The sequence below is a fragment of the Lithobates pipiens genome, unplaced genomic scaffold (assembly GCF_037356315.1).
Source record: "Lithobates pipiens isolate NorthernLeopardFrog02 unplaced genomic scaffold, aLitPip1_a1.2 Scaffold_16, whole genome shotgun sequence".
NCBI classification, from domain to species: domain Eukaryota; kingdom Metazoa; phylum Chordata; class Amphibia; order Anura; family Ranidae; genus Lithobates; species Lithobates pipiens.
The window spans coordinates 58341922-58486100 of record NW_027507748.1 but is presented as its reverse complement, the minus strand read 5'-3'; the positions used below and the strand labels follow the sequence as shown (position 1 = coordinate 58486100).

The 144179-nt window shown below is 43.7% G+C and overlaps 2 protein-coding genes across 2 annotated transcripts; both read right to left on the bottom strand.

Moving 5' to 3' along the window:
- Positions 1–27525: 27525 nt before the first annotated feature.
- MRPS6 (mitochondrial ribosomal protein S6) lies at positions 27526–115602 on the bottom strand. Its single transcript, XM_077479934.1, has 3 exons — positions 115459–115602; positions 49696–49835; positions 27526–27814 (listed from the first exon to the last, which is right to left on the bottom strand). Exons 1-3 carry the CDS (start codon positions 115501–115503, stop codon positions 27622–27624), a joined length of 378 nt encoding a protein of 125 aa, XP_077336060.1. The 5' UTR covers positions 115504–115602; the 3' UTR covers positions 27526–27621.
- Positions 91523–115608, bottom strand: SLC5A3 (solute carrier family 5 member 3). The gene is made up of 2 exons (XM_077479933.1): positions 115459–115608; positions 91523–96403 (listed from the first exon to the last, which is right to left on the bottom strand). The coding sequence occupies exon 2, from the start codon at positions 96174–96176 to the stop codon at positions 94029–94031; it is 2148 nt and encodes a 715-aa protein (XP_077336059.1). The 5' UTR covers positions 96177–96403; positions 115459–115608; the 3' UTR covers positions 91523–94028.
- Positions 115609–144179: the final 28571 nt, after the last annotated feature.

Sequence of the window (144179 nt, the reverse complement as noted above, 5' to 3'; positions counted from 1 at the left end):
GGGGACTTACAAGGAGGGAGACTGTCACATGTAGTTATCCCTGAAGACCGCGTTTTGCCAAAGCTTCATCCCTTCCCTGGGAGGTCTCCGACAGAGTCAGCCAGGTGGGCTGGTGAGAGAAAGTCAGTCTGAACAACTGCTGTGTAAAGTTAACCTGGAGGAATGAAAGGGGCAGCTGCAGCCAGGTGGTTTGGCAGTGCCTGAAGAGGTGGTGCTGGGACCTGTAGCCACAGGAGGAGACTGCAAGCTGATCACTGTGTTCTGACACACAACAAGGGGCTTCGAGTTCCTGCCTACAAAGGGCTATTTCTAAATCTGACTGTGCCTGTCAGATCCATTTCAGTGATTCAGCTGGAGTCTGCAAGCAAGTACAGTGCAGGAGGAGTGTCGAGGAAGCTGTATATAGATTGTGTTCAGGAAGATGTCCCCTGAATTTGTTGCTAAAATGTTGTTGCTGAAGTCAAGTGGGCATCCCATAATTTTCCATTCCTGCTGGCTATTGAATTCTGGGAGACAGCACCCGCGGCAGTCTTAATACTCAAGCAGTGACTGCATCTGATAGTAAGCAGTCACTGTTCGGACTGAAATCTTTGACATGCTGGTGGGCGGTGCCAGACTTGGGTGTGATGTCAGCAGCCCCAGCAGACTCAGAGCTGTCAATCAAGTGATACCCAATAGTGATTGTGACAGATCAGATCCCACACTCCGCTTGAGTGCTTCCGTCAGTATACCGCTTCCTAAGTCCTGGAACACGAGTCCAATGGATCTGGCTATAGGAACCCCCAAGAACTAGACAACACATGTCTTGAAGTACACCAGGAATAACTTTTATTTTAGATCTCCCACAAATATATACAGTAGGATGACTAAAACCTAACCTAATTAGCATGAGCTAATTATCTAATCATTGACCAAGACTAGTTGTCTGAGAGATAGGACTTTTAAGGCTAAGACTTTGTCTCCTAGCTCACTGATTGACTATTCAATATACATTACCATAAACATAAACACAGGGTTAATTAGCACAAACAACAATGTGTGGAATATTCTTACAAGCCAGACTAGACTCATTTACACAACAGACAGGTGGCTGGAGTTGATGACATTAGCATCTAACAGTTTGTGTCTCAACGGTGTGATTCAGTCTATTGCTAATATGGCAAATACATATCCAGAGTCTGTGTGTCTTGGGGGGGACATGGATCTGAATCCAAGTAACACCACCTCAGGGGTCCCCAGGCATACAGCTCACAAAGAGCACCATTCCCCCAAAGGCCAGGGCCCATAATCGCAAGGCAAGAGGCTCGCATTCTGTCCCCTATAACAGCCTCTGTCCCGGCTAGGTCTGTCACAGTGATTGCCTTTACTCCAAGGTTATGTAGGTAGGTGAAGGGAGAGGTGGAGGAGCTGGGCCAGCATAGAGAGTAATTAGGCACTACCAGCAGAAGAGAGGGCTATGACATGCATGAAGGGCATTGTGGCTGTGCTAGGCTCTTCTAAAGTTATGAGATTTGCTAACAAGTTCAGAGGCACATTGCAGATCAATAAAAAAAAATATGCAAAAAAAAAACATTGGAAGTAATTATTTTAAATAATTGATTTTTCTGTATTATTATCTGCAATTTTGTAAGTTGGTGACAGGGTCTCCTTATTGCACAAGCACTGCAAAAGAAAACATTGCAGCAATACCCTGTGCCGTATGATTGCGATATGGGGTAGATTGCAGTCGCCTACAAGAGTTGCGTCCTGTAAGAAGACTCTTTAAAACAAAGGTAATTTTCCATAATGGGTTGCTGCTCCTTTAAGTTGACCCTACAGCCCCTGTCTTACAATGCTACCACTAATGTCCTACCGCATACCTCTTTCTCTCTGCATTCTATTACCAGAGCTTATATGAATTAATGAGAAGCTCAGAGATAGCCAGCTATAAATGTCTGCATTGTATTGCACACTGCCTCCAATGCTCAGATAGTCTCAGAGACAGTGGAAATTTCCACACTGCTGATAAGGAATGGAGGGGGCGTACGCATAGAGTCTATGTGCTGCTACCTCCCTTCCCTATTCAGCTATTGAGCCGACATGCACCCTGTTATAACATGCATCACCAGCAGGCAGCCTGTAGTCCACTAGCTGTAGTGGAACTACAAGACCCATCATGTTCAACAGAATCAAAGTAAATGCCAGTTAGCTGTTCAGGAATATATAATGAAGGAGCTTCTGCATACAGCTCTCGGCTCACGGTGATGGGTTACATTTGGCCAGGTAGATGGACAACCAACCTTCACCGTGCTAAAATGGTTCATCCCTAGTTCTTCCAGGATTCACGTTCTAGTAATGCACCTTGGCTAAAATTTTGACTTCTTCTGGGAAAAATTCTGGCCTTTTAATCTTTTTCCTTTTAATAACATTGACAACCTGTTTTTTTTTTTTTTTTTTTCACCAGCCATGTCAATAATATATCAGCCAGAACCTTGGTAGTTCTATCAGGAATCTAACACAGACCTCCTTGTCCTTCTTATAGGTCATACTCTTGCTCCAGAAAGGCCATCTTTGTGCTTCCTCCAATCAGGGTTTATCAGGTTTATTTAATATTTTTTGAATATTAATATTAATAATATTAATATTATTTAATATTTTTTTTGCCATCTAAGTCCTATTGGGGAGATCTCCCTTCACTTTTGATCCAATAGAGCAGGAATATGCAATTAGCAGACCTCCAGCTGTTGCAAAACTACAAGTCCCATCATGCCTCTGCCTCCGGGTGTCATGCTTGTGGCTGTCAGAATCTTGCTATGCCTCATGGCACTTGCAACAGCTGGAGGTCCGCTAATTCCATATCCCTGCCGTAGACTCAAGAGGAAATTGGAAGAAATCTCCCAAAGGTGAGGGATATCCCTCTTAGTTGTCCTTAGGACATTGGAGGATTTCACTTATATTCTTGTGTTGGTGACAACTCAATATGTTGGACATATCCTCACTTTTAGTATTAGTGATAATAGCCAACATGACAAATATAGAGAGGAGAACCCCCCCAAAAGGAATTTAGATGGGTATTACAGTCCAGAGGGATATTTTTCTGAATGATCAATGATATAAAAAAGACTGCCCTACCCTGAAAATAAGACCTAGCGTGAGTTTCTGGGATGGCTGCAATATAAGCCCTACCCTGAAAATAAGCTCTAATTAAAGTCCTTGTAAATTCATGTAATCAGTTTTGTAAAAAGATTATATAATGTGCAGTGTGTTTCCTTGTGTAACTTTATTGTGGAAAATACTTTATTTACAGCACCGCTGGGTGCTCACGTGACCCGCCGGAGTTCTTCTCTTCTCTTCCTGGCTGACGTCAGCATCCCCTCCCTCTGCAGCGCTCAGAGCAGGCTGACGTCAGCGGGGATCATGGCTTTTCCCTCTGCAGTGCTAAAAGCGGGGAAGAAGAACTCCGGCAGGTCACGTGAGTGCCCAGCGGCGCTGTAAACAAAGTATTTTCCACAATAAAGTTACACAAGGAGACACACTGTACATTATATAATTTTTTTTACCAAACAATGCCACCCCCCCCCCCCCCTTCGGTGGGGGGCCCATACCCTCATGAAGCCAGCGATCACCAGCACCACCAACCACCCATCCCCCCGCCCCCCACAGGAGACACGGGCCAATCAGGAAGGGGCCACTGGTCATGAGACCCGATTTACCAGGGAGACTCAGGACCCACGGCCACTTCCTAATTGGCCGGGAGGAGTTTTAGGAAGACAATACCAAATATTATTTTGCTATTGTGACATAAGCGTGTGGGCTCGGGCGCAATGCTCTGCGATTCTGATGGGGGCCCTGATGTAAGGAAGACTCAGATGTAGATGGGGATGTTAGGGGAACTCTGATGTAAGGGGAACTCTGATGGGGACCCTGATGTGAGGCGGACTCAAATGCAGATGAGAACCCTGATGTAAGGGGGGCTCTGATGTAAGGGGAATTTTGACAGGGACCCTGATATAAGGTGGACTATAATGGGGCCCTGGTGTAAGGAAGACTCAGATACAGATGGGAACCCTGATGTTAGGGAAACTCTGATGTAAAGTCCAAAACACAAAACAAGCACCTCTCAGGGCATCGAGGTACAATGTCTCCCCAGGTGCTCACCTCGGCTCACCACCATTGCTGAAGGATGTAGAAAAAAGAGAGTGGCTGCACACTGGAATGAGATGTTTGCTTAGAAGAAATCTTTATTGTTGCATGCCAGACAGACAATACAGGACCAAGGTTAACGTTGTGAACAAGCACGGTATACCTGTGTGAAAACTTAACCTTGGTCCTGTATTGTCTGTCTGGCATGCGACAATAAAGATTTCTTCTAAGCAAACATCTCATTCCAGTGTGCGGCCACTCTCTTCTTTCTACAAACTCTGATTTAAGGGGAACTCTAAAAGGGACCCTGATGTAAGGGGGACTCCGGTGGGGGCCCTGATGTAAGGAGGACTTAAATGCAGATGAGAGTCCTGATGTAAGGGGAACTCTGATAGAGACTCTGATGTATGGGGGTTTTAGAGGGGGAGCCTGATGTAAGGAGGGACTCTGATGTGGACCCTGATGTAAGGGGGCTCTAAAATGGGTCCTGATTTAAGGGGTATTCTTATTGGTACCCTGATGTAATGGGGCATTCTGATAGGGGCCCTGATATAAAGAAGACTCGGATTCTGATGGGAACCCTAATGTAAGGAGGAACTGATAATGGGGATTCTGATGAGAACCCTGATGTAAGGGGGAACTCTAACAGGGTTCCTGATAGTGGGGACTCTGATGGGAACCCTGATGTAAGGGGTACTTTGAGGGAGAGCCTGATATAAGGGGGCTCTGATGTAAACATTGATGTAAGTTGAACTCTGATAGGGACCCTGCTATAAGGGGGGACACTAATGTAGTCAGGGCTGTAATACGATAAACAGGTTTACAGTATCATAGGGGCCTACATGTGTAACAAGCGGCCCAGCTACCTATATAAAGAAAGAAACACATTCCAGAGATCGATAGCACGCGGTAGCTGAGCCTGGGTGATTGTTTTGCCCCCAGCGAGCAGACTGTCATTGGAAGTGCAAGCCTAAAAGACTGGATTCCAAATTTTTATTCAAACTAAGAGGGTAGGTAGGAGAGAGTTGAAAAAGGAAGGAAGAGCAGAAGTAGGATGAAAGTAGGATGAGAATCAGTGAGAAGAGAGAAGGAAAGACGGAAAGGGGGAGATGGGCATTGGGCATTGCCACGTTGAGTGAGCCTTTGTTGCTAAGGGTGCATGTAGTCTCCCACTCTGTATCCTAGAGTGTCAAATTCAGCTCCCGGGCCCAGGCCTGATAGAATGGGGTAATAGGGATGGGCATCAAGTCCAAAAGCGCCCTCTAGAAAAAATAGATTATATGTCGTTGTGGTTGAGAAAGACTACAGGTTAACTCCATCGGGTTTAAAGGTCTCCCCCAGAGTTTGGAGTCGATCTGTGAAGTGAGAAAATGTCTAATTTGAAGGTATGACCAGAAAGATATCATATGTGAACTCATCAAAGCATTGATAGCTTCCCGTGATAGCAATTTCCCCTTGTTTAAAAAATGCTGGGCCTGGACATCATGGTTTGGCCAACCTAATCATAAAAAGGAATGTGACATACCTGGGGGGCAGGCAGGGATGAAGCGAAGGGGTGTAAGTGGACCCCTCCTCGGCCCTCCGTGTAGGTTCTTACACCAATGATGATATGTTTGGATTGGGGGCTCGATGAGTGGGTGCGACTTAACGTTAGTGGGTAGTGGGTACCTCCTCTGGTTAATGCCAAGGTAGAAGATGCAAGGGTAAAGAGGTTTGGGAACTTTCAAGAGCCAGTTTGATGTACTCATGAAGATTCCAGTCAACTATCCTGGCTAAGAGGCAGGCAGTATAATAACCCTGAAGGTCCGGGAAACCTAATCCTCCTTTGTGTTTTGGGGGCATTTAAATGTGCATATTTAATTCTGGGGGGGCTTCTTGCCCCAAATGAATTGTGTACATTCCTTCTTGTATAAAGAAAAAAATGTTGGAAGGACCCAAATAGGAACAGTTTGCAAGATATATAGGATACGAGGGAGGAGCGACATTTTAATTAAAGCAGCCCTACCAAACCATGATATATTTAAAGACTGCCACAATCACATCTCTTTACATATGCCTTCTAGTACATTTAAATGGTTTCAGCGGTAGAGATCAGAGAATTTAGAGGGGATTTTGATGCCTTCTTGGTTCCACTGAAAAGGGAAATTGGCCTGACATTGCTCGACTTCATCATTAGAGAGGGAGATATTTAAAGCTTGGGTTTTGGAATAGTTAATGTTTAGGTTGGACAAATTCTTAAAAGATTCCAGCCTTAAGTAGATTTGGGAGGGAAATATGCGGCTGAGATAAAAATAGCAAAAGATCATCATCAAAGGTCGCTACTTTATAGGATGAGCCATGAACCGATATCCCATTAATATTGGGGGTTTGAATGCAATATGTTTAGGAATGGCTCAAGTGCGAGAACGAAAAGCTGAGGGGACAAGGGGCATCCCTGCCTTGCCCCATTGGACAGACGTCCGATAGGTGGCCATTAACCCAGACCCTGACTAGGGATTGGATATAGTGCCTGTATGTTGTCAAACATCCTTGGCAACAACCCAATGCTCTTAAGAGTTGCTTGTAGGTAGTCCCAGGCTACTCTATCAAATGCTTTTTCCACATCCAATGAAAAGAAAAAGCCCCTTTTATTCTGCGAGGTTAGCCAGTAGTGAATATTCAAAGCCTTAATGGTATTATCACGTGCCTCTCGCCCTGGAGTAAAGCCTACTTGATCCAAAGATATAAGGGATGACAGAAGAGGAAGCAGACGGTTGGCCAGAATTTTGGCATACAGATTCAGGTCCACATTGAGAAATGGTGCGGTAATTGGTCACCCCTCTGTCTTTCCCCTCCTTCCAAATCACAGTAATACATGCTTCCAAAAGAGAGGGAGAGCGAGGGGAAGAGGAGGCAAGTGAACAGAAAGCCAATAGAAATCTTGGCACCATCTGGGCCAGGGGGTTTTCCCTGGTTTAATTTCTTTCACCGCTCTTTCTAGCTCATCACCCGAAATAGGTGCCTCAAGTTCCAAGGCCTCCGACTCCGAAATCGGAGAAGACCCGAAACAAGTTAAGAAATCAGTGATAAGTTGTTTCCTTGTATTCGTCACAGAGGTAGGTTCGATGGGGTGTCTAAGGTTGTCAAGGGTTTTGTAGTATTCTTCAAATTGTTTAGAAATGGCTTAATTTGAGCAATGTTTAAGGCCTTGGGAGTCTCTAATGGAATGAATTGTTGTTGAGTTCTTTTAGGTCTGAACTGCCTTAACAAGAAGGCGGCTGCTTTTATTCTCCTGCTCCTAAAAGATTTTTTGGCAAAGCATTAATTGTCGATGGATCTTTTTACCGAGCATTTCAAGAAGCTGTGCTCTAACATCTGTCAACTCTCGCAAGGTAGATGCAGCGAGGGATTGCTTGTGTGCTTTTTCTAGCGTATGAATGTGGGAATACAAAGAGTTCACCATGGCCTGGTGAGACTTTTTTAGAGCCGTCAATGCAGATAGGAATTCCCCTCTGATGGTACACTTGTGAGCCTCCCATTGCATTAAAGGGACTATATCGGGTGTCGTTGATTACAAACTTGGTGGTAAGACAGGAGACCACGTTTGCATCCTTAAGAAGGGACGAATTCAATCTCCAGATCTTACACCTAGTGATCTTTTCTGGGAAAGACAACGTTACGGTAATGTGGTGGTGGTCAGACAAGACCATAGATTCAATTGTTGCCGAGCATAAATAGGGGAGGTCAGTTTGAGAAAGAAAAAAAATGATCTATTCTTGAGAACTTTTTATGTATGGGGGAGTAAAAAGTTTACATAGTTACATAGTTAGTCAGGTTGAAAAAAGACACAAGTCCATCCAGTTCAACCTTAGTTTAGTCCTTTCTGTTCGGGTTGAGCACCCTCCAATCATCATGTAGTTGAAGATTTTGAAGCTGTTGGTTGATTTGGCGTAATGCTTTATAAGAGATAGAGGAGGTGCCCATAGATGTATCCAAGAGAGGGTTAAGAGGCACGTTCAGGTCTCCGCCAAGGATCAGGATTCTCGAGGTAAAATCTGTTCCTGACCAAGTTGTCGAGAGAAAATCACTTGACCATTATTCGGGCTGTAAAAGTTGGCTATATGTAATAGGGACTCTTTGCTTTGTTTTATGGAAGTTCTTTCTCTGTTGTCCTGAATCATATAATGCTAATTACAAAAGCTCCAAGTAAAACATATTCATTCATTTAAATTTTATTCATTTATTTATAAAACTGTGTTTTTAAGCCTCCAAATATCAGTAAAATACACAGTATGGCCCTCGAATTGAAAAGTCTGGAGGCTCATGTACTAAAAGTTCACATACTTTTGTTTTTGACAATTCCAATGTTTGAGTACACAAAAGAGATGGTAAAGTGAAATGATTTGACATGGCTGTACTCATTAGGAATTCTCCAGCTCCAGCTGACAAAGATGGAAATGTCCAATGTTTGTGCATTACGGAGGAGAGAGCCATCTATTTATCCCATGTATGTGTGCACCAGACAGGGACGGAGGCTGACCCCAGACACGATGCTGTAAAATTCCATTTCACTTGAAGATTATGCAGAAATTTACATGGACGTGCCCCACCATAAACAGATGGTATTTATAGTAAAACACACATCTATTTCATCCCATGAAAGAGAAGAAAAAACAAGCTTCTGTATTGCCGACCTTAACCAGTAAGATTCCAGCTGTCGTTTTCCTGAGCGCAGACCAGACAATAGTACATTTGCTGTACAGAGGAAAAGCCTGACTAAACTGAAAACAAAATTTTAAGTAGTTGTAAACCCCAGACATGAGATATGAACAAAGCATAGTGTAGTGTGTACTTGTCTCAATCCAGAGGGCTAAGGGATGATTTACTAAAGGCAAATAGACTGTGCACTTTGCAGAGTAGAGTTGCACACTGCAAGAGCAGTTGTTCCAGAGCTTAGTAAATGAGCAGAAGCTCTGCTGACTTCCATCATCCAATCACGTGCAACCAAAAATTAGTGGTGGCTGGTATTTTTTTGTCTGGGGGGGCGGGAAAACAACTCCCCCACACTCTCTGCCGATTGGTCCACCGGCACTTACTCCATCTAGGCAGCAGGCATCCGAGGAGCGGTGGCAGGGATCGGGCCTTCAGGCATCGGCGGGGACTGGGGATCGGGCATCCAGGCATCGGCGAGGATGGCATCCAGGAATCAGCCAGCGGCTCTTCTCCTTCTCGGTTCTGCTGTGCGTCTTCTCCCCTCCTCCTAGGCATCCAATAGGATTGCCTGATATCAGACCCACTTCCTGATTGGCCGGGAGGAGGATCAGTGTTGCAACACACCTGGGTGGGTTCCGGACGCATCCTTTGCGACCCCAGCCCACCTTATTTTGAAGCCTATTAGAGCCTCTGGCTGTAATCACGTGCTTCAAAAAAAAAAACCCTGGCCGCTGTAATTCATACACCCGGTACCCTTAAAGGGGCCAGACGCATAAATAGGGGGTGGCCGCGGTGGCCATGGATAGATTCATGCTATACTATGCATGAATCTATCCATTGCATATAGGGGGTGGTGAGGAGAGAGGGGGTGGCGCCTAGGCGCCCCTAATGGGCCGCCCTGACAAAAAAAAATGTTTTTCCCCTCACACGTGCTTGGGTATTCTTTGCAGAGTGAAGCTTTCCCAATACAAAGTCCTGGAGCAACTGTACTTGCACAGTCTATTTGCCTTTAGTAAGTCAACCCATAAGTCTCATCTCCATCTGCTGCTTCATTTCTCTGCTATCAGCATGAAACACTTCTCTGAAGTTTTCCTGAAACCAAGAAAAAATTGTGATGGGAGGGACCTCCAGCTGATTGACAGTCTCACCCCTGTTCCTGCGTGCTGCCTGAAAGGGGGGGGGGTGGGTGCCCCTCCCTACCAATCAGCTCTAAGAGCTCTTCTCACTGAGCTCTGCAGATTGTAATTTCAGTTCTCTGGCCTCTTTTTTTTTTTTATCACAGCTCAGACAAGCTTTATAAATTCTGAGTTTTGAACAGATGTAGAGGAAAGATGGCAGAAAAACAGGTATGACTTTTGTAGGAGGATTTGTTCCATCTCTGTTTATCACCTGATACATAAACACCCTTAGGAACATTGTCACAGTTTGAAGAGGGTAGTGTTAGATGAACTAGTAGATTAAGATGAACTTTACAAAAGTGACTAACAAACTCCATCTGACACTTTTTAAGCAATTATTGGGTCCTCTAAAACTTATTCAGGATAGTTGGGAAACTGCCCCTACTGCTTTGACACTCCCCTCAGTAGAATGAGCAACACCAGGTTAGATGAACGCTGTCTGTATTAACCTCCCTGGCGGTAAGATTAGTTCTGATTTTAGGTGCTGAAAGCGGTACAATTATTTTGCATGGAAATTTGGCGTTTTATATTGTAGTCCTGTAATTCTTAGGAATAACTCTCTTAAATCTGTTCAAACCAGAGTCTAGCAGACATCCCGGGTATGATAAAGTTTATAATATAATAAATAATAATAAAAATTATTCAATAATGTAATCAAATCCAAAAACACTGAAATTTGCTAATTTGCAGAATTGTTGCTGTCATTAGATTTAGTGTTTGATGACGAATTTCCCCACAAATCGCTCAATTCTGCAAGTGATTATAATTTATTATCGCTGTTTTCTAGCTGGTCTAAAATCACTTTTGACATAAAGGGACAGTTTTTGGTTGCTATGGACAATCTCCACATTCCAGGCAGAAAAAACAGTATTTATAATATAAAAGTGCATGCAGGGCACTGGACAGACCACTAGGGACAAAGGGGGTGTGTAATTTTTTTATACAGTACTGTAATCTGTAATATTACAGTACTGTGTGTATTTTTACTTTTTTGAATTTGGCGCCGATCTCCGCTCCCATGCGTCGTAACGTCGCGGGGAATGGAGCTCGGCAGCACTCGGGCACTGTGTGAATCGAGCGGAGGACAGCTCGATCACACAGCACAGAAGACATCGCTGGATCCAGGGGACAAGGTAAGTAATTCTCCCTGTATCCAGCGATGCGATCTCTGGCTCGGGGTTACCGCTTATGGTACTGAAATCCCAGCCCGAGCCAGACTCGGGATCACCGCCAGGGAGGTTAAAAGTAAATTGGTTGAGTAAGGCAAGGTAATACAACTGTGACCAGGATAAGATAACACCAGTTTCTACACAGAGCACTTCTTTAACATAAATGTACATGAGCTACGTTACTGCATTTTTCAATAGGCTTCCCCATGCTGTTGTGCGACAAATGCTCCAAAAAATGCAGTTGAATATGTGTTGCGCAGCATAGATATGAAGGCTGTGGGGGACCAGAGGAGCACGTGAGGGATCAGAGGAGCATGGGGGGACCAGAGGAGCATGGGGGACCAGAGGAACATGTGGGGGACCAGGGAAGCACAGGGGGTTCAGAGGAGCACATGGGGACCAGAAGAGCATGTGGGGGACCAGGGGAGCATGTGGGGGACCAGAGGAGCACAGGGGGGACCAGAGGAGCATGTGGGGGACCAGAGGAGCATGTGGGGGAGCAGAGGAGCATGTGGGGGACCAGAGGAGCACGTGGGGGACCAGAGAAGCATGTGGGGGACCAGAGGAGCATGTGGGGGACCAGAGGAGCACAGGGGTGACCAGAAGAGCATGTGGGGGACCAGAGGAGCATGTGGGGGACCAGAGGAGCACAGGGGGACCAGAGGAGCATGTGAGGGACCAGAGGAGCATGTGGGGGACCAGAGGAGCATATGGGGGAGCAGAGGAGCATGTGGGGGACCAGAGGAGCACAGGGGTGATCAGAGAAGTGTGGGGGTACAGAAAAGCATGGGAGAAATAGAGGAGCAGGTGCACTTTGGTACGTTGTGTTTAGAGCATCCGATTCACATGTTTTAATCTTCTGTTGTAAAAATCATGCTGCATCAAAATGTTTTCTACTTTGTTACCATGTGTTTTGGTAAGCAATTTTGCATGCACGTTAGCATTGGGCATTGCGGTGCCTTTAAGAATGAACGGCAATGCTGCGACACTGCAAAAGGCATATGTATTTTTTTTTGGTGCGCTACAGGAACTTGTGTGATTTTGGGTGCGTTCCCGTTTTGAATGTGAAACTACCGTAACAGAGGACCATATTGTATTTTATTCCCCCCTGTCTATGTCTGGCTCCTGCAGTATAATATTTGCAGCAGCACACAATGAGACCTAGGGAAAACCGATACCTCCCTATGTGAGCTCTCTCCCGTCTCTCCTCCTTTGTTCTGCCAAGTCTCCTCTTACTGATAACATGGAACACCTTCTGTATTTTGGCAATGGTGCAATGTCTGCGGATTAGAGGAATTTGCTGTGGGGGAGCAGAGAACACATGCCAGTGTTAAAAAAAAAAAATACAAAAAACTTCATTGTCTTACTCATTTAAAGTGGATCTAAAGCCAAAACTATTCCACCTCCACCAAAAAAAATGAATTTTTACTTTCTCCATCAACTCATCCCTAACACTTACCCCTTCCTAGTTAGAGTGTAAGCTCTCATGGGCAGGGCCCTCCTGACACTATTGAATTGTATAGTAACTGTACTGTATCCTTTTACTTTGTATATTGCTTTGGTAACTGTTGGCTCTATGTAATTCCTGTACAATAATAAGAAATAATGTCCACGGTGGAATTACATATGAGTGTGACACTAAAAGTACATATAATAAATGCTTAGGGGTCTCTGCTCAGGTTGTTAAGGTCCGGTGAGTTGAATGCCATTGGCTAGCTAGGGTGCAGGCTGAGGAATGGTCCATTCAGACCCAAAGTGGACCAGACCCAAGGCATACTGCAAAAATGGGAAGAGATAGCCCAGGCACCACACACATCACCCGGCCTGAGTGGTTAGCAGATGAAAGCAGGTAAAAGTAGCCTCAGCTCGATTCATTCAGACCACAACCCCAACATGTTTCGCCCCGCCCTTTGGGCTCAATCATGGGTCTCCATGATTAAGCCTGGTGGTACTGCCCCCTTCTGACGTCACGGACTGGTGCATCTTGGGTCGGCAACATCACAAGGGGGTGGTGCCACCAGGCATCCCCACCCCTTATCTACGATATATAACAACTGTCAAATGCAGTAGGCAGCCAGCCTTAATGCGGGCAGGAGTGTTTTTTTTTTGTTTTTTTTTAAATTCAGGTGCAGCGGGAGGTGTGATGAAAGATGGATTTACATCAAGAGACACTACTTTTTTTATTAAAGGAATTGTCAAAAACTGTGTGGGGGAGGGGGCCACACGCCATAATAATAAAATAAAAAAAAAGATGGGCCCTGGGGGGGGGGCTGGGCTCACATAGTTTTTTTCTTTAAACAGGCAAATTGTTTATTAATTTGTCAGCAGGGAAACCCATTGACTGTTAAGGATGCCAGGGCTGGCCTTGCAGCCTTGCTGCTTAACAACCAGCTTATTCTGTGCCCTGTTTGGGCAAAGCTTTGCCCAATCAGGGCACAAAATGCACTCTGCAGCACGCAGTGCATTGCAGGGAGCTCGTGGGACAAACGCCCGACAAACCTCCTGCTATTTCGAGTGTTGGACGCAATGGCTGAACTTTTTGCCCAACACTACTCCCAACATTGTGGGAACAGTTTGGGGATGGCCCCTTCCTGTTTCAACATGACTGTGTGCAAAGCAAGGTCCATAAAGACCTGAATGAGTGAGTTTGGGGTGGAGGAGTCTTGACCTCAACCTGATAGAATAGGTTTGGGATGAATTAGAGCGGAGACTGCATGTCAAACCTTCTTTTCCACATCAGTGCCTGACCTCACAAATGCGCTTCTGGAAGAATGGTCAAAAATTCCCATAGACACACTCCTAAACCTTGTGGACAGCCTTCCCAGAAGTGTTAAAGCTGTTATAGTTGCAAAGGGTGGGCCAACTCAATATTGAATGAATGAATGAATAATTTGTATAGTGCAAAACGCGAACTGAATCGCCTCAAGGCGCTGTGATGAGCCTTGTTGTCCAGCTTCTAGAAGAGGAAGGTCTTGAGTTTTTTCCTGAAGACCTGGTGGTTTTCTTCCAAGCGGATGTTGGTTGGTAGAGTGTTCCATAGCCATGGTCCTTGGACAGCGAATCTCCGTTCCCCCTTTGATTTGTACTGGGATTGGGGAACGAGGAGGAGGTTTTTGGTTAGATATTGAACCCTATGGACTAAGACTGGGATTCTATTACAGTTCATGTGCGTGTAAAGGCAGGTGTCCCAATACTTGTGGTAATATTGTGTATTTTACATGTATGCTACCATGTTGACGCCAGAAAAAGGTATTTATGTTTTTTTTTTTGAGGGGGGGCAAAATGTGAACAGATTAAACTTCAGCTTTAAATATTCAAAAGCTGTAAACAGAAAACCATGGCAGAAATGATATTAGCATACACAGCCCCCAGCTATAGCTTTGCTTGTAGCTGAGTAAAATGTGATCTTCGTCTTCGAGAAGCCAGATCTTCCTTCAGAGTCCTCTCAGGCCATTCATTTCTGCTCCAGTGGCTCTTTAAAGCATAGCTCTAGTCTTGTGTGATAACAAAATCAAATTCACTGTTGATATCTGAAAAAAAAAAATAATGCCCCCTGGGAATACTGAATACCTGAATATTTGCTCATTTAATTTTGATTGTGATGATTGTAACACAAAAGCCTTATTATTATTAGTTATTATTTCGTTTTTAAGGTTTTCCAATGTTCTAATAAAAATGTACATCTTCCTTTTAATAGCTTTGGGTTTAGTAAATTGTGCAATTGTAAGTCAAGCTATTTTGCAGTCATTGTTGTGTTCTCCAAACTGCCACATACTGCCCTAAGCTTGCCTGTAACCACTTACTCCCTAGACCATTTGGCTGGCCAAAGACCAGATCGTTTTTTGCGATTCGGCACTGCGTCGCTTAAACTGATAATTGCGTGGCCGTGCGACGTGGCTCCCAAACAGAATTGACGTCCTTTTTTCCCCCCCCAAATAGAGCTTTATTTTGGTGGTATTTGATCACCCCTGCGGTTTTTATTTATGCGCCATAAACAAAAAAAGCGTCAATTTTGAAAAAAAAACGCATTATTTTTTATTTTTTGCTATAATAAATATCCCCCAAAAATATACAAAAAAAAATAATGTTTCCTCAGTTTAGGCCGATACATATTCTTCTACATATTTTTGGTAAAACAAAAATCACAATAAGCGTTTATTAACCACTTAAGTCCCAGACCATTTTGCTGGCCAAAGACCAGAGCGTTTTTTGCAATTAGGCACTAAGTCGTTTTAACTGACAATTGCGCGGTCGTGCAACGTTGCACCCAAACAAAATTGACGTCCCGCCCCCCCCCCCCCAAATAGAGCTTTCTTTTGGTGGTATTTGATCGCCTCTGCGGTTTTTATTTTTTGCGTTATAAACGAAATAATAGCAACAATTTTGAAAAAAAAAACGCATTATCTTTTACTTTTTGCTATAATAAATATCCCCAAAAATATATATAACATTTTTTTTTTATTCAGTTTAGGCCGATACGTATTCATCTACGTATTTGTGGTAAAAAAATATCGCAATAAGCGTTTATTGATTGGTTTGAGCAAAAGTTATGTCTACAAATAGGGGATAGTTTTATGTCATTTTTATTATTATTATTTTTTTTAACTAGTAATGGCCGCAATAAGCAATTTTTATCAGGACTGCGACATTATAGTGGACACATCGGACACTTTTGGTGCAATTTTGAGACCATTCACATTAATATAGCGATCAGTGTGATTAAAAATGCACTGATTACTGTGTAAATGTGACTGGCAGTGAAGGGGTTCACTAGGTGGCGCTGTAGGGGTTAAGTGTAGCCTAGGGAGTGATTCTAATTGTGGGGGGGGGGGGGGGAGGGGCTGTGTGTGACACATCACTGCTCCCGATTACAAGGAGAGCTGATCAGTGACACTGTCACTAGGCAGAACGGGGAGATGCTTGTTCACATTAGCAACTCCCCATTCTTCCTCCCCATGACACGATCGCGGGTATCTCCGCAGACATCGAGTCCGCGGGACCCGCGATCATGTTCACGCTCATGGACCAGCACGCGCCTGCAAGCCGCCTCTTAAAGGGCCACGTACAGATACGTTAATCTGCCTGTAAGTGCCCTTCTGCTGCAGTATATCTGCGTGAGGCAGTCAGGCAGAGGATAAAGTGGTTGCAAACCCTTACAGACCACTTTTACCTACAGGTAAGCCTATAATAAGGCTTACCTGGTCATGGGTGGGCTTACCTGGTCAATGCCCAGATGGACGCAGCCACCAGCAGGGACATCGCATACATTGTCAGCTCCCACTGACACTAGCAATGGGGCACTATTCGTCCTAGTGATATCAATGATGGGGCACTATTCCTCCCAATGACACCAAAGATGGGGCACTATTTCTCCCAATGACACCAACTATAGGGCACTATTTTTCCCAATGACTCCAACGATGGGACACTATTCCTCCCACTGGCCCTGAAAGTGCCCAGTATTGAAGTAGTTAAGCAATCCTTGCAGCATTTTTCCTCCCAATGACACAGATGGGGCTCTATTCCTCCAACTGACACTAGCAATGGGGCACTATTCCTCTCAGTGATACTAACGATGGGGCACTATTCCTCCCAGTGATACTAACGATGGGGCACTATTTCTCCCAATCACACCAACGATGGGGCACTATTTCTTCCAATGACAACTATAGGGAACTATTGAACCCAATGACACCAAAAGCGGGGCACTTTTTTCTCACAATGGCACCAACAATGGGGCACTATTCCTCCCACTACAAATTCTGTATGGACCCTCTTGCACACTGCTACACCCTTCCCAGCAAACTATGCAATGAAAAACAGGGATATTTAGTTCACACATAATGCAATGCATGTTTAAGCTGTCCAACTGCATCAAAGTAATCCCCCTTATGGCCAGTCCTACTACTAATACATGTACAAGCTATTGGGATCTGAGCACGGGTATATCTTTTCTCTGTTATAACACAGGTCGGTGGCCAGGTCTGAACCTAGTAGCTCTCCCCCACTTTGTGTCTTTATGCCCCATGTTGGCATGGTGTCCACCATAGCATTTGCAGTGGCAAGGCAGTGTAGGAATGGCCAGAAGAGGGATTGCTTTGACGCAGTCGGCTGGCTTAAAAATGTATTGCAATATATGTGAACCAAATAACCCTGTTTTTCATTGCATAGTTTGCTGGGAAGGGTGTAGCAGTTTGCAGAGGGTCCATTCAGAATTTGTAGTGTTTAGCACCTGAGCACATGTACAGACTATTGAGATCTGAGCACAGGTATATCAGGTATGACACCAACGATGGGGCACAATTTCTCCCAATGACACCAAAAGTGGGACACTATTTCTCACAATGACACCAACAATGGGGCAATATTCCTCCCACTGACACCAGCGATGGGTCACTATTTCTTACAATAATACCAACAATGGGGCACTATTCCTCCCACTGACACCAACAATAGAACAGTATTCCTCCCAATGACACCAACAATGGGGCACTATTTCTCCCAATGACACCAAAAATGGGGCACTGTTCCTCCCACGGAGACCAACAATGAGGCACTGTTCCTCCCACTGATACCAACGATGGGGTACTATTCCTCCCAATGACGGGACACTATTGCTCCCAATGACACCGATGGGGCACTATTCACCGCACTAATTCCAAAAATGAGACACCAGTCTTCCTGATGAAACCAGAAATGGGGCACTATTCTTCCCACTGAATTCAATCATGGGAAACCACCCCCTCCATTGACAATGATGACGGGGCACTATTCCTTCCACTAACTTCAACAATATGGCAGTACTCCTCCCACTGACACTAACATTTGGGCACTGTTTTTCTCATGGACAACAACAATTGGATAATAACGAAGGGATGCTATTCCTCCGACACAGTGGTGAGGCATGATTACTTTCATTAATACCAAAGATGTGGTCAATTCTTTTCACTGACACCAACAAAGAGGAACTATTCCTCCCACTGACCCCAATGACGGGGCATTATTTCTCCCACTAATACCAATGATGGGGTACTGTTCATTCCACTGACACAGGGACCCAGGTGTGGCATTACTGACCACAATCTATATAACTCCAACTAACCACTAATGGATGTGCATGATCTAATCCTACTGGTCACAGTCTGGCCCCCATAAAATCTGAAGTGCAGTAACCTGACCCTTTGGAAAGTTTGAGAACTCCTGACAGTTTCCTTCTCAGTCTGAATTTATAAACTGTTAAACTAGTTTGGGTTCACTGCGGTGGCAGACTGATTATGTGGGGTACAAACTCGGGCAAATGATCGTCTGATTTTCCTCGTTGTTTCACAGCAAATCAAAACCAATGAAAGAAAATTAATACAAAAATTCTTGTACGACAAAGGCTTTTTTTTGTTGTTTATTGTTTCTGATCATACTCAGTCTTTTGATTCTGCTTTTTCTCATACGAAAATCGTATAAAAATGCGAAAATTGTCTTTCTGTTGCCGAGCGTGAAAAATTTTGGAGCTTGTTTCTTCGAAGATTTTCGCTTAGAAGATCGGTATCGGCTGTAGAAAGTTGTATACACACTATACGAAAACCGTATGAAAGTTCTTTGGCCAAAAATTCTCGCACGATTCTCTCACATTGTGTATGAGGCTTAAGCTTTCCCAGAATCCTCATCCCCATGCTCCTGTAATTGGCTCTCTTGCATTATGACAACACTCTGCACAGAGCCTGTAGTAAAATTGCATGTAACCTGTATTAAATATGTCATCCCTGCAATCACTTTAGATGTAGAGAGAGTCAAATATTTCCTGCATAGTAAAGGTTTGTACATTAAGTTTTACTTAGCTACATATTAGGTGAGGTTGAAAAAAGTCCATCAAGTCCAACCTAAGTGTGTGATTATATGCCAGTATTACATTGCATATCCCTGTATGTTGTGGTCATTCAGGTGCGTACCTAATAGTTTTTTGAAACTATCAATGCTCCTTCCTTAGACTGTGGAAGAGAAGTTCACATCCTGGCCAGTCTTACAGTAAAGAACCCTCTACGTAGTTTATGGTTAAACCTCTTTTCTTCTAATTTTAATCAGTGGCCATTTGTCTTGTTAAAGACATAACTAATATCCTCCAGTCCCTTTATTAGCTTTGTTGCCCTTCTTTGTAGTCACTCCATTTCCAGTACATCCTTCCTGAGGACTGGTGCCCAGAACTGGACAGCATACTCCAGGTATGGCCGGACCAGAGTCTTGTAGAGCGGGAGAATTAGGCCGCGTACACACGGGCGGACTGTCTGACGGACTTGGTCCGCTGAAACGTGTTTCAGCGGACAATCCGCTCGTGTGTGGGCTTCAGCGGACTTTTTCAGCGGACAGTCTGGCGGACTAAGTCTTTCGGAATTTCCGTAATATTGTCCGTCCAAACTTGGTTTCAGCGGGCAGTCCGCTCGTGAGTAGGCAAGTTGGACGGACTAAGTATGGCGCATGCTCAGAAAGGATTTACACGGCCGAAGGTTGCATTGCAGTGTATTGGACGTTGTATTTCTAGTCCCGTCGTACGTGCTGTACACGTCATCGCGCAAGCTTTTAGCGGACTGTCTGTTCGTCGTGTGTGGTCAAGTCCGTTCATTCAAAAGTAGGACGGACTGTCTGTCGGATTGTCTGACGGACTTAGTTGGACGGATAGTCCGCCCGTGTGTACGCGGCCTTATCACTTTATCCTGGGAGTTAATCCCTTTTTTAATGCATGCCAATATTGTGTTTGCTTTGTTAGCAGTAGCTTGGCATTGCATGCCATTGCTGAGCCTATCATCTACTAGGACCCCCAGGTCCCTTTCCCTCCTAGATTCCCCCAGAGGTTCTCCCCCCTGTGTATAGATCATATTCATATTTTTGCCACCCAAAATGCATTATTTTACATTTTTCTACATTAAACCTCAGTTGCTATGTAGTTGCCCACCCCATTCATTTGTTCAGATCTTCTTGCAAGGTTTCCACATCCTGCGGAGAAGTTATTGCCCTGCTTAGCTTAGTACTGTCCGCTAATACAGAGATTGAACTGTTTACCCCATCCTCCAGGTCGTTTATGAATAAATTAAATAGGATTGGTCCCAGCACAGAACCATGTGGGACCCCCTACCTACCTCTGACCATTCCGAGTATTCCCCATTTATCACCACCCTCTGAACTTGCTCTTGTAGCAAGGTTTCAATCCATGTACTCACCCTATGGTCCATGCCAATGGACCTTATTTTGTACAGTAAACATTTATGGATAACTGTGTCAAATGATTTTTCAAAATCCAGATACACCACATCTACGGACCTTCCTTTATCTAGCTGGCAACTCACCTCCTCATAGATGGTTAGTAGGTTTGGAATGATTCTTCACGATTCTTCATTAATCCATGCTGATTACTGCTAATGATACATTCTCATTACTAAAATCTTGTATATAGTCCCCTTATCAGCCCCTCCAAGAGTTTACATACTATCGATGTTAGGGTGACTGGTCTGTAATTCCCAGGGATGTATTTCGGGCCCTTTTTAAATATTGGTGCTACATTAGCTTTTCTCCAATCAGCTGGTACCATTCCATTCAGAAGACTGTCAGTAAAAATTAGGAACAATGGTCTGGCATTTACTTGACTGATTTCCCTAAGTACCCTTGGGTGCAAGCCATCCGGTCTCGGTGATTTATTAATGTTAAGCCTAATTTTAATTCTGTCCTCTGTTAACCATGGAAGTGCTTCCTGAGATATGTCATGAGGATAAACACTGCAGTTTTGGTTACTGAAGCCCCCCGATTCCCTCGTGAAGACTGAGATGTATAAATTCAATACCTTCACCATCACCCCATCCTTCATGAATCCATGCTGATTACTGCTTATTATACCGTTAGTTCCTCTGCACTTTTTATACATCTCACCTCACTGTCACTCATCATCTACTGTATGTTAAACTGGAAGGAGAGAGCTCGCCTTTTATAGGTAAAGTTGATATCTGCACATAACTTCTGCAGCCTATATCTTCCTGGATCTATTGAATGTTTGGGCCTGCTAAACATTCAATAGATTTTCAATGAAGGCAACCTGTGCTTATGCAATTTTTATCATATAGTCATACTTGAATACTATTGCTTCTGACAGGTTTTATTTAATTATAGAGAAAACCATGATAAAGTCCACATGTGGTTGACTAAACTAATCAGCGACTGACGACTGTCTATGCACATGCTGCCTGTGAATCGACAGGAGTCAACCTCTATGGCGAAACCTTCCCATCAGGTCTGTGCAGACTGACCATTATATTGCTGCATAAGGTGTGTCACTTAAAATGATTATTTGAGGCATGGCTATATTATACATAGTTACATTGATCCAGCTTGGACGAATGTAACTATGCATACAATTTTCCATACCCTGCCGATCCCCCAGGAGCTGGAAATCACTGAAGTAGTCACCGCTACTCCAGTGATCTCCACTTGCTTCAGGGTCCCCAGCAGCTGCACTCCTACTTACTGAAAACAGGAGGTGGGCATAGGCTGCATTCACTGAATGAAGGCAAAGCATTCTCTGATTGGAAGAGGTGGAGAGGAGACCAACCTCCAGTGTTCACAATGCATCAGGCCGCCCACTCAGCATAGGACCCGGAAGCAAATGAAGATCACTGGTGTAGTGGTGTCTACTTCACAAATTTCCATCTTTCAAGAGGATTGGCTAGGTGTAGACTAATGAAACTATATATACTACTGCATAGCCATGCCTGGAATTATTCTAAGTGCTGAAGTAGGACCCAAATTTTAACTTTAGATTGGCATTCTGTGGACTGAAATAAAATACACCCCTACCTGGTGGGTAAAGTGTCTTCTTCTTGTACTGTTTGCTAGAACATATTCATCCACAGGTGGGCGGCCATTAGGAAAGAAATATTTCAGAGCTGAAAGTGCATTGAGTCGTATGCTCTAACCCAGTACATATTACACAATGAAAGAAAATGTCTACTACAATGCAGTATCATGTCTACTGATTCAATGGAGGACGAGGGCAACTATCTAACTTTCTGATCATTTTTATTTTCCGATTACATACCCTTAAAATGTTCAAAGTTATAAAGCAATTTCTAAATTATTTTCTTTCGGCTACCAACTGACACATACCAGTAAAGACAGGGTTTGATAAATATAGTGTGATGCCTACACAAAGCCCTTAGTGTGGAGGACCGCAAGTGGCCCGCATAGACCCCTTGGTTTGGAGGAACTTGAGTGGACTGCATAGAGCCTTTAGTGTAGAGGAACTCAAGTGGCCTGAACAGAACCCTTGCTGTGGAGGAACTTGAGTGGACTGGATAGAGCCCTTAGTGTGGAGGAACTCCAGTGGCCTGCACAGAACCCTTGGAGTGGAGGAACTTGAGTGGTCTGCATAGAGGCTTTGGTGTGGAGGGTAATGAACACCTTTGGGATGAATTGGAACTCCAATTGTGAGGCAAGCCTTATCATCCAATCGTGCCTTACCTCACAAATGCCCTTGTTAGCTGAATGGGCACAATTTCCCACAGGCACACTCAAAAAATAGTATAAAGTCTTCCTAAACAATGGAGGCCATTATAGCTAGAAATGGGGGAGGGGTTCGATATTAATGCCCATGGTGTAATTGCATCCAGAGCTGGTTTAATCAGCTCTTTTTTGGAGTTGCAATATTGGATGAGCTTCAGACTCCACAGAGAGAGCTTGAAAGTAATGTATCAGTAGCAACAGTATCCATTCCTTTAAAAAAAAAAGTTTTATTGAGGACTAAATGGTATGATGGAAAAAAACAAAATCGAAATTCCTCTAAAAAGGTAGTAAAAAGTAGCTAAACATAAATGAGAAAATGTTTTTAGTCACTGGGTTTGAACTCCGATGGATGGCTGTTATTGTAAGCCAACATTTACACCTTGATTCTTTTGTGAGGCCGCATGTAAGAGGAGGTGGTGGTTTTCCCTTCTTGAATAATCTGAACTGGTATGTATAGATGTTTGGGGGGGGGGGGTATTATGGTCAATTCTTTTTATTTTGCATTATATGCCGTAGTGTATTTATTATGCATGCATCCAGGGATATATGTATAATTTTTAGGGGACATACTGTATCTAGAATAAATTCATATTTTTTCTTTAATTGACTTTTGTGCCCCACATATTCACATTCATTTTCTCCATATACAATATTTGTATGAAACATCATGTGCCCTATATTTTATGGCTAGGTGTACCATAAATACTGATTGGATGCCATATACTATACTTTGCTGGAACGTGAGCCCTTGTTATGTCCAAGACTCTTGGAAATGCATCTTATAGAACACAATATACAGGGATATAAGAAATAATTATCTACACTAACACACACACCAACATAAGTTGAACTGGATGGACTATTGTCTTTATTCAACCTTACCAACTATGTAGGCTTGGCAATTGGTGGTTTCTGTTCCCTCTCCAGGCCCTGTGACCCTCCATGCATTCTCCTTGGGGGCTCTCTTGAAGTGGAGTACATATGATTCTATTACCTAGATTGTAATGTTTGCAATATTTTTTGTATACAGTATTTGTAAATGAGTAACATCGAGTGCCCTATATTTTATAGATACATGCAGGGCAGCTATCAGGACAGCCCATACACATGTAGGGGGCCCGGGTGTCAACAAACGAGTTGCTGTTGTAACTAGCAATTGGTAAAGCAGGGCGGCCACGAGTGAGCCAATGCAGCTCACTTAGGTGCAGCTACAGGGGGAAGGTGGGGTGATATCATCTGCACTCCGCCTCTTCCTACAGCTCAGACGCTGGTCACAGTTCAGCCGTGTTGAAGAGCTGCACTGGGTGTAGCCTGCAGGACTGCTCAGTGCTCACTGTGGACTGGTCTGGAGACAAGATGTTAGACATTACAATGGTAAATTGATTGACAATGTTGCTTGATGTGGGCCTGTGCTGTGGCTGCCTCCTTGTTGGATTGGGCTGTCTATTTGCTATATGGGGAGTCTCCTTGGTCCTTGCTATATGGGGATGTCTCTGTTGGATTGGGCCATCTCTTAGCTAGATTGGGATGTCTCTTTGCTGGATGGAGATGTCTCATTTCTGAATATATGGGAAAGTCTCTTTGCTGAATTGGGATGTCTTTTTGCTGAATTTACGTGGATGTCTCTTTGCCTGATTGAAATGTATTTTTGCTGGATTGGACTGTCTCTTTTAATGGATTGGATTAATTTTCATGTTGTGTTTTTCATTAGTGTTAAAAAAAAGTGGGTGCAATGAAGGACTCGTGGGATGGCCAGTGAGTGGATTCAGTGGAGCGGCCAGTGGGCGGGCCCTGGGGAATGTTAGTGGTCAGGTCCAAGCCTATAGCCGTGTAAGGGGCCCAAAAACATCTGGTGGCTGCCATGGATACATGCAATGCTGTAACTGTATGATCTACTAACTGGAAATGTATGTACATTTTAGATTTACCTCAATCTCCTGAAGAAATGGACTTTTGAAATTTTTTATATATTAACACAGTATCTCACAAAAGTGAGTACGCCCCACACATTTTTGTAAATATCTTATATCTTTTCATGTGACAACACTGAAGAAATGACACTTTGCTGCAATGTAAATACTGTACAGCTTGTATAACAGTGTAAATTTGCTGTCCCCCTCAAAATAACTCAACACACAGCTATTAATGTCTAAACCACTGGCAACAAAAGCGAGTACATCCCTAAATAAAAAAAATGTCCAAATTGGGCCCGAAGTGTAAATATTTTGTGTGGCAAATATTATTATTTTCTAGCACTACCTTAACCCTCTTGGGCATGGAGTTCACCAGAGCTTCACAGGTTGCCACTGGAGTCCTCTGCCACTCCTCCATGACGACATCACAGAGCTGTTGGATGTTAGAGACCTTGCGCTCCTCCACTTTTGTGAGGATGCCCCACAGATGCTGAATAGGGTTTCAGTCTGGAGACATGTTTGGCCAGTCCATCACCTTTACCCTCAGCTTCTTTACCAAGGCAGTGGTCACCTTGGAGGTGTGTTTGGGGTCGTATCGTGTTGGAATATTGCCCTGCGGTCCAGTCTCCGTAGGGAGGGGATCATGCTCTGCTTCAATATTCCACAATGAACTGTAGCTCCCCTTCCGGCAGCACTCATGCAGCCCCAGACCATGACACGCCCACCACCATGCCTGACTGTAGGCAAGACACACTTGTCTTTGTACTCCTCACCTGGTTGCCGCCACACACGCTTGACACCATCTGAACCAAATAAATGTATCTTGGTCTCATCAGACCACAGGACATGGTTCCAGTAATCCATGTCCTTAGTCTGCTTCTCTTGAGCAAACTGTTTGCAGGCTTTCATGTGCATCATCTTTAAAAGAGGCTTCCTTCTGGGATGACAGCCATGCAGACCAATTTGATGCAGTATATGGTCTGAGACCTGACCGGCTGACCCCCCCCCCAACCCTCTTCAACCTCTGCAGCACTTGTTTGCCTATTTCCCAAAGGCAACCTCTGGATATGACGCTGAGCATGTGCACTCAACTTCTTTGGTCGACCATGGCAAGGCCTGTTCTGAGTGGAACCTGTCCCGTTAAACTGCTGTATGGTCTTGGCCACAGTGCAGCAGCTCAGTTTCAGGGTCTTGGCAATCTTCTTATAGCCTATGCCATCTTTATGTAGAGCAACAATTGTTTTTTTTTCAGATCCTCAAAGAGTCCTTTGGCATGAGGTGCCATGTTGAACTTCCAGTGGCCAGTATGAGAGAGTGAGAGCGATAACACACCTGCTCCCTATTCACACCTGAGATGAGACACGTGACACCAGGTTGGGAAAATGGCTAATTGGGCCTAATTTGTACATTTTTACTTAGGGGTGTATTCACTTTTGTTGCCAGCTGTTTGGACATTAATGGCTGTGTGTTGCGTTATTTTGAGGGGACAGCAAATTTACACTGTTATACAAGCTGTACACTCACTACTTTACATTGTAGCAAAGTGTCATTTCTTCAGTGTTGTCACATGAAAAGATATAATAAAATATTTACAAAAATGTGAGGGGTGTACTCACTTTTGTTATATATTGTATTTATAAATATACAAACGCATACATACACACTTGTACTGTTACCATATGCTAGATCAGCCTCTCAATGTTTTTACCCATAGGAACCCCTAAAATGTCAAGGTCTCAGGTAACTCCTGTTCAAACCAATCCATCAGTGGTCAGCGGTAAAAAAAAAAAAAAAGTCACTTAGGCTAGCAGGCGCCTTTAACCCCCGCTAACGGCCGATAAAGGGTTAGAAGCACCGTCCATTAATTTCAATGGGCAGGAGCATTTTAGGAGTGGTGTATACACCGCTCTTTATGCGCCTCAAAGATGCGGCATGCAGGACTTTTTTTTTTTATGTCCCGCAAGCGCACCGCTCCAGTGTGAAAGCACTCAGGCTTTCACACACGCTATTTTTAGCGCTCTAGTGCCTGTAAAGCTCCTCAGTTTGAAAAGTAGTCTTAAAGACAGCAAAAAAATTAAATCATTAGTATCATGATGCTGGCTCTACCAAGTGCCAATGGCCCTGGAACTATGCAGGCTCCATCGAATGGTATTTCAGCCACAACCCAAGGAACCCCTAACCATTTCTGGAGGAACCATAGAGAATGTCTGTGGTAGGTAATTATCTTGGATGAAAGCTAGAGGATAGGAGTGCTGAGGTGTGGAGGTATAATAATATATATTTTTATGCAAGACATCATGGTTTTAGTTACTTTCTAATTAAAGTTGTGATTTTCTTTGACCCAAAGTATTTGTGTGTTGATCCACAAATGTTCTTATATAGTAGAGTGCCACGAAAGTGCTGGGTTTGTGGTTTCTACTTATACATCCTAGATCAGGGTCGCTCAACCAGGGTTTCTCCAGAAGTTGCTAGGGGTTTCCTCAAGCAAGGAACAATTTCTGATTTTCAGATAAGTTTCCACTGACCCTTTTAGCTATCTGTAAGGGGGTTATTCTTCCCGATGACCACCACACTAATGTATCATGAGTTGTGTAAGGAGCATTCTTCCCACTGACTATCACACGAATGTATCATGAGTTGTAGATGTAGTCCTTTTCAACAGGGGTTCCCCGAGACTGCAAACTTATTTCAAGGGTTCCTCCAATTTGAAAAGGTTGAGAAAGACTGTCTTAGATTATAGGGATGTTGGTATGAAGCTTGAGCAGTTGCACCCCCATATGTTTTTATTGGTATATTATATGCCAAATCGACACAAAGCTTAATAAAACCCTTCTATAGTATGTGGTAAACTTTAACATTCCACTAAAAAGATTCACATATGCTAAACAGGTTTTATTAGTACAGTAAATCATGTGATAATTGTTTAATATTTATTCCTTTATTAAGTATAAGAAAAAATACACATACTGATTTGTACAAAAAGAAAAAAGGCTACAGTAGAAACGCGGGGAGTCACTTCCTCTTCCTGGTCCTAAATTTCTCCTCCAAATTTGGGGGGGGCTCCATTCCTGTACAAGGCTTCTCTGGCCTCTTCTCTTCTTCATGTTTCAGTATAGTTGGCCTAATGATGTCAACATCGCGACCTAGATGATCCATTATGTTGGAAACGGCAATGGGCGGAGCATGGAAGTCAACTAAGAAATACCTAGAAAATAAGAAAATGATGATCCTAAGAGAATTATATTATAATATATGTGTGTAAGAACAAAGTACGATTCACTGCATATAGGGAAAACACAAGGCAGAGCAATGCAATAAAGCGTATCTAAACTTAAAAAAAAAACAAAAAAAAAACCTGCAGATTAGCAGTCCCATGATGTGGTGGCCAAATTCATTTTCTTTTTTCAAACTTTTTTTTCCCCCTTTATTTTCACCTGGTGATTCTGCCACTAACACACTTCCTGATTTTTAGAGTTTACATGCACTTTAAGTGTGACACAGTTTTTTATTATAGCCCATTCACACCATTGCGTCTGGCACATTCTATTTACGTACACTACACCGCACATTACCATGTGTTGCAGCCGATTCATTTGTACAGACCACAAATGCATTAAATAAAAATAAAAAATGGCCCGCCTCCATTTTTTTGAAATGCAGCGCACCCCAACTTACATTGCGGTCCAATGCCATGCAGGTTGAGACCTCAAAACATTGCAGATATGTCATGAGGTTGTGTTGGGTGCCATTCAGAGTGAAAAACCTCCAGGAAACCTTTAGGACAGGGTTTTTTTTTTTCTTTTTATTTATAAAAACTAAGTATCAAAACCCCCTTGGGGGTTATGGGAACCAAATGAAGATGGGTATGGAACTAAATCTCAATGCTGAGAAATACAGGCAGATACTTATCCATCATGGCATACCATTAGGGAGGTGTGTAATTGGCCTAAAATGTATTCTGCAGCAGGACAACTACCCCAAACATACAGCCAACGCCATTAAGAACCATCTTCTGTGTAAAGAATTAAAAGTAAATTAAAGATTTGATCCCCTGCAGAAGTTTTCCCAAGTTTTTGTAAGTGATAACCATAAAAAGATTGTATAGTGCATCAGGAAGGGAAAGGAAAGTGTGGAGGAAAGAGGCGTTAAAGAGAAGTAAACCCTAATGGGTTTTACTTCCTCTTTGATTCCCTGCAAAGGTAAAGCATAATTGACTACTATGAATCGCATAGTAGTCCATTACGTGTCACTTACCTGACACAGGAGCCAGCGAAGTCACCACTGTCCCCTGTAGTCCGGAGCCTCCATCTTCTTGGTGGGTCTCACTGCTCCGGCGCTGTCATTCGTCGGAGCCGCGATGACGTCACTCCCGCGCATGCGCACGGGAGCCGCCATTTGCGGCATATCGCTGTTAACTGCGGCGTGCTCAGTGCGCTACGTGGTGCCTGTCTTTCGCCAAATATCTCCTAAACCGTATAGGTTTAGGAGATATTTCTTGGACCTACAGGCAAGCCTTAATCTAGGCTTACCTGTAGGTCAAAGTGGTTTGTAAGAGTTTACAACCACTTTAAGGGAGGGCAAAGAAAAGTTAAAGGGGGAAAAAGAAAGTGAAGGGGGGTTACAAGGAAGAAAGGTTATTGGTGGGGAGGGGGTAAGAAATTAGGGGAGAGGGTGAAAGAGGGAGGTTTTGTGAAAAAGGAATTGTAAAAATAGGGGGAGGAAGGAACGGGGGAGGGGGGTGATAGTACTTTTTTATGCCTAGCTTTAAGCTCTGTTATCTGCGATTATACTCAAAAATATCCCACAAGTACTAAGCCATGTTTTGCTTGGGGATCAAATACTTATTTTACTCACTGAACTGCAACTCCATTTATAACATTTGTATCATGCGTTTTTTTCTTGATTTTTGGTTGATATTCTGTCTCTATCATTTAATATACACCTATGATAACAATTCTAGAGGATTCGTTTTTTTTTTTTTTATTATTTTTGTAAGTGTACAAACGTACAAAATCTGCAGGGGATAAAATAATTATTTCCCCCCCCATGTCTAGATGAACTTTATGCCGTTTTGAAGGCAAAAGGGTGGTTACACCAAACATTTATTTGATTTGGATTTTTCTTCTGTTTATTTACTTTCCATTTTTGTTATAATTGATAAAAATAAACTATTAACACTTTTTCTATTTATGAAAGCATTCTTAATTTACAACATTTTTTTCACAACTGCCTAAAACGTTTGTGCAGCACTGTATGTAAAAAATATACACACAGGTACGCAGCACGCTAAAAAAAATAAAAATAAATTGGTGACCAGTCTAGGTTCGAAGCATGTATGATATTTTTTTCTTCATTGTAATTAAAGCAGAGGCTCATTTAATGAAGCTGTAACGATCATTATTTTCAGTAAGTGCTAAAAAATAAAAAAAATAAAACTTTTATGGCTTAACAGACTAATTACTAATGCACACATGTTTAGACTTTGTGAATTGAGTTTCCCTGACTAATAGCTCGAGGGTAATAATCAGGCATGAAACCTCAAACATTTACTGACACAAGAATCGGTTGGATCCTCCTCGATTTCACAGCTTCCTGCTTCACTTTCATTAAAATATTAAACCGAAAATCTGCAGGTACTGTAGATCTTTAAACAGGCAGTGCATGCAATAAGACCTGAGAATCAAAGGTTTAAAAAAAAAAAAAAAAAAACACTTTTCAGAATGATATACAAATTTTAAGTGTTAACAGTAAGGCCTCTTTCACAATGGGCTGTCCGTGTACGGACTGCACTTGCTCAGCAGGGATCACTCTGTTGATCCCCGCTGAGCCGGCAGATGACAGGTCCATCTCCGCTCACTGTTCAGGGACGGACCTGTCAGAGCCCCGCTCTCCTCTATGGGGGATGGCATGAAAACAGACCGCCTGCCCATTTTCATCCAATCGATGGATAGAAAATAACGTTTCCATCCGTCTGCATTTAGCAGATCGGATGTCAGCAGACATGTCACCGCTGACATCCGTCACTCCACAGAACTGTATGGAGCGTCTGTTCATGCCCACCTAAAAAAAACTGACAGGCGGACCTGAACATGTGTGAAAGGGGTCAATGTCTTTTTTTTTTTTTTTTTTTTTGCTCCCTTTGGTCTGTTAAAGCAAAGCTGAACTTAAAAACTGCACTTTCCTTTCTTTCAAAAGCCACATTAAGGTTCTGAACCTTAACCCCCCACCACCATGTTCTTTTTATTTTCTTATTGTTTGCATTCTGGCCTGTCTCCATTTTCCATTCTGCCAATGAAAGGGTTTTATGATTTGTGTTCAAGTGCAAAAAAAAAACAAAAAAAAAAACAACAACGTATGAGTTGATAGCCTTCTGAACTGCCTGTCCCTGCTTAGCTTGATTTCCTGCCATCACTGTACACGCCAAGACAACTGGAAAAAGAGGGAGGTGTTATTTAGTCCTACCATACTCCCTGTCCTGAGGTGACACTACTTCTACTACTACTTCTCAGTACAGTTGCCCCCTTAGGACAGGAAAGTTGGTTAAAAGCAGGATTGCCAGATAAAAAAAAAAAAAAAAATTGAAAAAAATGCATCATTAAACGGGTTTTATAATATCTGTTTGATAAGTCAATAAAAATACAGAAGTTGATCCTGACAGAAATCCAGTGAGCATGTAACTTTCTGTACACTCTGCATAAGCTGCACCGAAAATTCTGAGTTGTGCTATTAGCATGAACTACAGACCACCATCCTGTCTACTCATCTTAGTGGGGAAGGTGTTCTGTGGTTCGGATGTGAACTAGGCAGGGCTGAAACACAATAGTCCTGAACTGGCGAAAGCAGCCTAGAGTGACAACGCTGTTTCTCCATATACATGACCAGGGTAGTCTAAAGGTCCCTCTTCTTTTACCTGTTACCCATTCCACTCCAACCCCCACCCTTTTACCACAACCCTGAAAGATGAGACCACACCTTGCTTTGGAGTAAAATGGCCATAACAGCCTTTATTACCGTTACTTAAACACTCCAATCAAAATATATATATCAATAAATAAATAGCCAAAATATATATATATGTATACCCATAACAAACATCCGGTATAACGCATATAAATAACATGCCCGGTCTGGTGATCTCTGACGGTGACCCATAACTTTACCAAACAACCAACTCACTGCGGTACCCACTTCCACTTAACCAGGCCTCCAGCTGTGACCACTCGGAGACAACTTCCGACAGTGATAACCATAACGGTATTCCATCCAACGTTCAGGAATACACCGGAGGGACCCATAATAGCAATGGGCCCCCCACCCCTTATCAGATGACCTCTGATTTACCGCCAACCGTCAAAGACCACCAGACAAACACCGCCAACATCCAGTTCCATCCGCACCGCTGTCATGACATCCGAGCCTTGCCACCTGAAAAAGAACAAAACAATAACCGAAACACCCCAGCAACCTAACAATAGGGAGGGAGGGTGGGAAAACTGCCTCCTCTCTCTGTCCCTTCCTTCGCAATGCCCGTTGCTCCGCCCCTTCTTCCTTTTATAGCGCTCCTCCCCTTCCATTACATTTTCCACTTGCTCCTCCCCCACAGCCTCTCTCTATGCACCTTAACCCCTTAGACCTTATACACCCTGTCATGCCCGGCCCTTCCTTACTTCCCTTTCAGTCCATCCACTGCGGGCCTCCCTTGACCAGGGTAGTCTAAAGGTCCCTCTTCTTTTACCTGTTACCCATTCCACTCCAACCCCCACCCTTTTACCACAACCCTGAAAGATGAGACCACACCTTGCTTTGGAGTAAAATGGCCATAACAGCCTTTATTACCGTTACTTAAACACTCCAATCAAAATATATATATCAATAAATAAATAGCCAAAATATATATATATGTATACCCATAACAAACATCCGGTATAACGCATATAAATAACATGCCCGGTCTGGTGATCTCTGACGGTGACCCATAACTTTACCAAACAACCAACTCACTGCGGTACCCACTTCCACTTAACCAGGCCTCCAGCTGTGACCGCTCGGAGACAACTTCCGACAGTGATAACCATAACGGTATTCCATCCAACGTTCAGGAATACACCGGAGGGACCCATAATAGCAATGGGCCCCCCACCCCTTATCAGATGACCTCTGATTTACCGCCAACCGTCAAAGACCACCAGACAAACACCGCCAACATCCAGTTCCATCCGCACCGCTGTCATGACATCCGAGCCTTGCCACCTGAAAAAGAACAAAACAATAACCGAAACACCCCAGCAACCTAACAATAGGGAGGGAGGGTGGGAAAACTGCCTCCTCTCTCTGTCCCTTCCTTCGCAATGCCCGTTGCTCCGCCCCTTCTTCCTTTTATAGCGCTCCTCCCCTTCCATTACATTTTCCACTTGCTCCTCCCCCACAGCCTCTCTCTATGCACCTTAACCCCTTAGACCTTATACACCCTGTCATGCCCGGCCCTTCCTTACTTCCCTTTCAGTCCATCCACTGCGGGCCTCCCTTGACCAGGGTAGTCTAAAGGTCCCTCTTCTTTTACCTGTTACCCATTCCACTCCAACCCCCACCCTTTTACCACAACCCTGAAAGATGAGACCACACCTTGCTTTGGAGTAAAATGGCCATAACAGCCTTTATTACCGTTACTTAAACACTCCAATCAAAATATATATATCAATAAATAAATAGCCAAAATATATATATATGTATACCCATAACAAACATCCGGTATAACGCATATAAATAACATGCCCGGTCTGGTGATCTCTGACGGTGACCCATAACTTTACCAAACAACCAACTCACTGCGGTACCCACTTCCACTTAACCAGGCCTCCAGCTGTGACCGCTCGGAGACAACTTCCGACAGTGATAACCATAACGGTATTCCATCCAACGTTCAGGAATACACCGGAGGGTCCCATAATAGCAATGGGCCCCCCACCCCTTATCGGATGACCTCTGATTTACCGCCAACCGTCAAAGACCACCAGACAAACACCGCCACAGCCCGAAAGGGTGACTCCCTTACCCTTAAGGGCCACCCCAAACCCACAAGGCCTTAGAATACCATCTTGCAAACCCAAGGACCACACATCAAACCCTACATCAGATAAGTGCACCCCATCCCGACCAACGTACATACCCCCATTGTATTGGAGCTCCCGGTGCCGTACCCCGAACCCGCTATGCTGGACCACAAACCACCCCACCACCTTATGCATCCTAAGACGGGTCCAAGTGATGCCCCCGACCAAACGAGCCCAGCGCCATACCGTCCTGGCTACAATGTCTGATCAGCCCCACCACTGCACCCGCAACACAGGACGCGCAACCTCCCCGAACCAACGTCCCCACTGCACCCCCGGGATCCCCAACCATCTCCAGCAAGCCTCACTCTGAGAAATACCGAGTTGCCCGCCCTCAGGTCGGTGGGCTCCTCTCCTAGCCCCCAAACACACGTAGGAGTGCCCCACAATCCAGACGAGGCGAGCTGTACCTCCGTCTGAACAGAAAACCCAACACCATAAACCAGCCGTCAACTAAGACCATTGCACCCGCCTCAACGGGAAACCAGCCACACCTCCTTGCACATACGCAAACAACTCCCACTCGCGTTGTGCATGTGTGTCCATTTTCCGTTTACATTTTCCACTTTTCCTTTTTTTATTTTATTTTTTTTATTTTTTTATTTTTTTGTGTTTTGTTTTTGTTCGTTTTCCTTTCCTTTTTTTTTTTTTTTTTTTTTAAAACCCACTCAAACCACCGCCAACAGTGGCCTAACATACGTACGAAAACCCCCGAGATTCCCATCTCCCAATCCGGCGAACTGCCGTCTCGTCCAACCCCACACCGGGCAGCCTCAGTGACCGCCCGATGCTGTAGGAGTGCGACACCAAGTCTCTGCCTTCCAAACCCACGTCCCGCAAACACGTCTGGAACACCGAAACAGATCGGTACCTGGACAAAAAAGGGCCCTTCCACATACCGCAGGAAAGGCCCCCCCCCCCCGCCGCACTTCTCGAAAGTCCCGAACCGCTGCCACAGGCACACCCCGGGACCAGGTAACTCAAACAGGGACACCAGCACCCTCGCCCCCTGCTGGGCCGTCGCGGACCTGCGCCGCCAGAGCCCCACCCGGTCCCCGTCCAAACGTACACGCCGCCAAACCGACCCCCCGCCACCCTCTCGGTCGGGCTCACCAATTCCCCGATCCGAAACGCCCCATAAAAGCCAAAGAAAACGCCGCTGTGAACAGCCGCGCCTCGTAACCTGAAGAGCAAACAAACCCCAGCCGAGAACAAATCGCCGGCAGGTTCGCGAACATGACCGGCCTCCACGCATCCCTCGTCCTGTTCTGCTCGCGACAACCTTTTCACGCCCGTCGCACCCAGTAATCTTTTTTTTTTTTTTTTTTTTTAGCCACCCATAACCATCTAAACCAGAACGGCAAAAAAAATGAAAAAACGCCAGTTTTCCGCCACTCGAGGACACCGACACCCCTCGCTCCCCGTGCCTGGCCATAAAGTAGAGCCCAAACAGCCGCCTATCGCAGCCCCGATCACGGACCCCCGCCCCCGAACCAGACCCGGCCATTTTGTCAAACCTTGGAGAAGGCCGCCCGCGTGGACGCGCTCCCCAATTGCCCGAGCCATCCCGCAGCCACCAAACCCACCCCGGGCAAAGGGCCCCCTCCGCTTCCGTGCCCGGAGCCAGCTCCCTGAACCACGTCCCACATGAGACAGGGAGTCAGCCAACCCAATTGCCTCGCCCGAGACGTGTACAACGTAAAGAAAAACATGCAACTGTAAACAATGGAAAACTAACTGCCGCATCAGCCGTATAACCGGAGGGGAAGTAGCTGACATGCGGTTAACCACCTGCAAAACACCCAGGTGGTCGTAAGCAATGCGCAACTTCACACACCTACACTCCTCCCCCCACAGCTCCAATGCTAACCCCACCGGAAACAGTTTCACAGAACCAGAGTTCCCAGGCAACCCGCTGTCTCCCCTGTCTCCGACCAAAGCCCCGTGTACCACTCGCCTTTGAAAAACGCCCCGTACCCGATAGAACCCGCCCCATCCGCGGCCCCGGCCAATTCAAAGTTGTCAACCGGGCCCGCCATCCACATCGTCCTACCCTTGTAGGAGGCCAAGAACCTGTGCCAAACCCGCAAGTCCCCCCGAAGGTCCCTACCCAGGCGCACAAAGTGCGTCGGAACGCTGACCCCCACCGTAGCTATCGGCAGCCGCCCGCAGAAAATCCCTCCCATGGGAATGATCCTACCAGCAAAGTGCAGCACACCCAGGAGTGACTGCAACGGCCGCAACTGAACCTGATTTCCGCGCCAGTGGCACCCCAACAGCCAAAAGCTATCAGGAGGAACTGGGAGTGGCCGGAAAACCGATTCCACATCGGCCTCGGCCATCAGCACCCCTTGACTATCCTGCCGCACCCACCGGACCGCAGCGCTGAACCACGTGTAGGACACCGTGCCCACCTCTGGGTCAAGAAAACCGTACACTGAGCCCCCTTTTTGGAAACGACTGGTGATGAATGAGACAAAACTCTCCCACTGGCTGCCTGGGGACCACCCCCAACAGGAAAACCACCCAGTCGGGCCAAAGCCGTCCCCCAAACGGCCCCCCTGTCCGCCACCACCTCTTGTAGCCTGTCAGCCACCACCCCCGGATGCTGCAAAGCCGACTTCAACTGTTCCGCCACCAGCGGCACCGCTGGCACCAAACAGGTAATCCTAAAGCCACCCCTAAACCCCGCCGCCAGCACCCGCGCCGTCGCCCTCTCCGGATACCTACGTAGAAAAGGAAGCATCCGCGCCAGCAGCACCGGCGTTCTCCCTTTCCTGACCAGCATCCACAACCCGATTCCTTGTCCGGAAGCACCGAAACAGCATGTGTGCTCCGCCGCAGCCTGAACCCTCATGCCGTAACTCGTACGCTCCCCCCGAACTCACATGCTCCCCCGTTGAACTGCCCGCAGACCCCCCCATGTCCTTTCTGCCAGCAGTCCTGAGGTAGGCGCATACCCGGTCCCCCCTGGAAGAAACGGAGGCGGGGGCCGCGCCAATGACCCAAGTCGCATCCAGAAGCTGATGTCCTCGCGGTCCCAGCACAACTCCGGCCTCACTGCTGAGCGCTGCCGGAATTGCTCGTCAGCCAGGAGCCACACCACCTCCCCATACACCCCATGGGCCGTCGCGATCGCAGCCAGCTAGCAGAAAAGCGCCAAGCAATGCTCAAGGCCCCCCCCCCCCCCAACGACGCCTGCCAGAATGGCAAATGCCCGTAACGACGTAGTAAACAGCGCGGTAGCCAACCACCGCGTTTCCTAATCCTACCGCTTGGAAACATCGGGCTTGATCCCGTCCAAGTTAACATCACCAATTGGAGAAGCGAGAAAGACACCACTTACTCCCCCATTCCGATCCTCCCCCGCACCACCTGTTTCAAGTGGGCCCCCTACGTCCCCTCGAAACACCCGCACGCCCCCCACCACGCCGCGTCGGCCAACCGAACAATAACCGACCGTGTAGCCGCTGCTGTTCGGTTGTCCTACTCCATATTCGCAACTGTTCGTGTCCACCACTGGCGCCCCCACCGCCCCCCCCCCCCCACTGGAGTCGGCCCAGAAGGTGCCAATGGTGTCGTACCCCCATGCCCCCAGGAACCCCCCCCAAGCTCCCTGGCCAGGGGGGGGGCCACCTGCGGGGCCACCGGTGGCGGCTGCGCCTGCCCCCGGTCAAACCGCCCCACCAAGGCCCGCAGCCCATCCAGCAAAATCCTGCATCTGTGCGGCAGGTTCAGCACACTCGCTGCCCGGTCCCGCCGCCTGAACACCACGCCGTGGCCTGCCCAACATGCGCCCCTGGCCCCACAGTGCCTGCCCATACCACCCCCCAACAGACCCCGCAACGCCGCAGACAATGATCAAGCAACTCGTGACTCACCTGGCTGTCCAGGATCTCCCCCCCCCAGCCGGACGGATGACATCCCCTGCTGGCTCCGGTACCCCCTCTTCATCAGAAATCCCTCCTACGGACCGATCCTCCTGATCCCATGTAGGCGGGGGGCGTAAGCCCCTCGGGGGAAGAGACCCCGGAGGCCAATGCCACAACCCGCATTGGTGCCGCCATCCCCCCGGCCAAGACCCCCCCCCCCCCCCCGGCAGACTGGCGATGCGGACCAGACCTGCCCCCCGGGGAAGCAGACACCCGGGCGCCCCTTCTGGCCTACTGTGTGGAGCAGCCTGCAGGTGGTCCCCGCTCCTGACCAGGCTGAAGCGCCGTCCCCCTGCTCCTGGCCGCCTGATCCCTGGTAGAGCCGGCCCGAGCCGCCATCCCTCCTGCTGAACTGTGCCCCGCTGCAGAGTCACCCTTCCCCCCACCCGCAGTCTCCACAGAAGCTCCCCTGCCTCGTGGCATGCCCGCCCCACCCCCCCACACAGGCCGGCGGCGCGATGACCGCCCAAGGCCCGCTAAGTCCACTGAGTCCCCCTCGCTGGGGGGAGCGATCGGTCTTCCCCAGGGCTCCGCACCAAACGAGGTGGCCGAGTAGCGGGCCCTGGTGCAAAGTGCGCCGAAGGCCGCGACCTCCGCAAGCGCTGCAGTCTCTCACCACTCCTGTAGTCCGCTCCCATCGCACTTGCCAGCCACCCGAGATGCTCCTTCGGCCAGACCAGCCTTCGTTCCTCCATCTGTCGCCTCAGCCCCGCAAGGAGTGTTGCAAGGTCCGCCATCACAGAGGAGCAGTGGTGTAAAACTGCCTCCTCTCTCTGTCCCTTCCTTCGCAATGCCCGTTGCTCCGCCCCTTCTTCCTTTTATAGCGCTCCTCCCCTTCCATTACATTTTCCACTTGCTCCTCCCCCACAGCCTCTCTCTATGCACCTTAACCCCTTAGACCTTATACACCCTGTCATGCCCGGCCCTTCCTTACTTCCCTTTCAGTCCATCCACTGCGGGCCTCCCTGTACAGTGAATGAGTGTTGTCACCCTAGGAGAGATTTATTAAAACTGGAGACTGCAAAATCTGGTGCAGGTCTGCATAGAAATCGGCTTCTAGGTTTTTATTTGTCGAAAGCCTAACTGGACAAGCTAAAGTTAGAAACCGATTGGCTACCATGCACAGCTGAACTAGATTTTGCACTGTCCAGTTTTAGTAAATCAAAACAATTGCGTCTTACTGGTTGGATCACTAGGTGAAAAAAAAAAAAAAAGCTGGAAAAAAAAAAAAAAAAAAGTGTGAAAGCAGACACACACATACATATCTTGTTTTTTTCCTGTAGTTATACTTTAAGAACTGACCAACGGGAAAGTGAAGCTATCACTCTCAATACACAAGCAATTCAGTTTGCTGCACTTCTTTATGACCGATATACTGGGTTAGGCAACTAACTAGCGTAACAGCGACCGAGCGACAGGTCCCCTTTCTATTCAGCCTTAGAATAAAAGGGCCATTTGTGTGAAAGCGCTAAGCTTGAATAAATATTGTAAATCTCTGACGATATTTGGACAAATCTTCTTATCTAAATCTATATTCTGTCTTCTTACCCAGGCTGACAGCTAAAACCATTTAGGCGAGGAGACACACGGCACACTATGGGCAGGGAACACAGCTCTGCCCGCAGCCGCAATGCCAGGAAACTGCAATGCCTCATTCCTCTAAGAAGCCGTGTCAGAGCTGCGGCAGCTGGTAACACAAAGACACTGGAAATTTCCACTACGAGGAGAGAGGTGGGCGAGGGGCGGTGGGGAAGTGAGCTGGCCCCTGTGCTCCCTCTCTCACCCAGCTTGTCTGTGTGCCTTTCCCACCGTTCTGAGACTTGGATGGCAATGTTCTGGGCAGGAGGAGGAGGATGGGAGGCGTAGTTCCAGCATCATTTCCAGCAGACAAGCAAGCAAATAAAGGGTGGCTAGTGTAGGTGTGGGGCAACCGATGACAAAAGAGAGCAAAGGTTAAAAATAAATAAATCAATGGAGGGATCTGATTAACTGTCACATTGCCAAGTGCTTATATTTTCAAGCAGACCTAAAGTAAAAAAAAAAAAAAAAAATAAAAAAAAAAAAAAAAAACAGTTCCCTTGCTACGACTGTTGCTAAGACTGTATTCTGAAGATTTTATGTATTTTATGCATTCATTAAGACATTAAAAAAAAACTGAGACCTCTTAACATCAGGTATCTCCATCAAAGTGCCCCCTTGCATCAGATGCCCCCATCAGTGTCCCCTTTATGGCTCCCCCCTACAGTACTCCCTTACATCAGGTTATATAGTAAGGTTGAATAAAGACACCAGTCCATCCAGTTCAGTGAGTGTGGGTGCATGTCCACAATTGTCTCTATCCCTACACATTGCGTCTCATCAAGATACTCGTCCATTTTATATATTTAAGGTACCCACATAGCACCGTCAATTTTACGCAGTGCTCCAAACACACATTGCACACTCACATCAGTTCCTACCCTCAAGGAGCCCACAATCCAAGGTCCCCATTCATATACTAGGGACAATGTTGGACAGAAGCCAATTAACCTACCAGCATGTCTTTTGAGTGTGGGAAGAAACTGGAGTACCCAGAGGAAACCCACTCAGGCACAGGGAGAACATGCAAACTCTAGGCAGGTAGTGTTGTGGTTGGGATTCGAACCAGCGAACCTTTTTACTGCTAAGTGAGAGTGATACCCACTAAACCACTGTGGTGCTGCCCTTAGTAGTAGTTCACTTACATCAGGTGTCCTCTTACGTCAGGTGTCCCTATCAGAGTGCCCCCTTACAACAGAGTACTCACATCAGGTGTCCCCATCAGAGTGCTTCCTTGCATCATGTCCCTTTCAGCGTGCATCCTTACATCAGGTGTCCCCATCAGATTGCTCCCTTACAACAGAGTACTCACTTACATTAGGTGTTCCTATCAGTGTCCCCATCAGAGTGCAAACGTGCATCAGCTGTCCCCATCAGAGTGACCGCTTACATTAGGTGACCCCCTCAGGGTGTCTGCCTACTTCTGGTGATCCCAGCAGAGTGTCCCCTGACATCAGGTGTCCCCATCAGAGTGCCCCTTCACAATGTGTGTCCCCTTCACTAGAAATTTCCTAGCACATTTCCTTCCAATGCCATCCGATTGAGGGATGGGGAATAAGACCACCATCTGTAGGCTCTTGGTGGACAGGATTGGATGGGGGCGGGTGTCAGCGGACATGTGTCTGCTGACATCTACCGCTACATAGAAGAGACTGGAGGGTCCAATCAAGTCCGCCTGAAAAACTGATAGGTGGACCTGATCGGACCGCCCATGTTAAAGGGGCCTAAAGTAGTGGAGTGCCATATCCTTGCCTCTCCACTGCTTTAGTGCCGGTTCACCCTAGTGCGATGCAAGAGCCCTGCGACTCAACTGCGGGTTCCCGCATCGCACCAGACATGCACAGCAGTTCACACTGTCATATGCAAACTGCTGGGGAGTATCATTATATGTTAACGACACTCCCATTTCAGCTCGCATATCGCACATGCGATTTGATTCTGGCCGAACAGAAAAAAGGGTCCTGTGCACGTTTGGACCGAATGTGGTGCAATATCAACCATACTATCTGTATGGCTGACACCGCACAGACATCGCATGTAATGTGAACAGCAGTCCACTGCGAATTACATGTGATGTCTGGCATCGCACTAGTGTGAACTGGCACTTATACACAGTTTACACCTAAGTCAGGCCAGCTTAGATGTAAACCAGTAGACACTTTTGGCACTTTCACTCCTTTCAGTCACGTATCCAGGTGGTATCACGAAGAACATTTATTGTCCTTTGACCACCAATCAGGTTCAAACCTGCCATGGAAATTGGAAATTGACAGCTGCAATAGAGAAACAGGAGTTACATTCTTGGCAGTTGGGCAATAAAAAAAAGGCCTTAGCTTTCATTTTTGATGGTACTAATTCAATTACTTATTTTAAAAACTTAAATTCCCATGTGCCTCTTTAAAAACAGATCGGGAGCCAGGATGAGCTATAGTACAGGTAAACCCGAGGAAAATTGTCACACGATAGCAGACCGTGGGCCCAATCAGCTGTGGCCATTGGATTTCCCATCCAGCAGCCGCATGCAACAAAAGGGTTGGAGATGCTGGTGACATCATTGAACCAATATGGATCTACTGGGTACTCCAGTACAATGGGGAGCTTGTCTCTTTAAAGTTCTTACAACCTTCCCCTGATGATGTGCCGTAGTACATGTGCGTCATCAGGGGGCACCCGTCTTCAGAGAAGAAGATAGCAGCATGAGGCTGGGTGGGAAGCAGCAGAGCTCCAGTTCCCTAGAGAACATCCCTGGATTGTTGGACATATCAGTATAACTTTTTTTGAGAATAAGCCACTAAAAGAGGTAAAGAGGGATGAAGTTCCTCTTTAAGGGGTAATTTCTGATCGCCAGCTAATATAGCTCTTAGCATTGTTTCACAAAAAAAAAAAAAAAAAAATCTCCTTAATTATAAGATTACATCAGCAAAGTTGAAGCATTGCCAACAGCTAACAATCAGACTTCAGCCGTTCTGGTGGGTTGGGAATTTATTTCATTACGGTCTTACTATACAAGCCCGGAATGCCAGTGTGTGCCATTGTCCTGAGATATGAGAATGCTCCCCCCTCCCCCCCTTACTGTACACAAGGGTTAAACCCAAACCAGACACCCCTTTGCACCCCATAATACACTTCTGATCAGCTGGCTTCATGACATCACCAGTTGCCAAGTAACCTCCAGGGATACCCACTGAGGTGGTCTTGCATCTCAGCACTAGTGACAACGAATAACTTACAAAAGGGGATAACAATGTACTAACAAAATACATCTGGCCCAGATAAATGAAAATGTAAAGGATCCATGACTTGGTTTTGGTGCTTGCCCAGTTCACAGAGACATACAATATTGTATACTTAACCACTTGCTTACTGGGCACTTAAACCCCCCTCCTGCCCAGACCAATTTTCAGCTTTCAGCGCTGATGCACTTTGAATGATAATTGCGCGGGCATAGAACACTGTACCCAAATGAAATTTTTATCATTTTTTCCCACAAATAGAGCTTTCTTTTGGTGGTATTTAATTACAGCTGGGAGTTTTATTTTTTGCTAAACAAACAAAAAAAGATGCAAAAAATAAATAAATCATGTTTAATAGTTTGTTATAAAATTTTGCAAACAGGTAATTTTTCTCCTTCATTGAAGTGCGCTGATGAGGCGGCACTGATAGGCTGCACTGGTGGGCACTGATAGGCACAGATAAGGCGGCACTAATGGGCAAAGATGGGCACAGATAAGATGGCATGGATGGGTGGCACTAAGGGGCACTGATAGGTACCACTGATAGATGGGACTGATGGGCACTGATAGGTGGCTCTGATAGGTGGCACTGCTGGGCACTGGTAGGCACGGATATGTGGCACTGGGGTGCAGCACCTTTGTTGAGGCAGATTATGGGCACTGCTGGGTGGCACTGTGGGCACTGCTGGGTGGCACTGATGGGGGGCACTTATTTTTTATTGAGGTGGCACTGGCAGGGGGCAGGTGGGCACTGGCAGGGCTGGCCGTGATCGGCTCTTTCGGCTCTGATCGGCCGCCGGTGATCGGCTCTTTTTTTTTCTCCTCGCGCTGTCAGCGCGAGGAGGAATAATAGCCGATTACCGGCTCCGTTGTATCACATGATCAGCTGTCATTGGCTGACAGCTGATCACGTGATAAGGGGTCGGGATCGACCCCTTGCTCGGATCGGTGATCAGGCGAGTCCCGGCAAAGGAGGTCCGCGCTGTAGCCGTCATTCGGCTATAGCGCGGGTCTCAAGTGGTTAAACAGTGTACCTTGCTCTGACCCATCTAAGCATTTTACTCACTTTTAATTTTAAACAAAGAATTTTTTTTTTTTTTCTACAACCCAACAAAAAATTCTAAGTTAAAGGGTTTTAGTTCACCTTTTCCAAAAACTGCCTATGCAGGTAAGGGGGTGCCGCTAGGAAAGCAGCTTTTACCAAAGTTGAATGATGCTCTTGGTTATAGGTGTAGGTCATTTACATACTTACCAAAGCCCGGCCAAAATAGACCAGAGATGTTATCATCCTGTCCTGCCTTGCTGCTAGGATTTTGCCCAGACACTTCCAGCCATTACTGCCCACCCCCACTATCATAGGAGCAAGCTTAAACCCCCACGCACGTGCTTTCTTTCCCCCAGTGTAGTAGCTCTAAACTCAGAAAAGCTGCGACACAGATAGGAGTGAGCTATAATGAAGGGGGTAAGAAGTAACAACCCAAAGTGCCTTAGCAATGTCCTAGCAAGAAGGCAGCATTGGGGATTGTCATCACTGGAAGTTTTTTTTATCCAGGCTTCTGGAGTTACAGTGGATATAAAAAGTCTAACCACCCCCGTTAAAATGTCAGGTTTCTGCGATGCAAAAAAAAATAAAAAATAAAATTATGAGACAAAGAAATCATTTCACAACTTTTTCCACCTTTAATGTGGTCTATAAACTGTACAACTCAATTAGAAAACAAACTGAAAAAACTAAAGTAATGTGTTTGCATAAGTGTGCAAACCCTCTTATAACTGGGGATGTAGCTGTGTTCAGAATTAAGCAATCACATTCAAACTCATGTTAAACAGGATTCAGTACACACCTGTCATCATTTAAAGTGTTTCAGATTAAACCCCAAATAAAGTTCAGCTGTTCTAGTAGGTCTTTCCTGACATTTTCTTAGTCACATCCTACAGCAAAAGCCATGGTTCACATACAGCTTGTTGTTAAAAGCCATCAGTCAGGAGAAGGATACAAAGGAATTGCCAAGGCATTAGCTACACCATGGAACACAGTGAATACAATCATCATCAAGTGGAGAAAATATGGCACGACAGTGACATTACCAAGAGCTGGACGTCCCTCCAAAATTGATGAAAAGACGAGAAGAAAACTGATCAGGGAGGCTGCCAAGAGGCCTACAGCAACATTAAAGGAGCTGCAGGAATATCTGGCAAGTACTGGCTGTGTGGTACATGTGACCACAATCTCCTGTATTCTTCATATGTCTGGGCTATGGGGTAGAGTGGCAAGACGGAAGTATTTTCTTACAAATAAAAATATCCTAGCATGGCTAAATTTTGCAAAAACACATCTGGAGTCTCCCAAAATGCCAATGTTGCACTTTTTGGCCATAGTGCCAAAAGATATACATTTGGTGCAAAAAACAAACACTGCACATCACCAAAAGAACACCATACCCACCATGAAGCATGGTGGTGGCAGCATCATGCTTTGGGGCTGTTTTTCTTCAGCTGGAACAAGGGCCTTAGTCAAGGTAGAGGGAATTATGGACAGCTCCAAATACCAGTCAATATTGGCACAAAAACCTTCAGGCTTCTGCTAGAAAGTTGAACATGAAGATGAACTTCATTTTTCAGCAGGACAACGACCCAAAACATACATCCAAATCAACAAAGGAATGGCTTCACCAGAGAAAGATTAAAGTTTTGGAATAGCCCAGCCAGAGCCCAGACCCGAATCCGATTTGAAAATATTTGGGGTGATCTGAAGAGAGCTGTACACAGGAGATGCCCTCACAATCTGACAGATTTGGAGTATTTTTGCAAATAAGAGTGGGCAAATATTGCCAAGTCAAGATGTGCCATGCTGATAGACTCATACTCCAAAAGGTGCTTCAACAAAGAATTAGTTTAACCACTTGACCACTGGGCACTTAAACCCCCTTAATAACCAGACCAATTTTCAGCTGTCGGTGCTCTCACATTTTGAATGACAATTACTCAGTCATGCAACACTGGACCCATATGAAATTTTTGTCCTTTTTTCACACAAATAGAGCTTTTTGGTGGTATTTAATCACCGCTGGGTTTTTTATTTTTTGTGCTATAAAAGAAAAAGACTGGAAATTCTGTAAAAAATGATTTTTTTTTCGTTTTGGTTATAAAATTTAGCAGTAGTAGTTTTTCTTCATAAATTTTGCCCCAAATTTATACTACTATATATATATCTTTGGTAAAAAGTACAAATTGGTGGATATTATTATCTCATATTATCTCATTTCTTGAGACCCTAACATGCCAGAAAAGTACAAATACCCCCCAATTGACCCCTTTTTGGAAATAAGACATTCCAATGTATTTAGTAAGAGGCATGGTGAGTTTTTTGAAGTTGTAATTTTTTCCCACAATTCTTTGCAAAAATCAAGATTTTTTTTTTCCTTGTTTTTTTCTTTTCACAAAATTGTCATATTATCAGGTTATTTCTCACACACAGCATATGCATACCACAAATTACACCCCAAAACACATTCTGCTATTACTCCCGAGTATGGCAATACCACATGTGTGAGACTTTTACACAGCGTGGCCACATACAGAGGCCCAACATGCAGGGGGCGCCATCAGGCGTTCTGGAGCACTCAGCCCAGTTCTGACATTTCTCTCCTACATGTAAAAATCATCATTTATTTGCTAGAAAATTACATAGAACCCCAAAACATTATATATTTTTTTTTTAGAAAAGACCCTAGAAAATACAATGGTGGTCATTGCAACTTTTTATCTCACACGGCATTTGCGCAGCAATTTTTCGAACACGTTTTTTATGGAGAAAATTTTTTATTTATTTTTTAAAGCACAAAACAGGAAAGTTACCCCAATGTTTTTGCATATTGTGAAAGATGAAGTTACACCAGGTAAATAGATACCCAACATGTCACCCTTCAAAATTGCATACGCTCGTGGAATGGCGCCAAACGTCGCTACTTAAAAAACCCCATAGGCAACACTTTAAATTTTTTACTGGTTACATGTTTTGAGTTACAGAGGAGGTCTAGGGCCAAAATTATCGCTCTTGCTCTAACGTTTGCAGCGATACCTCACATGTGTGGTTTGAACACCATTTTCATATGTGGGCGGGACTTGCGTATGCGTTCGCTTCTGCATGCGAGTACATGGGGACAGGGGTGCTTTAAAAATGTTATTTTTTATTGTTCATTTTACTTTATTTCTTTTAGTTTGACACTTTTTTCCCCCAAAAATACATTTTTTGATCACTTTTATTCCTATTACAAGGAATGTAAACATCCCTTGTAATAGGAATATGGCATGACAGGTCCGCTTTACAGTGAGATATGGGGTAAATAAGACCCCACATCTCACCTCAAGGCTGGGAAGCCTGAAATAAAAAAATAAAAAATAAAAAAAAGATTCTGGCTTCGATTGTATTGGCGAGTCGGTAGAGGCACCGGAGGGCAGCAGGGGGGGGGAACGGGACGGGACGGACGACGACATCCCCTCTCGCCTCCTGTAAAAACAATCAAGCAGTGTAACAGCCATTATGATCATTCTTATAGTATAGGAATCGCTGGCTGAAAAAGCGGATATCTGAATGATGCCTGTAGCTGCACCCATCATTCATATAGCCTCGCACAAAGTCAAGGATGTCATATGACGGCCGGCAGGCGGGAAGTGGTTAAAATGCTTTCTTTATTTTATTTTTTTAACACAAAGTTGTCCATTTATACAATATTTCTAACACATAGCATGTACATACCAAAAATGACACCCCAAAATAGATTCTCCTACTCCTGAGTACGGCGCTAACACATGTGAGACTTCCACAGCCTGGTCACATGCAGAGGCTGAGTACAGTCGAGCATGGCTGGGTATCTCCGAGTATTGCAGGGTATCACTGAAAAGAATTTTTCAAACTCTTTTTTTTTTTTTTTTTTTTTTAAAAGAAGGTTTCACGAATTAAAAAATAACAAAACAGTTAAGTTAGCCCAATTTGTTTGTGAAAGATAATGTTGTGCCGAGTAAATGGATACCCAACATGTCACACTTTAAAATTGCGCACACTCATGGAATGGCACCAAACTTTGGTGACCCTCCCTTCTAGATTGTACGCGCTAACGAGCAGGGCCCTCTAGTCCCTCCTGTATTGATTAGTATTGTAAGTGTACGGTCTGCCCTCATGTTGTAAAGTGCTGCGCAAACTGCTGGTGCTATATAAATCCTGTATAATTATAATAATAATACTTAATCTCCATAGGCGATGATTTGAAAATTTGTACAGGTTACCAGTTTAGAGTTACAGAGGAGGTCTAGTGCTAGAATTGTTGCACACGCTGTAACGCACGCGGTGATACCTCACGTGTGGTTTGAGCAGCGTTTACATATTTGGGCGGGTCTTGCATGCGAGTTCGCTTCTGAACGCGAGCTACTGGGGACAGGGGCGTTTTTAATTTTTATTTTACTCATTTTGTTTTTTACACTTAAAAAAAAAAAAAAAAAAAAAAAAGGATCACTTTTATTACTATTTATTACTATTACAAGGAATGTAAACATCCCTTGTAATAGGAATCTATTGTGACAGGTCCATAAGACCACATCTCTCCTCCAGGCTGGAAAGCATGAGATTGAGAAAAAAAATTAATCTCATGCCAACAGCCACGATCGTGGCTTTGTTTGCTTCCGGGAACCCGAGCTTGACGTCATGTCGCGCCCGGGCCTCCGACGGTCATAGAGATAACTGGAGACCATCTGGTCCCCGGAAATCTCTATTGTTAGAATCCGGGGCCGGCCGATTCTTTCTTCGGGCCCCTGATGGCACGAGAGAACTGATGGCTGGACAGTCTTCTTTAGGATTTTCTAGTAGAGCTCAGAATTCATGGTTCCATCAATTATGGCAAGTCGTCCAGGTCCTGAAGCTGCAAAGCAGCCCCAGACCATCACACCACCACCACGTCCGACTGCTGGTATGATGTTCTTGTTAAGAAATGCTGTATTAGTTTTATGCCAGATGTAATGGGGCACACCATTCAAAAAGTAAAATCAGTCCACAGAATATTTGCTTAAAATTCTTTGGGATAATCAAGATGCTTTACTTTGTCAGACAGCTGATATTTATGCAATTTCTTGATTCAACAGGTCTGGCAGTAATCAGGCCTGGGTGTGGCAAGTGAAATTTAACTAAAAAAACTTTCCAAAAAATTGTGGTTAATCACAGTTCATTCATGATTCAGCATGGGAGGGGGCAATTACTTTTTCACATAGGACCAGGCAGGTTTTTTCCCCTTAATAAATGAAATAATTTAAAAACTGCATCTTGGATTTACTCTGTTTATCTTTGTGCGATATTAAAATTTGTTTGATGATCTGAATCATTTAAGTGTGAGAAATAGGCAAAAAAAAAAATCAAGAAGGGGGCAAATACTTTTTCACAGCACTGTATTTCAAATATTAACCTAACAAATGCTTACCTGAGTGTACCCAAGACAGCGGCATTCAAGGGTAGCCATCTGGGGTGCACTCAGTAGAATGTCATAGGGCAAGTTTTAGACAGAAGCCAATTAACCTACCAGCAAAAAGTAAAAAGAAATTAGACAAACCAATCATTCTCCACATATGAACGGTTTATGGTTTGCTTAACAGGGGTGTAGTAGTGAGAACACATTTCTTATTTCTAAAGGTTAGGAGCTAAGCACCTAAGTATATGTAGCCATGTTTTCTTTACTTTTGGATAGAGAAGGGAAGTAATAAAAGACCCTCAATTTTTTGACTCCTGTGTCCTTACTAGATCAAGTCACTCTCTAGAATTGTTCTGGTGACCATAGTCACTGAAACAGAAAGTAATCGGGAATCCAACATTTGTAAGACGTCGCCTGTTATATTCTCTGAGTTGTGAGAGACACAAGACTCTGGTCTGGAGCAACTGATGTTTATTTCAGTACTCACTGTACACTCTCACATGCATCTCAGGACAGGTATCTTAATAGGCTTCCCTTACATGTGCTCTAAAGATGGCTACCATGCCCCTTGACCCTTATCACCCCAGCCTTAAAGTGACAGTACATGTGGAACCCTTCAGGTATAACCTCACCACATCAGCAGGTAAGTGGAAATCTTTCCATAGGGGACACCTGTTCCCTTCTGCATCTTCAAGAAGAGAGTATTGGCTATTTATATGGGGTAAGTTTTCCTTCACTAAAGCATGATGCAAAAAATTTAAATAAAAAGGTGTCATACCCTCCTCGAGTGTGACGTTGGTTGTGCTTAGATATTTTGTAAGGAAGGTTCTTCTCCCCAAGGCTCTCCAGGTTTCGAACGATGGCTCCTCTTTCAAAGAGAGCTTCCATTGTACGTTTCAGAGTGGCCACTGTCTCAGGCTGTAAAAAAATAAAAATAATAATAATAAAAAATGTTTTTTTTTTTTAAAGTTGATGTCGGATTTCATTTCAGCTGGTGTCTTCCTTAAGGTTTTTTTTTTTTTTTTTTTTTTTAATACATGACAAACCAAAATTTACCTAGCGTAAGTTGTGCAGATTTGTGGATAGTAAAAACAATTAATAAAAATGTTCAGAATTAAAAAAAAAAAAAGTAAATAAATTATATGAGATATGCATAGTTTTTCTTGAATGGACAAACATCTCAGTCTATGCAATATCGACAAACACTGACAGCGGAAGCATCTCATAAGCAATAAATAATGCTTAGGAGATGTAAGACCTTGTCTGATCACTTTGGTTTGCGATCAATAATATGGCACCACGGGTATCTGAAAAATACACTACCCTTGGTTCTTGATTGCTAAAACTAGAACTGATCCTTGCTCCTAACCAGGACACTATATGCCAGGACTTTGCATGCTCTCCTTGTACTTGCATGTATTTCCTCCAAGGTACTCCAGGTTCCTCCCACACTCAAAAAACAAGATGGTAGGTCAACTGGCTTCTATCTAAATTTGGCCTAGCGTATGTATGCATGCATGCATGCAAGATAGGGGGTCTTAGATGGTAAGCTCCTTGGAGGGCACTGATGTGAATGAATAATATCCAAAGTGCTGTGTAAATTGATGGCATTATATAAATACTTCTAATGAAAAATTAAATAATTGAGCCATTTGTGCTCAGAAACACACCAGCAGACTCAGGTGCCAGAGGGCATGCTTCTTCCCTCTGCTGTCTATTCTTTACTTTAATGTGTTCTCTTTCATTTCACCAGTGTGTAGACTTATACAATGAAGATCTCTAGATGATCACTTTAAGGATGTAACCACCCCATGGGAGTCGCATCCAGACTTCTCAGCTTGCCTCCATTTAAAAGCCCAACTCGTGGGAACGTAAAAAAAAAAAAAAAAATGCCCCTGCAATGAGGCTATGCCCACACTGCAAAAGCGAACCACTTGTTTAAGTCTAAGGCTGGGTTCACATCTGTGCCAATTGGATGCGGGTTTCTCCGCATCCAATTCACATGACATGCAAGTGTGTCTGGCTCAAAATGGAGCCGGTTCACACAGGTCCAGGGGGGCCGCAGTCCTCATTCCAAAAAGGTCCTGTGCATCTTTGGGTCTGGTTCAGGTGCAAATTGAGGCAAAAATTTGGACCCGATTCACACCTGAAACGTAAACAGGGATGCACGGACCCAATGCTGGAAATGGCCCCACATATGTGAACCCGGCCTTAACATCTGTCTGAATATTTTGGAAAGCATCACGGCCACTATTTTCTGGTCATGACTTTAATGCAAGCCTTATGTTCACTTATGGTATTGGTTGGTCCTTTACTTGCATTTGCCTTTTTTAATTTTAAGTAAAAAGGAATTTACATAAGTAACTGATAGGCTAACCAGAAATGTAGAATACCTGAAACACATTTACAGATTAAAAAAAATAAATAAAAATTAAAATAAAAACAAAATTGGGGAGGGGTTGGTCTCCCAGGCTTGTGCCTGGAGGGCTAGATTAAGAAACTAGAAAAACCTAATTTTATGTTCGCCGTTAGACATTTCAGCCATATTTACATTATTAAGCAAATACAGCCCTGGCTTCTTTGAATATTTCTGGTGAAAAGGCCAAGTGATTAAGAAATACAGTTTCATCCAGTAATCTTACAGATAAAAAACAGAAACAACAGGCAAGTGCCTAAAACACACAAAACTTTTTCACCTGCCACAGGACTGGAAATTCTGTTCTGCCAGCCCTGTGATTCACTGCTATCATTCAGTCAACTGACACCAATATTTCTTTCTGCAGTTTCCATCTAACAAACCTTTTCATTGGACCCTTATTCAGTAAACGTGCTGGAGTAAGTTGGCTGAAGGCAAATATATTGACATTGAAAGTAGTGTTGTCATCTGCTTGGTTATGCAGTGTATCAGAGTTCTGAATTAAAAACTGGCATTACCAATGCCTTGGCATGGAACAAATTACCATGCGTGGATTTAACTGTTTATTTCTTACTTTGCCTAGAGTCCTACTGTGGCATAATCTCTTAACAGGGACTCCAAAATTCTGTAAAAATTCAGTTTTAACAGACTAAGTGGAAAAGTGTGATACTGAGGTTCAGTAATAAACATCCATACAAATCTATTTATAATGCCTAAGATTTTCAGGATGAAAATCTGGTTTTATAAATCCAGCAGTGTTCCAATGAACGGTTTTTATGCAGCTACTAAAAATGTGCCTTGTATGGTTAGCCCAGTCCCAATTAGGGGGCAAAGTTGGGTCATGCTTTACATTATTTGCAGCAAGAAAATCTGACAAGACTAAGCCCTTGTACACACGGTCAGAGAATCCGTCGGAATGTGTCCTAACGGACCGCGTTGTCGTATAATCCGACTGTGTGTGGTATGCATCGGACTGTTTCAGTCAGAATATCCGCCGGACCAAATTTTCCAACTTGCTGGAAATATTTTCCGACAAACTGGTCCGATAGGACATACTCCGATCATGTGTAGAGAATTCCGATCGGACAAAGTGCCACGCATGCTCAGATCAAATTCCTACATCAAAGCTATTGGCTCTTAGCCTGAACGTAGTCCCATCGTAACGAAATTACGTCATCACGTTCTGAAAGATCTGATTTTTCGACAACTTTGTCCGACCGTGTGTATGCAACAGTTTCGGACAAGATCCGATGGATTTGGTTGTCGGAATCTCCGACCGTGTGTACAAGGGCTTAGATTGGATGTAGGACAAGTCTTCATAACATGCAAACAATGGGCAAAGCCCAGGTTAATTGTAATTGTAAAACTTAAATCATTTTATTTATGAGGCTTATAAAAAAGGTACATTACCAGTGACACAGTTTAAAGCAGGGCTCGACAAACCCCAGGCGCCAGGTCGCCAATGCGACCAGAAATCGCGACCTGGCGCCTAAGCTGCCACCAGCCGACTCGCTATCGATGCCCCAGACATGCAGCAGCATTAACACTGACTGCCGTCCTCCTCCCTCCTTCACACTCTGCAGCAACGCGCTGTGTGTGAAACTGACACGCAATGGAGAGAGGAGGATCTGTCATCCTGATGTCGGGGTGGGCGGGACCCGGCCGGGGTGGGCGGGACCTGGCCGGGGTGGGGGCGGGACCCAGCAAGCTAGCAAACACCAGCCAATGGGATCTGGGCGGGCCGCTACGTGTATGTGGCCCGCCCCTTTTCTTAAGCAGCCCAATCGTTGGCTGGTGTTTGATAGCTGCTGAGTCCCGCCCACCCCGGCCGGGTCCCGCCCACCCGACATCAGGCTGAAATCTGACATATCCACCTCTCTGTTACTTGTCAGTTTCACACCCCGGCAGGGTCCCGCCAGCTCCTCTGTTACATTTCAGTAACAGAGTGCTCCGTGTGAAACCTGCCAGTGCCAACCAGTGCCACCTCCAATCAATGCCACCTGCAACCAACCAGTGCCACCTGCCACCAACCAGTGCCACCGCCAATCAGTGCCACCTGCCACCGCCAATCAGTGCCAGTGCCAACCAGTGGCACCTGCCAGTGCCACCACAAATCAGTGCCACCTGCCAACGGCAACCAGTGCCATCTGCCACCACAAATCAGTGCCACCTGCTAGTCCCAACCAGTGCCACCGCCAATCAATACCACCTGCAACCACCACCCAGTGCCACCTGCCACCACCCAGTGCCAATCAGTGCCACCTGCCAGTGCAGAGTGCCACCGCCAATCAGTGCCACCTACCAGTGCCACCTGCCACCGCCAATCAGTGCCATCTGCCAGTGACAACTAGTGCCATCGCCAACCAGGGCCACCTGCCATCGCCAACCAGGGCCACCTGCCAGTTTCAAACCAGGGCCACCTGCCAGTGCCAACTAGTGTCACCTGTCGGTGCCATCTGGCAGTTCCACATGCCTTCCAGTGGCAACCAGTGCCACCTGCCAGTGCCAGCCAGTTCCATCTGTTGCCAGCCTTACTCTTTCTGGTCAGCCCATACCCCTGATGTAACAGCGTTTCAATGGAATTATTGACTGGGTGCTCCATTGTGAGTTAAGGATAGGGGGTGAAAATTAGTGGCCTTACCCCGGGAGCTGAAAAAAAAAACTGGCTCCTAACTTTTTTAACTGGCTCCTAAATTCAAAGCAAATTTGTCAACCCCTGGTTTAAAGCATTTCACCGTTGACTGAAGATAAAATACAGAATACAATTCAACATACTTGACAAGACAATAAAGCAACTAGTTCTGGTATCGTGTTCATCCAAAAAGTTGCCATGAAGTTTTGTGGCTCTGTATTTACAACAAAAGAACAAGATTGTGTAGTTAGTGAAGTTAAGTGGGATTTTATGGGGGAGGCATAAGATGGGGATGAATGGGAAGGTAGGGAAGGGTGTTCTTGGACATCAGAGTAGGCATGGAAGGAGGGGGATCATAGTAGGTGTGAGGAAGAGGAGTAGTGCGTGAGAAGAGAAGTGTTAATAGGGGAAAAAGGAAGAGGAATGGCATGGAAGGGAAGGGAAGAAGGGGTAGGGGGTGATGGGGAGAAAAAAAAAAAAAGAAGAGGGTCTGGGTATTCCACAGATGGGTACCAAGGCGTTTTGCCTTTTGAAAACCTGAAGTTGATGCAGTAAAACCAAAATTATACAGTAAGCATTGTGCTCGTTTTGATAAGCGATAATGGGAGGTTCTCCATTTGTGTAACATTTTCCATTTCAGGTAGCCACATGGATATAGGGGGTGAAGGGTCTCTCCATTTCAAGGGGATAAAGGATTTGGCAGAATAACTTTGGAAGTTATTCACAGATAAATACTGGATCACAAACTTCTTGCAACTAGGCTTCATGCATCATACAGCATGAAGCGAGTACTGCTACCATAGAAAAAGAAAAGGCAAGCTTTTCCCTGGGCAGCAAAACAAGCTGTGGAACAGCAAATGGTGTGCGTTTGGCAAGCAACTGAATTGGTTCTATGACTTGTGTTGCGGTATTTGCACTTTGCCAAGGATACTGACACAGGCCTAATTAATGACTCACTAGCTTCCGATGGGGCTTTCCCCTTACTTGCAGAACAATAAACAGGAACACATGGCTTCTCAGATGTCCAAACTATGTTTCTGCAGGGGGCATAAGAACAAAATGACTCAGACATATTGACTCTGAAAGACACGGTTAAGTTAAAGAGGACCTGAACTCAAAAACTGAATATTTGCTATGTTATATGGAATATCTAGAAATTTTAAAATGCCTGTGCAGAAACTGGAAAGACTTGCCTTTCGTCTTCCTCCTGAAAAGCAGACGTGTACTTCCTGCACTATATATCTGCAGTATGAGATCATCTAAAGTACTGCTGTCCCTGACTACTAGTCTCAGGAAATTTGGAGAGATTTGGGAGATGTCACTAGTATGCTGCTTGTTTCTCATGCTGGAGGACCTGCAGTATAAGGATCTACCTAATCATTCATTAGGTGGATCTGTGCATCCTCCACCTCTTGCCATTTCTTGAATATTTCACTACCAGGCATTATATCTCCAGTCATCAAGAGGCAGCTTTTGACACAAGGAAGCACAGCCCTGCCTCTACCAAGAAGGCTATCTCCACATAGAAATACAGCAAGAAACAAAAAAGTAATTTGGTAATGGAGGAAAAAAAAAAAAAAAAAAAAAACCACCGCAGGGAGACAACAGGCAATACTAATGACTAGTCACCAGCCCTCTGCTGGGCACAGCCACCACAGTTCAAGTCCTCTTTAAAAGGGAGGGCAATGAGCATTTTCCACCAATTCCACCATACTGGGATGCAGGTGGGACATTTGAATGCTGTTTTTTTATTTTGCACACTGAAAGTGAAATTTTATTTAGATTTTAATACAATTTTGATATACTGCACCATGAGAAGCTTCTCTTTGTATCCCCTCTGTGGGTATGATCTGCTTTGAGAGCCTAAAGAGACAGGAGCGCTGCCATTGATAATATACACAGGAATGTGAGGAACAACATCTCCGATTGCTATATTTGATTACCTGTAATGGGGGTCAAATTGTTCTCATGAGTGAGCTGTGTGCATACAATGTAATCTTTTTGGACTAGAATATAATTTTATGTTTTTTGTATTCTGAGATTTGTCATTTGTTTTGACTGGACACTTATGTGATTTTTATGGGCTATGAGAGCGCAGTCTAATTTTGCTAAAAAACACGAACTTTGGCTACTTTGTAGCTACGTCACGAGCAGCTCTCACACTATTTGACTATTTCTGTAACCAAGAATATTTACGGTATAGCACTTCACTATTGTATCTCTGCATGGGTTCAGGTTGTTAAACTCTTTGTTTATAGTATATTTTCCAAAACTTGGTTCAGTCGTGCGTCACCATTAAAACATATACAATCTACATGTCCAGGTGTGCCATCAATAGGGTTTTCTGATTTATGTAAAAATTGATTTACTCTTCCCTGAAACACAAGCAAGTCATTTCCTAAGACAATGGGCAGTTCTAAAGCCCCATACACACTATCAGATTATCTGCTGAGTTTTTCCTTCAGATTTACCAAAACCATGTAGTAGAAGGGCCTTCCTGATTGCATACACATTGAAACTCCTAAGGTTTGGCCTCATATTATATGGTTTTGGTAAATCTGAAGAAAAAACTCAGCAGATAATCTGATAGTGTGTATGGGGCTTTAGGGTGGGTAGGGATGGAGACAGAAGTGGCCTATGGAAAGGGTAGCAAGTTCCTGCCCCTTTTCTCAGAGAAAAAAAGCCCTAGCAGCAAGAGACAGGTTTAGGAAGCACATACTGTGCAAGATAAGCTTAAATGTAATCTACAACAGTGGTCATCAACCCTTTCCTCAGGGCCCACTAACAGGCCAGGTTTGCAAGATAACTGAAATACACCACATGTGATATCATTTGCTGCTCAGTGATTGCAGTATTCTAGTCTGCATCTCCCCAAGGTAATACATAAAACCTGGCCTGTTAGAGTGGGCCCTGAGGACAGGGTTGATGACCACTGCTCTACAAGATTGAGATCAGAAAGATCATGATGTGCATCTTGGAAATTATAGAGTCAAGTATAATATTTCTGGAAAAATTGCTGCAAATTTGGCAGAGTCAGATTGGTCAAACACCCTGATCATCCTTGATCGTGAAAGTAGCTATCATACTGTGGGTCTTCCAATCAAACTTTTTCACCAGAAAACCTAAAAGGAAGTCAGGGCAGTATTTGCTTATTACTGTAAATATGGGTAGGGTGAGCAGTAACGTATTTAAAATCAGGCTTTTCTAGGCCTCCAGTTACTCTTAAAGCTATTTTTGTACATTCCTTTTTCATCAGAATTAACAGAATATCAAAGACTTCAATCTAGCAGGAAATCATACCTACGTGTTTTAGAGAAGGTCAGATAAATCTTCAGATAAAGCAGAAAATCACATAAGTAGTACACTTGGACTTGTAGATTGTACAGGATTTAAAGGGGATGCATGAATGACCTGAGTTTTTGAAAACTTTAAGAGGCCCTGAACTTTGGAAGTTGTGCCTAGAAACGGCAGAGGGCAAAAGGACTGGTCAGCAGGGTTCACTTTGGGTATACAATCATGTATGGATGCATTGAGCAGGAATTTGCTTTTCAGGTGATAAGAAAGAAAATTGCATTATGTATGAATTGGTGTGTGGATTGATGTATATAAAAAGGTGTTTGACAGGCAGAGTGTCCCCTCCTGACTGCCTGTTAATGATGCACCACAATTGTGACTTATCTGCACTCACTACCACCCACCCACGCATCCTCCAGCATACCCAAACACAGAACCGATATATGTCGGCAGAAGGGCTCATACAGGCAAACTAACGTACCTGTATGTGGCCCTTTAAGAGGAGGACAGCAGGCACGCAGCAAGCTTCGTGAGTCGAGCCGCGGGTCCCATGGACTCGATCGCCACAGGGATACCCGCGTTCATGGGGAGGAAGAACGGGGAGATGCTAATGTAAACAAGCATCTCCCCATTCTGCCTAGTGACAGTGTCACTGATCTCTGCTCCCTGTGATCGGGAGCAGAGATCAGTGACATGTCACATGTAGCCATGCCCCCCACAGTTAAAAACACTCCCCAGGGCACACTTAACTCATACACTGCCTCCTAGTGGTTAAACCCTTCACTGCCAATGTCATTTCTACAGGAATCAGTGCATTTGTATAGCGCCGATTGCTGTATAAATGACAATGGTCCCAAAAATGTGTCAAAAATGTCCGAAGTGTCCGCTATAATGTCGCAGTCACGATGGGGGGGGGAGGAGGAAAAAAATTAAAAAATCGCTGATATTACTAGTAAAAAAAAAAAAAAAAAAAAAAAAGTAAATAAAATGAATAAAAATGCCATAAAACTATCCCCTATTTTGTAGACGCTATAACTTTTGCGCAAACCAATCAATAAACGCTAATCTGCGTTTTTTTTAACCAAAAATATGTAGAAGAATACGCATTGGCCTAAACAGAGGGGAAAAAAAATGAGAGCTAAAGGAAATTTTAATGCTAAAGCTCAAAAGGGGACTGGTAATCTTTGACTCCTTTCATGTTGTTCAGGTAGATGTCCACTTTTTTATGGCTGCCCGTTTCTGGTTTATATGTTAAAAGATGAAATGTCCAAACCATATATTTTGGCGGCTTAAAATCAGGGAATGGTTAAATCTCCTAGCAGGTTATTTTTGCAGGGGAGATTTCCCTTCACTTCCCGTCTTGGAGATGCACGACAGAAAATCTGTCCAGTGAGCAAAATTTTCATCTTGGGCCCCTTTCATACGAGCGGACCGATTGGCAAATGTCAGTTTTTGGGAGATTTTATCAGATCGGACGCCCGACATGTGTCAGCAGGCAGACGTCCACTGACATCCACCACCCCATAGAGAACAATGGGTGGGCCAATCAAGTCCACCTGAAAAATGGACGAGTCCGCTGACACCCGCCGGGCATCCGATCAGATAAAATCCACCAGTCCAGCGAATCAGATGACAATCAGATGGAAGCGGACATGCAGTCTGTTTTCATCAAACTGCCCCATAGAAGAGAGCGGGTTGTGTTCGCGTCTGCTCTGCATAGACCTGTCAGCCACCTGCTCAGCGGGGATCAGAGGAGAGATCCCCCTGCTGAGCAGGCAGATCCGCTTTGTCTGAAAAGGGACCTTGCGTGGTCAATGGAACATTTGTTCCTATTGGGAGGCTTGCCGCTCACTTTTTGCTCCTATGAAAACTCTCAAAAAAAAAAAAAAAAAAAAAAAAAAAAAACACACACACATTTCCACTTCATCCAAGTCAAAACAAATTAAAAAAAAAAAAAAAAAAAAGGTTTTTCACACATGCAATCCCTACAGCTCTTTCGATTATTTTTCATTATAAAGCACACATTTTTTACTTCGCAGGAGCCATGTACCTGTTCTATCGGCCGGCCTGTGTCTAGAATTAGACCCACCTAACCATATGATTCTTAAACATGATTCACGGAGGAATTATCACAATATCTAGACACATCTTCCAGAGATGACATAACTAGGGCAGCAGCTTAGGCTGTTTATGGCGACAGTTGGTCTTAAAATCCCTCATGTCTGTAAACTGTGTTATCTGACAAACAGACCAGTTGCAGTAAAACGTACAATTCTGCGGACTTCCAATCTAAATAGATACCTCATTGTGATCCTGTGTGGATGGTGAGAACCCGATCTACAATAAAGAACAGTAGGACTCTTCTGTATTAATCTTACCGCAATAACCAATACTGATGCAGACTTTGGGATCGATTTACTAACACTGGAGTGTGCAAAATCTGGGCAGCTGTGCATGGTAGCCAGCTTCTAACGTCAACTTGGACCTGGAAGACTATTGGTTTCTGTGCACAGCAGATTTTGCACTCTAGGTTTTAGTAAATCAACCCATATATATTATTATATATATATATATATATATATATATATATATATATATATATATATATATATATATATATATATATATATATATATATATACACATATATATACACACACACACACACACACACACACACACACACATACATACACACACACACACACACATATACACACACACACACACACACATATACACACTGATGTGATGCAAGCACCTTAACTACACTATATTGTCAAAAGTATTGGGACTCCTGCCTTTACATGCACATGAAATTTATTGGCGTCTTAGTCCATAGGATTCAATATTGAGTTGGACCACCCTTTGCAGCTATAACAGCTTCAACTCTTGTGGGAAGGCTGTCCACAAGGTTTAGGAGAATGTCTATGGGAATGTTTGACCATTCTTCCAGAAGCACATTTGTGAGGTCAGGCACATTTTGGATGTGGAGTGCAAGAGGCTCGCTACTGGGGGGGGGGGGGGGGCACTCGGCAGGGAGGGGAGGACCGACGGTGGACCCAAAAATGATGATCAGGGCTGCTATGTGCAAAATCATTGCACAGAGTAGGTATAACAGGTTTGTTATTAAAGAGGTTGTAAACCCTCCCTGTATACTTTGTACCATAAAAGGTAACCTTTTTCTTGGCTTACCTATAGGTACTGTAAATATCTCCCAAATGTGCGCCATTTAGGAGATATTTACAGTATAGTGTGTCGGTGATGTAATTGGTGCATGCGGTCTGAAAAAATGGCCACCTGTGCAGTTTCTTCAGGAGCGAGTGCCGTGCCCGGAATGTCAGTGGCAGAGTCCAAGGCCCTGGAAGGTAGATGGATGTTCTTGTTGATTTCTTAAAACGAAAGACTTGCAGGGGCCTTAGATGATATGATATTTCGCCCATTGTACTGCTGTTATCGTTGAGGTCTTCAGACCCAGAACTGACATCAGCTCCCTGATGGATATCGGGAAGTTGTTCTGAACACAACTTACTCTTGACGGGTCCTGGATGTTCTCCTCCGGTAGGACAGTCTTCTGCTCTATGGAGTTGAGCAGATATACCAGAAACTGGATGTTCTGAGTGGGACACAGGTTGGATTTTTCAATGTTTAAAATCCAGCCTAGTGACTTCAGCCATAGTTGAGCTTCTGCAAGGTCTTTTACCAGCTGTACTTCTGACGGTGCTGCGAATAGTAGGTCGTCTAGGTACTGTACTACAGGTCATCTTCAATCTCAGAGGGGCCAGTGCTTCTGCTAGTACTTTGGGAAATATACTCGGTGAGGAGGATAGCTCAAAGGGAAGAGCCTTGCTCTGCAAATGATATTCTTTTCCCTCTATCTCCACCACCAACCTCAGGTATCTTTGGGATTCTTCTCGTATGGGAATGTGGAGATAGGCACCCCTGAGATCCATGGCTGCCATTAAAGTTCCTGGTTGAAGTTTATTTTTGACTGAGAATATGGGATTCCATGCAAAATCTTTTGTATTGTATCGCTTGGTTCAGGGCCTTTATATTTATTTAGATCCAATATCAATCACAACTTCCCAGAAGGTTTTTTGATCAAAAATGTGAGAGTAAAAACCCTTTTGTTTCTCTTCCGCTGGGACGGACATAAGGACTTTATGGTCTACCATCTCCCCCAGCAACAACGGGAGAGCTCTTGCCTTTTTCGGGATCCCTGGGAAGTTTTGTTAATAAAAATCTCTCTGGAGGATGACGACAATTGAATTCCAGGGAGTAGCTCCTCATGATGATATCTAGAATGAATTGATTGGCTGTTGTCTTTTGCCATTGAGGTAGGAAGGTAGCCAGCCTTCCTCCTACTGACAATCTGTCATTGTTTTGAGGTTTGGTTAGAAGAGCCAAAGAGGACATTACTCTTCAGCTTCCGCTTGTGACTCGTTCAGTTCTTTTTGGGGTAGTCTCTTTTCTTGTGGATGCTCTCTTCGTCCACAAAAAAAAAAAAAAAAAAAAAAAAAAAAAAAAAAAGGCTCTTTTGTGGAGGTTTGCGCTTTTTGATCAGGAAGGTTTTCTTCCTGTCTGCCGTTATTTCTAGGGCTTCCTCCAAACCGGTCCTGAACAAAGTCTCCGGAGAATGGGAGGTTGCATAGTCTTTTTGGATGCAGGGTCCCCCTGACCAGGCCCATCTGGCTGCCACGGCTAGGCCCCCTGATCTTGCTGCCAGTTTGATGGACTCAGCGGAAGCATCTATGTAGCCGACTGCTTTAGAGAGAATTGGAGGGGTCTTCAAAATTTCTTCCCTGGGCGTGCGATTTTCTATATGGGCTTGCAGTTGGAAAAGCCAAAATTCCAGGTTTCTTGCCACACAAGTGGTGGCGAGTGCTGGCTTCAGGCTGGCGACACTTGTTTCCCAAGCTCTCTTTAGGATAATGTTGCCCCTCTTATCCATGCAATCCTTTATTCCACACACTTCCTGTGTATCGTCACTGAAAGAGAACCGCTTATGACTAGCAGCAAAGAAGGGCTTCTTTTCTGGGTCTGCCCAATTATTCCTCGCTACGTCGAACATCATTTGGTGGACCAGGAATAGACTTTTTCTTCCCAAGACTCTGATACATCAGGTCATGTTTTGATGGAAGTTTTTTGTTCCTCAATCTCCAAAGTCTCATATATGGCCCCTTTTTCTCTTCTCCCTCGTCCTCCTGCTCTGAATCAGAGCTGTTGGTGACTATTACGCTAACCACGCTGCTACTTGCTCTTTCCTTCTCCATCTCCGGCAACCCTGAAGCAACTGATCTTGGCAAGGCTATGGGAGAGGAACTTCCAGAAGGAGCTGTTGGAGGTTTGACCTCTGCAATACATTTTTTTAAGATCCTTAAAAAGGTAGTTGCCATATCCTCTCTCATGGATCCAAAGATTTTTCTGTAGATTTTTAACCAGTCTGTCGATGTACACTTGGCATAGCAGTTCTGTGTATTCCAAGGGCATCTTGGTAGCACATTTTGCACACTGATTTCTGGGAGTGGGCTTTGGTTCTTTAGAAGGCTTGGCCTGCCAAGACATAAAACACAGAGGCCCATGGCTGTGAGAAATAAAAGTATACTCAACCCACCAAACAGTGTGCACAACCAGTGACACCTTACTAAGCCTGTATTGCACAGCCCGCTAGAGAATACCACCACCTAGCTAGTTATTCCGAAACCGGATAACAAAGGGTCACCCACTGGTGCCTACCCGTGTCCCGCTGGTGCCTGGGTCTCTGGGAGCCTGGGCAGACGACAGAGCATAGTTGTCCTGGACCTTCCTGTGGCATCCATGCTGTCCCCCTGCAGCCGTGTCCACGATATAATGGCACCAGCCGGCTATTCAAGCTTCCCGTGCCTTTAAGGCAGTGAACCAGTTTCCCGCCCTGGAAATGACGCACCTCATCTTCCAGGTCAAGCAGCCTCCAGCCATGGGTACACACCCCCCTGTCGAAGCCGCCAAGGGGATGGTGTATCAGCATCTTTCTCCACGCCTGGGCTCAGAAGAAGCCAGAATCTGGGTCACCACCTGCTTGCAGCCCAAGGAGGGTTGCCCGTAGCCTCACGTCCGACCTCCTCCGCCAACCATACAGCAAGGGTGCACTCACCCCTGCAGCCCAGAGGCTCACACTGTACACTCCCTGCTTGCCATGAGACATGTCCCAGATCAGCCCTTGGGAGATGGAGCCTCCAACGGTCCCTTCAGGCAACATGTCTCCTCCGGACAGAGGAAACACTAAGACTGACCAGGACCTGAGGGACTAGCCTTTTAAGAAAAAAATGGCAATGTGTTTCCTTCCTGTGAGAGGAAAAAAAGTGTTACTAAACCCAGAACCTGTATTCATTTTATATGGTCCCCCACAGTACACAGAACATGGGAATGCAATTATTTAATTTTAGTAAATATAAACTGCTAAAATACCTTTTCTCATTAGCAGTATATAGCGTTCTTGTGACTTCTATCAGTGTCTGGTTAAAGCTTGTAGGAGTTTTCATTGTACTCACTGTCCTATGAAGCTGCATGATCCCAGACCCTCTGTCTGGACAGTGCTGATTGGCCCTGTGCTGATGACATGCCCACTTCCAAGAGCAAAAAAAACAAAACAAAAAAAACTCTCCAGCAATACACACCAAACTGAGCATGTGCAGACTGCCCCCAAGGCTCTGTTCTATCAGGAGATGGATTGGAGACAGTAAAAAGGAGAGGATCAGAGAAATCAGGATCAAAACAGTCTTTTTACACAATGCAGAGGATTAACACCTTAGAGATTCCACATAAAGTATAACAAGCATGTTTTACTGCATATACAGACTGATTTTACTGTTGTGGGTTTAGTAACATTTTAAATACATTTTGTAAAGCTGAACTATGCCTTTAAGCTGGCTATACACACAAAAAAAAAAAAAAAAACACAACAAAGACTCCTGGTGGGTGTAGGAATTGACTGGATAAAAACACTGTATTTGGACAGCAGCTCCTGCACTGATCAGTATATGCAGCCACTGATTGAAAAGTGTGTCCCAGGGACAGCGACACACTGACCAGAATTTGGTCAGTCCCTTCTGAACCGTCCAAATTTCATGAACAAAGCTGGAATGGAAGAGCTTCTCCATCACGGCAATTGTTGCTTCTCGCACGTCTCCAGTATGGACAAATCTGACTGCGGCTGATTGCAGGTTGCAAATGCAAATTGAAAAGTAAATGTCAAAGCTATTAGAGTGCAGGAAATCAGCACGCTTCTTTACAGACAAACAGACTTTTGCAGAAAAGATGTGATTTGCTACAACTGCATGATAATTCATCATTTTTATCCCAGACCAACTGGGTGTTATTAGGATGTAAAAAGAACATCAAAAAAAAAAAAAAGAAAAAAAAAAAAAAAAAAAAAAAAAAAAAAAAGAAGGAAGGAGCATCTGTGCTGCGCTTAAGGCTTCTTTCACATTGAGGCACTTTACAGACCCTATAGCGCTAAAAATAGCGCCTGTAAAGCAACTCTCCTCTCACTCCAGTGTGAAAGCCTGAGTGCTTTCGCACTGGATCGGTGAGCGCTGGCAGGACGCTAAAAACTCCTGCAAGCAGAATCTTTGAGGTGCCGTAGTAGTGGTGTATACACTGCTCTTAACGCGCCCCTGCTGCCCATTGAAATCAATGGGCCGAAGCGCCACTGCAGCGGCACTTTGCAACTCTTAACCTTTTTTTGGTCATTAGCAGGGGGTTTAAAAGCTTTTAAACCCCCACTAACAGTCGAAAAGCGCCGCCATTTTTACCGCCAATGCCTGGGCGCTGTCAGTGTCAAAGTGCCCCAATTGAGCTTGTGTGATGTGTAACACGCGTTCTTCACAGAACTACCTTCCGAGGATGCTTGTTACCTGGCAGTCATCCTCAGCAATCCCTGACCCAAAACAAGCAACAACCAAAGAAGTCTGCACACTTGTTTTGGTGATCATAGTATTAATGTCAGGCAACTAGAATTTTCAAAGCCAGCAATGACATCCCTCATGTTTCCCTTAACCACCTCAATACTGGGCACGACTCCCATCACACCTCCCATCTCAGGCCAAAATTTAGGCTTTCCGTGCTCCTGCACTTTGAATGACAAGTGCATGCTACACTGTACGCAAAATACTTTTTCATAATTTTGGCACAGAAATAGAGCTCTCTTTTGGTGGCATTCACCACCGGGTTTATTTTAAGCGATAAAAAAAAAAAAAAAAAAAAAAAAGCAAACATTATGTATATTATATTTATATCACACACACACACACACACACACACACACACCATTTTAAAAGAATCCCAATAAAATCTAAATTTAGTCATAAAATTTAGACCAGAATGTACTCTGCTACAGGTCTACAAAAAAAAAAAAATCCTGATAAGTGTATGATAATAGGTTTGTGTGAAAGTTAGAGAGTCTACAAGCTATGCTACGTATCCCTGAAAATTGATCAAGCCTGATGTACTGCCGGTAATTCTCATTTCTCGAGGCCCTAAAACAGGGGTGTCCAAACTTTTTTCAAAGAGGGCCAGATTTGATGAAGTGAACATGCTCGAGGGCCGACCATTTTGTCTGACATTCTTTAAACCATTAAAATTCAGTCTAAGCCCTTGTACACACGATCGAAGATTCCGACGGAATGTGTCCTACCGGACTGTTTTGTCGGATAATCCGACTGTGTGTGGTATGCATCGGACTGTTTCCGTCGGAATATCCGTCGGACCAAATTTTCCAACTTGTTGGAAATATTTTCCGACAAACTGGTCCGATCGGACATACTCCGATCATGTGTAGAGAATTTTGATCGGACAAAGTGCCACGCATGCTCAGATCAAATTCCTACATCAAAGCTATTGGCTACTAGCGTGAACGTAGTCCCATCGTAACAAAATAACGTCATCACATTCTGAACGATCGGATTTTCCGACAACTTGGTCCGACTGTGTGTATGCAACAGTTTCGGACACAATCCGTCGGACAAAATCCAACGGATTTGGTTGGCAGAATGTCCAACCGTGTGTACAAGGGCTAAGTGTGTTCATCCGAGCACTAATACACAGCCCAACAAGAATTCTTTTGCCTTTGTGCTGTGTGTGGTGAACAGATGAGCTCGGGTGTTATTTGGATATACTGTATTTAATCGGCTTATACCACACACCTTAACTTTAAAAAGGAAGTCTCAGGAAAAAAAATAAAAATCTTACATTTTAGATAAAGACATGTGAAGCAAAATAAGGGTCAGTGCCCATCTGCAGCCCCCAGCGTATACTGCCACGAATGCAGCCCACACATTGCCACAAATGCAGCCCACACATTGCCACAAATGCAGCCCCCATATTGCCACAAATGCAGCCCCCATATTGCCATGAATGCAGCCCACACATTTCCATGAATGCAGCCCACACATTTCCATAAATGCAGACTCACCATTGCCATCAGTGCAGCCTGATTCATGTCCCTCTACAGCGTTGGAGGAGACAGGGAAGGGGGCGGGATGAACGCCGACAGACATACAGGAGAAACTCCTGTTTCTATCGACAGCCTCTTTAATTGAAAGTCCCGCCTCCTGTGATGGACAAAACAATTGTCCAAAGGCAGCGCAGGACGGGACTTCCTTTTACACAGGACGTTGTCCTGTATCCACGGCACTCGTCCCACCCCCTCCATGGCAGCCAGCATATCTATCTTTTTTGGCCCCCGACGATCGGGGATTCGTTGGGGGCCACAAAAGATATATATGTGAGCATGACCAGACAGGCCATCCGAAACCAGAACGCGGGCCATGATTGGCCCGCGGGCCGGACTTTGGACATGCCTGCCCTAAAATGTCAGGACAGTATAAAAAAAAATAAAAACGAAATGGCCCCCTTTTTGCAAAGGTGACAGTCCAGGGTATTTAGTAAGAGGCAAAGTTAGTTTTTTGAAGTTGCAATTTTTTGCCCACGAATTTGGAAAATTAAGAATTTTTTTCTTCTACACAAAATTGTCATAATAAATTATTTCTCCACACATGGCATAGATAAACTTGCAATTACACCCCAAAATACATATTCTGCTACTCCCGAGTATGGCGATACTACATGTGAGACTTTTTCACAGCCTGGCCACAGAGAGGTCCAACATGCAGGGAGCACTGTCTGGTGTTATAGGGACATAAATTACAGTTTCTTGACTACCTATCACATTTTTGAAGGACCTTGAGCACCAGGACAGCAAATCTACCACAAAATTACTCTATTTTGAAAAGCAAACACCACAATGGGGGGCTACAAAAGATTTATATAGGCAAAGTTGCCAGTGGGGCCATTTGAAACCGGAAAGCTGGCCGCAATTGGCCCGCGGGCTGGACTTTGGACATGCCTGGCTTAATGTCACTATTTCACCGGGCCTCAATAAAGTGTTCTCCTACAAGCCATCCCTATAAGTGGAACAAGTAGGGTGATTTCAATATAATGGTTTTCCCTTGTAGGCCAAGTTCACTGATGCACGCATTGTCACAAGCTATTGTTGGAATTTTGCACCGACAGTTTTGGTCTGCTGTGGGATTATTCAGCAATACATTGGGCTAATTTCTTTCATCAAGCGTCACACTTTTTTTCTGTTTACACCATATATTCACTGGATAATTAGGTCTACGTCCTTATTTTTTACTTTGGTATTGACCCACTTTAATATGAGCCCTGCTGTGACTGTGGGCGCCAGCTTTGTCCTCTTGATTTCCCCTGGCAGACATGTGAACCCTGGGGCGGTACCGGGGAGTAGTCTACCAATCCGTCCCCCCGCCTGCAATATGACACGGCTCCCTTTGATCCACGACTTTAGTGCGCATGGTCCTCATGCGTGCATTGTGGGGGATTTGACCCGGTAATGTCAGATGCCGGGTTGGGGACTATATCTAGCATGCTTTGGCTGCTCTATGGTGCGATGGATAATCGACCCGGGGGGATGCCTATGGAGGCTGAGTTTCAGGTGTACTTATCAGTAGACCCGTTTATATATGGAGGTTAAGCTTCCCTGTTTGTTTGTTATATGTTAGTTGCTGCAATGGTTCCACCAGCCATTTATATCTAGTTATTTAATGGAGGTTATTTTTCCTCCTGGGTCTATGGTTGATTTTTCTACCTATATACCAGCAATTTCTACAGCATAAACCGGTATAGATATTACATTTCTGGCCTAACAGATTAGTTATCTGGATTACATCTGTACCCCTTTTTATGTAATAAACGTTATATGGATATTTCTGTACGAATATAAACCTTTGTACAACAAATCCTCTTTCCTATTGGCTAATCACCCCTAGCAAATCCGTCATCTATCCAGTCCCCCATGTCAGCCAGAAGGAAACACTGCTGTTCAGCCTCGATCCCATATGGGCCTTCACTGGTAAGTGATCAAATGTTTTCACTTCCCCAACAACTTTTCCGTTTGTATATAAGCATCAATTATGGGTGCTTAACATGTAAAACTATCACCTTATCTGTAGATTTTATTCTGTGTTCCTCCTGAAGAAGCATTTTATAGCGGTGAAACATGTAGAGGATAAACGTACACTGAGGAAATTGAACTCCTTTTCATTGTGGAGTGTATTTGAGTACCAGTGTAATGCAAAATATGTCAATTTTATTTATATTTTAGTTTTTGTATCTGGATACTTCATAAGAATTTTATTGATACATAATTAAAATCAAAATGGTTTTGTCTGATGTCTATACCGAGATAGTCAATTTTTCCTTTCTCCAGCTTCCCTTCCCTGGAGACTTTTTTTATTCATTTATTTATTTATTTTTTAGGGAATTGTCTCCATTATCAATTATTGGTATTTGGATGATGGTTCTCCTTAAATTCCTTAAAAATGATAAAAAGGCATCAGTGGGAACTTATCTGAGAGGCAGAAAATGCTCACTGCTCAAGAAACCCCTAGCAACTTCTGGGAGGAACCCCAACAATACCTTTGATTTACTTAATTGGAGGTTTCCTTATTATAAGCTCCATCTGGTGGTAACAGTTTTCTTACAAAAAAAAAAAAAAAAAAAAGGCATTATGGCCACTAGATGAATATATCAGGAAAAATGTGGAAATTTGTGATGGTTATGCAAATGTTCAAGCATTTAATACATAGACCCAGAGAAGATCTTCCCAAAGCAACATTTAAAATTATTTGGAGCCTTTCTACTGGTTGATGATATATCCATCACTGTAAAAAATTATAAGGGAGGCTTAAATTTGTTTTTGTTTTTTTACGTACAGGATGTGTATAAAAAAAAATAAAAAAAAAGAAGAAGGGGCATGACCTCTTAAAATATATTCCCTAAACACACACAAAATAAAATTCTGACCACAATATTGACATGTATAAAAAAAAACATTGCTTTAATTTGGCACTTAGGGAAAACACAGGATTTTTTTGTTTTTTTGTTTTTTTTTTACTTAGCAATAAAACAACAATACAAAGTCATGTTTTTGTTAACGGTTTCACAAAAAATAGTCCACAGCGTTAAAATGGACAAGAAATACGGTTAATAATTCCATTGTATTAGACAACAGTAAAAAATATATTAACAAACATTCACGCACAAACAATTGCAATATGTAAAAACAAAAATGAAAAAAAATAAAAATATACATTGTTCTGCACCCTATGCCCAAAAACATTGCTCTTGTACAAGATTCGGCAGATCATATGGCTTGCCAAGGATGGTTAACTGATAGTACCTTGGCTACCAAGATATAAAAGGGCACCTCAGACTTGTGATAGAATTAGCTTTTAAACAAAAAGTAAAATTTAATAAACCATAACATTTCTCTGTAGCAAAAAGTTGTGCTTTCCAAAACAATTTCACACACCGCTTTACCAAATATGATCGAAATAAGGCTTCCAGATACAGACACACACATGTCAAGTACTTCATCAAATTATCTAGAAGCCCAACTGTTTTTGTTTTTTTATTTTGAGTGAAGTTGGGAAAAAGTTGAACCTATGTCGCCGTCACTGCTGGTAGTAATTCCACTGGAGAACTTCACTTCTTGAGTGGTCACAAGAACAGGAAATGTGGCAAATCTCTCCAACTGTGTCAAATACCATATTTATTGCACATATGTTGAGTAGCGTAGGGCAGGATAAGAACAAAGGTAACTTTTTTTTTTGTAGGATTTCCCTTACTTCCCAAGTAATCAGCAAGCCAGGAAGTGAGGGTGAATATCTTCAACATGGACAGAAAGCATCAAAACCCAGCAAAAGCTCAAAACCTTCCCTACTATACCCAAAGCTAAAAAAAAATATATATATATTATAGATATATATATATATATATATATCTTTTTTTTTTTTTTAAATGGGCTTTAAAAACATACCTTGAAAGGCCATTTGTCCCAAAAAAAAAATAGGCCACCCATTTTTACCTCTACAAACCAAATTTTCTATGTGTTGCAAGAATTGTTTGATTCAAAGATATACACTTAGTTAAAGGATCACTCCATGCAAAAATTGTTATTTCAATTTTGGTAGGTGGCAGAGGAAGAATGCACCTCTCGCATTTCTTGAATAATCTATTGGTGGCATTTCTGCACATTTATTTTTTTGATATTATGGAGAAAATTAAACAAAAAAAAGGTGGACAAGAACACCGCAAACTCCCAGGTAGGTGGAAAAAGTTAGAATCATGGCAGTGAGATCCCTCTGGAGGAAAACCCCAAAATTATATGCATTGGCTGACTCAACCCCACCAGAGACCACCTACAGCCAACATATCCCCTTTCAGTAGGCTAACCCTTTAAGACCAAGACCGACAGCTACAATGAGCCCTTTCTATAAGGTTAGCTATATAAAAGTTACTATATATATATATATATATATATATATATAAAGCCTAAATGCTCCAAACACAAAATGGCCGGCATCCACTCAAATAAAATCATGCTTTCCAGAGGGCCACTGTCATTCAAGGTACAGAAATAATAAATATGGTTTACAACAAATTAAACCCCCCCCCCCCCCCAAAAAAAAAGAAAAAAAAAAAAAAAAAAAAGTCTGTTCTCTTGACAAGATACTTAAATACAGTGGACTCCAAGAAAGCCGTTAAAAAAAAAAAAGTTGCAATACGTACAGTATATGCAAAGAATGTTGCCTACCAAAAGGTTTGTAATTCTGTTCAGGCACCCCTACCAGAGAGCAGTCACAACATGAGGACTTGGCTGAGAAGTTTTAACTGCTGACTAGACATAGATCTCTCTTCCTGTCAACATTTGATAACCCTCAGCTCGTGTGCATGCAGCAGGACCTAGATTGTATTCTAGGGCTGCCATTTTTTCTCCCGGCCAGACCTGTTTTGCCAGATCACATGGGTAACACATCTCAGACAAAATACTCATACTAATAATGTTTAAGAAAAAAAATGTTAAATACATAACTACATTAACTGATGCTTTGTGTCTTCTAAATACAACAAAATGCCTGTATACATGAGCCTAAACTTAAAAAAAACACAGCCATCGGAGTTGATAAATATCAACTATGGTTCTCCCAACTACCCAGGTCCACAAAACCAAAAAGGTGGGGTCATATCCGTTGCCTACTATAGGAAATAGAGATGCTGCTGATAAACCCGACCACTGGAAAATGTAATAAACCAGCCTCCAAACTATTTAACACAGAAGAACCCTTAAAATAACACATTCTGGTCTCAGGGAATCCCTGATAATAATGACTATATCTACAACTCATGATATAATAGTGTCATGGTCAGTTGGATGAATCCTTACACCTGTGGTCCATGGAAAGAATTCCTTAAAAATGATAAAAGGCGTAAGTGGGAACTTATCTGAGAGGCAGAAAATGCTCATTGCTCAAGGAACCCCTAGCAACTTCTGGGAGGTTTTCATCAAACCCTGGTTTATCCATCTACTTTAACTATCGGGTACTCAACCAGTATTGAAATCTCGCTCTTATACCTTGGAAGGTACTGCTATTTAAGTTGTACGCTATTCCGTTCAACCCAAGCCGATAGATTTTTATAAAACCAAAGTTTAATCTCACCACAAAAATAGATAAAACACAGTGGAACAAGATCAAGATGAAGTTATTATCCAGATAAACCTGGATAGAGCATGGAAGGGATACGATTTCTATCAATTTTTTTATTGTGGTCTATGTCCCCATTTCAGAGATTTCTTTTGACAGGGGCAGATGAATCAAGAAAAACCCATGTAAATGTTTAATGACACAGACCGCAATACACAAAAAACCTGAAGTCACTAAGTGGGCAAGGTTATACGAGCATGCACCAGGAGCAGCCCTAGCAAGGTGTCCAATCATCTGAAGGTAGCCTGCATATAAAACATGGTCTATGAAAACAAGCCTTATGTCCTGTACTGTATTACTGAGAAAATAAATTTTTTAGTAGTGAGGAAATTTTAGAACCTCTGCCAGATCAAGATTTCTCCCCTGATATTCTGTCCAGATGATAGAGGTCATAACAATCCAAAACTAAAAAGGAGTTGGCTGTAGTTGCCCATATATATGGGCATTGATAGAAAATACTCTTCATAGGGTTCTGATGCCTGCCAAGCATCCCTTAAATTTTGGGTTGGAAAGACTGCTGTGCCAAGCTGGATAGTGGAGTACACATGCCCACGGTGGGCAGGCATGGCTTTACTATGTATCTACCCTATATAAAATTTCTTCTCCCGGATGGCTCTCCTGCCAGGAAAATGCTCGACTTTCTGTATCCAACACGTACATGCCCTAACAATAGAAAGATATTGTTATGTAATTAAAGGAATGACCAGGCAAATTTTCCAGAATGTATCCCCGATACAAATATACTTTATCTTTTGCATACTGGCTGATCTTAGCCAACCATGACAATCTACCAAATGAGAATAACAGTAAAATGTATTTAGTAAATGTTGCGCCTCGTTAAAAGTCAATCCAGGTGGTTTTTCTAAAAACTGCTTGGTCAGTGTCGCAATTGATCTTTGTAATTGTAATGTAGTTAAGAGGAGCTGTCCACTCTTTAGTATTAAAAACGTGCCTACGTTGTCTACAGTAGATTATGTTTTGCCCTCAAATTATCAACGTCCCTCAGCTCTAATTCTAATGGATTGACTTGGCTTGTTTTGCCCTTAAACCAAACCACAAATGCAGATGTTTTAGTGCCCACCAGCAGGTAAAGCAAAAATGCTCTCCTGCTCTGGGAGCTGTCCAAGCCCGCCCCCAGAGTTAAATGTCAGTTTAGATCTTTGGGGGGGGGGAATCAGTTTTGCTTACTGTCTTTTGGGCACTCTTATGTTCAATGCAGGGTTATAGGCTCTGCTTTGGAAGACATCAGAGGAACTGCGACCATCAGAGCATGGTGAAGACTATGCAGGTCTGGACTTACAGCCTGGAGGGAGCCTGCAGGTGCAGAGGATTGGGCAAGTAAAATATGGGGTATGATCTAAACAAACCTTTCAGTTAAGGGGGGTGGGGGGGACTTGGCAAAGCTTCCTTTCTTTGGAGTTCACCTTGAAGTCAAAGGGAAGTGTGTAACTCTGGTGGAACTGCAGCAGATAGTCCCTTACAAGGGCAAGAAAAGAACATTTCTATTCTGTGACTCTCAAGCTACTCACTCCAGCATAGTAAAGCAGTTTCAGTGGCAGACCTAGCACGCTGCAGAAAATTGGCTTTTCCACCAGAAGCTTCTGACTTTGTAAGATGAATTATGAAAAAGGCCTCTTAAATTTGTAGGTGGGAACAAACTTTGAGAAAAAAAATAATAATAATATAATAAACACAAACAACAAAAACTAGTAAAATATATCGCTAATCCACAATATTCACTCCAGCTGACTGACGTGACGACTACTTTTACATGGGCTGGTTCTCTCAACGTTTTTCTCTTTAATAATAAGACACATGATAAACTACAAAGGAGTACAAAAAAAACAATTGTATTTACACTTATTAGACAACTCTGGAAGAGGGTAATTTAAACAATCAAGATCTTGAAAAAACGAAATACAAAAACGAAATACAAATCAGGTAAAGCTTTTACCTTCCTTCTTTACAATGAAGGAGCAACTGATAAAGTAGAACTACGGCCTCTCATACACTTGTATAAATATCTATCTACACTTTATTGCTCTCAGTTTCTTCCAAAACTCAAAATCTATTTTTTTATATATTTTTTTTATTTGCTGGCGATATTTGACTTTTTTAGAGGATAACTACGTTCATGGTCCCACTGTATGTAGCTAGTTAACCATCCCCTCCTGCTCACTAGTGAGGTGGACTATAGGACTATGGAATTTGTAGTGTGCATGGAGCAGCTTACATGACCGCAACTACCGTCCAAAGCTCATTTCAAAGAAATCTCTACAGTGCCGAGACAGATGTCCATGTATGTTCCACTATGAACCACCAAAAACCTCTGCTGACAGCAGAGATACTGACTTTACTGGGCTAATGCCATTTAAAAAGCAGTTATATCACTGCCCTAACTTGCATTCAAGAAGTTATGCAATTTTTTTCCTGCTTTAGACAGACATCTAAGGTGCATGGGTAAGGCAATAAAATTGTATGCACAGGCATTTCTAAAAAGCCTCCATTCCCTAAGGAAACAGGAGCTTGAGGCACTGTCCTGCATATAAAATATCTGCCACTGTTGTGCATTTGAGACAGGTCCACTTTGGATATGCTGTTCAGGCACACACACAAGACAAAATTTAAAGGACATGTTTGAATGAATGAATGAAATACTTGTATAGCGCACAATGCGAACTGAATCGCCTCTAGGTTTCCAACCTCAGGCCTTATCTGGTATGATTACAAAGTCTGTCCTACACTGGATTGCTCAAACTTTGTGGACACTTGACCATGAAATAATTTTTTGTTGTGGTACGATTGTGCCCCTATGCACAAAGCCAACTCCATTAAACACATGGTTTATTGTAGAAAAACTGGAGAGGCCTGCACCAACAACTGACCTCAACCCTCCTTAACACTTTTTGGATGAGCCAGAGCTTCTCACCCAACAACAGTGCCTGACCTCACAAATGTTTTTTTTTTTTTTTTTGACTGAACGAGCATTGAAAAATCTTGTAGAAAGCCTTCCCAGAAGAGTGGAGGCAGTTATAGCCGCAAAGGGGAGGAGAAAAAATAAAAAAAAAAGAAGGAGGAAGGAGGAAGAGAAGAAGATCCCTATGGTTTAGGAATGCCATTTAGGTGTGAAGATCAGGTGTCCACAAACCCTTAGCTATATAAATACAGTAAAGCCTAGTACACATGGGCCAACTTCGGACGGAAGCTCATGACCGAAAAAGGTCTGCCGTCCGACTTCTGATCGGCTCATTCAGCCAATGGCTGAGAACACTGACCAATATGTTCTGGAGGGGGGCATCCCCCTCTTAGAACACAATAGCTCGGCAAGGGAGATCACTCTACTAACATCTGTTAATACAGTAGCTCTGACCAGAGAAGGAGGAGGAGGAGGAGGAGGAGGAGGAGGAGGAGGAGGAGGAGGAGGAGCTAGTAGTGTGTTTGAGGCTTTACAAAGATGCACATCTGATTAAAGAAGATGGTAAATCTAAAGCAGATTGAACAGCTAAAATTACAAGAATGTCTAGGTACGTGGAAATAAACTAATGCTGGCCATACACTATATGAAAAATTAAGTCATTTGGCCAGTTTGTTCATTTTTCAGCCAGTTAAATGGGCACAAAACAAAAACAAAACAAAAAAAAAAAAAAACAAACAAACAAACAAACACACGCACGCACGCACGCACGCACACGCACACGCACACACACGCGTGCGATAATCGTTGGAATGTTTTTGACCCGAAAAAATTAAGGACACGTTTGGAAATTTTCTACCAAATGATAAATTGAAAGATTAATGCGTTTCCCATCCGAACTGTTTGCACTAGGTATATGTAAAAAAAAAAAAAAAAAAGGATTTAATTTGATTCCCACAACTACCTGCGCTGACTTTCTGAAGTGACAGGTAGAACAATTTCTCATGATTGTGCTGTCAGGTATGCAGATAAGTAAAATACACACTAGCTTCCCTTACTAAAGAAAACATCAAACATTTTGTTTAGATAGTAATCAATGTCGGAGCTTAACACAAGTTAAAGCTTCATTGAACTTTTAGTAGAAACCTACTACCGCATTCCAGTTGCATCATAAAAGTTTGCAAATTCTTACAGGAAAACTAGTGCCCTGGCACGGACCACAAACCTCTGGGACTCTGAAGATACAAAAGATCGTCGGCACCACGGTATGTTGCAGTAAAAGATCAGCTTCATTTAGGCAATGGTGACAACAGCACAAAACAGTCAACACATTTCTGCCAAGATGGCCTTCCTCAGCAGTAAGTCCATCTTGGGAGAAACTCATTGACTGTTATATGCAGCTGTCACCGTTACAACGTATCATGGTGCTTGGGACCTTCGTATCTTCAAATCCACAACATTGCTTTGTGTTTTTGGAAGTTTCTAACCCACTTTTTCTAGCTAGGATTAGCTTTCTTCCTGAAGTAGAATATCAGCAATCCTAAAGTTCAGAATTGCCCATAAAAATGTCAAAATGTGTGAGCCAACCCAGTATAAAACCAGGTAAGCAGCATTTGTTGTTTATTTTTTATTTTTTAACCAAACACAAAAAAAAAAAAAAAAAAAAAAAAAAAAATTATATTATATTATATATATATACACACACACAAAAAAAAAATCTCTACTGTCTTGGAAACCTTGATATTTTTACAGGTTGTTTCATAAAAATCGTAACTTCCGCTATATAAAAAAACCTCCTACATGAATAGGAGTCACTCAGCCTTCAGAGAAATTATGGGTGTATGCCATGTATATTCACCACTAAAGCAGAGACTATTGCCTATGGAGCCTCTACAAAGATGATAGTGTAGGACCCTCAGGTTGCGATTCCCAAAACTACCTGCAAATGTCTTTCTGAAGAGACAAGGAAGACAATTTAAACCACACTTAACAGTTCCTCATGTTTCTCTCATGATTGTGCCGTCAGGTATGTGGATAAGCAAATACAAACTAGCTTCCCTTAACAAAGAAAACATCAAATAACATTTACAGATAGTAATCAATGCGGAAGCTTATACCAAGTTAAAACTTAATTGAACTTGCAGTAGAAATGAGCTGCCGCATTCCAGGTGCACCAAATAAAAAAAGCGTGCAAAGTCTTTACAGGTTTTTTTTTTTTTTTTTTTTTTAATCTGAAACCTCTGGCAGAGATCATATCATTTGTTGGCACAGTGACTACTACTCAGATACCGCACTCAATGGAGGTCTGTCTCCTGGGCCTGGTTGACTCCCTAGCCAACTGTAGAGCCCCCAGAACTCTGATTGGACTGATTTTGTTTTATGCAAGAAAAATCATTGTACTTCACCGGAAGGCTCCAGCTGTCCCTACCCTGGCCACATGGAAAAAAAACTGGTCAACGATAATCTGCCCATATACAAGACCACTTACCTGTCAAGGGGATGCCCACAAAAGTTTCACAAAGCGTGGAACTGAAGCCCCCTCTACCAATGCAGACCCTGAGCTTTCTACTTAAACATTCCACCCCCTACTTTAAAAAGGTAGGAGACCAACAGATTGACCCTGACTGGTTTAAATACAAGCTCTTTGCAGGTGTACTGTAGATTTGGGAGCGCACTTTTAGTCTAAGTGCCAATTGGGGCACTAATGTTTTTGACTGTTCTAAGTTGTGTTATGTTGTGTAAAGGTTCCGAGCCTGGGTATGCCCAATAGGCTCTGTTTTTGCATGTTGCGCTTTCAAAAACCAAAAAAAAAAATTTAATTATTATAAATAATAAAAAAAATTATATTTAAATATATTATATATATATATATATATATATATATATATATATATATATATATATTTTTTTTTTTTTTTTTTTTTTTTTTCAAAAAAATCTGAAACCTCCCCCACCCTGCTGAGAAAGCAGCATTGAGGAGGGACTTTTCTCATTGCAGTGCTATAGGCCCGATTCTGTAGGTGGCATATTGGACCACTGCTTTTGTACTGACAGAAAGATTTACAATCTCTGGTTGCTGGCAGGGGACAGGCTTTTCTAGTTAGGCTGTGGCTGTTCTCAAAAGAACTGTAAAACATTGTTTTGTAGTACTGTACCTGGAACTTATTTAGCCAATTTAAACTTCAGATTTAACAGAGCTTGAAGATGTGAGGAGAAATTTTTGATACATGCTGACTTTGTCCACATACTGCAGAGGACACACCAGGACATGCTCCAAAAAACAGTGGTTCGGAAACCTTAGATTAGCCTTCACCAGTTCGGAAATGGGTTCATCAACGAGTAAACAAGCAGCTGTATTCTACAACACACTAAAACCTTATTCTATATCATAGTGCAAAGAACTATGGCTTCACACAGCAAATGGATTTTACATTTTAATATAACGAGAAACATTTTTAGCTGATAAGTTATCAAACTTATTTAAATTTATAAAAATTTTAGAAATTGTGGAATGGTTGGCGCTATATTTATCCTTACTCTGTTATCAGTGATAATTAACTGCAGTGACCCATTAACAATGCTTAAAGTGGTTCTAAAAGGCAGAAGGTTTTTTTTTTCTTTCATCTTAATGCATTCCATGTATTAAGATAAAAAAAGTTCCGCGTGCACCACCACCAATTCTGTTCACTGTGCACTTATGTTGGAACAGTAAGGGGCCAATCCCCCCCCCAAAAAAAATCTTTGTATGCTGACGTCTTAAATTGGTTGTAAACCCCATTCATGAAATCTGACCTAGGCACATATCTGTAGCATTTACTCATCTCTTTCCAAAGCTCTAAGTGCCGTGTCTTTCTGGTGCTCTGTTCCTCTTGTCAGCAAAGTCACTTCTGACAAGTTCTTCGAAACAAAATAAAAAGCTGCTGAAAAGCTTGTCTATTCAAACTGTAGCTCTGCAAGTTTTTGTTCCTCTGCCTACGTGGAGTGGGGTTGTGTGCCTTTCCCCGAATCAGCTGTCACACAGTGTAAACCAAGACTCCACACCCACTGCTGGAACAGGAAGAAAGATTTGCAACTTGATCTGCATTTTCTAAATAGTGTTGAAAGGGAAAGGCAGCAGATATACAAATAAAACTCACATAGGAAGATTTGTATCATCTGAGGCTGTTCACCTCACTGGGTATATGTAAAGGGTTACATCCACTTTTAAGAGTTCCCTTCACTAGAAGTAAGGGGCCAAGCACATCCCCTGAAAAAAAACCTGCACCATAATCCCTCCCCCCTTTCACCAAATTACTTGGAGGGGTAGCCTAATACTTTGGCAACATAGTGTGGATGAGCAAGTTTGGGTGGAGGAAATTGACTGGTCTGCATAGAGTCCTGACCTCAACCTGATAGAACACCTTTGGGATGAATTAGAGTGGAGACTACGAGCCAGACTTTCTCATCAAACATCAGTGCCTGTCCTCACAAATGTTCTTCTGGAAAAATGGTGAAACATTCCCATAGACACACTCCTAAACCTTGTGGACAGCCTTCCCAGAAGATTTTAAGCTGTTATAGCTGCAAAGGGTGGGCCAACTGAATATTGAACCTTAAAAAGGAATAAGACTGGGATGCCAATAAATTTTATGTGCATGTAAAGGCAGATGCCCCGATACTTTTGATAATATAATGCAGGGGTCTCAACCTGGTGGCCCTCCAGCTGTTGCAGAACTACAATTCCCATGAGGCATTGTAAGGCTGAAAGTTACAAGCATGACTCCTATAGGCAGGAGGTAGTTCCACAACAGCTGGAGGGCTGCCAGTTTGAGACTTCTGATATTGTGTATATACTGTGTGTGCTTCTATAGGAAAAAAACGACAATCTGCATTCTGAGTGATTTTTCTGGTGAACCTGTCTCTTGTGATCGAACAACAGGCTACATTGTCAGCAATGGCCAGTAACTCAGATTACATTTTCTGTCCACTGGTTTTTAGTGAAGAGATGGCCTACATTCTCTGATGTCACTGGTCTCTCGTGAACAAATAACCTGCTTTCTCTAATATCAACAAAGCCTCTTGAATGGATAACCTACATTCTGAGGTCACTGGTCTCTTTTGAAAGGATAGCCCACTTTCTGATGTCACAGGCCCTCTTGAATGGGTAACACGCAGATAGATCTCGTATGTGTTAGCTGCTATAACGAAAAGCCACTGTTAGCATTAGAGCCAAGCAACTAGAATATTTTTCTCATTACACCTTCAGGCTTAGGGGCAGTCTTTCTTACACTGACTCCACTGCCCAAGAACAAATATCTCAAAAGAGTTTACACTTTTCAGATTTTTACTAGATAAATCCCATTGCAGGTAGAAGGAGTAAAGAGGTCCCCAGAAGTATTTCATCAGGTACATTTTGTTTGAATCTGTATTCAAAAAAAAAAAGGTCATTATGTTTTAGGATTTCCAAAGGGCACCCTTCATCAGGGCTTCCCATGTTTAGCCTGACAGTGTGACTAGGCATTAGAAGCAAAATCTCTATAGAAAATTTCATACAAAATAAGCTTGGACAAATCCTTCTGGAGTAGCGCTCTTATCAATCACCTACCATAATTAATAAAACCCAGCTAAGGGCTTTGTACATTAGAGAGCTGCCGTTTGAGGAACTCACCCTTTAGCAACACCACAACCAACCAAGACCCTTAAATTTACCAAGTATCCTAAACCTTACAAAAAGGTCTGCAATGCTACAAGTTCGTATGCTTAACCCTCTCAGGAAAACCTCAAAAATGTACAACTTTATGAACATTATGCTGGTAAATCTTACTATAAAAATTACATTCTGATTGTGCAATACCTGTACATGGTCTTTATATTTATCTAAACTGAGAACTAAACCAATTCATTTGTATCCAAATCAGTCAAGCCTGAGTTGTTGCTAGATCTAAAGATGGTTGTACAGTCTAATTGTAATGTGTGTGTGGTGAGCTGAAAACTGCTTAAAAGGTAGATTTACTGCTGCGTTGTCTCCGTTAAGGTACCTCTAGCTCAGCCTCTCTCCACTTTTCAACACAGGAACCCTTGAAATAAACTTTCCAGTCTCAGGAAACCCTTGCTAAAAATTACTCTGGGAGGAAGCCTAGAGTTTTATGGAACCCTGGTTGAGAAACCCTGCTCCAGACAGCAGAATGCAAGTGGGCATAATTTAACCACCAGACAGTCCTCCATATGATAGAACCTTCCGGAAAAAAATGTATGCTTGCTTGATGCCCAAGTGTGGCAGCAAGGCACTGGCTTGCTTTAGGGATAAATAAAAAAATAACCAAAAGGAAAATCCACCTTGGGCGAGTAGTTATTTTTCCAAGAAGGCTAAGCTGTCAGCTGGGCTCAAGGAGGGCCTATATGTATAAATGAATTGCCCAATCCAACCGTAATCCACTGGAGCAGTATACAATTTCCTAGTTTTGTAAAATTCCAAAACCTTAAAAAGGTAACTTCCAAGGTATAAGTGATCCAGAGATTTCAGAATCAACCATAGTAATTTCATTTCATTTGCATTTACCGAGAGCCCTACAGTTATATTATCTCAAAAATTGAGAGAATACTTTGGTGCGAATGGTCTCCCCAGCATTATTTGCTGACATTTGGTAATCACTAAAAGTGCTACCCAACATACTGTACCACTTTCTAAAAGTTTCTTGGGGTCCCCCCCCCCACGAAGATCGCGTTGAACTGCAGATAACCTTAATAAATCATCCATGACTCATCCTTCTTGTGCCAAACAACCACAAATAACTTATGGAAATCTTCTTAATCTGGGCCCAACTGCAGCTATACAGCATTTCAGCATTTCCACAACATCGTAAACAGAAAGCAATGCTTCTACCACCTCACCCAAACATCTATGGCTGGAAAACCAGTGCCTTGGCACAGACCGCAAACCTCTGGGAAACTGAAGATACAAAGATCGCCAGTACTATGGTAAGTTGCAGTAAAATATCAGCTTTATTTAGGCAAGGGTGACAAAAGCATTTAGCAGTCAATGCATTTCTGCCAAGATGGCCTTACTCATAAGGAAGGCCATCTTGGCAGAAACGCATTGACCGCTGTGAGCCGTTGTCACCATTGCCTAAATTAAGCTGATATTTTACTGCAACGTATCGTGTTGCTGGCAATCTTTACATCTAAAATATTGCCTTCTTGTGTTTTTGGAAGTTTGTAACCCCCTTCTAGCTAGGATTATCCTTTCATCCGCAAGTAGAACACCAGCAATCCTAAGATCAGAAGAACCCATAAGAATTAAAAATGTGATAGGAGACAGATTTGATTTTACCCCATTTTGGAGCCAACCCAAACTGGCCAGCATAAACCAGGTAAGCAATATAGGTTTTGTAAAAAATGTCTGTTTAAATAAAAAGGAAATCTAAAATCCCCATCGCCTTGGAAATCTTGATATTTTTAAAGGGAGTTTCATAACGATCCTAACTTCCTCCATATGAAAAACCCCCTATATAAAATATGACTCGCCCTGCCATTAGAGAAACTACGGGTGCATTCCATGGCCATTAACCGCTAAAGTAGAGTCTATTGCCTTTGGAGCCTCCACAAAGATGACAGTGTAAGACCCCCAGGTTGAGATTCCCACAGCTACCTGCAAGCACGTTCTGAAGTGACAATTTAACCACATTTAACAGTTCCTCATGTTTCTCATGGTTGTGCTGCCAGGTATGTAGATAAGCAAATACAAACTAGCTTCCCTTAAAGAAAACATCACAAAACATTTACAGATGGTAATCAATGCAGAAGCTTATCACAAGTTAAAAATACATTGAACTTGCAGTAGAAATGAGCTACCGCATAACCGGTGCATCAAACCAAATAAGGTGTGCAATTTTTTTTTTTTTTTTTTAATCCCCTTTAAAAAACAAGAGTAGAAAAAAAAAAAAAAAAAAGAAGAAGGAGCAGAGCAGAATATTGGCCCTTGTGGAGAAGCAGATATCCTTATTCTTATTGCAGAGCTATAGGACTGACTCTGTAGGGGGCAAGTGAGACCACTGCTTTCACACCGACAGAGTTACACTCTCCAGTTTCTGGCAGGGGACAGGCTCCTCTACTTAGGATTTGGTGGTTTTAGAAAGAAAAACTGTAAAACATTGAACACCTTTTGTTTAGTAGCACCTGGAACTTATTTAGCCTATTTAAACTCAAGGTTAAACAGAGCTTTAAAAAAGGTTTAAAATGGTTAGGAGGAGGAACATCTGGATACATGCCGATTTTCTGACCACATTCTATCAGAGGACACACCAGGAAATGCTCCAAAAACAGTGGTTCGGAAACCTGAGATTAGCCTTTGCCGAGTCTGAAATGGTTTCATCAATGAGTAGAACAAGCAGTTGTACTTGCAAAACATTAAGGCCTCTAATTCTATATCATAGTGCAATGAACTATAGCTTCACACAGCAAAATTAAATGAGTTAAAAATTTTAAACACATTGAGAAATATTTTTAGCTGTAAATTTCAGAAATGGTGGCATGGTTGGTGCTCTACTTATCCTTAAGCCTAGTACACATACACAAACTAAACTAGTGCAATAATTTCCCTGCTCCCCCCCCCCCCCCCAGGTCAGCCATTGGCTGAGAGTGCTGATCGGCTGAATGGCTGGCTTCTGTCGGACTAGCTACCAATGTCAGCTGGTTTTTATTGAAGCGGCCGATGTCACCCAACATTCGGCCGAGGTGTACTAGGCTTTACTCAGTTATGAATGATAATTAACTGCAGTAACACATAAATACATAATGCTTTAGCAGAGTGAATGCTGATTGGTTGCTGCAATATCTAAACATCAGTGCTCCTTATTGGGCAAAGTATCATAAGTTCTAAATTTTTTCCATTTCATTTTTTTTTTTTTAACTTTCAAAAAGGTTTTAGAATCCAGTCAAATCTCCGATTCTAGATAAGGCCACTCATTGCTGAAACTGGATAATGCCGACACTGAACAAAACCACCATTTAAGATCAATAAACTCTGGTTAGGCAAAATGTAAAGGCTTTTTAAGTGCAACATTAATTCTTGTTAAATTATTAAAATTTTCCTTATTAAACTGTAAAACAAACATGACTTAGACTCGTCTTCAATTTCCCCGTAATCCTTACTCTCACTTGTAGCAGAGTTGTAGTTTGGTTTAGAGAAGGCTGTGACCCAAAACGGCTTTTCAGAATCCAGGTCAGACAATGCGTCTGATGATGTGTCTGAGGACTACCGTGCAATTTGAAACTAAATAAAAAGGTCAAGCCGTAATACAAGATTAGTGAAGTCTTCAGTGAACTATAACCAAAAGCCTGTCAAAGACAGAACACACAAATTCTAAAGGCAACTCATAAGTATTTTAGGTGCCAACCGTACCGCTCTGTCCTACAAACACAGGTTCTACTGAGGGTCATCCAATGCCGCTTCCCCAACTCATTAAATTGGAACTACACATGGTTGAGACAACCTCACAAAATCACTACTCAAATTCCAAACAGCAGCAAGTGTAATGGCACACCAGAGAAATGTTACAGAACCTGGGACTTAAGCAACAACCTGAATAACCATTCTTAAAATGACTACAATGCCATATTAAATAGTAGGTATACCAAATGGAAATGTACTTTTTCAGCAATTGAACAAACTTTTCTTCAAAGAGTAGGCACAGATCAAGGTGATCCACATCTGAACAAATGAGTGTTCATTCTCATAATTTGGAAAAGGGTGCAGTTACCACCGCTTCCTAAAAAAGGAGGTTCCAGATTAGGTGTCAATGATTAGACCCCCCCCCCCCTGGTGAGTATCCAAGGTTGAACTGGTCTTATTTATACCTCATATCAAGGGTCTGGTTTTCTCCTCGCTAATGACTTGCAGCACTAGGGTAATTTGTTCAAATCCCACGATACGATACCATGAAGCAACATGTATGGAGGTTGCATGTTCATCTTGTGTTTGCATGGGTTTCCTCCAAGTACTCCAAAGACATGCTGGTAGGTTAACTAGCTCCTGTCTAAATTGGCCCTAGTACACATCTATAGTAGGGGCCTTAGGATTGCACGTTCCTTGAGAGCAGGAACTGATGTCAAACTGCAACATGTAAAAAACACTGTTGCCTGCTCTATATGCAAAAATAAAATTACATGCGTCATTATACCAAGACCAAAATAGCTTGAAGGCCCAAACAAATTTGTGGATGCATTAATCTGGAAATGTAGCAAATCTTTTTAAATCCATTTTGTTTATATCAGTAATTTCAGTGTAAGGAAAATAATCTATAAGTGGTGTAGGTTTAAAATGTGTCCAGGACTGACCAGACTAATGACGGCCATGCACGGAGCAAATTGCTTTCCTGCAACCACGGGTTGCAGGAAAGAAATTTGCTCTATTCCCCATCAATACAGACAGTGTTGATGTGGGAATTCCTCTTTTTGGGGTCATTGCCTTCTCCCTGTCAGAAGACTGATTATTGCTAGCGGTTATAGCAGCCACTCGTAATAATCGCAGGTAAAACCCAGCATGCTGGTTGTACCAAAGTTGAGCGATCAATTTGGTACATTTAGCCTGCCCATACACAGCTCAAATCTCGGCTGTTTCCTGCCAAGTTCAAAACGTGCGTGGCCTTGCCCAATTCAGCCCAAGAGCTGATCATTTGATGCTAAAGAGCCTGCAAGAAACCCAAAATTTCAGTAAGAGTCTGTAAAGAATTTTTGAAACAGTTGGTGTCAAAGTGCATGTATCTACTATCAGAACGAGGTTTAGCACATTTAACCTGCTTTGAACTTAGAAGCAAAAACCAGGCCTTTTGAAACAATGTACTGTAGGTGGATGATTTAAGATTTGGTTTGGCCACATTAACGATAGACCTGTTTTGTGCAAATCAAAGACTGCATTTTAGAACAACATTATACCACCTGTCAAGCATTTGAGGAAATGTTATGGTTTGGTGTTGCTTCAGTTCCTGGACCACGTGCAGTCTTCAAGTCAGCCATGATTTCTGCCTTATATGAAAAAGTGTGATGAAAATGTGCGGCCATCTATGAAAGCTGAACAGGAAATGGATCTTTCAAACACAATTATGATCCAAAAGTACACAGCGGAAAATCCATCAAGGAATGCCTTAATTTTTTTTTATATTATAATAATAATAATAATAATAATGATGATGGAGGGCTGTGGACTGGTACAAATAAAGCTCTGATCTAAATCCCATTAAATTTCTGTAAGGAAGAGGAGTTTAAAAAAAAAAAAAAAAAAAAGGGAAGTTCATGCAAGGAAATCCACAAACATCTTGCAGCCAAATAAAATTTTGCATGAGGAGTGGTCAAAATTGTAACCAGGTTGATGTCAGACTGGTGGGTAGGTATGCAAAAATGCCTACAAAATATTTTAATACACACATAGTGCCTTGCAAAACTATTCAACCCCTTGGCTTTTTACATATATTGTTACATTATAGCCTTTAGTTTAGTGTTTTTTTAATCTGAATTATATGTGATGGATCAGAACACAATAGTCTAAGTTAGAAAAATATATACATAAAACCATTTTTCAGAAATAAAAAAAACTGATAATTGGCATGTGCGTATGTATTCAACCCCTTTGTTATGAAGCCAATAAAAAGCTCTGGTGCAACCAATTACCTTCAGAAGTCACATAGTTAGTGAAATGATGTCCACCTGTGTGCAATCTAAGTGTCACATGATCTGTCATTACATATACACATCATCTTTTTGAAAGGCCCCAGAGGCCGCAACACCTAAGCAAGAGGCACCACTAACAAAACACTGCCATGAAGACCAAGGAACTCTCCAAACAAGTAAGGGACAATGTTGTTGAGAAGCACAAGTCAGGGATAGGTTATAAAAAGATATCCAAATCTTTGATGATCCCTAGGAGCACCATCAAATCTATCATAACTAAATGGAAAGAACATGGCACAACAGCAAACCTGCCAAGAGACGGCCGCACACCAAAACTCACGGACTGGATAAAGAGGGCATTAATCAGAGAGGCAGCACAGAGACCTAAGGTAATCCTGGAGGAGCTGCAGAGTTCCACAGCAGAGACTGGAGTATCTGTACATAAGACGACAATAAGCCTTACACTCCATAGAGTTGGGCTTTATGGCAAAGTGGCCAAAAGAAAGCCTTTACTTTCAGCAAAAAACAAAATGGCACTTTGAGTTTGCAAAATGGCATGTGGGAGACTCCCAAAATGTATGGAGGAAGGTGCTCTGGTCTGAAGAGTCTAAAATGTAACTTTTTGGCCAAAGAAAGCACTATTTCTGGCGCAAACCCAACACATCACCCAAAGAACACCATCCCCACACATCATGGTTGTGGCAGCATCATGCTGTGGGGTTTTTCTTTCAGCAGTTAGGACTGGGAAACTGGTCAGAGTTGAGGGAAAAGATGGATGGTGCTAAATCAGGGATATTGTTGAGCAAAACCTGTACCACTGTGTGTGTGTGTGATTAGAGGCTAGGACAGAGGTTCACCTTCCAGCAAGACAATGACCCCAAACACACTGCTAAAGCAACACTTGAGTGGTTTAAGGAGAAACATGTAAATGTGTTGGAGTGGCCTAGTCAAAGCCCAGACCTCAATCCAATAGAAAATCCATGGTCAGAGACTTAAAAATTGCTGTTCACATGCGCAAACCATCCAACTTTAAGGAGCTAGGGCAGTTCTACCAGGAGGATTGGGCAAAAGTGGTATCCCAGTGGTAAGATGTGGCAAGCTCAGAGACTCATCCAAAATGACTTGGAGCTGTGATAGCCCCAGAAGGTGGCTCTACAAAAGTATTGACTTTAGGGGGTGAATAGTTATGCACATTTACTTTCTATTATTTTGTCCTATTTGTTGTTTGCTTCACAATAAAAAAATAAATAAAAATAAAAAATAAAACCCATCTTCAAAGTTGTGGTCATGTTCTGTGAATTAAATGATGCAAATCCTCAAACAATCCATGTTAATTCCAGGTTGTAAGGCAACAAATCACGAAAAATGCCAAGGGCAAATTTTCCTTTTTTTGTTAAATTAAAGTATATCATCTTCATCTCTGAGTACCGATTGAATATTTAGTGTTGGTCTGTTCAAATAGTGTGAAAAAGTCAACTATTACCACAAGTTTTTACCATTACCTAAAACGGTTACTGTCCAGTTTATATACTTTAGATTTCTATGTGCTCCCTAATTTAGAATACGAGTACTTGAGGGGAACTCTAAAGTAATAAGACTCAGCTCTTGAATGCGCACAACCGTTTCAGAAAACAGCTTTTGGAATTCACCCCAACCACAGAGATATTTTTGATTATTGCATGTTTTGGGAAAGAACAGACACAATGGGAGTCATTTACTAAAGGGAAAACCACTTTGCACTGCAAGTGCACTTGGAAGTAGTCACTGTAGATCTGAGAGGGACATGCAAGGAAAATAAAAAAAAAGGCATCTTAGCTTGCACATGATTGGATGATAAAATCAGCAGAGCTTCCACTCATTTCAGCTCTACCCCTTAGATTTAGAGCGACTGCACTTCCAAGTGCACTTTCAAGTACACTTGAAGTGGATTTGCCTTTCGTAAAAAACCCAAGTTCACGCAATTGACAGCAATGCTCAGAACTCAGACGTGTTCTCAGCCCCTGGATTTTCCTTAGATAATGTAAGCAAAGCTAAATAGGGGGGATACTTTTACTTTGAAAAGTAAAAATGCAGTTAGAATAATTTAACAATGAATACTGACATTCCTATGTAAATCTAAGTGTTACCCTTTAGGTTGGGTTCACATGTGCTGCAGTCACGGCTCACAGCAGGAGTCAGGCGTGTCCCTGTTCACCGATTTAGGCACAAATTAGATCTGAACTTTTGCCTGAATTTGCGCCGGAATCGGAGACAGATACACACAGGACCCTTTCCAAATACGGACCGCGCCCGCCCCGGAACAATGTAAACCGGCTCTATTGAGAGACAGTCACACTCTCCTGTCACGCAAATTGAATGTGGGTAATCCCGCATCCAATTTGCATATATGTAAACCCACCCTACACGTGAACCTGTCATACCCAGCATATGGATGCTGCCACTGCAGATTTATGTAAGCAATTGCTAACTGACTGGCTGTAATGTTTATCCTTCGGCTCTATTACATAGTGAGTCATTACCCCAGACAACTATAATTAAGAACCTAAAGATCTTGTCATCAACTTAAAAAAAATTACAGGCAAGAGCAGAGACAAATCAAATCATTTACTTTCTATAAATTATTTTCAATCCTTTTTTTTTTTTTTTTTCTTATAAAAAAAGAAGGAGAGGCCCTTGAACGTGCTTGAAAATATGGCTACTACAGGCAAGTTAATTCCCTAGCATAGCCCTCCCCTCTTCCAGGGGCATCTAATAATTGTCTGTTGGCCCTGCTCATTTAGCCTTCCCCTTAACTCCCTATATAACCTTTTTAATTGGTTGTCTGGGATGGAGCAAGGGGGATTATCAAACCGGGGTCTTGAAACTATCCAAAGGGCCATTTTACTGTCCTTCAGGCTTTAGGGGCAGACTATGGCCAATGGAAGACCTTTTGAGTGTCTACACAATGGAGGCTTTTACAGCCAAAAGAACTATGTAATACATTAAATGTCACATCAAATGTTATGGAAAGAAGGAAGAAGAAAAGAGGGAGAAGAGAGGAAGAAGAAAAGAGGGAGAAGAGAGGAAGAAGAAAAGAGGGAGAAGAGAGGAAGAAGAAAAGAGGGAGAAGAGAGGAAGAAGAAAAGAGGGAGAAGAGAGGAAGAAGAAAAGAGGGAGAAGAGAGGAAGAAGAAAAGAGGGAGAAGAGAGGAAGAAGAAAAGAGGGAGGAGAGAGGAAGAAGAAAAGAGGGAGGAGAGAGGAAGAAGAAAAGAGGGAGGAGAGAGGAAGAAGAAAAGAGGGAGGAGAGAGGAAGAAGAAAAGAGGGAGGAGAGAGGAAGAAGAAAAGAGGGAGGAGAGAGGAAGAAGAAAAGAGGGAGGAGAGAGGAAGAAGAAAAGAGGGAGGAGAGAGGAAGAAGAAAAGAGGGAGGAGAGAGGAAGAAGAAAAGAGGGAGGAGAGAGGAAGAAGAAAAGAGGGAGGAGAGAGGAAGAAGAAAAGAGGGAGGAAGAAGAAAAGAGGGAGGAAGAAGAAAAGAGGGAGGAAGAAGAAGAGAGGGAGGAAGAAGAAGAGAGGGAGGAAGAAGAAAGAAAGAAAGAAGGGAGGAAGAAGAAAAGAGGGAGGGAGGGAGGAAGGAAGAAGAAAAGAGGGAGGGAGGGAGGGAGGAAGGAAGAAGAAAAGAGGGAGGGAGGGAGGGAGGAAGAAGAAAAAGGAGGGAGGAAGAAGAAAAGAGGGAGGAAGAAGAAGAAAAGAGGGAGGAAGAAGAAAGGGAGGAAGAAGAAGAAAGAAGGGAGGAAGGAAGAAGAAAGAAGGGACAATAGGGATTCTTATGGTTTACATGTTTATCAATGATAGAAATTCTCTAAGAAGTGGAGCTTGAGGGTACGCGTGAGCTTGGTCACCAATGGCAATGCCCATATTTGTATGACTGGTTCACTTTACTGGCAAACAAGTAACATCAAATGCTTTCCTTTATCATATTCCAGTGAATTCCACGCAACACCAACATTTCCAAAAAAAGTTTGTAATCCTTTAAATCGAAAAGCTGAAAAGGCAATTATATTTTTCGGTAATTGGGAAAACATGACAAATATAAAAAATTATCAGTAGAAGTAGAGCACAGAAATATAAAAATACCCAAAAAAACATCAATAAGTGCAATTGTTATAATATATAAGAAAATAAATATTAAAAAACAAAAAAAAAAAAACAAAAAAAAAAAAACACAGAATTAAAAAGCGACACACTTGTCTAGGAATACAGACAGGCTACCTAAAAACAGCAGTACTATGGCTGAGCACATACAATGGTATTTAGGTGCTCAATCCCACCAAATAGCCAGGATACATGATTAAGAATCAACACAATGCACTCAGGCATTTACACAAAAGTCCAAGGTAACAAGAACTCAAAGTTCTAATCTAACCTGGGGTCCTTGGTAATTTTTACATTTTTTCACAAACATTTGTGTGTGTCGTGATGGCGTTACCCATATGGCCTTGGTTTATCACATTTTTACACAGAGCGGTGCTTTGCAACAACCAGACGGCATCCAAATACCATTAACTTCAGAGTAGGCATGCCAATTAAAATCGTTTTTTTTTTTTTCGTTTAAAAAAAAAAATAAATAAATAAAAAAAAAACTAAAAATGAGAGTTCAAAAAATGCAACTTATGGTGGCACTGTCATAAGAGAAGTATGGGACCAGCCATTGTGGGCCTTCTATGAGGGGTGCTTGTTGCTTGGTTGTATCGTAAGTCAATACTTTGAGTCACAAATCCAGAAAACATGCATGCTGTAAATCTGTCAGAACTGCTTATATCTATACCTGTTCCAGGTCAGCGACTTGGAAGCCTATTCAGGACCATGACATCCAGGCAACTAGCATTTTCAAAAGGTGAAGTCGACAATAGCAACCGCCATGATTCTCTTATGACAGGTTTCCTCAGTTTCTGAAACTGGAAAGGCCAACAAGCACAGAAGATAAAAAAAGTAGAACTGTAGGCAAAAACATTTTTTTCTTTCAATATTGATAGAGGAATAGAGAATTATAACCCCCTATAAAAAAATAAAATAAAAAAATTAATAAAAAAAAATATATATTTTTGCCATCTTTGTCTCAATGTGAAGATTTGCCTTTAATTCCTGGCCCATAGTCAAAACAGGAAGTGAGGAAAATCCTGCCAATTAGGGGAATCTTAGGCTCCCCCAGGTCACCAGAACTAGTGTATCCATTGGAAGGTTTCCCCTCTAGTACTTTTCTGGGGAAAACCCAAAGTGTGGGGTTTTTTTACTGTCACATTCAACTATAAATGGTAAACAAGACAGATAACGGTAGAACGGAGACACAAACAACAATAAAAATGGACAAGTGTTCTAATCCCTCCCCAAATAAAAAAAAAAAAAAAAAAAAAATGGGAGGGAGAAGTTTTGCCTTTAGTTATACTTAAACTGGTTTTCTAGGTCTGACACCTACAAAAATTTGTTTGTGCCCACCTCACTTTAAAGAGACCCTTGTCATCAACTTAAACAAAATACAGGTATATGCACAGAAGATCAAGTATTTTAAGCTTACTTTAGTGTTTTTCTTTCAATAAATTATTTTTATTCTCTTTTAATGTGTCTTTTCAATTCTTCAGCAAGAACCCTCTCTCTAGTACTGACCCCTATCTCCTTGCATGTTACATCCCTCTCTTCATTTGAGAATTTACAATTACAATCTCTGATGACCAAGCTCCTCAACCCTTTCCTTCACCTCCTTATATCAACTTTACATAGTTGCTGAGGAGGAAGAGCAAAGCTATACTATACTATACACAGTGTCACTTGAGAGATAGCTCTGACATCACATCCAAGATGGTGGTGCCCAGTAGCAGTCTTAGGGATTTTAGACAAAGTCTTCTACAGGTAAATAACATGCATAAAATACATTAAAAACACATGTAATCTTACTGGAGGATTGGTAAAATTAATAAACTGGTAACAGGGTCTCTTTAAAACTCAACAGGCATTAGTAGGCGTCGTGCTATCTCCTTGCACTTCCACTAACAACAGCTGTAAATATGGGACAGAGGAGAAAGCCAGAGGCACTATATCTATGGATGTTTATGTAGTGCTTTCCAAAAATGTAATTGGTTACCAACCTAAAGGTCAACCGTACTTAAAGCGGGATTCCACCCTAAAGTGGAACCTCCGCTGATCGGAACCCCCCCCTCCGGTGTCACAATTGACACCTTTCAGGGGGGGGGGGGGGTGGAGATACCTGTCAAAGACAGGTATTTTCACCCACTTCCGGGCATAGACTCCCACGGGAGTCTACGCCATTTCCTGCCCTGCCGCGCTGTCTGCTGGGACACACACGGGTCCCAGTGACAGCGCGGAGATTTCCTATTGCGCGGCGCAACTCGCGCATGCGCAGTAGGGAACCGGGAAGTGAAGCAGATTCGCTTCACTTCCTGATTCCCTCACCTAGAATGGCGGCGGCAGCAGCCGAGGCCCGAGCGGTCGATCGGCCTCGGCATCGCTGGAACCCGGGACAGGTGAGTGTCCATTTATTAAAAGTCAGCAGCTGTAGTATTTATAGCTGCTGGCTTTTAATATTTTTTTTTTTGGCGGAATCCCTCTTTAATACAGTTCTTTCTTAACCAACATGAAATTAGCACATTGTAGTAATATACACGTGTGCGCTAGCCCTGTTACTTTTAAAGACCCAACTGTAGTTTTGAAATTCACATTGTAATAACACTGAACACCCATCATTAGTTCATGATTAAAAACTAAGGCAAAGTAAACATACTTAAAAAAATATATACACAAATGAAATTTTGCGAGTGCCAAATAATGCTTTCTTTTGGACCAAAAACAGAAAAATGATTGTAAAACTGATCTACCTGTCAGTAAACATTCCATTAAAATAATAAATTATTTATTTGGTAGACATAAGCATAGGTCCTTAAGGGATTCCTTGTGTGGAAGTGCTCTGCATGGTAACTAACAAGTTGGTAGAAGGCCTTCTTAAAGTAAACACCACCTCCAAATATGGAATGGCCCCTTACATTTGTTCATCATTTCAAAGGCTTTGCTTTTGTAATAGTCTGATTGCTTACTTTGCTCCATACAAGGTCCGTTTTACTCTTACAAAGAGAAGTAAATAAACATGAACACTCCTATGGAACACACACAGACCAGTCCGGTGTTGAGAATTCGCTGAATGGCCGGCTTCTCTTCTAGCATTTTTAAGCATGCCGCTTCATCCTCTTCCTCCTCCTTTATGGTTTTTTTGTGGGAAGGGCTGCTTTTATAGCCGCAGAACCAGTCCAAAAATTTGGAGCACCTGCTCTGGTCCTCGTTAATCCCATCAGTTGGGTTCTGACCCATAAGAGCTGCTTGCCCATTGGAATAACAATCCACCGGTGTCTCCGCCTCAGAGACACTCAAGGAGCTCAGAGGGTTAGAGTCATCTTTGTAAGTCATTAGAAGGTTAACATCCTCATTCTGGATGTTCTTAATGTGATCCTCAGACTTCCCATTGGGCAATGCTTGCTTAACGTTAGTTTCTGTGATTGGGGAGGATTTTTTTTCACATTCCTTATAAGGATTGTCTTTGATGGTTCTCTCTTTTACGGTTTTGTTTTTTAGTGCCCAGAAAGTGGTGGTTCTGATCTGATCTTTCTTTGGAGGCGATGTCAACAGGCTCACTACAATAGCAATAATACCAGTGATCCAAAAGAGTGCTGTTGCCACATACATGTAGTGGATATTTTTTATAAAACCGGGCCTATCATCTGGCAAGTTGCATTCAGGGGCACGATAAATAAAGGCAAGAATGAGGCGAGTGACCCCAAGTACGAAACCTACCATGCCTCCATAGAAGGCTCCTTGTTCATTGCAGCGTTTCCAAAATATGCCCAGCAGGAACAAAGCAGCAACAGGGGGAGTCAGGTAATCTGCAACCTCTTGAATGTAAAGGTACATTTGGCCTCCTTGCATCTCCACAATGAGGGGAACCCATGCAATACTGATGACCACCATAAATGCTACAAAGATTCTCCCTACCAGCATAAGTTCTCGGGATGTAGCATTCTTCCGCATAAATTTGTAGATGTCAAGAGTGAAGATGGTGCTTGCACTGTTAAATATGGAGTCAAGATCACTCATGAGAGCTGCAATCATTACAGCCATCATGAGACCACGCAAACCAACTGGGAGGACCCTCATCACTAATCGAGGGTAGGCAATGTTGGAACATCCAGCCCTGCTGCCACACACTGCCATGCAGTGCTCTGGATTAATGCAAGCAATGTCATCTGTAAACATGATTCTGGATATCATTCCTGGAATTACTATTAAGAACATTGGCAGTATCTTTAAAAAGCCTGCCATAAGAGTGGACCCTTTGGCATGAGAAATGTTTTTTGCTGCCAAAACCCTTTGTACGATGACTTGGTCTGCACACCAGTACCACACAGAAGCTGGAGTCTGACCCAAGATAAATCCAGGCCATGGAATGTCTTCATCAGTAGCTTCACGAAGCATTCTCAGTGAATCTGGCTTTGGTGTGACATGGCAGGAATTTGTATTGGTAAAGTTGTAGGTTAGCAATATTGATGTGATATTAGGTGTTGCAAGCATGTATCTCCTTTTAACTTCTTCAAATCCTCCAATTTCCACAAAGCTTATTATGCTCAATGTCAAGGCCCCTATAATCATGAGGAAGGCTTGGAGTGTATCTGTATAAATAACAGCCACTAAGCCCCCTGTCACCGTGAGAAGAGCAGTCATGCCAATGAGCAAAATCACCGATAAGTAAAGGTTCCATCCCAGAGATTCTTGAATGAACAATGCCCCTGAATACAAGTCTACAGATAATTTGGTAAAAATGTACAAAATCAAGGACAAAACAGCAAAGTACACTTGGATCCTATGTCCTCCATAACGTTTAGATAAGTATTCCGGCATAGTGTATACTCCACAACGTATATACACTGGAATGAAGACCCATCCTAGAAGCTGCAAAAGCAACAAGGCATTTAGTTCCCAGGCCCCCACAGCAAATCCACTAGCTGCTCCAGATCCTGAGAGTCCAATGAAATGTTCACTACCGATATTGCTTACAAATAAGGAGGCACCAATAGCTGCCCAGGTCATTGATCGACCTGCCAGGAAGTATCCACTTATAGTACTCCTGTTGGACTTCCACATTGCAAAAAATCCAAAGCATAACACCAACACAAAGTACAGCGCCACTATGGCGATATCTGCTGCTTCCAATGAAGCCCTCATGATTAGGTGCTGTGGTTCTTTCAATTTTTGAACAATTCTTTAACAAAAATAGATAACACTGGTGATTTAATGTAAAACAGTGCAGAAAACGTCTTTGTCCTTTGGTTTGCTCTCTTGATGTTGGTTCCTGCAATATCCGATGCTTAGCATGCAGTTTTTATTTAAATCGACCATGTCCAAAGCCATCGGCTATTTAATCGTGAAGACAGGACCTATGGTAAGGAACCCTGCAAGGTAGCAAAAACAAAAAAGACAGAGACACAATTAGAAAAGGTAGTCATTGTGAAAACAATGACACTCCAATAATAATAAAAAATAAAAAAAGTATATATGCTGAACAATGAAGCACCCGACTATGTATAACGTAAATAACAGCATTGTTTTCTTATCCCTAGAGAAGGCAACCACTGGATTGTCTATCCCCTCTCAGGTTATAAGCAATAAAGCTGTATCTCTACCTTCAATACATATATAGGTTTATTTCCATACTCCCGACATCAGGTACTGCTCTGTTGAACTCCCACTTATGCTACAGTTGGAAGGTAATCCTATCATTGGATAGGGTGCCTTACGCCTCCCTCTATCATATGGGCAAATTATAATCATAGGGTGCTAAGAAGTGCCAAGGAAGCCAGAGCAGAACTTCCGTGAAGAACCTTAATGCAAAATGGCAGATCAGATACAACAAATAGATCACTGGATTACCGCTTCAATAGGCTACAGGCTACATTTTATTGGTCTCAATACTTGCCCTAGCACAGTTAAGCTTTTTTTTTAACCATTTCAGCCCTGAAAGATTTTACCCCCTTCCTGACCAGAGAACTTTACAATTTGGCACTGCGTTGCTTTAACTGACAATTGCGCAGTCGTTCAACGCTGTACCCAAACAAAATTTGCATCTTTTTTCCCCACAAATAGAGCTTTCTTTTGTGGGGGGGGGTGTATTTGATCCCCTCTGTGGTTTTTATTTTTTGGGCTATAAACATTTTTTTCTATAATAAATATCCTCAAATTAAGAAAAAAAAAAAAAAATCATATTAGGCCAAAATTTATATATACTATTGGAAAACTAATTGGAAACATTTCTGGTATTTTTTTATTTTTTTTTTTACCAGTAATGGTGGTGATCTGCGATTTTTAGCAGTACTGCAACGGACAGAACAGAGACTTGATGCTTTTTTGGGACCATTGGCATATATAAAGCGATCAGTGCTATAAAAAAATAAAGATACAAAAAAAGAAAAAAATGCACCGATTACTGTGTAAATGTCACTGGCAGGGAAAGGGTTAAGACTAGGGGGTAAACAAGGGGTTAATTGTGTGCTCCCTCAGTGTGTTCTAACTGTATGGGGATGGTATTGACTAGGAGAGGAGACATATCCTTTTTCCTACTTAGTAGGAACAAACGATATGGCTCCTCTTCCCTGACAGCATAGGGATTTGAGTATTTACACACACAAATCCGTGCTGGCACTCGTGCATGCAATCGCACGTGGCTGGCGGCAATCGTGCCTGATCGGATCCCTCGCCGTGCGACCTCTCGTGGCTGAAAAGGGGGAAGGGCATACCCATATGGGATTTCACCCAGGGGAGCCATTCTGCCGCAGTATATCTGCGAGAGCTGGTCGGAAACTGGTTAAATTTTTTTTTAACTTATTGCATCATATATATCACAAAAATGTAAGGAGGCAATTCTTTTATGCCCATAGCCAACTGTGCATCCAGAGCCATTAGTGTATAGCACAAATACAATCTAATATTATAAAACTAATTATGCCAAACATACATACAGGAGTTTCAAGATTGTTGGCCATCATCAATGCAGTGTATGAAAATCATGGCTTTTCTGGAGTTGGGTTTGTTGACCAACAAAAAAAGTATGACAGTGTTAGAGCGAGAAGGGCCTACAACCAAAAAGCCCTTCATTGAAACACTGAATAGCACAGATGTTCCAAGAAAGCTCTACTGTACTATGCACTGGATGGGTGGAGGAATTCTTGGTTCCTTTAACACCTTCACATATCTTTCTGGGTTATACTAATACATTTCCTAAAAACTGTATACAATAATGTAAAATGTCTTGATGCCAGGGTCAGTTTTAAATTTAACATATAGCTAGTTCAAACAGGAGACTGACCTCACCGTCAAGACTTGCTTGAGAGGCTGTAAGTAAAAGCGGAGTTCCGCCGTTTTTTGTTTTTTGTTTTAAAGTCAGCAGCTACAAATACTGTAGCTGCTGACTTTTATAATATGGACACTTACCTGTCCAAGGCGCCCGTGATGTCGGCACCCGAAGCCGATCTGTCCCTCGGCTCTCAGGTGCTGCCGCCCCCCCCATCTTCTGTGAGGGAATCAGGAAGTGGTTCCCTACTGCGCATGCTCGACTCGTGGTGTAGATACCTACGGGTATCTGTGCCTGGAAGTGGGAGCAAGATACCTGTATTAGACCGGTATCTGCTCCCCCCTGAAAGGTGCCAAATGTGACACCGGAGGGGGGGGGGGGGGGGGTAGGGTGTCCAAGGGTTCTTTATGGCTGCTCTTTATCAGGTAATAAGGATCTGGATGGTCTTGGTCGTGAATTTGTTAAAAATTAAAATCTCAGTAATAAGAAGAGCAGACTCCAGCAGCTGAAAAAGATGTCCTTTTGACATTTTATGATGAAAAACTCTTCAAGGTCGCTCAACATTTGGTCCGGGGCTCCTGTTTTTTTTTTCCTTGTACAACTAGGGTCTGTTTACTAAAATCAGTAAAGGAATAGATATTAAAATAGGTAATGTTTTAATCACAGTCACCTGCTGGCTTCTTATATAAAATGTATGAGCAGAAGCCCAAAATATCAGATCTTCCCACCTTACAAGGTCATGAAGTGAATTTCAGTCTCAGATTTTCCTTTTAGAATACAGGAGTTGACTATATTGAAGGGTTGGAACCTTCAGTGGAGAGATCTCCGTTTTGGAGTTGCTAAAACAGGTCTGGTTTCTGTTGTCACACCCCCCCAAACAATCCATCATACAAAAAGTAGTAAGTAAAGTTTACCAAAAAAAAAAAAAAGTGGACATGATATGAAACACTAAATTAGGAAATGTCGGATGTAAAGTAAAGTAATGTCTCAAGGCCTAATTAGTGGAAAGGATATTTGGTTACCCACAGCTGTTCTACTCATTAAGTCTACAGAAAGGTAAGCAAACCTCTTCTCAGTCTGAAATGTCTTATAAAAGCAATACATTGCGCTATACAGCCAATATCAGTCACAATATGCCATGTTCGGAAGATATTATTCCACTTCCTGCCCAATGTCACTCACACAGGAAGTGAAAGAATCTCTAATTTGGAATAACAAAAAAGCTGAAGGGAAATCTTCCCAATGGAGCCGTGAGGACCCAACCAAAAGTTCTAACACTTCCTCAATTTATTGCAAATCAAAAAAAGTTGTTGCATGAGAAAAATCATAAGCAGCGGCGTTGATTTACTAAAGCACGACAATCTGCTCACTTAGCAAAAAGTGAATGTTCCAGAAACTTAATAAGGTAAACCAATGTCCACTTTGAATACCCAATCATATGCAATGTGAAAAAATAGTTTTTTCACGCATGATTCAGTGACTAAAGTGCACAAAGCTTCACCTTTTTTACATTTGTGCGCATAAAAGTTTACATAACCTGGCAGAATATAGGATTTCTTGCCCATTTTTCAGACAATATGAATGATAAAAACTTTTTTCAGTCATGGCTAGTGTTTGGCTGAAGCCATCAAGCAACTGTTTTTACTCTTTTTAAAATCATAATGAAAACTATCCAAATGACCCCGATCAAAAAAGTTTACATACCCTGGTCAATTTAGCCTGATAACATGCACACAAGTTGACACAAAGGGGTTCGAATGGCTATTAAAGTAGTTGTACACCCTGTACAACCACTTTTACCTACAGGTAAGCCTATATTAGGCTGGATTCACACCTAGGCATTTTTAATGCTTTTTGCATATTTGCACTACAGAATGTGTTCCATAGGAAACAATGTTAAAATGGACTGTAGTGCAAATCTGCAAAATGCAAAAAGCACTAAAACTGCATAGGTGGGAATCCAGCCTTAAGGCTTACCTGTGAGTGATGGAAATATCTCCTACACCTCCACAGTTTAGGAGTTAATTTACAATAAAGGCGTGTGCTGATGTCTACAGCGCATGCGCACTTTAGGAAGGGCAGATCTTGTGGTTTATAAAAGGGGGTCATACCGTGACTGGCAGCTCACGTAAGCATGCGCGGGAGTGATGTCACATGAATCTGGCCAGTCACAGAGCAGGAGTTCGTGGCCCTAGAAGGAAGCGGGGTGAGGATGGACGCTCGCTGCTAGTGGGGACATCGCAGGCTTCGTTTCCAGGTAAGTGACACATAATAGGATACTATGCAGTGCATAGAAGCCCATTACGCTTTACCTTTGCAGGGAAATAAAGAGGAAGTAAAACCCATCAGGGTTTACTTCCTCTTTAAAAAGGTAACCATCCTCACCTATGATCCGTTTGCTTGTACTGCGCTGCACTGACGTTTCTGAAAATGGGGAAAGCAAAAGAATTGTCAAAGGATCTGTGGAAAAAAGGTAAGGAACAGGAAAGGGATATAAAAAGATACCCAAGGAATTGAGAATGCCAATCAGCAGTGTTCAAAGTCTAATCAAGAAGTGGAAACTGAGGGGGTTCTGTTAAAACCAAACCACGGTCAGGTAGACCAACTCAAATTTCAGCCACAACTGCCAGGAAAAATTGTTCAGGATGCAAAGAAAACCCCACAAATAACTTGAGGTGAAATACAGGACTCTATGAAAACATGTGGTGTGGCCGTTTCAAAATGCACAATAAAGTAGGCACTAGAATAAAGATGGGCTGCATGGTCAAGTCACCATAAAAAAGTCAATACTACGTAAATCCCATAAAGTATCCCCCTTACAATGCGCCAAACAGCACAGAGACAAGCTTCAAACCTTCTGTCAAAGTCATTTGGAGTGATGAGACCAAAATTGAGCTTTTTAGCCACAACCATAAACACTACATATGGAGAGTATTCAACAAGGCCTATAATGAAAAGGTACACCATTCCTACTGTGAAACACGGAGGTGGATCGCTGATATTTTGGGGATGTGAGAGCTACAAAAGGCACAGGAAATTTGGTCAAAATCGATGGCAAGAGGAATGCATTTTGTTATCAAAAAATACTGGAGGAACATTTGCATTCATCAGCCAGGAAGCTGCACATGGGACGTACTTGGACATTCCAACATGACAATGATTCAAAACACAAGACCAAGTTGACCTGTGATTGGCTACAGCAGAATAAAGTGAAGGTTCTGAAGGGGCCATCTCAGTCTCCTGACCTCAATATCATTGAGCCACTCTGGGGAGATCTCACACATGCAGTTCATGCAACACAGCCCAAGAATTTGCATGAATTGGAGGCTTTTTGCCAAAGGAAATGGGCAGCTTTACCATCTGAATAGATAAAGACCCTCATCCACAAATACCACAAGAGATTTCAAGCTGCCATTGATGTTAAAGGGGGGAAATACACAATATTAAGAACTGGGGTATGTAAACTTTTGATTGGGGCCATTTGGGTAGTTTCTATGGTCATTATGGATTTAAAAAGAGTAAACACGATTGATAATAAGGGCCGGTTCACACTGCAGGCGAGGCGAGGCGACTCCGACTTGCCTCGCCGCGACCTGCAGCGGCCTCGGCGGCGACTTGCAAATGACTTCTGTATAGAAGTCAATGCAAGTCGCCCCGAGGTCGCCCGAAAGTAGTACAGGAACCTTTTTTCTGAGTCGGAGCGACTCGAGTCGCTCCTCTCAGAACGGTTCCATTGTACAGAACGGGGGCGACTTGCGGGAGCGAGGCGAGGCGAGTCGTGTCGCCTCGCATCGCCCGCTGTGTGAACCGGCCCTAAATGTCTTCAGCCAAATACTAACCATGTTTGGCTGAATTTTTTTTTTTTTTTTTTACTTGTTCTAACTTGCATACAAATTAAACAGAACATATCCCGTTTGTAACCCGTGGACTGACTGTACTTGGTTAGGGCGATCTGTAAGCCTTCAAAAAGGCACGTATTGCCCATTGAAACCCATAAAGAAATAAAAGCTTCCATAGTAAAAAAAAATTCAGGCGACTATTAAATAAAAGTATTGCACTTACAACTGAAACTATAAAAAAAATTGCAGTACAAAAACAAGATTATTGCAGCCCGTCACTCTGGGACCTGCGTGAACACAGTGATGAAACGCGTAGGGAGGAGCGACGTGCTGACGTCACATATTTCCCCAACCACGACCCTTGGGTGCATCATGTGTCAGCTTCATGTTTGAAAATCTTAAAAAAATAAAAATAAAAACAGTGGACTATTTAAAACATGATATAATGAACCTATCAATCAATTTCCCCCATTTTTGCATGGAGTCACTTAATTATATATATATATATATATATATATATATATATATATATATATATATATATATATATATATATATATAAATATAGCATCATTACTGTTTATTGCACAAATTCACTTATATGAGGGCTTAGCGCAACTTAATATAGAAAGTTGTTTATTTTGTGTGTATACCAAAGGAAGTTGCAGCTTGGCTTTCTCAAAAAAAAAAAAAAAATAATAATAATAATAATAATAATAATAATAATAATAATAAAAAAATATATATATAAATAATAATAAAAAAAATCTATGTACGTTTCATCCATTCACGTATTCTTTTCTCTTTTTTTTTGCTGACAAGCACGGTAATTTTATTTTTGTTGGGTAAATGACTAGTTAATTAGCTCATGCTAATTTAGGTTTCTGGTTAATGGTTAGGGTAATATGATCAGGAGGGGGGGGGGGGGGCGTACTTTTTAATTATATAGAAGACCGTATTCTTGTTCTAATAAAGATTCCATGTTCAAGCTTGTGTAACTGAGCTAGTCTAGTCTGGTTCTTAGTTACAATATATGGGCTGTAATATCTGATAGTCCAGATTGGAGGAAGCAGTGTATTGACTGAGGCACTCAAGTGGAGTGCGACGGGGGTTCCGTGACACTGGTCATATAATAATTCCCTTTAGAGTAATGGATTATAAAAGAATATAAATACACTGCATTATCTACTTTAATACAACCAACAACCCCACCCCCACACACAAAGCTTACATTCTTGCCTACCAAAAGATCGAACATTTCTTTAGAAGAAACTGCTGAACTGGCCAATATTCGATCCGTGCATGGCCAGATTAAGGCCCCGTTAACACTTCACATAGCAGAAACTGCTTCTGATTTTGTGTGGGTGATTTTCACGCAATTCTGTGTGTCGTGCATGGGGCAGTCCATTACCTTGAATGCATTTATTGTGGCAAAGAAGCTCAAGGACCAAAATTTGGTCCTGAGGCAGGTGTCTTTTTTTACACTCACATTTTTCCAAGTAAACAACGTTCCCCTCTAGCGTCTGAGCATCTCTTCGTCAGTAGCTTCCAATTCTAATGAGCGCAATCTAAGAAGTTACCCATGAAGTACAGTTAAATTTAATTGCTAAAACGGATGTAGTTGGAACTTTGGACCAGCCCACAGGAGAGTTGAAGTAAATGCTAAAAACAGCCCACGGATAAGAATGCTGACATGGCCAGTCAATAAGGACTTTAACCAATCAATAGTTCTAACTCCACAATATTCTATAAACTAGACCAGTGGCCTTCAAACCGCAGCCTGGGGGCCGGATGCAAACAAAGAGCCCCCTTACACTGGCGCCCGGGAAAGGGGAGCCCCCCCCCCTTACACTGGCACCTGGGAAAGGGGAGTTCTCATACTGGTGATCAGTAAAAGTTGTGCCATTCTTACTTTGGGAATTACAGAGAGTAGCGATCGTTAGGGACTTTAAATTAATTTATGGTCTGGTAAGGCCATGTATTCCATCCCTTGGGACTTTAATTGAAATAATTGCCCCGGTAAGGTCATACATTTCCATCCCTATTATGTTCAAGAGGGGGCAGAGCAGGGGGTGGGACTTTATATGAAGCACGTGGTTTGCAAAAGAATGGAGTAGATGAACATGGTTACAATTTATTACAAATGGTAATATCAATTAAAAACACATAGTTCAATAAATTGGTAGTATAGTACATTGATAGTGCTTGGGTATCACACTTAAAGCGGGAGTCCGCCGGGAATCCGCGTTTTTTTTTTTTTTTTTTAAAGCCAGCAGCTACAAATACTGCAGCTGCTGACTTTTAAAAAATAGTGACACTTACCTGTCCAGCGCGCCCGCGATGTCGGCACCCGAAGCCGATCTCTCGATCGTCTCTCGGGTGCTGCCGCCGCCATCTTGGGTATGGGAATCAGGAAGTGGTATAGATGAATATATGGCAAAACAGGCAGCTCTACGTGTTTCGTGGCTAGAGGGCCACTCATCAGGAGCAAGCAACATGATGGATCTATTAATAAGAATATGAGATCAACTGAAAACAGAGGTGGGGGTGCAAACACCCCCCCCCCCCCCCCCAAACTAGGCAGATTAACTCACTGTGATTCATATGGGAGCCAATATAGTGTCCGACATACTAAGCCATCCGAAAGTGCTCCTAAACCGGGAGCCGCGGCGGGCATCTTGGCAGAGGCGCCCCATGGGCAACCACCAGGGCAGGCATGAGACTAAAGGCATTCCTATAGGTGAGGTGAAAATAGTGGTTGAATCAATGGAAACACTAAGAGAAAGGAAACAGGAAGAAGCGGTGGGAGGTAGTAGAAGGACCAAGCTGGAAGAAAGGTGTTGGGAACTAAACAGCCAGAATGACCAGTGAAACAAGATGTGGTAGGAGAAGAGAGATCAATGGGAACAAGTGGGGGGACAAGATGAGAAACAGGAAAAGTGGTAGTGATTACCTGTTGAGAAGGAGACCAAGAGTAAGGGCGGGAGGCGCAGCCCCTTGCCCCCCTAGGCCAGCAGGGGGTAATGGGAGAAGGCCCGGCAGGCTCGTCACAGCTCCCAGGATGGGAGAACCGATTACTTTGGGGATTAGAAGGAAGAATGCTCTCCATCACAGACTGCTCAAAAGATCTTTGGTGTCAGTGGTTGATTACCTGAGAGATGAACGAAAACTCCACTATACGCAATTTGATGGCTGGGTCAAATGGCACTGGCCCTAGAACTACGCGGGCACCACCAAATAGACCAATTTGCCAATACTCAAGGCTCCCCTACCAGTCTCCGGAGGACCCCCCCAAGGCTTCATGAAAGCTGAGAAGGGTTGCATTAGAGAGTGCATAGGTATGCAGACAATTGGACTTTGCTCAGGGCCACACTACATCCAATCATTGCAGAGCATCTGGTAAACTTTAGAACAATGTAGAAGGGATACACGGTCAGTGCCAATTAATCTGGGAGAAGAACAAGTTTTCGAACCTGTCCAACTACCTGCCACCATGGACCTGACATTGTCAACATGATAAGGCCGTCTATCAGCTGACTAAAAATGCCACCTCGATAAGTTATTTATAAGATCACTCTGAACAAACTCATGATTTCCTGACACGTAATGACACAAGGACTGCCGTCAGTGTCATACAAGATAACCCGAGACTCCAGATAATAGGGCCATCTCATTGTTTGTTATTTAAATCACTACTATATTTAGATATGAAACAAAGTCGAACTTTGAAACAGGAAGCCAAGGATGAGAAGTATGGTCATTAATAGTCATCAACCCTTTATTACACCAAACCTCCTACCCTTCCCCTGGTCTACAACAAAAAAAATGCATCCCAGCTGTAAAACAGCAGGTCTGTAATGTTTTTATGTTCTTCACAGAAAAAAAAAAAAAAAAAAAGAATTTGTAATAAATATATATATATATATAGGCTGCAACTAATTATTTTCATAATACATTTTTTTTGGCCAATTTGTTGTTGGGCAGATTCAAAAACACAAATTGCCGCAAAAACGTATTATTACATTATATATATATATATATATATATATATATATATATATATATATATATATATATATATATATATATATAATCTCAAAATAAATAAATGAGCTGCAAAATTAAACTTAAATTATTTTTGTTGTTAATCTGTTGACAGGCGTAATCCTAGACGACCCCAGAGAAACAGTCAGTTATCTCCATAAGTAAGCGTTTGCTGAATGCAATTAAAAAGAAAATCCATGCCAACATCACCCCACCGATAGAGGATCCTAGATTTTAGGGTTGCACCGATACCAAGCATTTGCACAAGTATTGCCGATACTTCTGCAAATGCGGCAATATCTGATACCTTCAGGCTTGGTTCTTTCAGCTGTCAGCGGTATCCCCTCACTGGCAGCTGAAATGTAAACAAAGAAAAAAATAAAATAAAACAGTATTTGCCTAGAAGGTAGCATGCCAGGCAAATTCAATAAGCTTTTGGGAGGTTGGATGAACAATATGTTCACAGTGTCTGATTAAATGCCAGAGTTTCTATATAGACGCTATGTTACCAAAAGTATTGGGACGCCTGCCTTCTCTCACTCACTCTCACTCACTCTCACACACACACACACACACACACACTTTAATGGCATCCCAGTCTTAGTCTGTAGGGTTCAATATTGAGTTAACCCATCCTTTGCCACTATAACAGCTTCAACTCTTCTGGGAAGGCTGTCCACAAGGTTTAGGAGTGTGTCTATGGGAATGTTTCACCATTCTTCCAGAAGCACATTTGTGAGGTCAGCCACTGATATTGGATGAGAAGGCCTGGTTCAGAGTCTCCACTCTAATTCATCCTGAAGGTGAGCCATTGGGTTGAGGCCAGTCAAGTTCCTCCACCCCAAACTCTCTCATCCATGTCTTCATGGATCTTGCTTTGTGCACTGGTCCAAATCATTGCGGGGGGGGGGGGGGGGGGGGAATAAGGTGGGGGGTTGTTTTTCAGGGGTTGGGCTTGGCCCCTTAGTTCCAGTGAAGAAAACTTAAAGCGTCAGCATACCAAGACATTTTAGACAATTTCATGCTTCTTACTTTGTGGGAACAGTTTGGGGATGGCCCCTTCCTGTTCCAACATGACTGCTTACCAGTGCACAAAGCAAGGTCCATAAAGACATGGATGAGCGAGTTTGGGGTGAAGGAACATGGCTGGCCTGCACAGAGTCCTAACTTCAACCAGATAGAACACCTTTTGGGATTAATTAGAGCAGAAAATGGCAGCCAGGCCTTCTTGTCCAACATCAGTGCCTGACCTCACAAATGCTCTTCTGGAAGAATGGTCTAACATTCCCATAGAAATGTTTGTATTTATAAATTGTGTTTAAAACTGCAGTAGTATGAAAATACTGTAATATAGACTTAAAGCAGAGTTCCTTCAAAAAAAAAAAAAAAAAAAAAGGAATTTCCGCCCCCCGGTGTCTGGTGTCGGGTTGGGGGGGGGGGTGCAGATACCTGTCTAATGCAGGTATTTGCTCCCACTTCCAGAAACAGATTGCCATGTCCGGCCTCTCTTCTAGCCACCTTGCTGTCTTCTGGGAGACACACAGGTCCCAGAAGACAGCAGGAACCACTCAGAACACGCAGAATTCCGCTTTAAAAAAAAAGTGACAAGTGCTTAAATGAATAACTCCATTAATGATTTGAACATAAAAGTGACAAGTGCTGTAATTAAAAAAAAAAGTCCTTAATAAAATGTGACAGAAGGTATCAAAATACTAGTGCTGCCAAGGGCCACAAAACCGTGCGGTGTGTCAATGTTTCCACTTGTACTCCCCCCAGATAGTTTTCCCCACTAAGGGGTAACCAGCATTCATAGCGCAAATGACTAAGCAGATCCTCGGCTAAATGGATGTCTTTCTCCTTGATTTCCACCGTCCCAGTGGTCTCATTGCACATGCAAAGATAAGAGCCTCCATAGCGTAATCCAATTTGACAATTTTATTTCAACAAGTACAAGATTGCACTTACATTGATGAAGTTAAAAATCAAGCGTTTGTTGAAGGAAGTCTGGAACGCTATGCGCTCTATGGACTTGAAACCAGAAGTGATGCAGTGACACTGTAGCACTGACGTACGCGTTTCGTCACTAAGACGTTATCATTTGCACTGTGACTGCCAGTTACCCCTTGGTGGAAAGAGCTATCCGGTGATTGCAGCAAGAAAGGGGAAGCACTGACACATCGTTTTGTGGCCTTTGGCAGCACTAGGATTTTGATTGATACCTTGTCACATTCAAAGTGATTGTAAGCCCTGGTTATCATTGATGTAAATTTGACATATCATATCGCATGCAGAATCAGCAGCTATTGCCTGCAATGGAACCATCCAAACTGCTGTGATCCCAACTTTGCGGCGCCATACTGATTCCCAAAAGTACTTTCTGTACTACCTTTGGCGATTTCAATAGACATCTGTGCAGGAAACCGCAAAGATGTCTCTGAAATTGTTGGATTGACACGTGGGAATGAAACTGCGCGAGTTCAGCCAAACTCGCACAATTTCAATCCTGCATCAATGTAAACCAGGGATAAAGGCTTTTATTTAAAAAAAAAATATATATATATATATATAATTAAATATACACTATAGTATAGTTTTGCTTGGAGGAGCCCCGGTCCTCCTTTTTTCTTGGATTCCTCTTCGCTGCTCCTAGCCCCTCCCTCCTTTGAGTGCCCCTCAGCCAGCAGCTTGCTACAGGGGGCATCCAAGCCAAGTCAAAGCTCAGTGTATCCATTCAGACACGGAGCCCTGACCTGGCCCCCGCCCCCTCTATCCCCTGATTGGCTGACTGACAGCTGTGGGAGCTAATGGCAACACTGCTCTGTCTCAACCAATCAGAAGTGTCATGGATTGCTGAGGGGGATCACGGACATCGCTGTAGAGAGATAAGGGGGTCAGGTAGGCAATTGGGGGGGGGGGGTGCTACACACAGGTTTAGAGAGAACGCGGGCGAGAGCAAAAGTGTGAGAGGGCGAGGGAGCGCGAGAGCAAGGGAGCAAGAACGCGCGAGAGTGCAAGAAAGCGAGAGGGCGACACACAGACATCTCTATAGCCACACACAAAAATTGTATTTGAAACACCAGTTGTAACACACATGTGCACATTTCACAACCAGCAGCGCCACTTCCACTTCATCACCTTTGCGCGCTATACCCGATATCTACCTTGGTAGTTTTCAGTGGAAGCATCAGCAACACTTTTAGGTCCATAGCACAGAACTACGGACTAAGACTGGGATGCCATCAAAGTTCATGTGCGTGTAAAGGTAGGTGTCCCAATACTTTTGGTAATATAGTGTATCCAAGGTTACTGAACTTCACGTTCCTCAGTTCTCCTCGGCATGTGCCAAGTCTGGTTACAGATGTAAAAATGTTCATCTGGGATCTTATATGGACACATTTATTACATGATGTTCGGAGTTATACTGACTACTAGTGCTGATCTGTTGTACTGGGTGTTCTTTTCTGTAGTTATGGTTGTAACTGTTGTGTATGTTATGCTTAGTTTCATTCTGTTTGGGAAATACAATAAAAGAAAGTTGCATTACAAAAAAAAAAAAAAAAAAAGTTGTTATGGAATGGGGACGGGGGGGGGGGGGGGGGGGGGGGGGGACGACTTCCTTAACCGATGACACATTCAGCTTTCAACGGGGGTTCCCCTGCTGACAGCTGAAGTGTAAACAAAAGAAAGCTCCCGGCAATTGGAGAAAAAAAAATAAAAAAAAAACAAACACACACACACACACACACACACACACACACAATGTTCATTAACATTGCTCTGTTCCTAAAATGTCATGAATCTACAGATCAAACAGATGAACTTCAATCTGCAGATGGTTAAAGTGACATTAAACATTAAAATTTACAATCGCTTTAAGGCTGGGTTCACACTGCTGCGGGGGGAGATCCGGATGTGATTCGCACAGCAAATCACATCCGATCTCCGTAGCAATGCGAGTTCAGCCATACAGATAGTATGGCTGAATTCGCAGCGCTCCCGCAGCAAACTCGCACGGGACCCTTTTTTGGGTCCGCAACAGAATCGGATCGCATGGGTGTTCACACCATGCGATCCGATTCCTGTGCGAGTCGGCAGATCGCACTGCGATATGCGGACGGATCTGGGGGTGTCATTAACATAACATTGACACTCCCAGCCGTCCGCATAGGGCAGTGTGAACTGCCGGCGGGAGGTGTGCGATGCGGGAAAACGCCGCGGATTCGCGGCGTTCCCGCATCGCAGCGGTGTGAACCGGGCCTAAGGCTGGGTTCACATACATGCATTTTGTACCGCATCCAATTCATATAACAAAACTGTCAGCCTTCTCTATGGACCCGGTTTCCATATCTGCGGGCCAGCCACAGTACGTCTTAGTCCGGTTCAGGTGCGATTTCAAGTAAAATAAAAAAATTAATTGGTGAACAAAACCACAGTGGATCGTGCTAAAAATCACACTTAGATATCTGTGCACTGAGTCTAAAAGCAACATGTCAAGTTAATAATAAAAAAAAAAAAAAAAAAAAAAAAAAAAAAAAGGCTTTAATGAAATGTAATGTAATCTGTTTAACCCCTTATTAACCCTTAATTTACTCTAACCAGCCCCAATTATTGCTTATTCTCCATTTAATTATTTTCCTGCAAATTTTTTTTTTATTTTTTGTTTCTATTTTATAGACTAGTAATTATTAAAACTTTTTTTTTTTTTTTTTGCTTTGTTCATTAATACTTTAACTTACACAATGGAAAAAAAAATAAAAATAAAAAAAATAAATTTAAAAATAAAAAAAGGGAAAAGAAATGTAGGGATGTAACTTTTCAATGCTTTGCACTAGAATCATAATTTATTTTAAACAAGACAAAATTACAGAATAAAATGTATTTTTTAAACTAACACTGCTCAAAATAAAAAATAAAGTGTTTAATGATCGTGAAAAATAAAATGGTTGATGCAAGACAATACTCACAAAAAAGAAAGCCTTGTTTTGTCCTTAAACAATATATGCATTACGTTGTTATAGGTAATGACAAGGTTGTGTGTGAATACACAGGATCATAGCAGAAGTGTAAAAATTGCTCTGCTCCATAGGGGGTGAACGGGCATCCACAACAACCGATCACTCATTCGCCTGTCAGCTGAAGTGTAAACAAAACAGTTGCTGGAAGGTATTGGGATCGGCAAATACAGAGGAAAAACAAAAAAAAAAAACACAAACACACAAACACGTATAACTTCTCTAGCAAGGAGAAAGATACAACACATTTTTTTTTTCTCCATTCAAGAGGAGAAATCGTACAGTTATTTATTACTGTGATAGCCAATAAGAGGCTATCACAGTGATCATGTGATTGAGAGCCAGTCCTCCCAGGTCTTAAAGCGATAGTAAACCCACCCTGTGCTATTGCCACCATATATTTCCTACCTAGGGAATTTGTTGTTCTGTGTAAAAGGCTTCCTACCTTATCCCCTTCTGTGTAATCCGCCCTTTTCTGATCAATGACATAATCAGCCCATGAGAACTTAAGCCTCGTACACACAATCAGATCTTTAGATGACCGAATGTCCGTTTTTTTTTGTTTGTTTTTTTGCGGCATGCTGGTCTCATGCCAAAAGAAGAGGTTACTCACCATACGAAAATTCTCATACAACAGAATGCAACGTCAGGAGTGACGCAACGTGTAGAACAGTTTTGTATGCATTCTTTCGTTTCTGAGCATGCGTAGTCTTGCTCTTACAATTTTATTTTTTTTTCGGATGAAAACTGTACCAATTAAAACGAAAATCAGACGTTGAGTTCACATCTGAAAAAGTAAAAAAAAAAAAAAAAAAAAAAAAAAATTTAAAAAAAATGTGTTACTTCCGATTTTAGTATCGCGTGTACGGGCCATTAGTCCCAGTTTCTCGGCATGTACTTCTTGCAGAAAAAAATGGGGTTTACGTCCCGGGGCTACATCATCTCCTTTGCCTGACGCCAGCTCCAAGATCCCGCAAGACTTTTACATTCACAAGCTGAGCCTTAACCCCATGTGACTCGATACGACGGTTGTAGAGGTGGCGAGCGCAGCCCAGGATCGAGCCCAAGAGGGCAGTATTGTATGGGAGAGACAGGAGAGCTGCACAAGGCTTGACGAGTACTGCGCGTGCGCAAAATTAGGGACATGGGAAGTAAAGCACAGTATTGGACACAGAAGACAGCAATAAGTATGGCGGCGGCTGCAAATGGATAAGAGCTTTACCAAATACAATGTTTTTACAAGCAAGAAGCATTCTTATATTTTTCCTATGCAGCGCTTTTATTTAAAAGAACTTAAAAGTGATTGTAAAGGTTTGTTTTTTTGTTGTATTTTTAAATAACAAACATGTTATACTTACCTGGTCTGTGCAATTGTTTTGCAGAGCAGCCCCAATCCCCCTCTTCATCGTGACCCCCCCCCCCCCCCCAACTGCTTTCCATGGGGGCACCTGTGTGCCTGCTCGCTCCCGAGTCCAGCTGCTGCATCCATTGACACAGACAGCAGGAATCAGCCCCCACATCACTGGATCTGATTGACAGCAGCGGGAGCCAATGGCTGCTGCTGCCAATCTATCCAATGAGAACAGAGTGGCTGGAACGATCAGGTTTAGGTAAGGAAAAAAAATAAATAAATAAAAAAAAATAAAAAAGGAGGAAGAGGAAGAAAAAGAACAAGAACAAGAACAAGAACAGGGAGCTGTGGCACAGAAGGTTTTTCAATTTAATGCATAGTATGAAAAACCTGGAGACTTTACAATCGCTTGATCCACTTCATTCTGTGTGATTTCGGGTGGAAGTATCGGTTTACTAACACTTTAAATGTTAGCACAAGACCCAGAGCGGACAGTGTGGTCTCTGTGCTGGGAGAAGGACATGCAGTACACACATAGGCAGCCCCATGGAAGAAGACCCTCTTTAAATGGGCATATGCGGTGGCAAGGGGTAACTTTTTTTTTTTTGCAGGATACAGAAGATGCTCTGCAAGACTGTTCTAGGTATACAGGATTAATATCTGTTGTCTGGAATGAATCAGATTTGGGTGCTGCTGGATATAAACTGAGCCAACTGTACATGTAAAATATCAATGCCACTGCCAAATACGTGCCGCCAGAGTACCCCGTCACTAAGACGCTCCATGAAACTCACACTGTTCTATACCACCATGAACAGCTTTAAGACATCCTTCAAGTCAATTTATTTAGCAGATTCGCAAATTTTCAAGGTTATCCTTTTAGCTGCATAAAAAGACCCGCTCTGCTAAATTAAAACATATTGGCATTAGTACATGTGCCCTATGGTAGTGCCCAGCTCCCAGCAATTGTTGTTTTTTTTTTTTTTTTTTTTTAATGCAACCGTTTGCACGATTGACTAAACCACCATTCACAGCGACTGTAGCTTTGAAATCGTGCGACTTCATCTGAAACCGCACGATTTCAAAGCCGCGTGTCAGTACGATTTTGTTGGGCGACTTGGAAGACATCTGTGCGGCTTCATGAACAAAATGTCTACGCAAGTGGCACAAAAAAAAAAAAATTGCCAAAGTATCGCAGGGGCTACTTTTTCAAATCAACGCAGAAATGCAAAGTCGGCGTCCCACAGATTTGAACAGTGCGATTGCCGGCAATGGGGGGGGGGGCCTTGTCTTTGTCAAGTCGCTCCAACGTGAATGAGGGTTGGATCCCCCACTGAACTGAAGTTTGCTGGATATCAAACAAGGAAATTCACTCATCCCCTATTATTGTAGATTATAGCTAGAGATATTATAAAAAGGCACTAGAACACACACACACACACACACACACACACACACACACACACACACACACACACACACACACACACACACCTGGGTTTTTTTTTTTTTTTTTACAGTCATGTATATAGCACAAAGTACTATACATATATCTTAGAGTCATGTACATAAAGTACATTACTGTATCATATAGCTATACTGTATATATAAAAGCATGATATATAGTATATCCATCCTAATGTAGCCCACCCCTCTGTAATGTAATAATACTACCATGAATATACTATACCCCATTGTATCAGATATCATACAGCCTGAGAACAGTACATGCCATTGTATTATATATAGAGCCATGGGTACAGTACATGTCATATATAGTATATCACAGAGCTCTGCCTATAGTAGATGTCATAATACTGCCATGGATACAGTATAAAGTACATCCCATTGTATTATACAGGTATATATTATCCAGCCATGTGCATAGTACATGTCACTGTATCATTTACATTGTATCAGATATCACAGAAATGTGCACAGCAGATCTCATTGTAATATATTATTATATTTTTTTAAATATATTTTTTAATAATATTATACACACACACACACACACACACTGTATTCTATATACATTGTATCTGTAGTATATATGCACTGTAACATATACTCACAATATTTATATATTATACACACACATACAAATGTATCATTTTGGAGCCATGTGTAGTGGATCTCACCATAATATACACACATGGTGTGAGATATATTTGTATATATTATACACACACACACACACACACACACACACACACGGTATGATTATATAAATACAGCATATAGGAGGTATGTACACACATGGTATGATATATATACACAGTATATATAGGAGGTATGTACACACATGGTATGATATATATACACAGTATATATAGGAGGTATGTACACACATGGTATGATACATATACAGTATATAGGAGGTATGTACACACATGGTATGATATATATACACAGTATATAGGAGGTATGTACACACATGGTATGACATATATACAGTATATAGGAGGTATGTACACACATGGTATGATACATATACAGTATATAGGAGGTATGTACACACATGGTATGACATATATACAGTATATAGGAGGTATGTACACACATGGTATGATACATATACAGTATATAGGAGGTATGTACACACATGGTATGACATATATACAGTATATAGGAGGTATGTACACACATGGTATGACATATATACAGTATATAGGAGGTATGGTATGGGATGATCGGGCTGTGTACAGGGGGTGGGTATCATTGTATCACCCTTGGGGGTTGGTGTCGGTCGCTCCGTACACACAGTCAGGGGGTCGCGCACACACCCCCGGGTACACTTACCTGCTGGCAGCACGGGACACGTGATGCCCCTGGGAAGGAGCCCCCGCCGTGTGCCAATCAGAGGCGAGCACGTTGCCTGTAGGGGAGAAGGCGGACAATGAATGACACTCACCCTCTGCATGGCCTTGATGATCAGCGCCATCTCATATCTGGGCATGGTGGGGGGGAGGACGGCGGACTGTGCGATCTCAGCTCTGCCCAGACACGAGTGACAGCGATCCGGTACGAGAGCGGAGAGGAAGGACACAGAGATGACACCGGGACCCGCCCCTCTACTACTGGGGACACGCCCCTTCCTCCTCTCTGGACACACCCCATGGATGTCATCTCTGCCCCTCCTCCTCCCTCCTCCCTGTACACACCCCATCAGATATTACAGAATCTATATACTGTCCTCTCCCTGTGTACTCCTCTATAGGATTATACAGTGTAATATAATGTACTCTGTACTCCTCTATAGGATTATACAGTGTAATATAATGTACTCTGTACTCCTCTATAGGATTATACAGTGTAATATAATGTACTCTGTACTCCTCTATAGCATTATACATTGTAATATAATGTACTCAGTACTCCTCTATAGGATTATACAGTGTAATATCATGTACTTTGTACTCCTCTACGGGATTATACATTGTAAAAAACAACAAACAAACAAAAAACAAAAACACATCCCATGTACATACTGTAAGTATTCACAGCCTTGGCTGAATACTTTGGTGAAGCTCCTTTGGCACCAATTACAGCCTCCATTATTTTTCGGTATGATGCTCCATGCTCGGCACACCTATTTTTGGTCAGTTTCTCGGATTCTTCTTCTTTGCAGGACCTCTGAAGCTCCATCAGGTTGGATGGGGAGTGTCGGTACACGGCCATCTCCAGGGATGGTCAGTCGGGTTCTAGTCTGGGCTCTGGCTGGGCCACTCAAGGACATTCACAGAGTTGTCCTGTAGCCTCTCCTTTGTTATCTTGGCTGTGTGCTCAGGGTGGTTGTCCTGTTGGAAGATGAATCTTCATCCCAGTCTGAGGTCCAGAACACTCTGGAGCAGGTTTTCCTCAAGGATGTCTCTGTACATTGCTGCATTCATCATTCCCTCGATCCTGACTAGTCTCCCAGTTCCTGAAAAACATCCCCATAGCATGATGCTGCCACCACCGTGCTTCACCGTAGGGATGGTATTGGCCAGGTGATGAGCGGTGCCTGGTTTCCTCCAGACATGATGCTTGCCATTCAGGCCAAAGAGTTCAATCTTTGTTTCATCAGACCAGAAAATTTTGTTTCTCATGGTCCGCGAGTCCTTCAGGTGCCTTTTGGCAAACTCCAGACGGGCTGCCAAAGTGAAATGTTTACAGCCATTTATAATATGAATAATACAGAAAGTAAAATATAGAATTAGGAACAGGGTATGCATAGGGAAGCCTGGGGGAAGTAGTGGGCCAAAGCTATTGGTCTGCAACTAGCAACAAAGAAACAATGACAGTGAAAAAAAAAAAAAAAATATGGAAAGTACGCATGGAAAACACTCGATTTTTCTGTGCTCTTACCTTCAATTTTTATACGTTTGTGACAGGATCTCTTTAACCACCTCAATACAGTGCACTTACACCCCCTTCCTGACCAGACCAATTTTCAGCACTCTCACAGTTTGAATGACAATTACTCAGTCATGCAACACTGTACCCATATGAAACTTGCGTCCTTTTTTCCACACAAATAGAGCTTTCTTTTAGTGGTATTTAATCACTAGTGGGTTTTCATTTTTTGTGCTAAAAATAAAAAAAAACGTAAATTTTGTGAAAAAAATGCCTTTTTCTTTGTTTCTGTCATAAAATTTTGCTAATTAGTAATTTTTCTTCATGAATTTTGGCCAAAATTTATACTGCTACATATCTTTGGTAAAAATAACCCACATTAGTGTATATTATTTGGTCTTTGTGAAAGTTATAGAGTCTACAAACTATGGTGCCAATCACTGAAAATTGATCACATCTGATCAGGCCTTCAGTACATCAGGTGTCTCTCATTTCTTGAGACACTAACAAGTGGGGAAAGTACAAATACCCCCCAACTACTCGGGTACTCTGATGGGCTGCAGACAGGTACTCTGGTACTCTGATGAGCTGGTGACATGTACTTGAGTACTCTGATGGTCTGGTGACAGGTACTCGGGTACTCTGATGGCCTGGTGACTGGTATTTGGGTACTCTGAAGGGCGGTGACAGGTACTCAGGTATTCATATGGACTGCGACGGGTACTCGGGTACTCAGATGAACTGTGACAGGTATTCAGGTACTCAGATGAACTGTGACAGGTATTCAGGTACTCAGATGAACTGTGACAGGTACTCAGATGAACTGTGACAGGTACTTGGGTACTCTGATGGGCTGTGACAGGTACTCGGGTACTCTGATGGGCTGTGACAGGTACTCGCGTACTCTGATGGACTGGGACAGGTACTCGTGTACTCTGATGGACTGGGACAGGTACTCGCGTACTCTGATGTGCCGTGACAGGTACTCGGGTACTCTGATGGGCTGTGACAGGTACTCGGGTACTCTGATGGGCCGTGACAGGTACTCGGGTACTCTGATGGGCTGTGACAGGTACTCGGGTACTCTGATGGGCCGTGACAGGTACTCGTGTACTCTGATGGGCCGTGACAGGTACTCGTGTACTCTGATGGGCCGTGACAGCGCCATCTTCGGGTACTCGGGTACTCAGATGGACTGTGACAGGTACTCGGGTACTCTGATGGGCTGTAACAGGTACTCAGGGCCGGTGCTACCACTAGGCAAACTAGGCAGCCACCTAAGGTGCCCTGCTGCCTAGGACGCCCAGCCACTGGGGTTCCTACTCTCTTCTCTCTGCAGCAAGCAACTAAGTCTCAGCATCAGCAGGCAGTGGCCACTCCATTCGCACATAGTGTCAGAGGCACAGTGGTGACGGAGGACTGTGTCTGTGTCCTGACTCCTGAAAGAATGGAAGCAAGCAAACATTCATTGATGGGCACTAGTTGGCTGCATCAATGGGCGCTGGTGGGGCTGCATTGATGGCTTCTGGTAGGCTGCATTCACGGGCGCTGGTAGGATGCATTGATGGGCGCTGGTGAGGTTGCATTTGATGGGCGCTTCATTAAAAAGGTTGGGTTTACATGGGCAGGGAAAAGGGTGTAGAGTCAGGGGTGGAGCCGGGGGATAGCAAAATGAGATTTTCGCCTAGGGTGTCAAAAATCCTTGCACCATCCCTGCAGGTACTCGGGTACTTTGATGGGCTGTGACAGGTACTTGGGTACTCGGATGGACTGTGACAGGTACTCGAGTACTCTGATGGGCCGTGACAGGTACTCAGGTACTCTGATGGGCTGTGACAGGTATTCGGGTACTCTGATGGGCTGTGACAGGTACTCTGATGGACTGTGAGTGACAGGTACTATGATGGGTGGTGACAGGTCCTCTTTATTGGGGGGGGCAATCAGTGTGATTGGTGTATACTGTAAGCGGTAACGAGATGTTACCGCAATCTCCTCCTCACACACGATCGGTGAACATGCCGCCACAGATGCGATCACGCGCGCGCGCCGTGCACAGTGGGGGTGTAACCATCTGTGATCGGCCGTGACTGTTCAATGGCTGTTCACCCCCCTCGGTGGCGAGCGGTGTCTCACGTGACACGCCGCCACCAAAGGAACAGAGATGCACGCGCACAATCGCGCGCATTCCCTGTTTAAACATATGCTGTCCTCCCGCCACAAGAGATGCGCCCCCTGGCCGTCATTTGACGGCCAGCGGTTAAGAACTGGTTAAAGCCAAAAGTGGAACTTCTGCTTTAAGTACTCCTTACCCCCTGACATGCCACTTAGCCCTTCTGACTTCTGACCATCTAGGCGACTCCTCCTCTCCGCCTAGGTGGCCCCTCCCTCCCGGCAATGTTCTGGGAAACGCCAGAGGTCCCAGAACATTGCACGGCCATTGACTGAGCGCAGCACGGCTCGCGCATGCGCAGTGCGCACCTGGCTGTGAAGCCGCAAACTGTCACAGCCGGTGCCCACACTTACAATGTCGGCACCATGAAGAGGAGGGGGAGACAACAGAGGCTTCGGGCGGCCTCATTGCTGGACCGTGGGACAGGTGAGTGGCTGTAAACCCTTACAAACCCCTTTGACCTACACCTGTAGGTCCAAGAAATATCTCCTAAACCTATACGGTTTAGGAGATATTTACAAAAAGACAGCTGTCTACGCATGCGCCGTAGACAGCAGTGCGCAGGCGCACTGGGCAGACCGCAGATCGCCGCGATATGCCGCGAGTGTCGACTCCTGTGCGCATGTGTGGGAGTGACGTCATCACTGCTTCGGCGAATCACAGACCGGGATCCATGGCCACGGCAGACATGAAGACGGAGGACCGCTTTGGGGGCTTCGTTCTCAGGTAAGTTATTCATAATGAGCTAGTATGCTATGCATACTAGCTCATTATGCCTTTGGCTTGCAGGTTGCTTTTTTTTTTTTTTTTCCAGATGGGCCGTGACAGCGCCATCTTCGGGTTTCCAGATGGGTTTACAACCACTTTAAGTCAGCAGCTTACACTTTTTGTAGCTGCTGACTTTTAATAAACTCAAAAAACAGAGGAACTCCGCGTTAAGACACATCAGGGGATCAGTGATAATGTACAAATCAGGAAAATGCCCAACAGCCAATCGGGGTTCACGTCTCATTAGTCAGAAGCCAGGGCAGTTCAAGATGATTGGTGGTTGGTTAGCATGCATTACTCTAGTGTGTCGGTTAATAATTAATTACTCCTGTGGATGTCAGATTTAGGATTGTGATGGGCGGTATATAGATCTTGTTTGAGATCTGAAAACAATGTTGGCTGAAACCAAAGATGATGAAACTGTATGATGACATAGCAACGCTTCCAGTTATAGTTATTGGCTTTTGACAATCCCCACATTTCAAATAACACTTGTTCTATCTCTTATCTAGAGAAAATACCATAAGCTGATTCATACGGAAATTCCAGAAATTACATTTCTAAACCGGCCTGGACACAAGAGATGGCAGTAAGGTGACAAGCAGGCCACAGACATCAAATCGTGGTCAGACGTTAGGAAATAATCCAACCACCCCCAACTAAATTGAACAAGTCCTTAGGTAAGATATGACTGGGGGCTACTCAACATCTACAGTATCTCACAAAAGTGAGTACACCCCTCACATTTTTGCAAATATTTTATTCTATCTTTTCATGTGACAACACTGAAGAAATGACACTTTGCTACAATGTAAAGTAGTGAGTGTACAGCGTGTATAACAGTGTACATTTGCTGTCCTCTCAAAATAACTCAACACACAGCCATTAATGTCTAAACCACTGGCAACAAAAGTGAGTACACCCCTAAGGGAAAATGTCCAAATTTTCCCCTTCCTGGTGTCATGTGACTCATTAGTATTACAAGGTCTCAGGTGTGAATGGAGAGCAGGTGTGTTAAATTTGGTGTTATCGCTCTCACTCTCTCATACTGGTCACTGGAAGTTCAACATGTCACCTCATGGCAAAGAACTCTCTGAAGATCTGAAAAAAAGAATTGTTGGTCTACATAAAGATGGCCTAGGCTATTAGAAGATTGCCAAGACCCTGAAACTGAGCTGCAGCACTGTGGCCAAGACCATACAGCAGTTTAACAGGACAGGTTTCACTCAGAACAGGCCTCGCAATGGGCGACCAAAGAAGTTGAGTCCACGTGCTCAGCATCATATCCAGAGGTTGTCTTTGGGAAATAGACGTATGGGTGCTGCCAACATTGCTGCAGAGGTTGAAGGGGTGGGGGGTCAGCCTGTCAGTGCTCAGACCATATGCCACACACTGCATCAAATTGGTCTGCATGGCTGTCGTCCCAGAAGGAAGACTCTTCTAAAGATGATGCATAAGAAAGCCTGAAAACTGTTTGCTGAAGACAAGCAAACTAAGGACATAGATTACTGGAACCATGTCCTGTGGTCTGATGAGACTAAGATTAATTTATTTGGTACAGATGGTATCAAGTGTGTGTGGCAGCAACCAGGTAAGGGGTACAAAGACAAGTGTGTCTTGCAGCATGGTGGTGGGAGTGTCATGGTCTGGGGCTGCATGAGTGCTGCCGGCATTGGGGAGCTACAGTTCATTGAGGGAACCATGAATGCCAACATGTACTGTGACATACTGAAGTAGAGCATGATCCCCTCCCTTTGGAGACTGAGCCGCAGGACAGTATTCCAAAATAAGGGCCCCAAACACACCTCCAAGATGACCACTGCCTTGCTAAAGAAGCTGAGGGTAAAGGTGATTGACTGGCCAAGCATTTCTCAAGACCTAAACCCTATTGAGCATCTGTGGGGCATCCTCAAATGGAAGATGGTGGTGCACAAGGTCTCTAACATCCACCAGCTCTGTGATGTCGTCATGGAGGAGTAGAAGAGGACTCCATTGGCAACCTGTGAAGCTCTGGTGAACTTCATGCCCAAGTGGGTTGAGGCAGTGATGGAAAATAATGGTGGCCACACAAAATATTGACACTTTGGGCCCAAGTTGGACATTTTCACTTAGGGGTGTACTCACTTTTGTTGCCAGCAGTTTAGACATTAATAGCTGTGTGTTGAGTTATTTTGAGGGGACAGAAAATTTACACTGTTATACAAGCTGTACACTCACTACTTTACATTGTAGGAAAGTGTCATTTCTTCAGTGTTGTCACATGAAAAGATAGAATAAAATATTTACAAAAATGTGAGGGGTGTACAAATGTGAGATACTGTATATGCCCCACACATAAAAGTGCTTTGCATCATGTAACCAACTTGAGAAGATGAAACCCTCTTACTTATCTTTCACTTTCCTTGTATTATAAATTAATGGCACTAGAGGGTCCTTACACACATCTCTAACATATAAATAAAGGCCTTTTTTTTTAAAAGATTTATATAGAGTAGTGGGAGTTTAGAAACTCTTTATTGATTAATTATATTTATGTATTAAAATATATTACAAGTAATTTATTAAATTATACATGTTATTCATTTATTTTATTATTGTAGCGCTACCCCTAAAGGAGCCGCTGAATTGTTTTGTGACTTCTCTGCATGCCTGAAGATGGCCCACCTGGCTCAACTAGCACTTACACAATCCCCTCCCCCCTCAGTCGTTCGGTAGCACTTACCCCATCACTTCGCCAGCAGCTTCCCCTGCTCTCCATGGGTCATCACGGTGATAGCGGCTTCAGTTTCCTCCCTCTTCCTTGGCGGCCAATCTGGAGTCTTCTCTTTTCAGCCAATCGCAAAACGGGTATCACACCCGCTTGTGATTGGCCAGATTGAGGATCAGTGTTTCAACAGCGAATATTCATATGCTGTTGTAACACCTGGGTGGGCTCAAGGTGCAATGCTCTGAGCCACAAGCCCACCCTATTTTGAAGCCCATTAGAGCCTATGGCTCTAATCAGGTGCTTCGAAAAAACAGCCCCGTCACTGCAATTCATGTGTTCGATGTCCTGAAAGGGGCCAGATGCATGAATAGGGGGTGGTTGCGGCGGCCATGGACAGATTTATGCTAAGCATGAATCTATCTATTATGCATATAGGAGGTGGCGTCACTGTCTCATCAAACCCCCCCACCCCCATCCTCTGCAGGAGGTACGGACCGGCACTTACCTTGCTGTGGGGTCCTCTCCTGTTGTGTCTCCTTCAGTGGGCACTGGCAGCGGTGGTGGAGGAGTCAGCTCCTCATACTTCCTCCGCTTGGGCGCAATGGGAGAGAGAAAACCGGAAGTGACATCTAACTCGGATGTCAATCAAACCACCCGGCCGTAGTAGTATATACTACGAGCGCTGGGCAGAAACTGTTTGGCGCGATGGAATGCGCCGCAAGGCAGGACAAAAGCCTGCAAAGGAAGCGCCTCGTCTGCAATCTCATGATTGCATAGACGTGGCGCTTCCCATAGTGCAATGTGTCCGATGCCCGAACACAGTGCACTTAACGACCTTTTTTTATTTTTTTAACTGCCTGGAGGGGGAGGCGGCACCTGTACACCCCTTATGGATGGGCCACCACTGCTAATAAGTCTATGTAGGGCTCCTTCACACCACATGCGCTGTGTATAGCACCAATTTATTTTTGTTTAAATGCAATTGAGTTGATGTGTTTTTTTAATGCGTTGTGTTGCGTTGATGTGTGTGTTTTTTCTTTTTTTAACAGCAGTAGCCAAAATCCTTTATTTTCTTTTTCTGAGCGCTGGTTCACACTCTTTGCAGTGTGAAAACGTACATTTCCGCACACATTTCCCACACCACACAGAAATGTGCAGACCTCTGCAGACTTGCCAATAATACATAATGCCACCCTCACACAGCTGGCAAATGTGGGTGGGTTTGTGGCCACCAAAACACGTGGTTCTGCAGTACCATGCAATTTAGTGTGGTGCAATTTTAAGAATCATGCCTGCCTTACCTTTTGTGTGTTGCAGAGTACCACATGTGAGCACGCAAAAACACGCCCTTTATGGTGTGAACCAGCCCTTAAGGCGAAAGGAATTCTTCCCTCCACCTCGTTTTTTTTTTTTCATTCAGGCCGCTGGCTGAATAAGAGAAAACTACCTGTGTATGGCCAGCTTAACAAAGTCCCGTACTTTATACACTATATTGTACATTACACATTACTCCTCACCAAGAGTTGCTGATTGCTAAGCAGTCGGTAACTATTCTAGTGATGGTCTTCTTTAAGGTCAGCTCAAAACAAAGCGTCAGCTTTCTGACTATTTTCAGTGTATACAAAATAATATGTAATGAGTTTTATTTATTGTTTTTAATGATTGTGCTGGGTTTGTACATGTCTGTGAGACTTCTACTTGTGTCACAGCAATCTAAGATTTATGGGTACAAGAATGCTTTTGTTTTATTTAACCATGCTCCTTTAAGCTCCTCTCACTGCTAATGCACTTTGGCCACATCCACCATTCGCTAAAAATCGCGTTACACATGCCGCATTACAACTCTACTTGGGGCACTCAAAGGTGTCCCAGGTCTTTTACACTCCTATAGTATATACTACCGCTTTACTTCCGCTAAAGTGTTCAGGTTTGATTTGAAGAAAAGGTGGCAACCCTACTACCAGTGCCCATCCAATGCAGCCTACCAGTGCAGTGCCCACTAAATTCAGCCTACCAGTGCAGTGCCCACCAAATGAAGCTTATCAGTAGCCATCAAATGCAGCGTCATCAGTGCCCACCAAATGCAGCCTACCAGTGGCCTTCAAATGCAGCGTCATCAGTGCCCACCAAATGCAGCTTATCAGTGCAGTGCCCACCAAATGCAGCCTTATCAGTACCCGCCATATGCAGCCTACCGGTGCCCATCAACTGCAGTCTACCAGTGCTGTGCACACCAAATACAACCTACCAGTGCAGTGCCCATCAAATGCAGCCTCATCAGTGCCCACCAAATGCAGCTTATCAGTGCCCACTAAATGTAGCCTTATCAGTGCCCGTCAAATGCAGCTTGTCAGTGTCCACCAAATGCAGCCTCATCAGTGCCCACCAAATGCAGCTTATCAGTGCCCACCAATTGCAGCCTCATCAGTGCCTGTCAAATGCAGACTCATCAGTGTCCACCAAATGCAGCTTATCAGTGCCCATCAAATTCAGCCTTATCAGTGCCCACCAAATGCAGCTTATCAGTGCCCACCAAATGCAGCCTTATCAGTGCCCGCCAAATGCAGCTTATCAGTACCCACCAAATGCAGCTTATCAGTGCCCACCAAATTCAACCTACCAGTGCAGTGCCCACCAAATTCAGTCTACCAGTGCAGTGCCCACCAAATGCAGTCTTATTAGTGAACACCAAATGCAGCCTAGCAGTGCCCATCAAATACAGCCTACCAGTGACATGAACACCAAATATGGCCTACCAGTGCAGTGCCCACCAAATGCATCCTCGTCAGTGCCCATCAAATGCAGCCTACCAGTACAGTGCCTGCTAAATGCAGCTTATCGTTGCAGTGGATAAAAGTGGCAATGCTTCTTATTCAAATCTAATAACAGAAAATGTCAATCAGTCCTAAATGGGTCATATCAATGAAATAAGTTTATAAATAAAAACTGTTCATATAATAGAGACAGTTCCTCAATGGATTGCAATGGATAATCAAGAAGGGCAAGAACCAGAAGGACCAGAAGACCCACCACCGGACACCCCAACACTTGCTGTCTCTTACAGGATAATATTGACCCCCTATTATAGAGAGGGTCAAAAAACGCTTAAGGTTTCCACAAGCAGATTCCCAGTGTGGCTCCCTTCATCTGTCAGATCCACTAATGCGTTTCACTCCCCAGCCCGCGCCTCCTAATCATCAGTGCCCACCAAATGCAGCCTACCAGTGCCTGGATCAAGATCTCCCACTGTGTCCAGGAGTTTGTATTTAAATTGGCCGTCCAGGCGGCCGCTGTCACAAAGTCCTGCATCCTATGATACACATCACACTGATTCAACTGGATCAGTGTTCTGTCTATCACAGAGCACCTGTCTAGGAGACGGGACTCTGTTAGTGCCGCCAAAATTTCAGACCAGAACTCTGTGACATAGCGGGAGATCACTACTGTGTCACACACAAGGAAAGGAGAAGAGGGTGAGGGAGAGGAGAAAAGGGGGAGGGAGAGGAGAAGAGGGGGAGGGAGAGGAGGGTTGCACGGCGCGCCCAGGATCGGGTCCAGGAACGGCGCTCCTGCAAAACTCAAGACCTGCTTATGGTGGCGCTGGCTCTGAACACCGTACACATGGGGTCCGCAGAACTGTTTTTCAGGGGGGGTATCGTTTTAGGGTGACCCATGCACAGACCCTTTTTGACAATGCCATTACCACATTATTATGGTCAGAGTCTGCAAATGTATTACAATCCCTAGTATAAGTAATGGATAATGGCCAACAAGCCCTCTTACCAGACCCAGAGAAACTACAGCAGTGATCACTCAGGCTGGACGATCGTTCACTCTGGGTTCCCCTGGGGCGACTCTGGTCAGTTGTGTAGCATGTCTGTATCCTGGTAGTGGCTCAGTCTTTCTCTCTCTTGTGGTGCTGGACAGCATGGTTTTCTCTTGTGGCGCTGGGCAGCATGGCTCTCTCTTGTGGCGCTGGGCAGCATGGCTCTCTCTGGTGGCGCTGGGCAGCATGGCTCTCTCTGGTGGCGCTGGGCAGCATGGCTCTCTCTGGTGATGCTGGGCAGCATGGCTCTCTCTTGTGGTGCTGGACAGCATGGCTCTCTCTTGTGGCGCTGGGCAGCCTGGCTCTCTCTGGTGGCACTGGACAGCAAGGCTCACTCTTGTGGTGCTGGGCAGCATGGTTCTCTCTGGTGGCACTGGACAGCAAGGCTCTCTCTTGTGGCGCTGGGCAGCATGGCTCTCTCTGGTGGCGCTGGTCAGCATGGCTCTCTCTTGTGGCGCTGGGCAGCGTGGCTCTCTCCTGACTCCTCGTTCTTTGTCCTGTAGAAGTCTCTCCCTCAGCTTGTTTCCAGGCTGCAGTCTCTCAATCTCTCTCTTGATCGAGCTGTAACCTCCTCCCTGTGGAAAATGGGGCCGCCAATCTTTTGGGACTACATGTACCATGAAGCTTGCCTCTCCTAGTCGCCTTTGATTGGCCCTCAGTTATGGCCAATAGGGAAGGAACAGAGCGGGCAGGAGGCTGGTCGGGGAACCCGGTGAGAGATGCCGTCTCTTCTCCCTGACAGGAGAATGGGTGGGTCAAGCTGAGGAAACCTCTGAAAGCTCGCCTTTCTGCTGTCACAACGCCACGAAGTTCTCTGCTTGACTGTGCAGGGAAAAGAGCCCAAAGTCCCACTACACTGATGGGGGGGCCTGACAGCACCTTAATGGTGTCACCCCACTGGCGGGATGGCACCCGGGTGCAGCACCTCGATAGAGACACAACTGTGCTGAATTTAAGATCCGATCCCTGATTCTAGGGGGGGCACTTGACTCCCCTTACCCCTACCTGTGGACGCCCATGACTGTACCCCCTGCCCTTGGTGTGCGTACCCTCAGGGGTACATGTACCATGGGTTAAGAACCACTGTCCTAAACAATCCACCTAAACGATCACTGTTTTGGAGACATTTACACTGGATGCAGCCAGTTATGTCGCCGGCTCTCTCAAGGTCTGGCCAGAGCCCCAGAGCTTTGTGACATCACCGCAGCTCCAGCCAATCACATAGTTCAGCGCGTGCTAACCCAGAAGAAAGGCCAAGGGAAGATGTCAGCCCTCTCAGTGGGGACAGCGTGCCGCTGGAAGGCTTTGTTCTAAGGTAAGCATTTAATTTAATAGCAGATTATGCAATTGCCTTACAAGTGTTTTTTTTTATAAACAGCCGCGGATTACTACCGCTTTAAAGATGGCTGCTGCACTTCTGCATTAATGAATATTGAGCTTAACCCTGTTCACACTGCAGAAGAAAAATACAGCAGCAACAAAGGAAGTGATTCCACAACAGTTATAAGCTACAGTCAGGCCCGGACTGGACAAAGGGCACACCTGGCACTTGCCCAGTGGGACAGGGCCACCAGTCTTTGCAGGGCCAAGGCACCTTGGCTGCTCTTTAAGCCCGCGCTGCTCACCCGACCTTTATGTGCCCGCCTGGCTGCCAGTTCAGTTATACTTTTTTAACGGAGTTGTGCTTTAAGACTGTTAATGTCCCAAGATGTTTTGTACAACTACCCCTACAGCTGCACATATTTTTATTGTACAAGGAATGATTAATCTCGAATTGTATTACTTTTGGAAACGTCGGGGCCAAAAATAATAAAAAGCACGTGTTGTTTAATCTGTAGGCGTCTCTGCGCTGCGGGAGGTTAATGGTAGCAGACTCACTAAGCCCCACAGTGCCCCTACAAACCCCCCGCTGTGATTGGACGCAACTCTGGGATTAAACAACATCATTCTTTTCCTTCCTGGACTGAATGTATTGCCTCTAACACATATTGGATGTAAGAATGGTCATTATGGCAACAGTGTCATAAGAGCCTATTGTATACAGAAAGCATTGTTACTGCTGATTGCATATTATACCTGAAATATTCGACTTTCTTTTTTTTCAAGCAATTCTTGCAATGATGGCTTAAAGTGGTATTAAACCCAAAAGCAAGCATTTATTATACAAGTATTGCAGCTTCTTCCCAATTCTATGCATTTGTTTTCTGTTATAGATTTTCTTTTCTTTCTTTTCACTTGGTGATCCCACCAGTAAGTCTGTTGTTTTTCAACAGAAAAAGCTGTCCTACAGATGTAGCAGTTTAGAGAGGCAGCTCGGTTTAAACCGCATCGTATTTCGCATGACATGTGAAATAACATTGATTTCCATTGAAACTGTTCACATACACTATATTGCCAAAAGTATCGGGACACCTGCCTTTACACGCACATGAACTTTAAAGGGGTTGTAAAGCAAATTTTTTTTTTTTTTTAAATAACAAACGTTATACTTACCTCCACTGTGCAGCTCGTTTTGCACTTTGTGGGAACAGTTTGAGGTTGGCCTCTTTCATTTCCAACATGACTGCACACAGGGCCCTTTTTAAAGCAGGGCAAAAGGGGCAGCTGCCCTGGGCCCTGTCATTGTTGTGGGGCCCAAAGCAGATGACTCATACTTGCTAACTATCCTGGTTTAAATTCCCTCGTCTCTTGAGGTTTTAGTCCCGTGTTGTGTCCCAGTATCTCAGTGTGAAGTGCTGCTACTAATGCTGCCCAGCTCTGCCCTATTGTTGTGTACAGATGACTCGCCTGCAGACCCTGTTTTTACATGTAAATTACCGGCATTCATATGTAAAGGTATCATTCATAAGTAAATAGCGGTGGCCATCGGCATTGATATGTATATCATGCCCCCCTGAGGCCTTATCCACAGTAATCTCTAGCAACCAGTCCACAAGCAGAAATCATGTGCTGTAACCTCTATCAGCTAATCAGTGAGCCGTAATGTGTGCTGTAACCTCTAAGAACCAGTTAGTGAGCGGTAATGATACAGTGTAACAGGGGCCTACTAAGTGGGGGGGCAGGGGGCGGGCCGCCCCGGGTGCCACACACTGGGGGGTGTCAGGCCAGCGCCCCCCCCCCGCAACTGAAGTGTCAGACAGCGCCGTGCCTCGGGTTCGCAGCCCACACAGAGAGAGCCCGAGGCACTGGCAGTGGGCGGCATTGCAGGGGGGGGGGGGGTGCGAGTAGCACCCGAGTGGAGTGACATCAGCCGGCTCAGTGACCCGGCACAATAATCCCCTTCTCTCTGTGGTCGCGTCGTACGGCCGTTCTGATCAGTCTCGGGCAGCGGCTGTCACTCACAGCCTAGCAGAGTGAAGCCGCCTCCCCCTCCTCCATGCACAGCACTGTGTAGACAAGGAGGGGCTTCACTCTGCTCGGCTGTGAGTGACAGCCGCTGCCCGAGACTGATCAGAACGGCGCAACGTGAGTCACGCGACCACAGAGAGAAGGGGATTATTGCGCTGGGTCCCGGATCACTGAGCCGACAGGTGACACTCCACTCGGGTGCTGCCCAAACCTCCCCCCTGCAATGCCGCTGCCTTGGGCTCGAGGTACACTATGGGTCCTTAGGGGAGGCTGTGCACTGTAGGGGGGTTCTTTACTGTGGTGGGTCCTGCACTGTAGGGGGGTCTGCACTGTAGGGGGGTCTGCACTGTAGGGGGGGTCCTGCACTGTAGGGGGTCCTGCACTGTAGGGGGTCCTGCACTGTAGAAGGGGTCCTGCACTGTAGGGAGGTCCTGCACTGTAGGGGGGTCCTGCACTGTAGGGAGGTCCTGCACTGTAGGGGGGTCCTGCACTGTAGGGGGGTCCTGCACTGTAGAAGGGGTCCTGCACTGTAGAAGGGGTCCTGCACTGTAGGGGGGGGTCTGTACTGTAGGGGAAGATTCGGCACTGTAGGGGGGTCTGTACTGTAGGTGAGGATTCTGTACTGTAGGGGAGTCTGTACTGTAGGGGGATCTGCGCTGTAGGGGGAGGGGTCTGTACTGTAGGAGGGTCTGCACTGTAGGGGGGGGGGGGGTCTGCGCTATAGGGTGGAGGGGTCTGTACTGTAGGAGGGTCTGCACTGTAGGGGAGGATTCTGTACTGTAGGGGGGTCTACACTGTAGATGGGGGTCTGTATGGTAGGGAGGGGGGTCTGCACTGTAGGGAATCTGTGTAACATGCAGAGGGTCCAGAGCTGTGAGGGGCTGTGTAATGTAAAGGGGTGCAGAGGTGCAGGGTGCTGTGTAATGTAAAGGGGTCCAGAGGTACAAGGGCTGTGTAATGTAAAGGGGCCCAGAGGTTCAGGGTGCTGTGTAATGTAAAGGGATCCATAGGTACAAGGGCTGTGTAATGTAAAGGGGTCAGGAGGTTCAGGGTGCTATGTTATGTAAAGGGGTCCAGAGGTACAAGAGCTGTGTAATGTAAAGGGGTCCAGAGGTGCAGGCTGCTGTGTAATGTAAAGAGGTCCTTAGGTGCAAGGTCCTGTGTAATGTAAAGGGGTCCAGAGGTACAGGGTGCTGTGTAATGTAAAGGGGTCCAGAGGTGCAGGGTGCTGTGTAATGTAAAGGGGTAAGGAGGTTCAGGGTGCTATGTTATGTAAAGGGGTCCAGAGGTACAAGAGCTGTGTAATGTAAAGGGGTCCAGAGGTGCAGGCTGCTGTGTAATGTAAAGGGGTCCAGAGGTGCAGGCTGCTGTGTAATGTAAAGGGGTCCAGAGGTGCAGGCTGCTGTGTAATGTAAAGGGGTCCAGAGGTGTAGGCTGCTGTGTAATGTAAAGGGGTCCAGAGGTGTAGGCTGCTGTGTAATGTAAAGGGGTCCAGAGGTGTAGGCTGCTGTGTAATGTAAAGAGGTCCTTAGGTGCAAGGTCCTGTGTAATGTAAAGGGGTCCAGAGGTGCAGGGTGCTGTGTAATTTAAAGGGGTCCAGAGGTGCAGTTGTGGAGAGGGGGGGTACACAGTAGTGACAAAAAGATACTGAAGGATGCAGAGGTATGCAGGGGACACGGTGGGTGTTTTTACATTTTATGGTGGGGGGGTGCCAGATATAGGATCCGCCCCGGGTGCCAAATGCTCTAGGTACGCCTCTGCAGTGTAACCTCTGGCAACCAATCCCAGTAGCTGCCTGATATGATTCAGTAAACTGATTTTGAGTCTAGCTGCTATGTATTGTATGTCTCTAAGCAGGTGGAGAGTGAAACTGCATGGGGGGGGGGGCCCAAGAAAAGTTTTGCCCAGGGTCCAATCAATATTAAAGTCGGCCCTGACTGCACACCATATAGACACTCCTAAACCTTGTGGACGGCCTTCCCAGAAGAGTTGAAGCTGTTATAGCAGCAAAGGGTGGGTCAACTCAATATTCAACCCTACGGACTAAGACCCCATACTTTTGTTGTTTTGATTTCCTTTATGCCACGTACACACGACCGGACTTTGACAAAGTTGAGATGGAATGAATCTGTCGGACAATTCGATCGTGTGTGGGCTTCATCGGACCTTTTCTGTTGAAAAATCTGACGGACTTTAGAAATAGAACATGTTTCAAATCTTTCCGCTGGAACTCCACCGGAACCAGTTCCTATCGAGAAAACCGCTCGTCTGTATGCAGGTCCAACGGACCAACAACGACGCAAGGGCAGCTATTGGCTTCTGGCTATTGAACTTCCTTTTTCTTTTCCCGTCGTACCTCATTGCGTTAAACGATCGGACTTTGGTGTGATCATGTGTAGGCAAGTCCGTTTCAGCGGAACTCTGTCGAAAAGTCAGTCGAAAAGTCCATCAGAGTTCATTCCGAGAGAAAGTCTGGTCGTGTGTGCATGGAAATTGAAACTCTTATGCCACGTACACACGGTCAGATTTTCCGATGGGAAATGTTGGATGTGAGCTTGTTGTTGGAAAGTTCGACCGTGTATATGCTCCATTGAACATTTGCTGTGGGACTTTCCGCCAACAAATGTCTAATAGCAGTTTCTAAAATTTCCCACCAACAAAACGTTGTTATCGGAAAGTCCGATCGTGTGTACACAAGTCCGACGCACAAAAGTTCACGCATGCTCTAAATCAAGCAGAAGAAGCCACACTGGCTATCGAACTTACTTTTTCTTGGCTTGTTGTACGTCTTTTACATCATTACATTCGTAATTGTTGGCCAACATTTTTGTGACCGTGTGCATGCAAGACAAGTTTGAGCCAACAACCTTCAAAGAAAGATGCACGGTTTTGTTGGTGGAAAGTCCAAACGTGTGTACGCGGTATTAAGTTTTAACTTCATATTTAATGGTTTTGGTAAATCTAAAGGAAAAATCTACAGAAAATTGTATAGTGTGTATCCAGCTTAAAGCCTCGTACACACGCTTAGATTTTCAGACGACCGAACGTTCGTTTTTTGTGGCATGCTGGTCTCATGTCAGAAGTGAAGAGGTTACTCACCATATGAAAATTCTCCTATGACAGAATACAACGTCAGAAGTGATGTAATGTGTTGAATATATGTTGTATGTATTCTTTCGTTTCTGAGCATGCGTAGTCTTGCTCGTACCATTTTTTTTTATACGAAAACCGTACTAATGAAACGAAAAATCGGACGTTGAGTTCACATCCGAGAAAAATGTTATAGTCTACAGATCCAGCTTTTGTCTGACAAAAAAGAAAAATCGGCTGTCGAAAGCTCCGTACTAACAATCCGAAAATCGGCAGACAGCTTGTAGTACGATATTTTTTATCCGAATTTCGTATCGTGTGTATGGGCCTTTAGGCTGGGATGCCATCAAAGTTAATTTGCGTGTAAAGGCAGGTGTCCCAATACTTTTGGAAATATAGTGTATAGTCAGTGCATCCACAGTGCGAATTTAAAGAGTCCTTTGTATTTCTGAGTACTATGGTGAGGTTCAGATGTGAATTCCAGGCCCATTAGGTTCTATGGGAACGCTTCTGAATCACCCATGTGTTCAGATGTGTTCAAGATTCAGTTCAGGATTTCAGCACGGATTGCTCTCCTACTACAGGAGTTGACACTCTTTTGTATTGGCCAGAGCTGAAAACTCAGCTGTGACAAAAATCTGTCCTGAGCCTTGCAAATTTGCATCAGAACCGCATCAAAAATGCACCTGAACCGCTGAACAAATGCTTTTTTACTCACAGTGAAAACAGACTTACACACCAGACACATAACAGGGGTGCTTACAATGGTCAGCTTTTATTTATTTATATACAACCTTTATCCCAAAGGGAACAAATCTGTTGCTGTAACTGATTATAAAGTGTTTGCTGGAGTTTGGCTTCAATTGTTGCTAGTGTATCTAAATCTGCTAGTGCATCTAACACTCCCCTCCCCCCAGACTAATACCCCTGTGCAAAGGGGCCCCATGTTCTCCTTCATCCAGAGTAGGTAAATCCCAGTGGCGGTGCATCCATAAGGCCGCCCCCTTTCTCCTGCCACCCCCCTCTAGCACCAATAGATAGATTCCTGCATTGCATGAATCTATCTATGGCCGCCGCTACCACCCCCTAGTGGTTTTGAAGCACCTGATTGGAGCCATATGCTCTAATAGGCATCAAAAAAGGTGACCTGCGAGCGCCATGCTGGGTGCTCACAGTTCACCTAGCTGTGTTAGAAAAGCGAATGAATATTCGGCTTTCCTAACACTAAACTGCCTCTCTGCCATTCAGGTGCTCAGATCTGTCCAGGCGTCCAATCATAGCAGAGGATGGGAAGAGAGGACAGGAGAAGGCATCGAGGAGCTGTCCCACCAAGACAGGTAAGTGCAGGAGGGGCACACTGCCTACATTTGATATGGCACAGTGGCTTCGTTTGATGGGGTACAGTGGGAGCAATTGATGGGCACAGTGGCTGCATTTGATGGGCACAGTGGTGGCAAGATGGGCACCGTGGCTGCATTTTATGGGGCACAGTGGCTGCATTTGATGGCACAGGGGCTGTGTTTGATGGCACAGTGGCAGCAATTGATGGGCACAGTGGCAGCAATTGATGGGCATAGTGGCGGCAATTGATGGGCACAGTGGTGGCAATTGATGGTACAGCGAGGCTGCAATTGATGTTTTTTTTTCTGAATTTGCGCACCAGCCACCACTGGTACACACTAATACAGGAGGTATGTCACTGGCCAGATCACCAGGAGAAAACAGAAGGAAAAAGAATAAAAAAAAGAACAATAATGCAGCCACACACTAATGATTGGTAAGCTACAATGTGTTACATTTTTGGTTTTGGGTTTAATATCGCTTTAAAGGATAAGTCAACAAGTACTTGTTATTGGCAGTCTTGCTTTACTAAATCACACTCTGGCCTGGCTCTGTTTTACCTAGCATGGAGTTTCACTCCTGATACAAAGTTAGAGTGTATCTAAACCCAAAAACAAAAATTAAATTTTTTGCAGCTAACCTAATCTCTAAAGCAGAGTTAAAATCTATAAATAAAAAAACGAGGAGCAGATGGGCTATTTATTGCAGAACAGACACGCAAGTTTTTGTAGGGAGGTGAAGGGAGGGGCAGGGCAGGGGCAGGGCAGCTGGGTCAGCACAAAGAGGAGTTAGACACTCCCAAAAGAAGAGAATCTATGATGTGCACGGAAGAACGGGGCTGTGCTAGGGAGTTGACTCTTTCTGGAGTAGTCCAATTTTCTAGAAAGTATAAAGCCACATTAACCACTTCAATACTGGGCACTTTCGCCCCCTTCCTTCTCAGCCTAATTTTCAGCTTTCATCGCTCTCGCACTTTCAATGACAATTGCGCGGTCATACTACACTGTACCCAAATGAAATTTTTATCATTTTGTTCGCACAAATAGAGCTTTATTTTGGTGTTATTTATTCACGACTTATTTTTTGCGATATAAGCGCAAAAAAAGCGGAAATTTGGAAAAAAATCAAAACAATATTTTCTTTTTTCTATTTTAAAAGAAATCCAATAAAATCTAATTTTGTCATAAATTTAAGCCAAAATGTATTCTGCTACATGTTTTTGGTAAAAAAAATTCCGTTAGGTGTATAATAATTGGTTTGTGTGATCACGGACATATGTACGCAAATGATCATGTACATATGTGTGCAGGTGATCACGTACATATGTGTGCAGATAATCATTGGGACATGTGATTTTAGTGGTACTTATGTGGGGGACATGTTTTTATTATTAGGGACATGTGTTTTTATTATTTGGGGACATGTATGTTTTGGGGACATGTGTGTTTTGGGGACATATGTGGGGACATTGTGTTTATACTGTGTGGTGTGTTGTGTGTTTACACTAGACTGGTGATCAGTGAGTAAAAAGCTGTAAAAAACAGCCCATACTCACAGATCATCAGCCGGCTGCAGCGATCTGCTCTCCTCTCCTCAGCGATGACTTCTGTGTGAGGAGAGGAGGAGCCGATTGCCTAGCAACCGGCTGTTTGTTTACATCACATGACGGCCGTGATTGGACACAGCCGTCATGTGATCAGGAGGGCCAATCACAGAGCACTCCTGCCGATCTGAGATGCGCTGTGTCCAGGTGACACGAGCACATCGGGATCGCGCCGCTGCGTGGGCACGCGTGCGCGATCCCGCTCCTTCTGAAGGACGTTCCTGAACGTCCTATCAGAAGTAGACGGCTCCCACCCGGCCGTATATGTGCATTGGACGGGTGGGAAGTGGTTAAGTAACAAAGTAACACAAGTAAACAAAAAATAAATTATAAAAAGAAAAAAACACTGGAGGGAACACTGTATATAAACCTTTCCAGTGTTCTTGCCTAGGCAAGAATGCCTCCCCAACTGCTGCCTCCAGTCCCCTCCCGTGCATGAGCTGCCTGCGTGCCCCCTGCAGGGCACGCGTGGCGAACGTGGCGTGCTCTGTGATTAGCGAGTCAATGAGACACGGCTGATCACAGATCGTAGTAAGGGGCCGATACTGGCCCCTTACCACGTGATCAGCTGTCAGCCAATGCAACCCATCAGTGCCATCCATCAGTGCCACCTCTCAGTGCCACCTATCAAATTTTGGTGTGGAGTTCCCCTTAAAATCTATGCCAGACCCAAAGGACCTGGTATGGATTTTGGGGGGGACCCCCACACTGTTTTTTAAAAAAAAATTTGGTGACAGGTTCCCCTTAAAATCCATACCAGACCCGAAGGGCCTGGTATGGACTGTCGGGGGGGTTTATCAGGGCTGGCTTAGCCCTTCCTTCTCTGGGCTGGCTGCTCAGCTGTTGGCTAATTGCCAGCTCTCATCTCTCTCCACAGTTATCAGCTGTTCCCGATGATGCTCGTCTGACCTGCCTACTTAAAGCTGTCCAGCTCACTTCACCTCTGCCTTCGCCTTGGTCACATCACAAGAAACCATCTCCTGTGGTTCTGTTTAAAGACTGGCTTGCTGACATCCCTTCTGGCTCCTTATCCTGCTTGCTGTTGCTCTACTTAGATCCCTGACTTCTGGCCTGGCTGACTACTCGATCTGGTTACTGGACTCTGGCTATGCTTTCACTACGCTTTTTCTATTTACCTTTTTATTTTTATTTAATAAACAAGTGTGATTTAATTGTACTTCTGTCTCGGTCTGATTCATGGCTTCTGACAGGGGGGAACCCACGCCAATCTTTTCCTTGATTTTTTATCTCTATTGCCAGGAGCCGGCAATATATTAGCAAGTTTTAATTACATTTTTTTCCTTTATAAATGTAAGTTTGCTGTGACACTGTTCTACACATCACACAGATTCACCACTTTACAGGCAAACTAAGGGGACCCCCCAGGCACAATATTTAAAGGAATATTTCATTTTTATTGTTTCACTTAAAGCATTATTAAAATGACTGCTTATGAAAAAATGGTTGTTTTAAAAACTTTTTTTTGCATTCATACATATCCCCGGAGGTAGTACCCAGGTCCCCATACACTTTTTATGGCAATAACTTGCATATAAGACTTTAAAAGTAGCACTTTTGATTTTTTATGTTCGTGTCCCATAGACTTTAATAGGGTTTGCATGTTCGCTAAAACGTTTTGCCTGTTTGCCTGGTGCGAACCGAACCGGGGGGTGTTTGGGTCATCCCTACTTACCATGCCTTTGTTCTGCACTTTAGCTCTGTGTGGAGGTGGCTATCTTGGTAGAGGAGCAGGGTTAAAGCTTCTCTAATAAATGGTGAGGGTATAAAGCTTCTCTAATAAATGGTGAAGGTATAAAGAAGCAGCAGGATAAGCCACAGACCCATAGAATGAATGAAGCAGAAGCAGGAAGATCCTGAGGCCGCGTACACACGCGCGGACTGTTCGCCCAACTTTGTCCGTCCAACAGTTTCGGCAAACAGTCCGCTCAAACTTAGCATGGACGGACATGGCCACACACGACGGACGAACAGTTTGCTGAAACCGTGCGCGATGACGTGAACGGCACGTACGACGGGACGAAAAATACGACGTCCTATACACTGCATTATAGCTTTCGGCGTGAAAATCCTTTCTGAGCATGCGCGCAACTTTGTTTGACGAACAAGCCTACACACGGGCGGACTGTTCGCTCAAACAAGGTTTCAGCGGACAGTTTTTCGGAAATTCCGAAAAACCTTGTCCGTCCAACTGTCCGCTGAAACTGTCCGCTGAAAGCCCACACACGAGCGGACTGTCCGCCCAAACACTGTTCAGCGGACAAAGTTGGGCGAACAGTCCGCCCGTGTGTACGCGGCCTTACACTTCTGGTCCTCAGGTACAGCTTCCTCTCCAGCATGAAGAACAGTGAGCAGTGCAGTAGTGCTATAACCAAATCTCACTCTAGATCTGCTGAAACTAGCAATCATAGGCAGCAGTGCCTAATGCCGCATACACACGACCGGACTTTCCGGCAGAAAAGGTCTGACGATCTTCCAGACGGACTTTTGATGGAGTTACGTCGGACTTCCGAACGAACGTACTTGCCACACACAAATGGACTAAAGTCCGTTTGAAAGTCCGTTCAGTTTGAACGTGATGATGTACGACGGGACTAGAAAAGGAAGTTCAATAGCCAGTAGCCAATAGCTGCCCTTGTGTCGTATTTGGTCCATCGAACTAGCATTCAGAGGAACGGTTTTCTCGATAGGAACTGGTTCCGGCGGAAAGATTTGAAGCATGTTCTATTTCTAAAGTCCATCAGATTTTTCGACAGAAAAGGTCCCCATAGGAATTGAGTCCATCGGACAGATTTGAAACATGTTCTATTTCTAGGTCCGTCTGAATTTTTTAAAGAAAAACGATCGGATTATCCCACACACGATCGGATTATCTGACGGAATGATTCTGTCGGACCTATTCTGCCGGAAAGTCCGGTCGTGTGTACGCGGCATTAGATGACCTCTTTCTGCACATATACAGCTATGAGCCTGGAGTGTCTAGGCACAAGATTGTCCAGATACAAGAAATACATTACTATCTATCAGAAGAAATTCAATTCTAAAGGTAAATCGTTCAGGGTACTGCTTACGCATATTTTACATTTATAGATGTCATTTTTAACAAGCCCAATTTTCACTTTTTTTTTGTTTAGTTTTATTTTAGTGTACCAATCTATTTATTTATTTGTCAGATTCTAAATAGCTTTAGTCCAAAAGTTGGGGTTGCCCTTTATCCAGAAAATCAGAAGGTCTCCAGCCATTCATAGGAATATGAAAAACAGATTCTTCTATTCTTATTGTTTTGAGCATTGTGCATTTCTCAGCCAGCCTGCTTGCCCAATGCAGGGATTCCAGCCAGCACTGACTTAACACTTCATAAAAAGTAACATATCACAGCCATAACAACCACTATGAAATAATCGTTTTAACAGCTAAAAGACTGGAACTTGGTAATAAAAAAACAAACAGGCTACATCTGCTGAGGGTAGACAAAGGCAGCCATATTGTAGCTAAACCAATAGTTAAAGCCCAACTCCAGCATTTCTTTTTAGATTTGGATAGACTTAGAAAGATACTTCTATTAAAGTTTAACTAAAGCATTAGCTCAACTGTTTTAAATATACATAAATGTTTCTTTCTACAAACCCGATTGGGTCAGGATAGAATAGTGTCCCCTAAGCCCATAGATTTCTTCATGCGGCTACTTTTCCAAACGCTGCAGAACTATACTATGCCCTACCTTCTCCCAATCCCTTTGAATCTGGGATACGACTTAAAATTTATACCCAATTAAGTCTAATCCTATACCTCGCTCCCATCTTTAATAATCTCTTGTTCCCATTAGGATTAAACCTGCAACCCTTCTCATGATGGACCAATAAGGGATTACCGTATTTATCAGTGTATAACACGCACTTTTTTCCCCTTAAAATCAGGGTAAAATTGCGGGTGTGTGTTATACGCCGATCCTCCACCATTTTGGCGGCGCTCGGTAGTTCTTCGGCCGTTTTTGTTGGCTTTTGGCCCTTCTCGTTGGCTTTCGGCCACCTTCGGCCCTTCTCAGCGGCTTTCGCCCGCCTTCGGCCCTTCTCTGTGGCCGAAAACCGCCGAGAACGGCCGAGAGCTGGCGAAAGCTGACAAGAATGGCCGAAGGTGGCCGAAAGCCAACGAGAAGGGCCAAAAGCCGACAAAAACGGCCGAAGGTGGCCGAGAACTACCGAGCGCCGCCGAGATACACAGGACTTCTCGACGGCGCCATTTTTAAAAATAAAATCTGCAAATAAAACTGACAAGGCTGAAAATGACACTGGCAAGGGTACAACGGTGGACAAGGCTGCATGACAAAGCTGCATATGATACTGACAAGGGTGCAATGATGGACAAAGCTGCATGACAAGGCTGCAGATGGACACTGATAAGGCTGCATTGATGGGCATTTAAATGTAAGTTTTTTTCCTTAAACTTCCCTCCTAAAAGTTTTTTTCCTTAAAATTCCCTCCTAAACTTGGGGTACGTGTTATACAATGATAAATACGGTATAATGAATCAGTCACCTTTTGGACCACAAAGGGGTTAGACATCTAGATTATATTCTTTAAACATTTGAGCTGCTGCTCTCAGAGGTGTTTCACTTACTTTAAATACTTAATTTTGTCTGCGGCCTCAAAAGTCACAAGGGCGACCTCACTATACGTACAATATTTGAATCAAGATGTGCACAGGACTCTAGCTCCGGGGGGGCATCTCAGTGTTATACAGATTTTTCCTGATGCCAACCATGAAATTGACCTACTAACTGGCATAGGAGGTAGATTTGGGTATGGAGATACCAGCAGAAAATAGGACTAGGTGGACAGAAAGAATAAATAAAGGCATCCTTAACATGGGTTTGGTTGAGGCAAATTATAAGATCTTCTCCAGGTGGTGCCTGGTCACCTCCAGACTCACGAAGATATATCCCAGGGTATCCCCTCTTTGCTTTTGGGGATGTGGACAGGAGGATACCATATACCATACATGGTGGACCTGCCCCAAAGTCCGGCGGTTCTGGGTTAGAGTATTCATGCTTATCCACATTTTGACCAATGTCAATTTAACTAGAGATGAAAGAATGGCTCTACTGAATGAGCCTGTCGAAGATATACCAAAGTACACCTAGACCCTATTTTTTTTCTTCTTATTTTTGGCAGTGAAAATGACGATTGCCAAGGCATGAAAGAGCGCAATAGTTCAACTGACTGCCACCAAGAACAAACTCTCATGGATTATGATCCATGAGAAATTAGTCATCATCTTTTTTTAGATAAACAGTCAACATTTTAGAAGATCTGGGGACCTTGGGGTCGATATTTGCAATGTACAAACTGTTACAGTGATGATGGGAAGACTGGAGGATCTACCAATGGGACATGCTTTTTCTACTTTAACTGCTTCTGCTTTTCCTCTTTTTCTTCTTTCTTTCTCTCTCCCCCATTTTTATCTTTATCTAGCTTTTCCCCTAAGTTTTGGTTTGAAAATTGTGTATGAGACAAAGTTACATGACTCAAAGTCAGGGTTGTAATTCCCCATTAATTAAGGAGGGGGTGGGGTTATATACAGGTGTCGTAGCGCTGTCTTCCTTGATTACTCTGTGGGGCTGTCATCAAGAACACGGTTTATGCCCCATTAGCCCTTGTACACACGGTCGGAGATTACGACGGAATGTGTCCTATCGGACCGTTTTGTCGGATAATCCGACTGTGTGTGGTATGCATCGGACTGTTTCCGTCGGAATAAGTTAGAGAGAGTCTACAAGCTATGCTACGTATCCCTGAAAATTGATCAAGCCTGATGTACTGCCGGTAATTCTCATTTCTCGAGGCCCTAAAACAGGGGTGTCCAAACTTTTTTCAAAGAGGGCCAGATTTGATGAAGTGAACATGTTCGAGGGCCGACCATTTTGTCTGACATTCTTTAACCACTTGCTTACTGGGCACTTAAACCCCCCTCAGTCCCAGACCAATTTTCAGCTTTCAGCGCTGATGCACTTTGAGTGACAATTGCGCGGGCATACAACACTGTACCCAAATGAAATTTTTATCATTTTTTTCCCACAAATAGAGCTTTCTTTTGGTGGTATTTAGTTACAGCTCGGAGTTTTATTTTTTGCTAAACAAACAAAAAAGATGCAAAAAAAAAAAAAAAAAAAATCATGTTTTAATAGTTTGTTATAAAATTTTGCAAACGGGTCATTTTTCTCCTTCATTGAAGTGCGCTGATTAGGCGGCACTGATAGGCTGCATTGGTGGGCACTGATGGGCTGCATTGGTGGGCACTGATGGGCTGCATTGGTGGGCACTGATGGGCTGCACTGGTGGGCACTGATAGGCATAGTTAAGGCGGCACTAATAGGCACAGATAAGGCGGCACCGATGGGCACAGATAAGGCGGCACTGATGGGCAAAGATGGGCACAGATAAGATGGCACGGATGGGTGGCACGGATAAGTGGCACGGATGGGTGGCACGGATGGGCACTGATAGGTACCACAGATAGATGGGACTGATGGGCACTGATAGGTGGCACTGATAGGTGGCTCTGATAGGTGGCACTGCTGGGCACTGATGGGCGGCACTGCTGGGCACTGATGGGCGGCACTGCTGGGCACTGATGGGCGGCACTGGGGTGCAGCACCTTTGAGGCAGATTGGGTGGCACTGTGGGTGGCACTGTGGGGTGGCACTGTGGGTGGCACTGTGGGTGGCACTGTGGGTGGCACTGTGGGCACTATGGGCACTGACAGGGGGCACTGACGGGGGGCACTTACTTTTTCTTTTATTTTACTTCAGGATGGCACTGCGGGAGGCAGGTGGGCACAGGCAGGTGGCAGGTGGGCACATGTATTGATGGCCGTGATCGGGACTGATGTCCCGATCACGGCCGCCGGTGATCGGCTTTTTTTTTCTCTCCTCGCGCTGTCAGCGCGAGGAGGAATAATAGCCGATTACCGGCTCCGTTCTATCACATGATCAGCTGTCATTGGCTGACAGCTGATCACGTGATAAGGGGTCGGGATCGACCCCTTACACGGATCGGTGATCAGGCGAGTCTCACGGACTCGCCGATCACAGAGCGCGCCGCGCGCGCCCCTCAGGGGGCGCGCAGGCCGCTCGTAACCAGGACGACGTCAATAGACGTAGTCCTGAAAATGTAGGTCCGCGCTAATGCCGTCATTTGGCAATAGCGCGGATCTGAAGTGGTTAAACCATTAAAATTCAGTCTAAGCCCTTGTACACACGATCGAAGATTCCGACGGAATGTGTCCTACCGGACTGTTTTGTCGGATAATCCGACTGTGTGTGGTATGCATCGGACTGTTTCCGTCGGAATATCCGTCGGACCAAATTTTCCAACTTGTTGGAAATATTTTCCGACAAACTGGTCCGATCGGACATACTCCGATCATGTGTAGAGAATTTTGATCGGACAAAGTGCCACGCATGCTCAGATCAAATTCCTACATCAAAGCTATTGGCTACTAGCGTGAACGTAGTCCCGTCGTAACAAAATAATGTCATCACGTTCTGAACGATCGGATTTTCCGACAACTTGGTCCGACCGTGTGTATGCAACAGTTTCGGACACAATCCGTCGGACAAAATCCAACGGATTTGGTTGGCAGAATGTCCGACCGTGTGTACAAGGGGGAACAGACTGTATATAACGCTGGGAGGCTGTGGAACCTTATATTTCGTACACTGTGCATAACCTGATGTTGTGTGACACTTTTCTTTTTGTGCTTTTTCAAAACAATAAAAATTACTGAAACATAAAGTATAACTAAAGAAACATATTTTTGTAGATTTGGATAGCGTGGAGAAGATTTGAAACTATTGCTTGATTTTTATGACTGTCTGAGTCCCCATTAGGGAGATTCACCCTCTTTAATTGTCTTGATCACCAGGAATTAAAATGAAGGCACATCCAAAATTTGGTGTTGCCTCCAGCACAGGAATAAAGGAGAAATCCTCCAATGGGGATAATTGACCCTGTGACAACTGACTAATGCCGCTTACCTACGACCGGACTTTCCGTCAGAACAGGTCCGACGGTCTTCCCGACAGACTTTCGATGGAGTTACGATGGACTTCCGAACGAACGGACTTGCCCACACACGTACGGACTAAAGTCTGTTAGTTTTAAATGTGATAATGTCCGACGGTACTAGAAAAGGAAGTTCAATAGCCAGTAGCCAATAGCTGCCCTTGCGTTGTATTTGGTCCGTCGGACCAGCATAGAGATGAGCGGTTTTCCCGACAGGAATTGAGTCCGTCAGACAGATTTGAAACATGTTCTATTTCTAGGTCCGTCTGAATTTTTGAAGAAAAAAGTCAGATGAAGCTCACACACGATTGTAATATCCGACGGAATGATTCCGTCGGACCTATTCTGCCAGAAAGTCTGGTC

Coding starts and splice junctions, on each gene's coding strand:
- SLC5A3 (XM_077479933.1), bottom strand. CDS start 96,176: ATGAGGGCTTCATTGGAAGCAGCAGATATCGCCATAGTGGCGCTGTAC.
- MRPS6 (XM_077479934.1), bottom strand. CDS start 115,503: ATGCCCAGATATGAGATGGCGCTGATCATCAAGGCCATGCAGAGG. Junction 49,836..115,458: donor TCATCAAGGCCATGCAGAGG/GTGAGTGTCATT, acceptor ATTTTTTTACAG/CCTGAGACAGTGGCCACTCT. Junction 27,815..49,695: donor CAACGTCACACTCGAGGAGG/GTATGACACCTT, acceptor CTTATTTTCTAG/GTATTTCTTAGTTGACTTCC.